The sequence below is a fragment of the Centruroides vittatus genome, unplaced genomic scaffold, assembly GCF_030686945.1.
Source record: "Centruroides vittatus isolate TY-2023 unplaced genomic scaffold, ASM3068694v2 scaffold_946, whole genome shotgun sequence".
In the NCBI taxonomy this organism is placed as follows: Eukaryota; Metazoa; Arthropoda; class Arachnida; order Scorpiones; family Buthidae; genus Centruroides; species Centruroides vittatus.
Genome location: NW_027122723.1, coordinates 82,033 through 196,983, shown reverse-complemented (window position 1 = coordinate 196,983; position 114,951 = coordinate 82,033). Strand labels below are relative to the sequence as shown.

General features: G+C 33.5%; 3 protein-coding genes across 3 annotated transcripts; 2 read left to right on the top strand and 1 right to left on the bottom strand.

Moving 5' to 3' along the window:
* Nucleotides 1-9,444: 9,444 nt before the first annotated feature.
* On the top strand, nt 9,445-62,042 carry LOC136990616 (mitochondrial carrier homolog 2-like; the record flags this gene model as incomplete). Its single annotated transcript, XM_067289011.1, has 12 exons — nt 9,445-9,687; nt 22,228-22,312; nt 27,794-27,900; nt 31,454-31,598; nt 38,364-38,415; nt 41,567-41,626; nt 54,328-54,421; nt 58,923-58,976; nt 59,047-59,114; nt 59,208-59,283; nt 61,719-61,847; nt 61,907-62,042. Coding segments are annotated over 11 exons (1,107 nt in total), but the record flags the coding sequence as incomplete, so codon positions are not given.
* Nucleotides 62,043-62,167: 125 nt separating this feature from the next.
* Nucleotides 62,168-63,935, top strand: LOC136990597 (leucine-rich repeat transmembrane protein FLRT1-like). The gene is made up of 3 exons (XM_067288987.1): nt 62,168-63,135; nt 63,203-63,351; nt 63,695-63,935. Exons 1-3 carry the CDS (start codon nt 62,480-62,482, stop codon nt 63,835-63,837), a joined length of 948 nt encoding a protein of 315 aa, XP_067145088.1. The 5' UTR covers nt 62,168-62,479; the 3' UTR covers nt 63,838-63,935.
* LOC136990596 (guanine nucleotide exchange factor for Rab-3A-like) lies at nt 63,929-107,012 on the bottom strand. The gene is made up of 10 exons (XM_067288986.1): nt 106,411-107,012; nt 106,169-106,340; nt 96,910-97,005; nt 96,756-96,833; nt 96,086-96,331; nt 85,926-86,054; nt 85,512-85,591; nt 81,085-81,184; nt 69,377-69,443; nt 63,929-64,048 (listed from the first exon to the last, which is right to left on the bottom strand). The coding sequence occupies exons 1-10, from the start codon at nt 106,737-106,739 to the stop codon at nt 63,972-63,974; spliced, it is 1,374 nt and encodes a 457-aa protein (XP_067145087.1). The 5' UTR covers nt 106,740-107,012; the 3' UTR covers nt 63,929-63,971.
* Between the last annotated feature and the right edge of the window lie 7,939 nt (nt 107,013-114,951).

Genomic DNA, 114,951 nt, shown 5'->3' with positions numbered 1-114,951 from the left:
ATCGAAACCGAAACCGAAAATATAAGATAATAAGTTTAAAAACCCCACTAGATGACGAAGGAAATTGTCCTTGAACGGAGCAGACAAACGACATTGCGAGAAGTGCGTCGGTAAAAACATCGTTTTCGTGCATTTTCCTTTCTTAATATAAAAATAATATATAGCCTATGTTTATCCGAAAGAAATAAGCTTTCCAATGGCGAAAAATTTTAAAAATCGGTTTGGTAGATTCCGAGATTACGTCTAGCAAACAAACAAACAAACAAACACTCTCGCTTTATATATTAGTACAGAAGATATAGATTATACCATGGGTCCCCAACCCTTTTGTACCTAAGAGCACATTCTAGAATACCGGCCGGACGGCGGGCACTATTTATTTTTTCAAGGTGAATTTATATTTGGACGTAGTTAATAATAGGTCTACATACACAAAATGTACAGAAAACATTTAATTCTAAAAATGTAATAAAACATACACAAGACCATTAACAATAATTTTTACAAAACAAGTAATTACTAAACAATGCATACAAAATCTACAAAGTATAAAAATTCTTTATAAAAAATATAAATCTGAAAGTAAATGTGATTTTTGGCATTGCATTTCATTGGCCATTGCTTCGTAATTAGGAGAGTATGATGATATTCCTGCTCGTAAGCAATCGTCAAGGTGTTCATCTCTAAGTCGTGATCTGTACTTTGATTTTATGATATTCAGAACGGACCGGTTTATTTCATTTCAGGTATGGGAAATTTGGTTGGTGAAGATTTGGCGGAGGGGAAAAAGAGATCGGTCGCATTTCGCTTTGTGCTTTTATCTGTGTTGGACGTCATTTCTACTTTTGAGTGGTTAATCATAAAAAACGAAAAAACTTTTACATAGCATTTTATTGAAAACTGAAATATTTTTATTTTTATCGTAGTCGCACAGCGGCGGGCACACGTAAAACGATCGGCGGGCGCTATGGTGCCCGCGGGCATAGGGTTGGGGACCCCTGGATTATACTATTATAAGTTTGTCTTTTGAGCAGGATTTATATCTTTTACTTTTCTCTTTTTTTGTCAACAAATAAACAATAAGGATAATAAGTTTGCGAATAATTATTTAATATTACGTTACACATTTCTTTACACGGCGTCCGGTTAATCTTTAGTAACGGTTCAAAACACAAAATCATTGTATTAAGTTTCGCGTTATTTAGGAGAGATTTTCATTCGAGAGACAGATTAAACATGGTTAAATGCATTAATATTTTTAAAATAAATCATTTGTAAAACGAAAACAATTGTTTTTTTCTACTTATAAAGATCATTCGTTTTACTTGTTTATTTATAGAGTCACAAGTTGCTTTGGCAGCCATTCCCATCGCACGTAAAAAATGGTAAAATTTATATTCCTTAATCTTAAAATATTGGAATACATTAACGCAATTAAATTTTCTTGAAATTTTTACATTGTAAATTCCGTCGTATTATTTAATCACCTAAAATGGCGATAAGTTAATTATCGTTACGATCAAAACGATTTTTTATTAATTAATTACGCTTTAATTCTGATATAAACCACGGTTCAGGCAAACGCGTAATATCAGATAAATTTTGACACTTGACATTCAAAAACATTATTTTTTCACGTTAGTGCGTCATATTGATTACGTAATGCCGGAAATTCAATATGATTATTACATATTTGTTTTTCCTGGACTATCTTTACTATCCCATAATAAACTAAAACAAATTTTAGAAAGAAATATTCGGTCAAAATCATGCTATTAATAAGCAAACTTTTAATCTGGAATTACGAAAAATGAAAAAAGGATAGAGTTTGGCACCGTTTCCTGCAATCCATTCTTCGCCACTTATAACTTTTTTTATTCGTTTCGGCCTCGTTTCTACGTCACTAAAATCTGGCGAAAATCTTTATTTTCGATCTTTCGAATGCTAAAACGATTTTCAGTTAAAATTTCGCAACTAAGAACGAAGCGCCTACTAAGCAGACAGGTAATTGGTAGCGGCTTGAAATTTTAAAATTTAATTTAAATATAGAATATATTTCGTATGGAAGTAGATTTTTTTTTTTTCTTTGCTTAACACTCTACTACGGTCTTTCCTTCCTGGCCCGACTTTCCGCTGGCTTGGCCCACTTGTTCCCAATATAGACTGTTCATAACAAAAATTTCAATATGTATAGGCAGGTGATCTCAAAATATTTTATAACCGGTACGCTCAGCGTGAGTTGTTATTAAAACATTTTTTTGTAAAATTGTATTGTAAACATTTATTTACTTATACGCCAAACTCCCGATTATCCGTGCATAGTCAAAATTATTAGAATTACGTAAAATGACAAAGTATCGTAAGTAATATTCGGCTTTTTGATAGAATATACGTGAAAATCACACTCGTACGCTATATACAGCAGATTTCAAAAAATATCCTACTTCAGCCCGCGCAGAGAAAGTCTGAGCTGGAAGGGTCTATGCCAGATGGAAGGAATGAAAAGAGACGTGAAAGTTAACGGGAGTGTTTCTGTTTTTTACATTTTTAAAAACGTTTTTATAGTATATTTATCGTAAATAATTTTTGTTTTACTTTTTTTTTTACAAATTTTATTACTGTGATCTATGTTTCAACTTCCACATGTCTCCTTTCACCTCTTTCATCTGACATAGATTCTACCAGTCAGGGTGGCTTGTGTCTATTTTTTCGCTGTGCGGATTATAGTCCTAGAATTAAAATACAGTAATTTCCAAAATATGGAAAAATTACACACAGAATTAAATTAAGCCTTTAACATTCGTATCGGCCGAATATCGCTTATATGTATAGCACTATCTTCATCTGTCTAATTCTGAGTGAGGATTTGTAAAGTAAACTAAATTCAGATTTGTTTCGAAGTGTAGAGTACCTCCACACTCTAATTGCAAAAAAAAAAAAAAAAAAAAAAATATTATTCAAATTACGTAAAAAGTTTCAGTTTTTCTCCATCATAATCAAAAATAGAACAATTTTCAAATTCCAGAACAAAGAGAAAAACATTCTTTTTCTTCGAATCGGTCCAACATCGCGATTGTTTTGGATGTCCTACAGAAAAATATTTCAGTTCCATAATTACATGGCTTGGTAAAATGGATAACGATAAACTTGGCGCTTGGAAGCGAAATGTAGAAAAGAATAATACGGGTAAAAATCTTGTGGGTATTGCTTCCAAGCGCCAAGCTCATCTTTACCAAACAAAAACTCCTAAGAGAAATTTTGACCGTAGTCTAAATTGTCATTGATTTTTCTGTTCGGAGATAAATTCTTTTTTGGTTAACAATTGTATTATTACGCCAACACATGAGACAATGACGTGCAATTCGGTCGGCAGCCGTTTATAACGATTTTTGTAAACGTTTAGAAAAATCGTTATAGAAAGTTTCAATTCGCATAAATTTGAGCTTTTGTTATTCCGAGTAACATTTTGAATAAAATTCATTTGTTTTGATGCAACGTTAACCTTATAAAAATAAAATTAAGCCCTAAAACTGAAATAGCTCTACGGGATATCACGTGAACTTTGACCTATCGACCCAGATGTTTGGCAGCACTCACCGATAACGAGAAAGGTTAAAGTTTAATTAAAATTTGAGCTTTTGGATCCAGTATTTTTTCTACAAGTGTTTGCATTATCGGATGAGAAAAAAAAGAAAATACAGCTTTTTTGGGGGATTTTTTTTTGGACTTTTCGATTGCTTATATTTCGGAAACCGCTTTATAGAAACTCTTGAAATTTTGCACACTACCTAAGAAAATAATTTTCTTTCGAACGAGATATTCGGAATCAGAGCCGAGCGTAGAGGTATTTTCGTCTACCAGTGGCCAAGCGGTTCCGTTCCTTGAACACTGGTTCCTTGAACTTTCTTCATGTCCGTATCGCCTGAATAAGGGCCAGTTACTCTTAAAAGACCTCCCAGAAGGCATCCCCTTAGGGAGATCGCCCAAGTGTTGCGTTGCCGTAACTAACAAATGAAATGAGGATTTCAAGGTATTCGTATTCAATGTTTACAAAATATTAAATTTTTATAAATTAAAAAGTACAACGTGGGCAAAAAGACTGTGAAAACTTTAAACATTCATAAAAAAAGTGAAGAATTATCGAAATGAAATGCTGTTTGCGTAGTAATGATTGTGGGCACGGGAGTTTTTGTTGACGGAGGAAAAATTAGTTCCATAAATCATCGGTAGGTGGCGCTGATATACAATAAGAGATGCCAACGAAAACAAAGATGACTTTAAATGTACTTATTAGACAAGTGCTCGACGTGGCCTCACCATACGGTACAACACAGTTTAGCATAGTAACAACAGTTTCACCTACAGAGTGCAGCACGTCTGGATGAATGAACGTTACCTCACGGCGAATGGCATTTTTCAATTTCTACAATATGGAAGGACCCGATCGAAACCCCTGTGAATTTAAATACCCCACGATCAGAAATCACATCGAAAGTCATTTTTATTGTCATTTGCACGTCGATACTTCTTCACAAGAGTCTAACTCTCTGGTAAACATTAGTTCTAAATAATGCCGCTGCGGCGAACAGCCCAATTGCGGCAACTGGATTTGTCAGTTTCGGATTGTAGTTACAAGCCTTATGATTTGTTTATCGTACTGTCAATGTTGTTGAACTCGTTATACGTTAAATAAAATGGAATGTAGTTCGTGTGGTTTAAAATATACCGGTGCAATACTTGCAGTTTCTATTCATAATTATAAATACTTTGTTCGAAATTATTAGTCAAAAGTGAAAATAAAATAAATTTATGAATAGACACCTTGCTTAAAAACGAATTATTCTATAAAAAATTAATAATGTAAGACTATGAGATGGAATTATGAAAAAAATAAAACATAGGGAAACTTAAAAATTTATGACCTATGACAGTTATAATATATAGAACTATTAGGTTTAACGTTCGTTTCTGAACCACTCATTATTGGCATTTCTCACCATATGCTTGCCCTCTGGTGTTTAAGAACAAAACTATTTTATCTGGGTCGTTTGAATTATTCTTGCGTATTGTCAATAGTAAAGATGAATAGCAACAGAAAAAGCAAAGCTTTTTGTTGCGCTCCAAATTGCAATTTCAAGGCCATACGGGAGCCCAATATAAGTTTTCGTCTATTTCCACATGAAAAAGAAAAAGATTAATCGGAAATCAGAATTCGGAGCTCATAAATAAAACCGACAGGAAAAGCGGATTCCACTGTTAAGAATTGGCATTAAAGTTTCCAGATTGTCCAGCTTTATATGAACAAGTTATGCTGTCAATTTTAAAAGATTTTTTCCTTAAAGTTTAAAATGCCAGTAATTTTGTGTGGGACACAGAGCCGGATTTAAGTATTTCGAGGCCCTAAGCTGAACTGTGTGAGGCCCCTTACCAACCCTTCACATTTTAGAAGTCAGTCATAAAAAGAAAATAATTCACAAAAACATATTAATACAGTAATCGAATTTTTTACAAGTGGAATGCCACTTTTCCCTAACAAAATATCGCGAAGAGAATAACAAAACACAGATTAAATAATTTACTAAAAATAAAATATTAACACTTCGTAAATCTAACATAAATAATTCTAAAGGTAATTTCAATAATAATTCATGACGACCGAAAGGTCGAGGCGGTTAAATTGCATCATCCTACTCCGGAAAACTTTGGATGAATCCGGGAGAATGAACCCAGGAATTATTTGAAGGCTCCGTGTGGGCCTGACATAGCCCCGATAAGCGTAGACAAAGACCTTTATAGTTCTCAGAGGGTGTATCGAGGTAAATAAATCTAGTAATTTGTATTTTGTAATTTCTGTAAATAACATCGAAAGGAAGAAAAGTTATATATAGTCCGAACACGAATATAAATATTGCGATTCACTAAGTAATTTAGATAAATCAAAAAATTTCCCATAAAATTTACTTAATTTATAGAATTAAAACACGCTTGAAAAATTTGTTTTTCATAATATTAAAATTATTAACATCTAAAAGTGATAAAAATTCTAAAGATTTTATGTCTGAAAATCTGTCAATATAATTACAGTATAATTAAAAGAAAATTATAATTAAATACAACTTTGCAAAGAAACGTACATAAAAATAACATTGAATACTCTTTACTTTTTAAATCGGGCGAGGGTGGCCAAATCATCTTGCAGGCAGACGGCTACCAACCCAGAATCGGTCCAGAGATAGAATCGTTGGAAGCGTTATATGTGTGTAGCTTCCACCAGCTAAACCGGGTGAGGTTGGTGCTCTGTAAAGCGCATACGCCAATGTCCTCTGGCTGCTTTACACTTTCAGTTATTCTCACCTTGGAAGCTGTCTCGTAAATGCTTCCATTCCCGCCACTAATATTCGAATATACAATAACAATCTTATCGTTTTTTTCACATGTAGTTTAGAAATTTGTAATAAGACACATAATGCAGTTATAATAAAATATCAATTTTAATTAATTCAAAGTACGTTAAAATATGAAAATTTATATTCTAGAAACTACAAGGGAAGGTTATTGGTAGGTGGAAACGGCGCTTCCACCGCTTCCAATAACGGCACGCCATTGATATAGCTATTGCCATAGCTCTAATAGCTCAAACTACCTTTTCACTTCAAAATCTGAAAAGCAGCAGTCATCGAGTGAATTCACTGTACGTACAGTACATCTTACCATACCATTAGCAACTTTGAGGCCAAAGTTTTAAACGCGAAAACGTGTATATCGCGATTGTGATGTACACGTTTTCGCGGACGTTCAGCGCCGCTTTCTGCTTTCCTGTAAGTCTAGAACAGGGCTGTCCAACTGGCGGCCCGCGAGCCGTATACGGCCCGCCAAATTATTTTTACGGCCCGCGAGTACATTTTACTATGAATAAATTTATGTTACTGAATTATTATTATTAATATTATTTTACTATGTGAAAATTACGGCCACAATGTTCTCATTAATATATTACGAATATTTTAAAGTTTTCTTTTTAGTATAAATAAAATATTTTTTTAATTAACATAAACTGACTTTTCATTTATCAACCTTCTTGGCCCCCGAAACGTTTGGTGAAGAAAATATGGCCCGCGGGCTATGATAAGTTGGACAGCGCTGGTCTAGAAGTTTGACAATGGCGTTTGGAATGTCGAGCATGATTCCACTGACTTTCCAAACACCATTGTCAAACTTCTAGGCTTAGGCCGCGACTCCACTAGCCGTAAAACAACCGTAAAACCCGTCGCCGTAAAAGCTTTTAATCACGTGACCTATTTGCGTGTGCGCTCGGATTGCGGTGGAGGTCCGGCTAGCGAAGCTTTTTACGGCGATAGTACTATTTTTTTTTTTTTTTGTAACTCTTTCCGCCCTGTGGGCACTAAGAGGGCCTCTTATAGCAAGCCCATTATGGGTTCGGCCAGGCCCACAATGCGGCGGCCGGGTGGTGAGGGACGGGGACCGACATATCCGGACGGATCACCCCCGAAAAATTCCTGGGGATTTTTCGACCCGTCCGGATTCGATCCCGGGTCCCCCAGGGCGGCAGGCTGCTAACCTTGACCGCTCGGCCATCCGGCCGCAATAGTACTATTACGGTGTATACGTGATATATCGATATAAAGACAATAATTATATTCTACGAGTTTTTTCTGTACTATAATTACAAATATAGTAAAAGTAATATCTTTACTTTCATATATTGACTTTTATTACTATATTATTAAGATAATATACAGTGCGGCCGGATGGCCGAGCGGTCGAGGCAGCAGCCTACCGCTCTGGGGGACCCGGGATCGAATCCGAACGGGTCGAATAATCCCCAGAGAATTTTTCGGGGGATGGTCCGTTCGGATATGTCGGGCCCCGTCCCTCACCACCCGGTCGCCCCATTGTGGGTCTGGCCGAACCCATAATGGGCCTACTAAAAAAAAGGCCCTCTTAGTGCCCACAGGGCGGAAAGAGTTAAAAAAAAAAAAGATAATATACAGCATTTATAAGCTTAGCTTTTTTATTATATACTCCTCTAAATTGAAGGATTTTCCTTTGGCCGTTCATATCGCGTGTTTTAGGCATCCATTATTATAATCGGGATACCTCTTGTCGTAGATACACGAATACTTTCGGATGTTTTCGATAAATCTTTCCAGATCTTCTAGAGTAGCCACGAAAGAACGTACACAAAAGCTCGTTTTCCGCCGTTTTCGCACCGTGTCACGATGACCTAGATTTCAATGACTTCTGATTGGTGGATGGTACCGGTTTACGGTCGTATTCACTTCGAAAGTTGAACACTGCTCAACTCGCTTTTACGTTGGTTTTACGACCTGCTCAGGCGTAAAATATCATGGTCACGTGATTAAAAGCTTTTACGGCGAGGGGTTTTACGGCCCTTTTACGGCTAGTGGAGTCGCGGCCTTACAGGAAAGCGGCGCTGAACGTCCGACGTACACGTTTTCGCGTTGAAAACTTCGGCCTCAATCTCGCTATTAATCCAATTAGGAATTCCAGTCCACAGGTAAACAATTCTTCATTCAAATCATCCCTCGAGAAGTAAATGCAAAGGTGAGTACCGAATGACAGCACCCTTAGAAAAAGTTACATAAAGCCATTTTATGAGAATTTCTTCGAGAAATTAAAAGAGGTGGACGGCTAGCACGAAGTGGTATTCATTTTAAATTAAACTACCAATCAGCTGCAAAGATATACATTGAATGTGCTGGTGTTTTCATTATCTCGTGAATGGGTGAAATCCATGCTTCTTAAGATGTACAAGCTCGAGAAGACAAATGTCAACGATTCGTACAGGAAGCTGTGGCCAGGAACATACAGTACAATACGAAAAAGTTGGAGAAATTGGCAATCTTATGTACAGCGATGGATATTCTATCTGTTGTTTGGCATTCTTTTCTTTTCTTTTCGATCCCGCTATAAGAACTTTCTCGTCCATAAGTGCTGCAGGGCCGTAGCCCCTCCGGTATAAAATAAATGTTACTGATTTATTATCTCCATTCTTAAATTGTTATAAATTTATCAGAAGTAAATTATAAATATATGTTAATATATAAATATGTTAGTTTTATTATTAATGTAATTTTTCGATCCATATTGGTATTTTTGTACTTTTATTGCTACAGTCCATCACTACAAAATTCTTACGAACCGCTACTGATATCGAGTAAATATCGAAACAAGAGTATCGATACCATACCCATATCAGTAATATGGCGAGGTCACCCTGGACGGCATTTTCGAATAAAATAGCGACGGAGTTAATAATAATGGCCATCTCCAAAGCTAAAAACATTTTGGGAAATTCAAACCTGGCGCTAAAGGAATGTTTACGGCCCTTCCCGTGTTTGGTCTAGGCGTGGGGTTTTGAGCCATTTGGACGAACAATTAACGTATGTTTAAGGATAATCGACATTAGTCTGCGGTTTCGGCGTGGAAAAAATTCGTCGCGGAAATTCTCCATTTTATAATATTGTTGGAGCCAGCGACCTCTGGCGGTTCGAATCCGACGAACCGGCTGTTTCGAGGGAAAAGCAAAGATGTCGGAAAAGAAGGAGGAATAATTTTCGCAAAACCGAGTTTCACGAATTGGTTGGAAGGATAACCATAACGGTGGTGGGTTATCCGTTAGAAGTGGTTAAACTACTGATACAGGTAAATGCTTTGCGCGGTCCCTTCCATGTCAAGTTTGGCATCCCGGTTACGTCGAGAGGCGTGCGCTCTAAAATAGTCGCATCGCGCGACTTTTCACTTTACAATTTATGAACCTGTGCTAAATACGAAAAACTTAGCACCAGTTTATACCAAATACGAATTTCGTAGGAATTATTGCATTGCGCAAAGTTCACAGGAGTTAGAAATGGACATCCGTTTTTGGTTTTTGTTAAATCGATGTTTTAGCCACGGATATTCTTTGCTCTCTTTATCGGAATTCGTATTTACGGCGCCGACTTCACGCTTTTTGCATTTCAGAAAATTTTTTTTTATACAAATGGAAATTTTCGGAGATAGTTGATTTCCACCTCTGATAACAATTAACCACACGAAGAATGGTTAATTGTTTCGTTTACATGCTTTATCTGTATGTGTTTAGTATGGTAGCCTTCTGTAATGTCATGCTGTTGGGAAATCAAATTTTCATGATCGTCGAAGTCTACCGGTTTGACTTTTAATGCCAATTTATGTATTTCTGATACTTCGGCTTATTTTAAGGTATGATTGTGTGGGACGGGTGTAACCTTCTTGGCTCTACCCCGATCGGTTTCTGCCTCTGGCCTCGATTGGGAGGCAGTCGACCGTCCTCGATATCCGCGTGTTTTAATTTCTTGTTAAAAGACGTCATTGGTGGTGGGGATCAAGGAACGTGAAATTGCAGTCGAAAAAAGAGGTGCCTATCGTAGCGTTGGTAGCACGGGTAGTACATCCTTGGTGGAGGTTGACTGGGACAGCTAAGATCGTTATGCCTGCCCCAAACAATCTGATCTTAAAGTACACCGAAACACTAGAAATATACAGGTATGCCTCGCCTTATGTTGGTAATTGGTTCCGGGAGAGGCGACGTAAGTCAAATTACTTGTGTAGTTACGAGGGAAACTACGGTGGAAAAACACCAATAATGAGCACTTAAAGACCGTAAAATAAGACAACAACACAGAAACACAGATGTTTTCATGTTTCATTTCTCTAGGATTTGTGATGATTATATTAACATTTACTGTAAATGTACATATTTTAATATGATTTTATGTGCTTTTAACACTTTTCTAGTGATAGTACGACTTCAATATTTGTGGTGGACGGATGTAATGGACAGAAAATGACTTAAACTTGATTTTTATTTTTCCATATACTTTTTTGACAAACGATGTATAATCGAGAACGACGTAACTCGAGGTATAACTGTATAAATTGGCATCAAAAGGCAAACTGATACACTTCAAGGATCAAGGGACTTCATCCAACATGTGGAAGCTATGGTATAAAGTCAAATGATCCAGCAGCATGCCCTCTACAATAATTATATGTTGATGACTTTAGTTTCATGAGTTCAGATTTGGTCCAATATAATATATATAAAGATGTGTGTTTGTGTTTATATATATATATACATATATATATATAAACAACTCCACTAACCCTATTAACTTAGCCTTACCCTGATAATTCAGTTGATCATCTGATTTTAATATAAAGGTGAATAAAAGAACATTTATGTAATCTATGGTCAAGAACTTTTCAAAATATTTAAGTTTAATCTGTAGTTAAAATTCTATTTCTGCTAAAGTTTGATGCATTCTAGATCTGAAGAAGACCTTTTAACAAGAATTTAAAATGTTTAAATTAATAAGTAATTTGTGCTGGAATAAAGGTTTGTGCAAGGAGTATTGATATTGTGAAACTCTAATGTTTCAAGACTATGAAGTGTTTTACTGTTTCTTATTAAGGTGGTGTTAGTGGAGTGTGTAATATTACAACTTATACAACAATACCTAATGTTATGCTAGACGAATAGCATAGCTACAGAAAACAAATGTTTTGTTTATGTGGAAATACATTAGAAATTTTAGTCAAGTCACTTAGGTAGGAATATATAAAAACATAATTTTATTAAGATGATATACATTTTTCACATAAGGTATTACAAGTCAATAACTTGGAAAATATATTTCTAATGAAAAATTGATGATGATAAAATTTTAATATTTCCGAGGGGTCTTTTTAAGGTTATAAAAATAAAGCCTTCTGGGTGGAAAAAGGCAACTTTAAAATTTTAAATAGAATCCTTCAATTTTTTTTACTTTTTGTATTCTCCATTAAAATATAAACTTTTATTGAAAATGTTTTTTCAAAAAAATGATAATTTAAAAAGTTCTGAGCATATAGTCACATGTTTTGAAAAATAATATTCTAATAAAACTTTAACATTTTTCTTATGTTCTAATTAATTTCTATTTTTGTAAAATTCTAACCATTTACACTTTCTAGTAAATGAGTTTAATGAACAAATGTACAAATGTTTTCTGTTTATAAACCTGTCTTATGTTTATAAAATAAGCCCATAGTGTCTGTAAATATAAATGAAGCAAAAATAATAAAATGAGTGTATGATGAACATTGCTTTAAGAATATTGGAAACATTAGAGATATTCAATGCCACATAGTCAAATAGTTGTATTAACCTTAAGGATTCAGAAGTCCTATCTAATACTTGGCAGTCATTCTTTGATAATCCTGCAGATTAATTGTACATGAAAAGAGGAGACATATTGGATTGTTATTGTTTAATTTATTTGTATTATTATTTTTTTTATTTTATATGCTTGCTTTTTCATTAATGTATAAAATACATTATCAAATACATCTTTCTGTAAACAAAGTTACAATATTTTAAAAGTTTTTATAAATAGCGTCATCAAATGTTTGAAACATTCCAATTTGGAATGTTATCTGTTCCAGTTATCCAATTGTTATCTGCTCCAGTTTTGATTTTGGATTTTAATTTCTATTCTTTTACATTTTCGGTAATTTACATTTTCTTATCAATTAACAAATGTTCGGATGTTCATTTTCATCTAAACATTTCGGTAATTGAGTAACAAAGTTTCACCTAACAGACTGCAACATTTCTGGTTTATTTTAACATATGCATTATTTATTCTTTGCTTCATATCTTAAATTGTGGTTAGTTGTTAAAAATCTTTATTCTTTATAAAATCCTCGTGGGAAATAACTAATTGGTGTCAGGTCCTGTGATTGAGGTGCCTATGAAATTGACCCTTCATGTCTAATCTATCATTTTTCAAATATTTGATTTGAATTCATTTCAAAAATTAATTAAAAATGAGTACTACTGTTGAACCACAGTAAGAATTGATTAAAAATTAATCATTAACAACTGAAATCTGTTTCAATTAATTAACTTACAATAATGTGCAGTTTTATTAGAATGTTATCTTTTAAAATTTATGATTGCATATGCTTATAACATTTGAAATTATCATGTTTTTGGAAAAAATGTTCTAATAATGTTCAAATAAGTTTATCATTTCTTAATGGAGAATCCAAAAATGTAAAATTATTAGGAATTCCATTTAAAGTTATCTCTTGTTACACCCAAAAGGGGGGAGATGGGCAAGGTTTTATTTTTATGGTTTTACAAAAACCATCTCAGAAATATTAAACTTTTATTCTTATCAATTATTTTTTGTGAGAAGCATAGTCTCTAAGTTTGACTTGTGACACCTTACATGAAACACACTGTATCTATGTTATGGGTAAAGCTTGTGAATTGAATAGAGCTAGGATTAATGTAAAAACAGATGGATGAGGCAAAGACCAAAATGTAAAGTTTGTCTTTATCTGGATAATGTGAAGCTTCTCTAGAATTGTTTTGATAGACTGAACATAGATGTTTTTTTTTTTTTATAGGCATTTTGATTTTTAGCCCTTATGTGAATAGTGGGAACAAGACAATTTTGCCAATTCTGGCAATTTAGCAGTAGATTTTAACAAATTTGGAGATAGTGACAATTTCTTCATTTGATGATTTTATTCATGTTTAAGATAAACTTCTTAACTCTAATAAACTTCAGGATTACATTGTAATAGTGAGGTTGAGGCCAAAGTTTTCAATGCAAAAACATGTATGTTGGACGTTCGCCGCCGCTTTCCTGTAAACCTAGAAGTTTGACAATGGCATTTGAAATGTCGAGCATGATTCCACTGACTTTCCAAACACCATTGTCAAACTTTTAGGCTTACAGGAAAGTGGCACTGAACATCCGACGTACACGTTTTCGTGTTTAAAACTTCGGCCTCAACCTTGCTATTATATTTCAATTGCTTTGATTTCAATTTTAATTAATTAATTAATTTTACTTTTAATTTCAGTTTTACTTTGGTGTAAAACCCAGAGTTTTAATTATTATTTTATTATTTTTAGTTTTAATTAACTGGCTACCTAGAATTAATAAATATTAATATTATAATATATAATATTACATAATAAATTTTGTTATTTAATTTGAGTTATGCACCTTTAAATGTGATTTTCTGAATGTCATTTATATTACATAAATGTCAATGAATGCGGTTTTAATTAATTAGTTTGATTTAAATTCAATTGCAAATTGTACTGAAAAATGGAAGTAGTATCTTACCCATGTTTTATTGAAATCTAATTTGAATAACAACATTGTTGTTGATTTGTGGTCATGATGCAAATATAATGACGCAAGGCGATCTCAGCATCGCTAACTTCTAAATTGGTAGTCCTGTCATTAATTGGTTGTGTCATCAACTTTCTTTAACACAGAAAGTACGTGAAGTCTGTATGTCTCTAATTGTGGCTGGCTATTGTAGAGTATATTGTTCGGCAACTGGGACAAGTATGGCATTCAAGATTTTGTTTGTAAACCAAATTGTTCAAAAAGTGAGGTGTTCAAAACCTGAGGTTTGACTATGTTTAATAGACAAGCATTGTCTATTAAAAATATTTAAATATTTAGTATTGTCATTCTGTCTATAATTTCCATTTTTTGAAAAAGATATGAAATCAGTTTAACTGCTTCTTACATTAAAGATACATGCTACATTTTATGTAAGAATCACTAATTTTTTATGTGCTTTCTTAAATATTTCATCATAACTATAAAATTTAACAATTTATTGCCAAGGGAATCTATGAATGAATACAGGTATCCTTTGTACAACGCTGTACTTCATAACATAGTTTTGCTCTAACACTGTTTGAAAATTGGGGATACCCCCTGTATATTAAAACTTCTGGTTTTGATCTAACATGGTTTTGGAATCCTCCATACAAAACTTCACAATTTTTAAGTGTAATCTTTGTTATTTGCTATGTTTTTTTTTTTTTTATTCAAGTAAGTATGTTGTCTCAAATTTGCCCACGGATTTTAGAATATTGAAATTTTCAAATTGTTTTGTGCTTTTTGTCAGGTTTACTTTAATGAAAATTGATAATACAAGGAAGTAAAAAAATTGCACTAACTTTCCCATCAACTCTGTGTCATTGTCATTACTTTCAAACTTTAGCCCTTAAGCCTGTTACTGTGTTTTCTTTTTTATAGATTAATATTTGTATTTAGTAAAGTTTATTTGAGTATTTTTAGGTGTTATTAAACTTTTTTTTAACTGTAGGTATTACATACCTATGAATGAAGTATTCATTCATAGAAATGATGAACAAAATACAGTTGTATCTCGGTACTGGAACAATTCAGTATTCAAACACAAATTCTGAGAAATAGTTGCTTGGTACTTGATCGAACAAACACGAGCCTCTGGAACAGTGATTCCCAAACTTTTTCAATCCACCGCCCCCTTTGTTCCATAAAGTTATATTCAATGCCCCCTAACCCATTTTCTCTTGTGTGAGAAAGGATTGGAAATATTCTTCTCACACTTTGTGCTCTTACCGTACATTGTTCTCAACATCTGGAAACCATTAAATGCAATGTTTCCTCTTACCAGTTTAACAGAGGAAAGGGAACGGCTGTCAGTGACCCCAACTTTTGCCTTTGATCACCGTTCAGTACCCTGCCTCCAGCACCCCCTAGATTTACTCACCGCCCACAAGGGGGCGTTATCGCCCACTTTGAGAAATGCTGCTCTAGAACAAATTTTCAATTAATAACGTATTTTTATTTTGTTGCCCAAAAAATTGTTTATGATAAAAATAAAATATATGAAAATGTTACCAATACTCTGATCAATATCACCAAAAAAGCTGAGATGACAACAATACTTTGTAAAAAGAAAATGCCCTGGTTTAACTAAAATTAATATTAATGCATAATACAGTATTTTTAATTGCAATTGTTAATTAATTATTGATTGGAAATAAATTATCGATTGCTTTAATCAACATATTTCTCTTAGTAATGAAAAAGAATAATATACTTTTGCTAATTTCTGGAACATAACCCAACGTCTTGCATTAGTCCTTTGTTTCGTATAACATGGATTCACATAACATGGCACTTTTTCAGAACCTAACTAACACGTTAGCCATATGAGGGATACCTGTATATGGTTTGAAAATACTGTTCAATTATTTTTCATTAAAAATTTATTTATTACTAATTTCATTATTAAGTTCTATTAAATACACTTATTTGTAGTATTATATGTATATATAATTATAAAAAGAACTGACATAAGACTTTTAAAAAATACAAAGGACGTTGCATTTAACTACTAGAAATATCCGAAAATGAGAGAGATCGTACATATTCAAGCTGGCCAATGTGGTAACCAAATCGGTGCCAAATTCTGGAAGGTGATCTCAGATGAGCACGGAATTGACCCAACAGGCACTTACCATGGCGACTCAGACTTACAACTCGAAAGAATCAACATTTTCTAGACCAGAAACCTTATTCTTTTAAAATTATATATCATTTAATCAAAATTTTCATATCTTTGAAGGAAAAAACATCAATATAATAATCATATTAAATGTAAGAATAAACTAAAATTTCTATAATGAACTTAGAAAAATTTTAAATCTTTTTTTTTTCTTTTTATTTGAAATTTTAAAATTTCTATTTATATCAGTAATGTGCTGTATGTTAAATTTTATTTTAAAAACAGCAAAGTTAATCTGAAATTCTGATTTACATGGCCAAAACTTTTTCTATTAATATGTTATTTAGGTCACAGCTGCAGGTTCATAATACAGCTGTCAGGGTCAGTTGGTTTTATCTACAGTAAAGTTTTTTTTTTTTTTTTGCAAAGTTGATAATTTTAGTTCTGCATGCAAAATTTAGTAAATAGAAATCTTACTATTAAATAAACAATGTTTTAAACGTGTAGGTGATATGTAACTATGTAAATTAGGTTATAGGTGCAAATTTTAAATTATAATTAATATATTATAAGTTAAAATGTGTCTGTCTGTATTTTTAATTAAATTTTCTGTTTTTAATTTTGTTTTCAGCAATATTATATTTATTAGGAGGAAATATTAAATAATAATTTAAATTATACACGCTGATAACTATAACTTAATGAAAATGTAAAAATTTTATTTCATTATGAGTAAATACAGAAACTATTCTAACCTCAGCACCGGGGTGAAATCTACACTATCCAGAACCTGTAACCGCTGCGTAACGCGTATATATTGTATATCGTGGTTGAACTTGGGTAGTAGAACACTATTTTTTTTTTCAAATTGCATAATGAACCATACTGTTTACGTCATGGCTTTGTATGTAATTTAAAAAATTTTTGGAATCCTTTCTTCAAAGATGATAAATCTAACGTTTGTTCTTTAATAATGCATACCTCCTCAATAATTATTATATATTGATTATATTAATAATTTAGATATTTTGAAACCATTTTTTACATCCAGTTATGAATAAACCAAATATAAGTTACTAACTGACATAATTGTTCGGTTATTAGCGTTTTATTAATAAATTAATTGATTTTTCTAATAATTAATTATAGGTAATTTTGGTTTGTAGAAAAGTGTGTCAACATTCATTAGTCATTCAAATAGAAAAAAACAGATATATTTCCAAAAAAGAGGATAGAATAACTTATTGGTCTGATTGTTTTTACTTAATACAACCTTTATCAAGGACAAAAATACAATAATAAGTTTGTCAGGAAGTTATTGATATTTTTGTCTCAGATGAAGGTTACACTTAATAGGCTAATGTTTATTTTTGTGATACTTTTGTTACTTCTATTGGCTTTAGTAATTAATAAGAAGAATGATTGATATTCAATTCACATCTATCTTTAATGTCAATAATTAAATAATTATTAATTTAATATAGTTATAAATGGCTAAAAATAAACAATTGTATGATAGATTTGAACTTGAACTACAAGAAACTGAAAGGATGAAAATGAAGTTCATCCTGCACATTAACACAGAATCAATATACACAGATTACCACAAAAATGAAAAGTTTTAATATAAAACAATTTTCACAAATTATTTTGGCTTTATTAGTTTATCTAATAAGGCAGAAGAATGTTCCAAAGAACATTGTTTAAATTTAAATTCATATTTAAATAAACATCAAGCAAATGCTTTTGGATTATTAACACGTTGACTGCCATCTACGAGATGACTCGTAGTTACCGTTTCTGCCTAGGACGCCACCTACGAGTTATATCGTAGTTTGTTTCCTTGCCATATTTGTGCAGCTACGATGTAATTCGTAGTATATCAGTGTAAATATGAATAGATAGCTTCAGGGGCAAGAACAAAAAATCAAGTTTGGCTTACATGAACAGAACATTTATTAATTAATGAACAGAAAATATAATCATAAAAAGTTTATTCAAAATCGAAAGCAAAACAATATTTTTATTGTTTGTGATAATTTATAAAACAGAAATATAAATTTAAACGAACAGAAAATATTATAAAATGTTTATTCAAAATCAAAAGCAAAACGATATTTTTATTGTTTGTGATAATTTTTAAAACAATCTTCTACGCAAAGGGCTGGCTTCTCAAGACAGATTGGACAGAAATAACGCGTTTCTCGGCGTTTTTTAGCTTTGGTACAAATTCGACATGGCTTTGTCGGATGTTGTTTTTTCTGAGTAGATGGGATACTCTGTAAATAGTGAAGCTTCTGCAATTTAATTTTTTTTGAAACTGGTTGAATCTCTTCTCCAATCAACGCTTTGACGAATGCTTCTCTAAACTTTTAGTTTAGAGAAGCATTCGTCATAATGAGAAGCATAAGTTTTATTTTAGAGAAAAAGAGAAGCATAAGTTAGCTTATAGAGAAGCATAAGTTTTATTTTAGAAGAAGTTGCTTTTTGAAAGAGTTTGTGCGCATTATGTATATATATTTCTATAATATGTAATGCAACCTTTTTGAGCCATCTAATAGTCTTTCTTAGAGCTGTGTAGTACGATAGCATTTGATCTGATCGTCAATGCCAGACGTTCCATGATTATAATCTCGAATTATATTCGGTTTCATCGAACATTTTCCATTGCGATTGAACACCTCTACCATTTCAACAACGTGCATGTTTGAAATGGTAAGGACTTCTCGTTTGTCTTTCCATTTACATACAGTAACAGGACCATTTCGCTGCCAAATAAACTCCCCCATCCTCACCAAAAATTTTGTCAGATTCTGAATCACTTAGATTAGTGTAGTAATCAAGTTGTTTTTTAGTCAGTGGTCTTTTCTTATCCATTTTGGGATATTTATAATTTGATTATAAAAATAAATAAAAAATAACACTCTCAAAAAAGACGTAAATGTGATGTGCTCGCCTCTATATCCGATTTATTACTAATGAATTTAGACGCACATCTCCGATTGGCTGTAGCGAAGTGACAGGACGAATCGTGTCTGTGCACGAATTAACTCGTAGTTTGGCTTTAGCGAAGAGCTTTCTGTTACATAAGCCAACTACGAGATAATTCGTAATACCTTTATTTTAAGAAAAACACATTTTATATGCTATTTGATTATTACTATATACTCTGATTAGAGTTTTTAATAATATAATATAATTAAATTAAGTTGGCGTTTTACAACAGAATCCTAAAAAGTCACGTGGCAGTCAACGTGTTAATAGAATTTCCACAGCAACAAATAAAATTATACATTTTCAGTCAAATCAAAGTTAATATAAAATTATGAAATTTAAGAATTACAAAAGAAAATGTAAAAACAAAACTGGAACCATTTGCAAATATCAAAAAATAATCTTTTTTTCTTTCCAGCAAAATGTTTATTAATGGAACAAAAATTTTCGGCCCGACTTGTAGACCTACTCTGGTCTACTGTCAACCCTAATATAAAACACATTATGTTCTTTATAAGAAAATAGAAGAATTTTTTTATATTAGGGTCGACTGTAGATCTTAGGTAGGTCTATATAAATCAGGCCAAAAATGTTCATTCCATTAATAAACACTTTGCTGGAAAGAGGAAAAGATTATTTTTTGATATTTAAAGAATTAATTGCAAAAAAACTAATGACTACATTAGAATAATAACTGAAAAGCTGCAAGTTCTCTTGCTTAACTTTCCTGTCACTTCAACTTAGAGGTTAAGTGGACTAGGAAGGAAGTCTGATGGTTTTCAATTATAGTAAAATATAAAATTGAAGTACAGTAATAACAAGAACTTAAGAGGAATAATACTGTTGAATTATGAGAAATTTGTCTATTTAAAAGAACATTTAATTTTTAAAAATCTGAGAGATTAGCACAAAGCTAAAATTGTATGTAGCACCATCTGTTATGAGATTTTATTTCAAAATAATTTATATATTTTTTAATTATTATAAAAAAGACTTAACCTTTCAGCAGTGGGATAGTCCGGTATGGTGCTGTCTCTTAGTAGTGGAGAATATACCTGGGAAATTTTTAAAGTATTTTTTTAATGTGATTTTTCTCATTACCATTTTGGAAAAAGATTTTGTAAACAGTTATGTCTAGTAAAGAAAAGTCTTTTTTTATTGTTACATAATTAATTTTTTATGTGAATTTTTTTTCACGGTAGTTTTTGGCTAGTATTTGGCGATATCCCCAAAAGAATTTAGCGGATATATACATTCCTCACCACTGCCACACGATCGCCCTCGACATATATATACGTCCCTCACTGCTGAGTGATGTTTAATTTTGAGAGTAGAGATGAGTTGTTGAAAAATTATAAATGCCAATAATGAGTAAAATTGACATTCAGAATTTTTTCTAAAACTCATCTCTACCTTGCAAATAATCCAGCAAAGTTTTGTAACTTTTTGTTCATCCAGTTCTGAGATATATATAATGCAAAATAAATGCCAACACAAACAAACACTACAGGTTTTTTTAAATGTGTTTTTAGGTCCTGGTGTCAAAATGTCAAGAAATGCAAAAATAAAAAAAAAATCAGGGGATCAAAATTTCATCAATCACCACACTTTTTGTATGTTGTATTCTGGAAAAGTAAAAATTATAGAAACAGGTGTATAGTTTATCTTATTGCACAAAACAAAGGTGACACAATATATAATTCATAAGTAGATTTCATTTATGGATGAAGAAAATAGTATCACTATCAATGTATTTATAGATTCAGAAGAAAAGTGCTAGGTTGGATTTTCCACACTAACTTTCACTTGTCCCATAGTACTTGGTAGTTATTATTTTGGATTAAGATAGCTAACTTTGTAGAGATTTTCTGTACCTGCATCTCATGTTTGTGTTCCTTTAATCTTGTTTTATCGTGCATTTTGTAACACCAATGTAAAGTAACCATCAAAAATTTGGAAAATTTCTGACAATTCTAAGTCTAAAGACATGGCCACACCTTGCAATTTCCCACCGCACAGGCAACTGCAACAGTTGTTCTTGTTATCTAGTAAACTCCCTTCGAAAACCGGCACGATTGCAACCGCAACTAGAAACGAAAAGTTTGTTCTACTTGTGCCGATTGCAAACGTGCATCCAATCAGCAAACGCCTTTGTGCCACATCATACAGTAGCAACATTGAAAATACTTCTTCATTATGGCAGAAAGTAAAAGGATTGATACTTTTACGGAATTGAGATTGATTGAGCTTATTCAGGCTCACGAAGATCTGTGGGATTTTAATTCTTCGTTTTGTCAAAGATTTTATCTCTTTGTGTATTCTCGCCATCTCTAACAAATCACCTTTTTTCTTTTATTCATTGGAAGAAAGGAACTGCTTGCCATTTTAATAAGAAAAGTGTTTAGCGCTAAAATTCTGTAAATACTCCAAAGTAGAATGTAAACCATCAGTAAACTCACAAAAGTAGTCAAAAAGAAGGTACTGTAATTTTATTGGTTTATTATGAGCTCACATGTTTCCGAGTTGCAACACCAGCAAACATAGTGTGACCATGAAAAGATACGTGCAACTTGTGCTTGTTGCAGTTGCAATTGCCTGTGTGACTGGAAATCGGATGGTGAGACCATGGTTTGAGGAACTTGACTAGAATGTTTCTTGATGGGTAAAGCAGATATTGCTAGTTGGACAGGCAAAAAAATCTGGTAAGATGGAGTGATTTTTTAGTTTGGATGGAATGTTGTAGATATAATTATATCTTAAATCATTCCTTCCATATATTTTAATTATTTTAACTGTAAAGGTGTAGAATATTTTTATTTTATATAGTATATAATTGAATGATTTTAAAGATTTCTTCTTTATTTACAGATTGGACATGAACCAATTCCACCAAAACCTACAAGAACATTCCTTGGCAAACCTGCCCTTGCGTTACCAGGGGCTTTACAATACAGTATGTATCTAGAATTTTATATATTACTATAACAAATACAGTTGCTATTATGAAACCAATATTAAGAAAACTGAAACATTAAAATTATTACTAATTAGAATCTTTTTTTCATTCAAATGATATTGTATACATCACTTATGTAAAGCTTAAAAATATACAATAAATCAAAGTGAAATGAAAAAGATTTTATTGTTTATTTATTATGTAGGCTCACCAATAGATTACATTACATGCAAGAAAGAAATCTTCCAGAAAAATCAACCATTCCAGAAAAATTTTTTTTACTTGATAAAATATTTTTTGGGCCATTACATCCCATTTTCAGATTAAGCAGAAACAAAAAGAAAATCATTTACAGAAGTGCTTTGAAATTTGAAATCTAACATTTAAATTAATGCTGCATTTTTTGACATAATGTGCACACAAGACATCTGGCTATATCATTGGGATTATGCATTCAGCATATCAATTAAGATAACATACATTACATTAAATTAAAATAAAATAACACAACAGAATAACATCAAGGGCACATAAATTTGTGTTCAGATTCTCATCAAAACACATACCATCAAAGATGTCATAGAAATGATCTAATCAAAACCTTTTACTAAACCAAGTATCTGAAAGTCTAAGAGAGAGTACATCTTCACACTTAAAAATATTCTCAAGGCAAACTGGATTTAATACAATTAGATGAGGTAAGACATCTTTTGATTTCCAGCAGTAGTTTTTAATAAAAATATTTTTGACCCATTCGTAGTGTGAGATCGGGGCTGTGGGACCTCGCTCACTGCTCAGGATGGATAATTATATTTTATTCTGTTTTTAAAGATCATAAGATAATTCAATTGTCTGTTCCTGACATCAGGTAGGAAGTTCAAACACACGATATAACTTGTGTTGAAATAAATAAATCCAAGTGATGGGATATTAATTCATAGGAAACAATAATGGAAATAGGTTTGATTAATTAACTATATATTTATTTATGCAAAAATAAAGAAAAGTATTACAATGGATTAATATCAAAATAACATCAGATTAGCTCAAATTTCAATAAACTGATTATAATTATATTTAATCTATCCTACTAAGAGTTTTATACATATCTGTTGACAAGAGAGTTTACAGTAATCATTATTGTTTATCTGGGAAACGTAATGTGGGAACCTTTTCTTGGAATGGGAGGACTTCTTATATCATTCTTTCCTGATGGAATCGATGCATCAAAAAAAGGCAGAAACAACAAGGAACTTATTTACTTGGCTTGTGGCATGATATTTGTGTCGAAAAGCTTGGATAAAAGTTGATTTCCACCTTTTACATCGAATCAGTGGACCAATGAGGGGTGTCCACGATTCCTGTTTCACACTTCTAAAACTTTTGTTTTAGAAAGTACTATCCTCTTTTCTTGTGAATCAGAGGAAGTTGAAGATGTTACCTATTGATAAAATTTCTTTCTTTTTCAAGTGAACAATAATTTTTGTAACAAAATCAATTTTAAAATTCTCTTTTAAATATCAAAATGTTCCCTTACTCAATTCCCAGTTCTCATGATAGGTCTTCCTCAAAAACATTTTTATGGTATTAAACTACTGCTGGAAATCAAAAGATGTGTTTCCTTATCTAATTACATCTTTACACTCCACTTACTAAGAAATTTCTAGGAAACTCCTCTTCCTTCTGAAGCTCAGATTGAAGCTGTTTAAAAGACACATCCATGGGTTTGGTAAATTGGCATATTTATCTGTTTCTTATAATTTGATGATTATGAAATTTTATTTTTTAATATAGTATCAACTCTTTTTTTCTAAGAATTTAATTTTGAAATTCTAAGAATAATCTTGTAATTTATTAATGCATTTTATATTTTATTTTCATTGTGGTTTTATCTGGTTTATAAACAACATTTATTTTAACTCTTTACAGTAATTCAAAAGTTTTTTCTAAAGAATTTTGTTGTAATAAATTATCCACATCTGTTCTATTTCATCATTTATAAATTTTGTAAGATGTCAGTTTATGATAAAAAATAATTTCTTGGTCACTTAATGAATTAAACTGTTTATTTATTGAGATATTTTATGAAATATCACTAAAGCCAACCACTGCCCTATGCCATTAGGCTACATAACAGCTATAATAATAATAATAATAAATTACCAAACAATATGACACTAGAGAGCGACGTTAGGTGCCATCTTGTATTAAAATTAATAATTATAATTTTAATTAAATAATGTAGATTGAACTGGAAGAAAAGAATCAGCTTGGAGCGAGAGTCAAACCCGCAACTGCCGCTTATCATGCAGATGCATTGCAAATTATGCTACCTGGACCTCTGATCTGATCTTGTCTTTCAGTATATATAACATTACACTATAATGATTACAAATTTCATAATCGTCAAATTATAAGAAACTGACGATGGTCATAGCATAATGTTACATATACTAGAAGACAAAATCGGACCGGAGGTCTGGGTAGAATTATTGGCAATGCATCCACATGGTAAGCAGCAGTTGTGGGTTTGAGCCCCCCTCCTGGCCGATTCTTTTCTTTCGGTTTAATCTAAATTATTTAATTAAAATTATAATCATTAAATTTAATATGACATGGCACCTAATGCCTCCCTCTAGTGTCAAATTGTTTGGTAATTTATTATTACTATAGCCGTTACATAGCCCGATGGCATATGGCAGTGAGTGGCTTTAGTAATATATTGTATTGGGTTTTCATAGTGTTGTTTGTTTATTCTATGAAATAAATATTATAGTGGTGAATAGAGAATATAGAGTATTGCATTTTCATTTAAATTGTGTTTTAAATATAAATCTACTATATTTTAAGATAAACATTTAAGAATCTCTCACAGTTTTAGGGTTTACTTCAATTATAATAATAATAATAATTAAAATATAGTACTTAAGAAATTTCAAAAAATATAATCAGATACAATGCAATGTTATAAAGTTTTGGAGAAAAGAGCTATCTTAGGAAATATTATTTTATTGTAAAACTTGTTTTTTTTTTTTGCATTAATAAAATAAAATCAAGCAAAGAGTAGTTTCAGAAGTTTCATATCAGTTTAATATCAGAAGTTAAATTGAAATTGCTCATGTTTCTTTTTCATTGTTTTTTATATATTTATGGAAAAAGTAACATATTTAATATCTTGCAACAGATTTTATTGTGGATTTTGTAAAAAATTAAATTTAAAAGAACAGTTGCAAATTTAATCATTTGAAATCAATATTGAAAGAAAAGTTCAAAGATGAATTAATAATTATTTTGGAAAATTTCAGAAAGTAGAAATAAAAAGTGACTGTTTTTTATGATGCACTTGCACATAATTGTCCCACATAATTATCTTCATATTATTGATTCAATTTTTGCATTTGATGTGTAAACTAGGTAATTTAAGGTTTACAATGAATATTTTTAATAAATTTTCAGTGGTTTTGAGCTTTAAGGAACTCTTTACAATCTGTTTTTATTGACACAAATTTTTGAGTAAAATCAGTGTCAGATACTGAATATTTTTATTCACATATCTGATTAAATATAGAAGTTTCAGAACATATTTAAAAGTGGGGTAGTTCCCACTTTTACAAGTTAATTGGTTTATAGAAGTTACTAGTAAAGCAGGAGCTCGTAAATCATGAACCAGTTTTAATTCAAATAAATTATGTTCTGCATATGAGATTTTAGATAGTAAATTGTTGAAAAACAACAACAAAAATATTTGATGACAAAAGTTTTATTATTTGATTGCTTTCTGTTCTCTTGATTGGTTGTATGTTTCTTGGAACCAAGCATAAAATTTTTATTAATATTATATTTGTATTATAATAAAAGTATAACTGTTCTGTTTTTTAACATTAATTTCTTTCTTTGCAAAGAAAAACTAAAACAAAATTACTTCTTTAAATATTTTTCATCTGAATGCTCACTCTTTTCTGTAGACTGACCCCGTTCGCACTGAACATTTCAATCTAGATTGTGACCAAGGTCGGCGACTATGCCTTGGTGCGACCTCCCTCGACTGTTTCAATCTAAACTGAAACGAGGTTCAATCGTGATTGACTCGAGAGTTCTTGTAACTAGATCCAGTCATAAGAGAGATCCCACAGTCCCACACGCGCAAGAAAATACAAGATGGTGGCAGAACTTGTGTTGGGCTATCGACAGAGAAATAAAAAAGATACTGTATTTGGAGAGATGATGACATCTGTATTATTAGATAAATGGCAAGAAAAAGTACTGTATTTATTTCTAACCAAAACTTCCATTTTGTTTCTTAGTGTTCATGACTTACCATGTAGTTACGTCAGTTTTATCATTGCGTGTAATAGCCGGGTTGTTCTCAAGTGGACTGCCTGTGCGAACAGCACGACGTTCGACTAGCGACAGTCACAATCCAGATTGTAGGCAAATCGAGATCAAAGTGAGTTGTGGATTGTGTGCAAACATAGTATTAGGTGCAGCAGTAGCACTATCGTTAAGAAAATTCTTGTAATCACACATTTTTAATTTCTTTTAAATATTTTTCTTTGTGTTAAAAAATAGTACAAATAGAAGAACTTAGAGAATGTTTGTTGCAAAGATCTTTAATGGTGCACCCAGCTTTATAACTGCTTTTATTTTTGTACTTGTTGTTATTGATTTACATTGTTCTTTGTTTTTCATATCAAACAGTATCATTTCTTTTTTAGACATGTTGAAAGAATACATGAAATACCTGAAAGCACGAATGTAATAACAACAAACTTATATACAGGCTACAAGTGAACAATAATACAGTATCTGCTCTTAACGATGACTTGTTAAGAAAACGGTCATTCAATAACTCATGCCTTTGGCAGTTTCATTAATATCATCTCCCTCCAATGTAGTAATGAGTCAGATCATGAAACTGGGAATTTATAAAGTGGGAACTACAGTAGAGCATTGATTATCTGAAACAATTCGGGACTGGGGTTGTTCAGATAAATGATTTTTTGGAAAACTGATAATTTATGAAAAAATATATTAAACACTGAACTGTACTGTATATATTTTGTATCACATGTCTTACAAATATATATTTTACATAAAGTAGTACATCAAAGTAGGCCTACAATTTACATTGGCAGGGAAGGGGAGAGTGCTGCAGCACCACAGCACTAGCGGAAATTTAGATTTGCCAACTGGAATGCTTTCAGTTAACTGATGTTTTGGTTGATCAGTATTCAGATAATTGATGCTCTACTGTACCTATATTTTTTAAAAATCCTTTTTAAATATTATTAGTATCAAACATTTTTCTAGTGTTATGTTTAATTTTCATGACAAAGTAAGGTTACACATATTGTAAATGCTTTCAAATTTTAAAGATATTAAGAAGTGTTAAAAGAATTTCTTATAATTAATGAAAAAATGTCATGAAATAAATATAGAGTATAAGCATAGCTGAAATTCATGTTTTTGTTATTTTAGTGAAGCATATAAAAAAAACAGATGGCTTTTTTGGACTCTACAGAGGCCTTTCAGCTAAATTATGTTCTAATTTCATCGCAGGAGCAGTTTATACCACTGTGATTGAGGTAACTTTAGTTCTGTTAAAAAAACTTTTTAGTTTTTGAAGCGTAGATTTTATTCAGGAACTTATTAAAATTCCTGACTATTTACTTTTTTAAAACCTTTATTAGCTACATAATTCATAATTTTTATTATATATTTTGATAAATATTGATAATTACATAACATTTTCACTTTAGTCCCATTTTAGAAGATTTAATTTTTAAAATAAATATTTCAATATACATTTTAAATTTATTTTTTAAACATATTTTAACATTGTTTTTATGATCATGATAAGTGTTCAGAAAATGAATAGTTCCAGCAAATGTTAAAGTAAAAACCAACAGTTTTTGACTATATTTATCAATTATCTGCAACTCCAAATACAAAATAAAAAGACAAAACGAACTGTTACATGGTAGAATGTCATTATGTAGATTCAATTTAGGACATGTTAACATTTAACATTAAATAACTACTAGAATTAATTGATAAATTAGCAAATCTTTACACTATTAAAAGTCTGCATGTGTTTTGGTTGATTTGCTGTAATTAAACACAAAAAATGGTATAAAATACTGCCAAATTTTTAACACTCAGGTTTTATCTTTTAGGTGTCATGATTCTGCGGACTGATCTTTTTTGACGTTTTTTTAAATTCTTGCATATTTGAAAACGAATAATTTTACAGTTTTTATGACTAGTTTATATTAAAGATTGTTTTTCCCTGTTTAATTTGATATATAATAAATATTTGTTGATATACATGTGATTGTTTATAATATAAATATAATGTATACAAATGCAAAAACCAACTTTTTTAGCCCTTATTTATAAATGCGTCATTTGAAAAATGCGCACTCAAATCTGATTAAGTAATTGTTTATTTTCATTCTATTTATAGTTTTCTGGCCTTTGACAAAGATATATGACTATATGTGCAACAAAATTTTAGATTTTGTTTCATTTATATGCCATTTCAGAAAATATGCGAATTTGCATATTATAAAAAAGTGCATTAATGTACAATAATTTGATGTTTACACTTATTACTTATTTGTATTTACATTTTAAAAGAACAAAACATTAAATTATTTAATAATAATGGCATTAACTACAATAAAAAAAAAAGGTGGAAAAAACCTTTTGTTGTGGAAAAAAAAAATGATAGTTGCAAAATTGCAATATTGATTTCAAATTTTGATCTTAAAATTTTGTCAATAGATAGAAAACTAGAAGTATACTATTTATAAAAGAATGATCACTGTAGGAAATACAAGTATACACATTTAGATCAAAGGTTACGAGAAATTACTGGTATATTTCTGGGTCAAAGGTATCTTAATCCTTATCTTAACTAAAAAATGTTAAGATTCCTATATTCTAAATGAGAGTGGAAACAAAATAAGTTTCATTAAAATTGGGTGATGGTTTACTGAGTTATCATTATTTTTTTTTGCCAATAATGTTATTCTGTATGATGCCCCTTTTTAAAGTTGCAGATTACATTATTTTTAAATTTATGTCTCTGCTGATGGAATGTACATGTAGAATGTGTTCTAATTTCATTTTTGAAAACTTGTGGGAATATTCATTTTAAATTATCATTACTTTGCTAATAGAGCATTCTTGTAGATCATATTTTAATTTCATGTTTGAAAATCTGTATGGAAATGTTTAATTTAAATATTTACATCCACTAATGGAACAAACATGTAGAACACTTTTTATTTTAATTTATTCTGTATGTTGGGTTTGAAGAATGACAGTACTACTTGACAAAGGCACCTAAATAGAGTCAAAAATATTTATGTGAATAGTAAATTGAGTGCTAGAGTAGGTACTGAGGTTTATGTGTGAGTTATAAATAGATAATGCGAATTCTAGTTATTTTAAATTTATTATATATATACAAATGCTATTTTTTAAATAAAATCCGTTTTTTAATAAGAAGAAAAATACTGTAAATATCATTAAAATATATTTTTTTCCCATATTCTACATACTTTTATCTACTTTTCTACATAATTTCCATTTTTGTTTAAACATTTGCCATACTGCTCAACAATTTTTTGAATTTCGACTTCAAAGAAATCTGCCGCCTGTGAAGAAGCCCAATCCATGACTGCCATTTTCACTTCTTCATTGTTGTTGAACCGTTGACCACAAAGGAACTTCTTTAAGTATCGAAACAAGTGAAAATCACTGGGTGCAAGGTCTGGACTGTGTGGATGATCGTATCAAGTCAAAAACGATAAAGCACTGTCCAATCTTTTTGTTTTGTGATCATCTGAAAGCAATCTTGGAACTCACGGAGAACACAATTTTCAATAATTCAGTTTCTCTGAAACAGTGGTATACAAAACTGATCTTGAAATCTGTGGAAATTGAATTGATAACGTTGAAATCGTGAATTGCCGGTCCTCTCGAATTTTGTTATCCACATCACGAACCAAATCTTCAGAAATCAGAGGTCTGCCAGGGCATGGTTCATCATGCACATTAACTCGCCTATCTTTGAATATTCTTACCCATTTTCGAACTTTACTGTCACTCATAGCATTATCACCGTAAACTTCACAAATCTGACGATGAATTTCCACTGCTGCCAAGTTTCTTGCACTCAAGAATCGAATAACAGATCATATCTCACAGTCGGCGGGAGACTCAATTTTCTTAAACATTTTATATAGCTCAGCATACAGACAAACGATATGGCTACAAATGGAGTCAAAACATGCCCAAGCTTGCTCGGAGCAGAAGTGCATGCGTACTGGTGTGATTGCACATTATTCTCACTCTCATTCACAGACGGACCTTATTTAAAAAATAGCCCTTGTATAAATGGCCATCTGTGAAGTTTTCATACATTTCTAAACCCAGACCCTTTGACCAATATGCACCCATATTTTACTGACCTTACTTTGGAAAAAATCCAAATCAAATAAACCAAACAATCTCCATAATTAATTGGGCTAATTAAGTGCTATTATTAATGATTAATTACTAAATAATTTGGTACTAGAAGTAAGCATTAGGTGCCATCTCTTATTAAATTTAACAATTATAATATTTACTAATTAATTTAAATGGTACCTAATGCTGTCCTCCAGTACCAAATTGCTTAGTAGTTAATCATTAATAATAGCACTTAATTAGCCCGATTAATTATGGTGATTATTTGGTTTATTATTATTAATACATAAGTTTGGTGATGTTTACAAATGAATGTTGGTTGTATTCAAATAGAACAAAGATTTTTGAAACGTTCTAGAATAAATATTTTGTATGTCAATGGCCAGACTTTTGAGGTTACGAATAAATGAAAATATAAAGGTACATGTATAAAACGTATATAATATTAAAAATATAAGAACAAATAATAATAATAACTTATGGAATTTTGCAAAATACAAAAATATTTGTTAATTTGACATTTTCGATAATTTAATATCACTCTGGTCTCATAGGTGCTGGACTAACAAACTCTATGTATATATATATTAGATATGATTTAATATAAATGTTATAAATATTTGTTTATTACATGTATAATTAGTTAATAATTTTTTTCAGCAATTACCAGTAACTAGACAAGATAGGCATTCAAATAGTTCTGAGAATGATAATAATGAACAAAATGTTTCTGCATTCTTATTAGAGACAGCTGAAGACACTGTTGCACGATGCGTCTCAATTATTGCAAGTCATCCTTTCCATGGTATGTAGAATTTTAGTTTGATTGCAAGAAAGTAACATCTTTTAGTTTTGTGTTACTTGTACTGTGGTCCATGGACCAGGGCTGGTCTATGTACAGTTTATTACTAAGTCACAATGAAATTTCACTTAAAATTTAATAAATTAATATATGTTAATAAAACTATTTTTAAAAAAGTCTTTAAAAGAATTTTAAAAACATATTATTTTATAACTTGTTTTATTTTATTAGTTAAATACATAGTGCTGAAAATCAAAATTGACCTGAAGAATTACTTAAAAATGGTCCAAAAACTCATTTTTTTTCAGAATGATTATAACTAAATTTTATTCTGAGTTCCCTCACTGGAAAATGTCAGATAGTTTTGTAATGGCCAGGGAAAATCAAGGAAACTTAATTTGGTATAAAGTGAGGGAATTTGTTTATTTTTCTGGAAATTTACTAATACTAGATTTATAGTTTGGGACAAAAAATTTTTTTAAAGCTAAAAATGTTTTAAATCATTTTGTTATGTGTGTGTGTGTGTGTGTGCATAATATATAGCCTTAGCAAATCAGAGCTGCCGGAGAGACTAACCAAAAAGTCACTAAAACTTGGTGCTGAAGTAGTCCAAAGTTGTCCAATTACAAATGCACATAGAATTTTTAATTTGTAGACAGTAAACAAAATATTACAAAAATTGGTTGTAATAGAATGCAATAGTGCACAATTTTACATCAACATCAGTTTTACATTGAAAAATTCTAAATAGAAATGTCAAATTTGCTTAAGAATGGGCATTGTCATCAAAACCAATTGAACAGTTAATATTTTCTGTAAAATTTTTTACTATAAATTACAAAAAAAGAATTAAAAGAAAACAATAAAATCAACTAATGTTTAAAATATGCTTTTGTTTTCTTAGCATATTTTATTTCATTACATTTATTTTTTCATTTTCATGTAAAGCATTGATGTTAAAAAGGAGAACAGACTTGTTGTATGTTGCTGTATATGTATTACAGATACAGCATATTCAGTATATATGTTATGGACAAAGTGATTAATATGGGCATTATGAATAATGACCAACAAAATTGGGCGTTGTAATAAATTTCAAAAATTTATCAAATTGACTGGTCTTTATGAATACTGCTATCACCTAGTCAGGCAAAGTGATAATAATAAGTTGAGGAACAATCATCCGACATACGCTAGCCAATTGGCACTCAGTTGCGCGTGCGTATTGCATTTAGTACCGAATTTGGCGGCAGTTGCAACTGTTTGTGTTCTCGACAGATTCCTCCCAGAGGGGAGCCGCCGGCCGCCCACCGATTGTTTAACGTCACTAGTTATTTATTCACGGTAGTTCTTGAACACACGTATCAATAACTAGTATGTATCAATATCTAGTAACGTTAAACAATCGGTGGCCTGCTGGCAGCTCCCCTTTGGGAGAAATCCGTCAAGAGCACAAACAGTTGCGACCACCGCCAAGATGGTGCACATAGGTAAAATTTTGCCATTTAATTAATATAGTTAATAGTACTTAGTTTTAAAAGATTACATGTTCTTTTTAAAATACTTTGAAATAATTCACAAAGAATAAGTATTTCTAAATGAAATAAGTGGAGGTTTTTTTAATCAAATTTTAAATTCAGTACTAAACATGTTAATCACTTTGTCCATAACATATATACAGCATTCTTATACTCCTGGAAAGTCAGAGATTTTCATTAGTGTTCAGAAAAAGTCACGGAAAGTCAGAGAATTTGCCTCCTTGGCTGCCTTGTTGATTTTTTTTTCTCACAATAAAGTAGACCAAGTGTAGCTGTCCGCAGGCAGCAAGAAGTTATGTGGTACAATGCAACTTACAAAAAAGGGTCCTGAAAGTATCCGGACACCTTTTTCCCAAAAAATTATTGCACACAAAATAAAACTGTAATTTATGAACCAATTAATAATTATTATTACATAGTTTGGAAAATTGAAATTAAATCATACATATAATTAAATAAAGCCTACCATACAATTTGCATACAACACTAATTGTATAAGTTAACATAAATATTTTAGATTCAAAGAATGCTTTAATTTAAGCACATGTTTTCATCATCGTAGGACAGCATATACAATTATAAACTTGATGCAATATGTTGATTAATAGAAATAAAATTGAATTCAGTTCCATAAATGATTATTTTTAACACAGACAGTAATTAATGGACTTTGACATTCAAAAATGCAAAATTTATAACGATGACTTCAGAATGAATTTTTATAAGGCTCAAAAATTTCATTTAAGGATGAACTTCAAGTAATGAGCACCAAAAAATATTGTAAAAAGGAAAATTTTCATATTGAAATTATTTTCCCACTTTGGTCATTTTGTCTAACTTCTAAAACACTCCTTTACATTATTTAAGTTAAATTATTTTAACTAAAGTTAACAGGAAAAATTACATACGTTTACAATTTAAATAATTTCATTAAAATAATATATTTTTTTGAAATTATTTAAAATTTTAAAATAACACAAGTTGGGTCTGGGCCGTGATAATTAATACTGGCTTCCTTATGTGCTTAGCCCATCAATAGCCGAGTGGATAAAACACTGGTAATTGGTCACGTGTTTGCATCTCACCAATGGGCTGGTCACAAGGAGTTTTTTGGGTTTTCTTCACAAACCTAACACCTGAATAGAGTCAGTTTCCAGTAGAAAGTCTTCCTGGAAAGCATTCCACCTTGCCAGATTTCCAGGTGTTGCATTTCCTTCTCCCATAAATCTGACCATTCTGAGATACTTAACTGCCTTTCTTATTTGACATCATTGAAAGCATTGTCCGAAAACACTGAAAATTTTTGCACAGTGTGTAGTGCCGAATAGTAGAAATTTTCATGTCCAGGTGGTTGAGATAATTCAGATAGCAGATTCCTCAACAATATATGATCCACACATCCCTTTGGGTCTAGGCAAATATATTGACAGCAAACTATGCAGATTAGGTAAATGGCACATTAAAATTTATTAAACAGGTCTACCAGAAGGTGAAGTTTCAGAAACACTAGGTTAATGCATGTCATTGAGGTATTTTGTACTGTACTTTTAAAGACATGTAATTCTTCCAGTTTTTTCAAAATTTGTATGAAGTTTTTTCAATTTAAATAAAGATGTACTGTTGATAATAAGATTATTAAAACTGTTACAGTGAAATGTTGACTTAATATGTGGGCTGTGTATAATTGAAATGTAAAGAATGCACAAGTGCTATTTATCAATTTTTATTTTTTATTTTCTGATTCTATACCTAAAGACCAAGTTTGTAAGCAGTTCTTTAAATTTCTTTAAATAAGTGCCACTTCATTGTGCCAGTATACCACATATCAAATAAGTTAATTTTAATTTTTACATCAAAATATAAATAAATAAAATATATCGAAGCTACCAAAATTGTCTTCATGTTTAGTCATTAAACAGAGACAATTTTGTGGCTTCGATATATTTTATTTATTTATATTTTGATGTAAATACAGTCAGCCAAAATTTAATTTTAATTTTTACATTTTTTTTACAATTTCAGATTTAATAAGTAAGTCTTATTACACACAAGTCTTACTCTTCTATTGCATTGTAAGATTGTATTTTAAAATCACTCAAAATCAGACTTTATAAATTGTAATCACTTTCTTTACTTTTTATATTTTCTTTAATTTATACAGTTATTACAGACATTTACTTCTTTTACTGATAGTGCAGATTAATTTTAAAAACTAATATTGATTGTTTATGTGAAGAGTTATAAAATGCAACTGGGAGGAGAGCATTGCAAAATACCATGGGATCAAACTAAGTCCCAAATATAACATGGCAATATCAATTGTCATTTGTAAACTTTAAAACAGCTGTATTAATAATTTAGTATTACGAATTTGAGAGAAAAATCTGTAATAAACTTAATAATCTAACATTGATTAAAATTTTTTGAAATATTTTAACTGTTTCTGAATCCCTCACATATACAGTTTACATTCTCAATTTGAGGACAGATGTTAATGATCTGATAAAAAAAATGATAACAAAGTGCAAGAAATGATAAATAATTTTAATTTAAATGGTGGTATTTTTTATTTTAATAATTTTGATTGTGTAACAAAATAATTTCTGATCTTTTTCCAGGTTAATATTTTATAAAGTTTAGAAAATTTATTAAGAGATAAATTTAATAAACATGTGCATGGATTTGTTAATGGATAAATAATGTCACTTTATTTTTTTCAAAGCCACACAGAGTTGTGGTTGTGGATTAATAATAGGATAAACTGCTTTAATTTAATAAAACATTTTATTTTTAAATTTAATTATTTAGCGAGTATAAAAATTATGTAATTGTTAATTAGAAAAAATAACTAACAAAAAAGTGAAAGAAGCAATAACATATTTATGTAGTAAGTCATATGCTGTTTTATTTCATCAATTTGTTTAACTGTAAGGGATGTGAGGGTCAGGGTATTTGTACAGAGTTGATCAGGGAGACATGAAATTTAAAACAAAAATTTGAATAGTAATCCTCTATATACAATATACCAGAATTTGTATAATGGGTCACTCTGCAAAATTTAAAAATTCACCAGATTTGAATTTTTTTCGCCACTTCAAATTATTTATCGCCACCAGTTTTACTAACTAATTAATGCAGGTGCTGGTAGCCCTATCAGTTTGGCATCTGAAAAGCAAGAGTAACTTCTTAAACTGTAACTTGCAACGAGAGGACCAGACATTCAGGTCTCCGATTCGAACGGATCTTTGGTGAGCACGTAGCCTTAAACCAGTGGTTCCCAACCGGTGTTCCGTAAGCACCTCCCAAGTGTTTCGCAGATTTAGTCACAAATCGTATTCGAGCCGCCGAATATCAAAAAATTAAAATCATAAAATTTTCATAAACTTAAATATATATACTGTACGACTCGTACTTATGGAGTGTACTACTGTTTCGAATAAGATAAAGGCAATGATAAAAACTGAATGAAATATGTAAAAAACATCAGGTACAAGTTTCCCATTAAAGTTATTTAGGTATATTTTTTCCTGTCTTAGAATTAGCATTAATAATATGAGTAGAGATTTTGAATTATAACTGCTCAATTCTAATAAAATAACTGATGACAAGCTTATGTATTTCATATTAACTTAAGTAAGTGTTCCGCTAAAGAAAATTGCTCACAAAAGTGTTCTGTATCCTAGAAAAGGTTGGGAACCACTGCCTTAAACACAAGCAACTCCTTGTCCAAATAATAGGACCTGCTTGAGAAGCGGGTCCTATTATTTGGTTGATGAACTGTTTGTGTTTGGGGCTATGTGCTCACCAAGTTTTGTTTGAATCAGAGTCCCGAATAGCCTTCCCCTTGCTAGCAATAGGAACCATTTCTGAATAATTTTTTAATGAATAATTCCAAACAACACATTTGATTACAATGTTTAAACAGTATTTTGCAGGTTCTGTCATGTCAAAATTTTTGTTTTAGTATACTGAAAAAAGATCAAAGTGAAAAAAGTCATTCCAAAAAATTCTCCAAAATTTCTGTCAGTTGATAAAAAATCCCCACTCTGGAAACACCGAAGAGTGCAAACTGCCTTCGGTTCTCAGGCTAATATCACATAAGCACGAAAATTCATGGACAGAAAGGCAGTGATCAGACAAGTGCTATTTTTCATAGAGCACATTAGTAATCAATTTCACTTCACATGTGTGTATGTGTCAATGTGGATTTCATAGATTGCAATGTGCTGATTTTTTTTACTTACAGAAATATTTAAAACCAAAAAAAAAAAAAACTGATGTAGCCAGTATTGGATATGTCCTTTTGATCATAACCATGGACGAGAAATCATACTCATCTGACATTAACCTGAATGTCACTTCTTACTTTTCTGCCAGAACTTGCCACATGATGTCACGAAATTGCTAGGTGTATGATGCAAGGGACTCCTATTTTGCACGGGGCTCAACATTTTGCTGTTTTTCCCGACGTTTGATTTGTGATTCAATTTCATGCTGAATGTCGAAACAAGCAGACTAGGGTTTTTATTGCCACTTGCAATCGCCAGTATTATATTTTTATTGCCACTTTAATAAAAATATCACCAAGTTCCGATTTTGGCGACCCCTACATATTATATTAATATAATTCATCTACAAGTAATATCATTTGCAACATTAGTGTGTAATAGAAATAAGAAATGCCAGCTGTTTAAAATACTATATTGGGAGCAAATAATAATTAAATAATTAGTATTTAACATTTAAAACACTAGTTAACACTGATGATAATAGCATTTTATCAACTGTATATTGAAGTTGTTGTTATGAAAAGTGTGTGTGTAAAAATGCCCATTTGCTTTATAATGATGGTAAGTGAATTCTAACTACAATAAAGTTTCATAAGTACTTAAACTTGTGTTTTGGGATCTGCTCATTTTGATAACATTAAATAACTAATAACACTATCCCTGATTATAATGAGTGAAGTCTACTGTATTTGAATTATTTCTTTAATACTATATTTTTAGAATTTTTAATTACATTGATGAACCGATTAAAATAGGAATGAAAAATATTGTATTAAAAAGTATTAGTAGTTGTGATAAAATAAGAAAAAAGTCTAATACTAAAATATTTATTATTTCTTCTAAAGATTTTTATTATTTTTTAATAAATTTTTCAATTTTTACTGAATAATTTAAATATGTTTTGTCTTATTAAAATCTTACTTTTATTTATTTTTTTACAGTTATAACAATCAGAAAAGTTGCACAGTTTGTAGGAAGAGAAGAAAAATATGTGTATGTTACTTCTGTACATATCTATATTTATACTTATTAAGATAAATATTATTATTAAAAATAAATTATTTAAATTACTCTATATATACGTGGTACGATCCAAAAGTTCAGGGAATGCAGTAATCTATGACAACAAAAGCATGTATTTGAAGTTACAGCGTATGAAATGGATTCTACCAAACCACCTCTACGTGTTCAGGTTAATTTCACCCATGTCATGTGATTAAACCGCGAGCGCTGCTGTTTTTTTCTGGAGATAGTTACCTTTGTTCTGCGACGTAATCAAAGTGGAGTTTCAAGAACAACCTCTAACATTTTGACTTCACTGTGACCTTTCACCGTAGAATCACCGTGCACCTTTCTTAGCAATTTTAAAATCTCCGTAGGTGTTTTACCTAAATGCTGACAAAATTTAATGTTGGAGGTTGTTCTTGAAACTCCACTTTGATTACGTCGCAGAACAAAGGTAACTATCTCCAGAAAAAAAACAGCAGCGCTCGCGGTTTAATCACATGACATGGGTGAAATTAACCTGAACACGTAGAGGTGGTTTGGTAGAATCCATTTCATACGCTGTAACTTCAAATACATGCTTTTGTTGTCATAGATTACTGCATTCCCCGTACTTTTGGATCATACCACATATATAATAAACATTAAATACTCAGTTTAAAACTGTCATGACAGTTTTTTCCATAACAAAAATACAAAAATAACATAGAAATGGCAGTGCAAAGTATTGGTAAATTATCATAAAATTTTTGTGTTGAATAGTCTGTATTGGGAACAAAATCCTTGGGACAATTGAGCCAAAGCAATCAAGACCTGAGGATATGTGAAATGTGGGAGAATAGGTCGTCCCCTAAGGGGGTTGAGCAAGGCGAGTAGGGTTTGGGTGAATTGTTTGCCCCATGGAATGTACTGAAACAAATATGTGGCTGCACTGCTTATCTACATATTCTATTATTATTTACAATTCCACTGATTTATTAATAATAAATCTAAAAATTTTTTTCAAAAAATTTTTGATTGTGACTGCACTTATAAACATTTGAATAAAATATTCAAAAATGAATGGGTACAACTGGTAAATATAGGAAGAAGTTGGCAAAGCCTATGGGGTGAGCATGCAGGAGGGAGGCAAAGCTCCCTAGTTTTGTAATAAAAATTCAAAGCTAACCTTAGAATAACAGATAAAACTGTTCTTATGTGTTTATCTCGAATTCAAAATATACATTTCCTACTTTTACTATTGATCAAGTGCCCATTAAATATGGGCACTTGATCAATAGTAAAAATAGGAAATGCAACTCTGAACAATGTAGGTGTTGACAACAAACTTTCTTTGGCATCTTATAATATTTTTGTAGGACAATCTCTTCTAAAACTGTCCTATGTTCTCTCTTTTTTTTTCAGTTTGTCATTGACTGTTGTCTCTCAGTATGAACTACAGCTTCTCCATTTCAACTAGAAAAAGTATTAAAGGAACTTGATAAATTATATCTTATTAATAATTTCTATATAATAATAATAATAATAATAATAATTAATTTTTATAACTGTGCCACCTCCAGAGGGATATTTTAAACTTTTTATATTTGGAGGCATTTATTCTGAAGAGGAACTATTAAACAGGTTGAAAATGTTTAATTAAATACTTATGTATACAATTGACTGATAAATATTATTAATCAAATGATTTGCTGGGTTCACATTGTCCTACAATAAGGCTAATTAATAATATCTTTTTAATTAATTAACCTTATTGTAAACTAATATAAATCTGACACATCATTTCTTCAGTAATTAAATAGTCAAGCCCAATTAATACAAAATTGAAGGGACTTCAAAATTGGCATTTTGTATTATCAAGGTTTGTATTAAGCAAACTTTACAAAAAAAATCAGTAATCCTACTATCAAATGGCAAAGGGTAAGTTTTATCCCAGTTTTTTCACTCTTATTTGGATATGTTTAAAAAAGTTAAGTACAATAAATTTGTGTGTTGCTCCAAAATGCACATTATTGAGATACATAGATTTAAAGATAGAATTACTGGTTCTTTCCAGCATTGGTTTGAGTTGGTAGAATGACAAAGCTACATTTTTTTTACTTTTTCACCTGTGAGCACTAAGAGCCTTTTTTTCAATTCCATTGTGTGTTCTGTCAGCCTCACACTGAGAATGGCTGGGTGGTGTGGAACAGGGAAACTGACATTTCTGGGGAAGACCCTATGTGAAATATTCCTGAGGTTTATAACCTACCTGTGTTTGTTCCTTGGTATCTGAGAGTGGTAGGCTGATATATAAACCACCTTGTTCATTTGGCTGGCTGATTAAAGCTACCAGATATAACATGCTGATTTAGCACCCAAATTGAATTCAGCATCTGGAATTGCATAAAATTTTACTGATTTAAAAATAACTTACTGATGTTGTATTGACAATAGTGTTGGTGTGTAAGTATTGTGGCCAATGTTAAAGTAAAAAAACTTTCTCTTGTCGTGATGTGACTTTTGCATTACTACTTTGGCCTCTGTGGCTTCAAGGAAGTCAGAAGCAGTGTGTTTTATATTAAAAGACATATTATAATTGTTATTGAATTCATGTGACCACAACATGCTTCATATTACATATTAACTGAACTCATTAATATCAAAATGCCTATCCTTGTCCATGGAACTGCAAGTCCACTTCATGTTAATGTGGACTTTACAAACTGATAGCATAATATTGGGGTTTGGCTGTACTTTTCATTGGATAAAGACACTGAGTTTTTTCAGATTGCTATTTTACAAGTATATTTCAAATTCAAAACAAATAATTAGAAAATTCAATAGAGTCTCTCTGTATTGAATTTTCAAAATTATTTAAATTTAAAATAATTTTTAATTGTTAATAATTTTACAGAATGACAATACCACTGCCTACATTTAAACAAATTTTGATAGTAATCAATTAATATTACCATAATATAGCCTTTTTATCAAATGTAAGCTTAAATCATTGGACAGTCTGGTAATTTAAGTGTATGTTAAAAAAAAATTAATTTGTTTATGGGTTGTGAATATCATTTATTATTTTCTAATGAAGGCTGTTTTATTTTAATTTTACATTATTTATTTTATTAATAAACATGAATTTACATTTCAGAACTATTCATGGATCTTTCATTGAAATATATAAAGAAGAAGGAATAAAGGGATTTTTTGTGTAAGTGCAAAATTCTTTTGCTAAATTTTTTATGTAAACAAAAAATAAATTGTTTTAAGTTGTATCTAATCTATGTTATAAAGAAACTCAAAAGGGTTAAATTAGTCAGGATATGTATTTGAATTAAGTGCTTTTTGGGGTTTTCATTTTTATCTTTGGATCCACAACATTTGATATTCTGACAGTTCAAACAGAATAACTGTTTGTACATAACTTTTTGAATCTAATTGACCAACATTGAAAATTTAAACATTTCTTTAACAAATGAACAGATATTATAAAATTAATTAACATTATTTGTGGTATATACAAATATTATAACAAACATGGAAATAGTGACTATAAGACAACCAGCAATATGACATGATTAAAATGAGAAAGAATTGATACCAAAGGAGGGACAAAGTGGCATTAATTTCTTCCCAATTCCCAACAAAATGGATGACAGAATGGACTACATAGACAGCATATAGTGCACACTAGGGTGTCTGAGCATAAAGACAATCTCAAACGAGGGAAATTCTCCACAGAACTTCATGAAAAAGAAATCAACTCTTCAGTGAAAGGATACCAAGATTCTAATAAAAAATACAAGTTACAGTAGAGTCTTTGTTAACTGGAATTCAAGTAACTAGCAAAAAAACTCAAAGAAATAATACTTCAAATAAAAATGAAAATAAAATCAATTTCCTGCAAAAATATAAGTTTAAATTTGGAATGTTGTGCCATATGTAAGCCCACACAAACACTACATGTTTGATTCCCACGCCAACAGATTCACTGTGTGTAAGCATATCTGTTGGTTGGAATCTATTGTTGTTCAGATTTTTTTCTCATTCAACCTGTTTGTATTTATTTGTCTCAATTTGCTTTTAATTACTGTATTTCAATGTTAATATCAAGTCAATACAGAGTTTTTGGTATGGTGCAGTTTGGGTATAGTATTAGTTAAGCATATTTTTAAAAATAACTCTCAAGCAGCCAAAAACTATTTATCTGGCATCTACCGATTCCAATGGATGACAGTTAATTTAGAGTCTACTGTGTTTGCCACTTGGAACAGCTGAAGAGTCTACCATCATTACTACCAAACTTCCAATTCTGAAGGAAAGAAGAGAAGAAAAGAAGCTAGATTTTTGGGTATAACTTATTTCTTTGCTATGGTTACAATCCTGCCCACAAAAACTCCAGATAAAGCTTCTTTCCATTTATATTGTAGAAACTTCACAGATAGATATTTGTGAAAGTCTATTTGTATATCTGTCATAAAATAATATCTGTGCATACTATTTAATTATCTACTACTCTTCCACTACTACTAATCTATTATTGAATTATTTTATTTACTGTTATTTTATTATTATTTTTAGGTTTTTTATCATTTATTATGATTTCTTATTTGCTTTTTATTTTTGTTTCTTAGTTTATGCACAGATATTATTTTATGTTTATTATAATTTTGTATACACTTCAACTATTGTTAATGTTTTAAAGAAATGTTTGAATTTGTAATATTGATTGGTTAGATTCAAAAAGTTATGTATGAATTGTCAGAACATCCAATGGTGATCTGAATATGGGATTAAAAATCATGAAAAGCATTTAATCTGAACAAATATCCTGACTCCTTTAATTTTTTCAAGTTTTTTTTCTAATATTTATATCCATGGAGCTGTCTTCCAGTTTTGAGTTTTGACTTCTACAGTGAATTCATGAAACAACTCTACAAAAACCTGATACATTATATTACTACAGTCAACCATTGAGTGCCTTATATGGGAGTTTACAGGACAAGGGTGCTTGGTGCATCCCCAGCTGGCATTGTAGTAACTGACGATGGTTATAGCATAATGTTATATATACTGGAAGACGAGATTGGGCCGGAGGTCCGGGTAGAATAATTGGCAATGTATCTGCGTGGCAAGTGGGAGTTGTGGGTTTGAGTCTTACTCGGGGCCGATTCTTTTCTTCCAGTTTAATCTAAATTATTTAATTAAAATTAAAATTATTAAATTTATTACGAGATGGTACCTAATGCCTCCCTCTAGTGTCAAATTGTTTGGTAATTTATTTTTATTATTATTATAGCTGTTATATAGCCCAATGACAGGCATTTCAAGAGTTGGTTTTAGTAATATAGTGAATTCTTCTTTAATTATATATATAAAAAAAATAATTAGACAGGCATTGCAATTTCTTCTGAAAAATTTAATCCATTCTGTTCACATGAATGTAATTAAATCTCACAAAAATAAATTTAAGTGATACATTTATTTATGATGGCTTTTTGTCCGTTGTCTTATTTTGTATGTTTTATGCTAGCACACTTTTCCCAAAGATGGACTTATCACACTGGATTAAACATGGAATGTGACCTTGAGGCATGCAATTTTCTTCTATATTTATTTTTTGATATGTATTTCGGACATAACAGGTCCCTCTTCAGTCCTAATACATAGATCCTTGTTTTAGAAGTTTTAGGCATATGCATATGCATACACATCATTAATTTTATAATGAAAACTTCTCAACATAGATACATATATACGACAAAAGTCCACCAAATGAGTACATTTTAACCAGGACCCACAAACTTGAAAAGGAAAATTTGTACTATTCAATACAACCTCCAGAGAATTGATGAAACCATATTGCAGTATAATTATACTCTAATAGAATTTACTAACAACATTCCTCTTACACATCTGTATTGTTTTTATCTTTGGGTATGTTTACTTTTGGCTCACATATGTGTTTATTTTTTCTCCCCCTACTTGTTAGGAAGCTCAAGATTTATGCATTTGTGAACCTGTATTTTTATTTATTCTTTTATTATTTACTTTTATAATTTCTAAATGTTCAAATAATTTTCTTTTTAAACATATTTTCTTTGCTTTTTTTTTGAACTTTAGTATTTTCTTTTATCACCTTGCATCCATTTTAGTTACAGTGTTCATCATCTAAATATGTAGGGAAAGTATGATTGGCTGCACTCAGTGGTATAGCCAATGACGGATATGGTATAGCCAATGACGGAGTGATATATGATCACTCTGTCAGTATAGAGATATTTTTTTTTGTACGGTGACCTTATGTACTGACACGTGCCTGTGCTCACTTCTTTGTTACAGTTTAGTATAGTGCTACATAGTTTTTCTCTCTGGATATAATTTTTGTAGTTAATAAACAACAGGAACATGTGTGTCAGCCTTCCAGTATTTCTGGAATCCCACTCTGCCTGCTGTCTTGATTAATTCTTTCCTCAGCTAGTTGTTGATCTAAGAGGATGGTATGGCTGTGTTAGCATAGTTTTCAGTTCTATTGGGTGATTTCTTTGTTAAGAAGTCCACTCTGTCATTCTAGATATTGTTGGAACATCCTTTTACCCAGAAGAAATGAATACTGAGGAGGTCCTGAATTTGTAGTATTATTTTGACAGTCATTGATAATAGGGAGCTTTAGGTTCATTTTCCTCAATTGATGGAGTGTGACCTGACAATCCAAAATTATATTTATTATATCCTGCCCATTAGGGCCTTACAGTGGGAGTGAACAAATTCCAGGGCCTTCAAGATAGCTAGTGGCTTGGCATGCTTGATGATGCAGTGGCCATGGAGTTTGTAAGTGCTTTGATTAAATATTATATTCCTATCATTTGTTACCACAAAGGTGCATCTCACTCCATTATTAGACTTAGATCAGTCTATATGTATATGTGTGTGTATATATATGTATCTATGTCTGCATATTGAAGCCTTTGAATTCATTGTTGGACTCCATGTGGAATTTGGAGCAGATGTAGATGGCTGGGTGAGTGCCTTGGGGATTCAAATTACAATCTAAACCAACTCCATCTTCTCGACCATCTTAGTGACATGGGCAGGGAGTGTGTTAGTTGAGAGTAGATTCTTAATAATGGTTGCTATTTCTGGCTTGTCTTTAGTTAAGATGTAATGTCTTTTCTTTAATGAAGATATCAATTGGAATTAGCTTGGTAATTGTGAACAGGTTGTTTGATGATGATGTCCTATAACTTTCGGCAGTGACTATCTCTGCCAGACACTGTATGGGCCGTAGTTTCCTTTTAATATGTAGTTTTTTTTTTACTGCATATCCCCAGATCTCACAGCTGTATGTGATGTCTTGAGCAATAGCATCCAGTGTAGAAAATTTTACTAGCCCTTGTTTTGTATTCAGTCCACATTTGTTTTTGGATATGGGCTTGAGAGTGTGACAAGATTTAATGGTCTTATCATAAATGTGTTGGATATGCTTGGTTCATGTCAGCTTTTGGTCCAGAATAAGGCCCAGGTACTTGATTGTGTTATGAATTTGAACTTTGGTATCTTTAATCCGTATAGATGGCTTCTTGGCCAATGGATTGGCTCTGGGAAAAAAATCCTTTGCATTTGTTGAGGTTAATGATAAGCTTGTTGTCTGATCAGTTAGATAGATTGTCTAACAGCTGGTTTATGTACTGTACTTTTGGAGTATTTCCTGATTACTGTGAGATAATAGCAATAAGGTGACATCTGCATATCTTTGTATGATGAGTTTTAAGTCCTTTGGCATCATTTCAGTAATCTTGAAACTCCATATATGGTTCCAGAGATATGGATCAGCTTTTGATCTCTGTGGGCACTCTGTGGTAATTGGTTGCTCGTGAAAAGTCTTGCTATTGTGGGAGATCCTGTCTCTCCTCCCTGACAGATAGCTCTTTAGGAAGTAAAAGATGCTCTTCAGGCAATTAGATTTTAAGATTTTAGCTTGAATGGCCAGCATCAGGCATGGTCAAATGCACCTTCAAAATCTATTGAGACCAACAGGGTGTGTGCTGGTCATTCCTTTTTGCTCTTTTAATGTATCCTGTAATATTGGCGAGTGTGTCCATTGTACTTTTCCTTTTTTGGAACCCATATTGATACGCATTGAATATGCAGTTTTTCTGGAAATGGTGGATTATCCTGTTGATGACCAGAGCATCCAGCACTTTTTCAATGATGGGCAGGAGGGAGATGGGTTTTCAGCCATCAGTAGTCTAAGTCAACTTTTCCAGATATTTATTAAGGAGCTTAATGGAGGCAGTTTTCCACATGTTGGGGAAATATCCCCATCTCAAAGCATTTGTAAATTGTGTAAAAGGTACACTGCTGGCCAAAAGTTTTTAGAATGTATATTTCAATAACAAGTTATTTTATAAAGTTGATTTTTTTGGGTTTTGAGTTAATTTATTATTATAAGTAAGTCATCAGAATTTCAAAGTGAAATGTGTTGAATTTAATAATCCAGTTTTTAAAAAAAATCAAATGGACAAAAGGTTTTAGAACAGTTTTACTTCCCTAAAGATACAGAAAATTATGCATACTAAATTAACAATTAATAACTTGTTGCACTGCTTTTTTTCTCTACAACATTTAACAATCTAGAAGGAATTGATTTATACATATAAACAATAATATTTGCAAACAACATACAGTGTGCTCAGCAGAAAATAATACGAAAAACAAAACAAGCACCTGATCATTCGCTGAGAGATATTTATTCTTAACAGAAACGTTTTCAATCCAATCAATGGATCATCATCAGGCGAAATTCGAACATTACAAAAATAGAACAACAAGTTCAAAATACAAAAATATATAACGGCTAACCAAAACGTAACTAACAGCACAATATCATTTCTAAATATCAACAAATTAATAAAAATGCTGCTAAAATTAAAAATAAAATATTAATATATAACAAACAAAAAGTGTATACAAAATATTAATACCTCTGCCTTAAAAAACAGATAAATAACACTAAATAATACCACTGCTTAATAAGCTGTACAGAGTTTTTCATTAAACTGTACATATTAATAAAGCTACTGCTCTTATTAGAAGTTTATAACTGCATACTTCCATGCGGAAGGAAGCCCCTCGGCATCTCTTGCGTTGATGCAATTCCCTTTAAGCTTGCTTTTATAGATTTCTAATTTCTCGGCCGTTCTTGCCAAGGTCGGGGAGTGGATTTGTTTCAGTATATCTGCTTCATTCCATCTTACTACTGAGCCTTCCGCTTGTGCCATTTGTGACAATACTGTGGCATTAGAACCTTTTCTAACATCATATCTGTGCTCTTTTATCCTAACTCCTAGATTTCTGGTGGTAACCCCGACATAATCTTTACTTATTCCTAACACCTGATTCTCGTATGGAATTCTATAAACGCCGGACCTATCCTCTTTCTTAATTAACCCTTTATCATTTCTAAGAATACTGTACAGATTCGGAGCGCTTTTTAAGATAATCTTTGTATCCTTATGATATCGCACACATAAAGGATACAAAGATTATCTTAAAAAGAGCTCCGAATCTGTACAGTATTCTTAGAAATGATAAAGGGTTAATTAAGAAAGAGGATAGGTCCGGCGTTTATAGAATTCCATACGAGAATCAGGTGTTAGGAATAAGTAAAGATTATGTCGGGGTTACCACCAGAAATCTAGGAGTTAGGATAAAAGAGCACAGATATGATGTTAGAAAAGGTTCTAATGCCACAGTATTGTCACAAATGGCACAAGCGGAAGGCTCAGTAGTAAGATGGAATGAAGCAGATATACTGAAACAAATCCACTCCCCGACCTTGGCAAGAACGGCCGAGAAATTAGAAATCTATAAAAGCAAGCTTAAAGGGAATTGCATCAACGCAAGAGATGCCGAGGGGCTTCCTTCCGCATGGAAGTATGCAGTTATAAACTTCTAATAAGAGCAGTAGCTTTATTAATATGTACAGTTTAATGAAAAACTCTGTACAGCTTATTAAGCAGTGGTATTATTTAGTGTTATTTATCTGTTTTTTAAGGCAGAGGTATTAATATTTTGTATACACTTTTTGTTTGTTATATATTAATATTTTATTTTTAATTTTAGCAGCATTTTTATTAATTTGTTGATATTTAGAAATGATATTGTGCTGTTAGTTACGTTTTGGTTAGCCGTTATATATTTTTGTATTTTGAACTTGTTGTTCTATTTTTGTAATGTTCGAATTTCGCCTGATGATGATCCATTGATTGGATTGAAAACGTTTCTGTTAAGAATAAATATCTCTCAGCGAATGATCAGGTGCTTGTTTTGTTTTTCGTAATAATATTTGCATCAAAATATACTGGGCAGGGTTCCAAGTGGCCCAATGTACTGGTGCCCTTGCAATTGTGTATTACATTGCTATAGTTTGGGACTCTATTGGCCCTTCAAATTCGATTAATTTTTCTTTTTTTATTCCTAAACTTAATACATATTATGTCTAATAACGCATTAGCACAGTTGAGATTTTGTAAACACGTTTTGTGCTTTACATATACTTCAGTGTGTGCATCATTTACAGATTTCCTTTGAGATAATGATTTTATCATGCAATTTATCGTTGCGATTTTATTTAATATTGGAAGTAAAAGTAAATTTTGTTGTTTAACTTCACATGAATAAGAGAAACTGCAACATACAGATGTTTCCATTTTATATGGAAACTACTGTTTAAACACTTTACATTTCTCAATAGTTAGGCTGCCCGGCGAAGTGCTTTAAATAGCCGTTATTTTTATATAACAGATATTTAATTTTTATATTATTTAGTTTTTACACTGTAGTGCATTGGTTTCTGTGCTTTATACTACAATGACATCGTAAAAGCAATGCGGTGACGAAATGATGACGTTATCTATGTTAAGTTTATGTTTACGTCACGACCATAAAGGCGTCATTTATGTTTATGAATGAATATAATTCATATTGTGTTATTACATCAAGATCGAAGTTCGTTTCCTATTCGAAATTGCATCAAGTTTGTTTATAAGCATGAAATTAAACCATAACACTGAAATATCTCTATGGGGCAACTCCGTGAACTTTAACCTATCGACCCGGAAGTTTTCCGAGCACCTCACTGCTAACGAGAAAAGCTTAATTTTAAAATATGAGCTTTCTAGATCCGGTAGTTTTTATTTTTCCGGCTCTGTTATATAATAAAACATAAAAAGATTTTTAATTAATAAAATATTGTAACAGCAGTGTCACATTCGCAGTTTTAAACGTTGCCTAGAAATTTAAGAAACTCGTTGTTAGATTTTTTCTTTATGAGCGTCTGGAATGCCAGAAGAAGGGAAAAAAAGAAAGAAAATACAGCCTTTTTGGCGAGTCCTACATATTTCGGTTGCTTATATTTCGGCAATCTATTTACAAAAAATTATAATATAAAAATATAGCACGCTATCTAAAATAACAATTATCTTTAGAACGAGGTATTCGAAATTACTTTAGGTCTTTGGGGGTGGAGAAATCGATCTCCGAAAAACGGAAAATCTGATCTATAGTCACCGACCGAATATATATTTAGTAGCATATAACTTATATAGTCGGTTGGTAACTTTCTACTAGGCGCGGAGTCACTGTCGTTGACTCTCGATATATATTAACTTAAATACTCGTATATATAATTTCACTAATCTAAACTTATCCAAATAACCCCACACAATAATTAGTAATAATAACCCTGTTTTCAGTTTAATATTTATATATCATTCGACGAAGGATGACTTTCCTTATACGTAAAGACCTGATTGATTATAATGATCAGTTAATCCAATAAGATGTCAAAATTCTGTTTTGTCCATTTACGTGTTGGGTAGAAAATATTGTTTGGGCGGTTTATTACGTTACTGTCTTTTAATTTGAAGTGAACGTTTAAAAATGAACAAATAAATAAATTCGTCGTCTTTAGTTACGATGTTGTTAGCAAAAAAGTGGAAAGTAACGATGTTTTGTGCAAACCTGACTAAAGATTGTATCACGTATCAAGCAGTCATCTTATGCGTGTTTATATTCGCTGTCAGAATTCATTTTGTAGTGTTATAATTAACGTGACAATTGACTGGTGTCGTGTTTTCGCCTGTTTTACTGGAAAGAAATGACCTTGAAAATCTCATCTTCCATTGGACAGTATAGTTTGGATTAGCGAGAGCACTCTATACATTAGAAATAAATACTTGTAGATAACGTTTCCACTGATACAGCAGAAAATTTTATGCCATTTGATTGTTATTGTTTGAGATAAATGGATCTCTAAGTAGCATTTTATTTCATTTTATAGCCTATCAATTATTTACATTAATTATAAATTCAATCTACTTGTTGTTTTTAAAAAAGTAATACTAGGTGTATTAATTTTGTATATTTATATTAAATAAATACTGTATTACATTAATTAAAACAAGCGGGAATTTGTAATTAGTGTTTTTGGGGTAATCTTAATGACGTACTTATTTTATTTTTCTTATGCAGCTTTTAGGCAATGGATTTGTCTTCTGATTTAGAAACTAATCTTATTTTGAGAGTATATAATTTTAATATCAAAAATAACTTAATTAAAAGAAAATAAAATTATCTTACGTTATATTTAATACTTTAGCTTGTACTATTACAAAATTATTGAGAACCATGTGCTTTTGTATAAGTATCAAATATCCACGAATAATCTAGCTTATAGCGGAAGATCACCATATCAACAAAAACTTTGGTTTATTGAATGGGATTTGTTTGAATCACCGTGTTATTTTTATAGAATTGTCAGGTACAGTACATTTGAAATGTTTATTGGAATATATTCAAAATTCTAAGTATACAAAAACATTTTTAATATCATAAAATTCTACGGACTGTAAAAAACGTTACTATATTTACTTAAAGTTTAATGATGATGATATCATTCTCAATTAAAATTATCCAGAATTATTGCAGTTTAAAAATAAGATAATATACAAGGCGTAATAAAAGTCCGTACCAATATTTTAGGAATAAATTCTCGGGTCAAAAGTAAGCTTAAAATTCCTTACAAACATTTCTGAAACTTACTTTGTTTTCGAGATGTGGTCTGCAAAAGGTCGTTATTGATATCGGAAACTAATTTTAAACTTCTCACCAACAGGACACTACCGTTTTCTTTCCACTTTTGCGTTACCAACACTTAGAAACTGAAGCTTTATTTTAAATGATGGTTTTTTAATACATGAAAATCGAACTTGTTTTAGTATAAGTATTGAGCTTCAGTTCTTCTTATAAGAAGTAAACGTCCCTGTCCTTAGAAGGCATTTATGGCAGTTCTTGTAGATTATTCTGTTACCATTAATTTTGTAATAAAAGGAAAATTTATTCAAAGTGAATTTAATCAGAAAACTTGATTTCTGTGAAATCATCTCGATTAACACACGTGGGAAGATGCGCCACTGTCGAGACAGCATTTATCCCTTTTGGTGGATCCTGATTGGTTTTGTGAGCTAATTTTCACATTTTTTGCTTGAGGGGCAAATTTGTTTGTGTTTTCAACTTGAAAGCTTGAATCAGTTGTCTCGCCATGAAAGCATTCTTCAACGGCTTTACCGGCACGCTCACTACTTTTGGGTTTGTAGCGGCAGTCAGAAGACTTGTGATTTCGACGACCGCGATATTCGCATTTCGATCCACTTGGATTCGTTTTCTCGAATTTGAATGGAGTTTTTCGTTTTGGATTCCTACGACCATCTTTGTTTTTGAATTTTTTTTTTCTTTTCGGCATACATGGCATTGGGTACTGCGTTGGTCTTTTTGCCTTTTCGTGATTCGTATTCTTCGAGGATCTTTATCTTATGGGCATCTGGATTTGGCAGATTGTCGCGTGATTCAATTGCACAAAGTGTTCATAGGATGGCGGAAGGCTATATAATAACATTATGGCGAGAAGGTCGTCGTTGATATTAACATTTAGATCTTGAAGCTTATCGACAGCATCAAAGAATTTGTTGAGGTGGTCTCTGGCGTCATCGGATTCATCCATCTTATGCAGTATGAGCTGTCTGAGGAGTGTGGCTTTGCGCGCAGGACCTTTAGATTAGTAAATGGATTCCAATTTGTTCCAAATTTCCAAAGCAATCTTACATCCCTTGACTTGTTTTAGTTCACTAGAACTGATTGTGAGAATTAAGTCAGCTTGGGTCCACGTCTTCGTCCCATGTGGCTGCTTTTTCATCATCGTCGATGGGTCGTGGGTAGGTCCCATTCATATATTTCCATGTTCCATTTTTAACTAAGATAGCTTTTGCTTGGATTTTCCACGTGTCATAGTTATCCTTCTTTAAAGGTTCGATTTTGATCATGATCGTCATTATTAAATATTATTGTTAGTGACCGGATGATAAGAACCACAACTATTATAATCAGAAAATCGTCGTATCGTTTCAAATTCAGTATCGGGTTACAGTATCTGTGTACTAATAATTTCACACTAAAAATGAGTTCCATTTAAATCCGTTGCCGCGATTTTGTTCGATAGCTTGACCGGAAGTTGACTTCTCGACTATTAAAAAAAGGATTCATACCTTTGCTCTCTGTCGGTTTTCTAAGTTTTGTAGCAATTGGATTTGTGGAGCGTGAGAAATAGCCCCCCCAAAAAAATTCGTGTTGCAGTTTTGTTGATCACACTTCTTCCTTGGGAATTTTCTCTTAATCCTCTTCAGAAGGCTCCTCCTGGGTCCATAACCTGTTGTAATAAATGCAGGGTGTGGCAGCGAGTAAAGTAAAAAGGAAACTGCTTAGTTAGAACAGAGAGTTTAATCTACGCTGTATAGAGTACATATACCAAAAAACGAAAGGAGATAAGGTACAAAGTACAAGAATCTTATATAAACAAAAGTCTAGACGTCACCTGGAATCTAGGAGAGAGTGACGATACTCTCACCAACACTGTATTGTACTGTACGTTACGTAAAAAACAATTCCTTCTTAATTCTTAATACAATATTTTTATCTATTTTTATCTATTTTATCTATATTTTTATCTATTAATATTTCAATCATTGAAATTTCGGCTTGCCTGCTCCTTTGAAATCTGTTCCTGCTCAGAGTTTACCTTTAATTTATTTAAAACACGATTTACTGTTTAAAGAACCCCTAATGATTTTTATGCAAATGTTTTTATATAAACATTTGTAAATATTCTATGTGAATTTTACACAAATATTAATTGAACTATTATACAAACTGCGACATTGAAGAATTTAAACGGCACGAACGGTAGAAAAATATACTGAAAATAACTCTCTACGGTAATTTATTTATATGCCGAAAATTTTCCTTTGTACTAGTTTGTAAAATCATTAGGGGGACCTCGCCTACCGCGGCTCACTACTCCGCTAGCTTGGCACACTTTGTTCCTAACATAGACTATTCGTATGAAAAGTTTCGTGGCGATTCATCTTTTCTCGGCGCCGCGGTTTCTATGTTTTTACTTTTTATTTTTATTTTCGTGAGCATTTCATTATTTTTATTTTTATGCAGAGCGCAGTTTAAGAAAGAATACGAAGAGCTTCTTATGACATATACGTCATTATATTTTAATACGATACAGAAAACATTACAAAACGAAGAACACTAAACAAATCAAAAATAGACACGGAAATCTTTATTTAAACCCTTTTTCGGCGCAGTTTTAGTTTTCTACCCCGCGGAGTCGGGTTTCGTTTTCTTAGAAAATACCTAGTATCAAATACTACCTTATATTGTATCCCATAATATTGATACTTAGTATATATTCTATGTATAAAATGTCACGATAATGATTTTCTTATTTGTTTAAAAATATTTATTTATGTATGGTGAGATTGTTTTTAAGAAATTGTTTATTTGTAGTGGTCTAATTCCAAGAATAATAGGTGAAATATTTACTATTTGGATAGCGCACACGGTTTCGTTTATTTTAAGTTCGTACATTACAGAAAGCAAGGTAACTATCTTCATATTTTACTTAAAAGTTGTAAGAAATAAATTTTAACTACTAATTTCTTTTCCTAATATTAAAATTTATCTTTATATTAAAGAATTATTGATGATTAATGATTAAATATTCAATAATAATCAGCAATTAATAAATTTTGATAATTACATCATCAATAATGCGTTAATATAAAGATGATAGGCAATTATTTATAATGAAAACTAAACAATTTTTAACTTATGTTAGAATTATAGTTTTATGAAATCAGTATTACTGGACAAAATAATGATACAAACTTATAAAATGTAATAACATTATTTAAACATAAAATAGAAATCTTATTTGTATTTTTTCTGTGGACGGATGATCTGGAAAAGACTTGTGTCGCCATTGTCTGTAGTGTTTCCTAGTAATTTATTTGGGTCGATTAATAATAAATTGTTCATTTTGTCGGTGCTTAAACGAGTCAATCATTTGCTCGATGATGCGTAGCCAGAGGTTGCAATCAGTCTTAACCTAATTACGGAAGAAAAACTCTGCAAAAGAAAACTCCTTGTTCTATTCTCCGTCATCACCACTCTTATCTTTGTACGGTCCGTCACAAAACGATAGCTCACTTGATTTTTTTAAAGTTCTTATTTTATAATTATTCGGGGGTGACGCTACACAGCGCCAAAATCGCCATTTGGCGACATTTTCCCGATATTTTTATTAAGTGGCGATAAAAACTGTTGTCCGCTTGTTTCGACATTCGGCGTGAAATCGAATCACAAATCGGGCTTCAGGTGAAACAGCAAAATGTCGAGCTTCCGTACAATGGAAGTCCCGTGCACCAAACGCCTAGCGATTTCATGACGTCACCAGGCAGGTTCGAACAGAAAAGAAGGGAGTGACGTTGAGAACCCAAGGCAGTTTTGTGCGATTCCCCCCCCTGCGTTTCTAGAGTAGGGATTTTTTTTAATCGATTAGCAGAAATTTTGAGGGATTTTTTGGGGTGATTTTTTTCACTTTGAACTTTTTTCAATAGACTAAAACAAAAATTTTGACATGACACAACCTGTGAAATACTGCTTGAACATTACGATCAAACGTATTATTCGGAAATATTTATAAAAACATTATTTAAAAAAAATGATTCCTATTGCCAAGAAGGAGAGTGCCTGACGTTCGAGTCTTCGATTCGAACGAAACTTACAAGTTAGTGAGCACGTAGCCTTAAATAAAAGTTTCGTTCGAATCGGAGACTCGAACGTCAGGCACTCTCCTTGTAAGTGACAGCTTAACGTGTTACTTTTGCTTTCCAGACGCCAAACTGATAAGACTACTGGCACCTACATTAATTAGTAAGTAATACTGGTGGCGAAAAAATTAAAAATAGTTGGCGATATTTTCGAATTTTCCAGAGCGCCCCTTGTAGTTGTCACATTCCTGTCACCTTTCTTGTGGATAGGTTTGAGAATTGTTCTCTGCCATTCCTTTGGCATTTCACATCTTTCCTCCAGATCAACTTACAGATTGTGTGAATCTCCTCTAGTAGTGGTTCTCTTTCATATTCCAGCATTTCACTTGTGATATCATCGCCTGGACCCATTTTTGAGTCTAGTGATGGCCGATGCTGTTACTGATTTGACAATCATAACCTTCTTTTGACGTAGGTGGTACAATTATCTCAAGTTCTTTCTTGAGTTTTTCTGTTGTGGTTGGATCAGAATTATCTTCATATAATTTCGAGCAATAGTCAGTCCGTTTTTTCATGATTTCATCATTGTCTAACAGAACAGTCCTATTTGTGTCTTTGATGGATCGCACTCTTGTCTGCCATTTCCGGTTTGTATTTTTGATCAGTTTGTAAGCTATCCTGGTCTTGGATTCCCCATAATGTTTCTCAATGTTCTTACATTGCTCTTGGAGCCATTTCTCTATCAGATCTAACTGCAACCTTGACCGCGTTGCATCTTTGCCCATATTTTTGAAGCAATTCATCCGAATATCTCTCCTTCATTTTAATGCCAAGAAATAGCCTGAAAAATGAACAGGAATATTTTCTTGTGGGGAAACATTGGTACGTGTTAACCCCCCGGAACCAATTCACTCCCTTTGTTCTACTTCCTGCGTGTGTGCGAACCAATCTTCGCAAACCAGCTCGCTTCGCCCCCCCGAAAACCTCTTCGGTTCGCTCAAACTCCCTCGTTTTCCTCACTTATTCAAAAACTTCGCGATGATTTATCGATTCTCGGTACTGCCGTTTCTATATGGTTTATTCGTGACGAAAAAATGTCGTGGCGATTTTAGCTGTATTGTATATATTTAGACTAGGTATAAGTGTCACATGTTTATACAGTATAAGCATATATATATACTCATACTAGGGTTTCTCATTTCCCGGTCTTTTGCTTGTCCCGGGATTCCGGGATAAAAGTGAACTGGATCCCGGGATAGAATTGATTATTTTTAAGATATACAAATTATCATGAAATCAAATGATATGATTATTTTTCATTTTTTAAAATTAATTTAATACGTTTCGTAATCTCCAAAATCATATTAATAATGCTGTGTAAGATATATATTAAAAATTACCTTTGAATTACGTAGAAATTTTCACAAATAGAAAACATTTATTAAAATTTGCTGGAAACTGCGTACAACAACAAAAATGCCTTTGAATTGAGTTGAAAATTTAAAGAATAAAATGAACTTAGATCAAACTTCTAAGTTAGAAGGCAATTTTCAATATTTAAATAAAACATATAAAAATTTACAATAATATTTTGTATTAAGATTTTGAAAAGCAAAGATGGTCAATACCCCGATCACTCAATCTGGTGATTATTTTAGTAATGAAAAGTCCCGCTACTGAAAATGCCCTTTCCAAACCAATGGATGCAGGTGGAATCGTCTTTAATGCATTTAAGAGAAGACGGATGTTACGTGCTTTTTCACCCGTAGCCTGGAAGATTTCTATTTCGTTTTCGAGGTGCGTTGCAGTACTACTATTACTGTCAAGTATTCTTGATATATCTACCCCGGCTGCTTTAATAGTGGCATCCAGCTTATAGCCCGATAATTTGGCTTTGTTTGGCTTTAATAATCGGGTTTATAAAGAAAAACTTCATACTTGCAGACTTCGTACTCGTTTCTATCCTGACCCAATTTGCACGATCTGGCATAATGCAGTTATTGAAGCTACATGATTAAAAATTACGAAAGCATCGGCGCAATTATTCAAGATATTAGGGTAGATGTACAAGTTTTGGCCAGTGTACCAGTTCTGGCAGAAAACAAATCTAACTTAAAAATATAATCGCCACATATTCAAATCTGTCCAATGAAACAAACTTTTATTAACTGTGTGAACAGTTAACAATAAAAGTTTGTTTCATTTGTGATTATATTTTTAAGTTAAATTTGTTTTCTGGCCAAAACTGGCACATCTACCCTACAGGTTCTGATAAGTAAAGAATTTTCAGAGTCGTGTCACAAATAGGCTACGTATTGTTTATTGACAAACTGTGACGTGACGTGCCATAACGAGCAAAACTTTAAAAAACTAATACGCGGGCTTTAATTAATAAATACAAATGTATTCTGGCGGTATATGAGTTAATTATACTTTCTATTTGCAAAATTTCCACAACCTTAACATAAAATAAGAAAAAAGTGAACTTTTAAGAAATTTGCGGGATTTCCCGGGTTAAAAAACAGCCGTGATTACCGGAATCCCGTTAGAGAAACCTTAGTGTAAATGAGATATTTGAAGATTTCGATATATTTAGTGTTTTTAATGTTCTTATAGAATAAACAATAATTTATGTCGTATTTTTAAAAATAAAAACTAGACACTTTATCAATACAGTAGCCCCTCATTATATCGCGCTTGTCGGGAGACAGACAAAAAGCGCGATATAACAGAGTACTAAAAATTCTCGGCTTTCACTAAACAGATTATACACGCTGTGGAATCTCTATCCTTTATTCTTTCACCAGGAAGTGTTTCTGATATAAAATAAGCCTAGTTTTTCAATGCCGAATTTTATTCGTATTAAATAATGTTGACGTAAACAACGATACCACCAACGTCCATTTAGCATTATTGTTTCCTTAACAGTCACATTTAAAGACAAATACCGTCGATATAAAAACAAAATATCAGTTGCGATTTTATTATACAGTACTATATTTCGTAATAAATCGCTTATTAAAAATTGGTGTAATTTATATTTTTCAATAGAAATTATAAATGGTGACGAATGATGAATTATTTGTTTCACCCGCAGTGGTAGTTCACGGGACAATGGTAGGAATAAAACACCGTATTTCGTTGCAAAAAGAAATTCAACGGCAATCGGTAATTTAAAATTTATTGACTCGAATGCTTATAAAATTTGGGAGACCAAATAAAAGCGCGATATAACGAGGATCTACTGTGTTTTAATTTTGACACACATTAAATACAATATATTATTTATAAGACTTACTGTACTATTATAATTAATTAAAAGAATTTTAGTTTTCTGAACTTTTTCAGCAAAGCATAAACAGTTACATAAAAGCTTCTGTTTCGGTAAGTTTCATATTAAAATTTGTATTTTAAAAATAATATTATGTTTTAATTCCAAAATATTTTCTTTTAGTTCATCGCGAGTTCTTTGATGTATCCATTTAATGTCGTTGGTAACGTTTTAGCCGTTAATAATTGCGGGTAAGTTTATTTTCGTGTTTCTCGGTGTCCGAATATCTGAATCGAATACTCCACGCAAGTACAAATATTCCTTTTTTTTTTGTGCATTAATAGATTAGCTGCCGGAATACCTCCCAACATGCCTATATATGCAAATTGGACCGACTGCTGGTCTCATCTCAGCGCAATTGTAAGTTATTTTCCGTTATAGTATTAATTATGTCATTAATTACGATGACAAGGGAGGATTTCTCGTGTAAATGTCAAATTTTAATAAAGCATCATCGGATAGAGGAAAAACAAAAGAAAATATGGGTGGTCTTATCCGTCGGGTCTCGTTATCGAGAAATAGTATCGTAAAATGTTTCAAAAATTCACACAGATATATGTTGTTAAATGGATTAAAAAATCCAGCTACGAGTTGCGTAGCTTTCCCGGATTTTATTTAAAAATAACTTTTATATTATTATTATTATTATTATTATTATTAATAAATAAAGTTCTGTGTAGAGAGGAAAGTTTAAACTTTATGCTAACGAACTGGTTACGCGGCCGATGAGGCGACGGTCGAATGTTTGTAATTTACACTGGCCGGAAACGCTTTAGCGTTACTTTCCACCGGCTTTTTTCTTGGTTATCGTTACGCTTTTCCCTTTTCGGATAAATGCGAAAACGTGGAGGACCGGGTAAACGGGACCGCAGTGGGCTTTCCATGCCAACTTTAACGGTTAACGAATTCTTCCGTAAATACGCACCTAGCGTCAAAACTGTTGGTTGGCTCATCTTTATCCAAATAATTTCCGCCACCAAAAATTTGGAGTTTCGCTATAAAATCCGTTAAGTCTAGAGATGCACGAATGTTCCGATGCAGATTTAGCAGGCGAGGGGTCGGATCGAGTCCTCGGGCGGACGATACGAGAATTCGATCCGATACTATACGCGTGCTAAAGTTATTTATAGCTTTATAAACAACGGGGACCGATTTATCGGTAACGGAACGAACCGAAATCACGATATAATGTTTGACAGGGCAAAGGAAACCATAAAACATAAACCGAAGCTATAAAGTGATTGAAAACAACATAACCTTAAAGAGGATCCGACGTATAAATAAAAACACAGTCGTTAAATCTGTACGTGTGTTAAAAGCAAAACGTTTTGCCACCACCGCGCACAAATAACGTAAATTTCACAATAAATTGGATTTACAATTTGAAAATTTTAAAACAGCTTTTAAACGGTTTTTAATTTCAATTCTAATTAAATAATTTCGATTATATTTTAATTGTAGTTTTACTTTGGGTTTGGATTTTGGTGGAAAGTGGCTGCCCGGTATCGATACCCGCAGGGTTCTAACATTTTTTATTAAGGCGAAAAGGGTTCCCCGATAAAAATAAGTCGGGGACTTGTGGTTTAAAGTAATTACGTTTTGTAAATAGACTGAATAAGAAACGGCGAAATTTATTCAACGTAATTAAATTTGCATTACTGTCGGGTTACGACTTCACGATTTTCTCGCTACAATTTATTAGGAAAGATCTTAAGATAGATAAGAGATAAACGAAATGCCGGCGGACCCGAAGGTTTTCATCGGAATTTCTTTAGTGTAGAGAGGGAGGACCTTCCGGTTAATTGGACCGCGTTTAGGAGGAGGTGGGAAAGACAAAAAGAACCGAAGATAACTATAAATGTTTACTCGTTATCTCCAGGAATTTTTACTACCGGAAGGGATTGGGTTTAGTTTCCTTACCTAATCCGCATTTTATTTCTCTTCCGTTTCCGTCCCACCTTTCGGGTTTTCGCTCGGTCTTTTCGTAAAATCCGCCCTGGTGTGCTTCGTTCCGGGTCTTTTGCTGGTCGCCACCTTTGGGAAAATTAGCCATTTTCCTTTTTCCTTCGTTCCGGTAGTTTACAAATTACTTCGTCTCTGCTGCCGACCGGCCCCTCCGTTTATCATCCGAAATCCATTAACTACGCAGCCGAAAAGTAATAAAATCCGTCAGTGGTTTCGGCCCGGAGTCTTACCAACGCGGCGCGTGGGTCACTTAATTGTTAGGCAGAGGAGGGCCGAAGTAAGGGACGTCTTTTCTTCTTTCCGAGTTTTCTATCCAACTCCCAACGCTTCCGTTCCCGTCTTTCTGGCCCGAGAGAGGCAGTTCTTATTGGCGGAGCCGTCGGACGCGAGAGCGAAAATATTTACCCCTTTCCCGTTTAACCTGCGAAAAGACGAATTCCCACCGAGTTACGTCTTTTACAATAAACGGTCGGCGTCCGTCTGTCTCACATCTACTTTTGCGGCTGCCGCGGCAATTCCCATCTTCGGTCCGAAACTACCTCCGCAAAGCGCGTGACTCCCGGCACGTTTCCGGACTAGGCCAAAGCCAGTTACGAAAGGAACCGTCGACCTCCGAGTATCGAATGACCCTCCGAGGTCATCCGTTACGTCGGCTTGGCTTCTTTTCCCCTCGGTCGTGCGTTGTTTGTCGACAGTCGCGTTTGTAAACAGACGATTCTCCTTACGCCTCGAGGTCGTCGGTCGTAAACACTTTCCGGTGCGATCGTCCTTACTCGGAAGGTCGACGCCGGACAAATTCTCTCCCAAAGGATGACTTCGGTGTTTTTCAGGGCCAGCTGAAGAGGGGCTCCAGCATTTTGTGGAGATACTACCAGGGACCCTACATGCTGGATCGAAACGGAAACCCGGCCTTCCTCCGGAGCGCCGGTCCTCTCCGTCCGGCCGCCGACTGAAAAAAGGTAAGATTCTCTCTCTGCGCCGCTTCTGCCCGCCTCTGACTCCGCTCCTCTTTTTTCAGGAACCGCGGCCGTCCCACCGCCGCTGGAAGTCGCCGTAGCTAGGGGCGGTCGCCCCGGTAAAATTCCTCTAGTGTGTACGTAGGTCGAGGACCGTGTAACGTTTCTTTGACGAAACAATAAACGATCAGATGCCGACCCCGAAACGCTGACTCTCCCGCCCGCGCGCCGGGGGCTCCCGATCCGCCACCCCGACGCCCGCCGCGCGCCGCGCGCCGCCGTCCACCTCGCGCCTCCCTCTCCGCCGCGGCTCTTCTCCACCGTCCGGACCCGGGCCGGGAGCGTGGGAACAACGCGCCGCCTTCGCGCTGTTTACTCTTGGTTTCGACGACCCGCGACCTCCGTCGACGTCATCGGAGGTCGAGTCGCGACCTCGTCGTCTATTTACTCTCTAGGTCCCACCGCCTGTCCTCCCGCCGTCGGACGCGCCGAATCCCGGCCGGTGGCGCCACGGGCGCGATCTCCGCTATCTCCGGCGTCGGGGGCGCCCCGGTCGCGCACGTCACCCGCCGCCGCCTTTTATAAGAGACGAGCGGAGGAGGCGGCGGCATACGCGCGACGCTTTTCTCTCCGACATGTCGATTCGCTGGACGCTGGCGCTTTTCTTGGTCGGCGGGGCGCTGGCCGACTGCCCCAACTCCGAATTCATTCAGCCTTCTTGCTCGTGTAAAACCCTCTTCGTTGGGACGCACGTGGTCTGCTCCAACGTCAACTCCACCGACACCCTGCGAGACGTCTTCAACATTCTGGTCAACTACCGGGTAGCCACTTTGCTCTTCAGGGGCCTGAGGACGGCCGACCCCCTCCCCTCCGACGTCTTTCGCGGGATGAACGTCAACAACCTGCATCTGGTGGACTCGGTCTTCTCTTTCCGAGACCGGGACCTGCCTTTCTCCGGCCTGGAGGCCTCTCTGACTCAGCTGGACCTGATGAACTGCAACGTGGGGGGCGAGGGGTTGGCCCGCACCAACCTGACCCACCTGCTGCACCTGTCCGAGTTCAACGTCCAGTTCGTCCACTTAGATACCGTCTCTGGCGATTGGTTCGGTCGAGGTCCCGACAAGATCAAGAACCTGCGGCTGGACCACGACGAGATCACCTCGGTGGAAGAGGGGGCCTTCCGGGGCCTGACCCAACTGCAGAAATTGTCCCTGGCCGACAACCGCCTGCAGGACGTGGACAGGGGCATCCTGCCCCGACCGGCTTCCAAGCTGAAGTGGCTGGACCTCAGGTGAGATGCCTCCGGCTTTTGGCGCGCGGATCCGAACTCCCCCGCTGACGTTTGTTTCCTTCCCCAGCTACAATCGACTGAATTCCCTGCCGCAAGACTTCTTCTCCGACATGCCCCGGCTAAAGAGAGTGGTGCTGTCAGGAAACCGGTTCGAGTCCCTGCCCCAGAACACGTGGCAAGTGGTGTGGAATAGACTAGAACACCTGCTGCTGAAAGGTGAGGCTTTGCAAATCGGGATAAGAGGGACGATAGCGCCGTCGACCGGGAGGCCCGAACCTCTCGGGCGCTGGATCGCGGTAAAGTGGAGGCGATTTTCGGCATTCGGCTTCCGTATAAAACGAAACTTGGGTATTCGGCGTTAGTTTCGTTTACCGGTCCGACGAGCGGAAACGTTTCCTCTTCCGCTAAGAGGAAGTTTCGGAAATTCGGTGCCGCCGGGACGGAGGCGGTTTCGTAGTCTCGATTCTGGGGGGCCGATCCCGGCGCGTGAAAACGCAGTTTCGCGTGGACTCGAGCCGCGTTTTGAGACGGACTGACCGAGTGTTTTCTTTACGGACAGACAATCCGGTGGTGTGCGACGGAAACATCAAGTGGCTGTACGAAAGACAGACGCCGGATCGCCTGGAAGGCACCTGCAATTCGCCCGAGGAACTGCAAGGAACGGAACTGGCCGGTCTGACCGCGGACCAGCTGCAGCAGTGAAGACCAGGTCCTTGCCTCCCTATTTATTAACTTCCGTCCCTTTATTTATGAGGTCGTCCCCTGTAAATATCGCGTCAATAAAACTCTCCAGTCTCGTATCAACGGCCTCTTTATTCTCTACACTCGACGGCTCTTCAGGCGGCGCGCAGTCCCAGTTTGGCCACGGCCATGTCTCTGCGTCTCCTGGTCACCTCCCAATACACCTCGTGAACTGAAAGGGAAAAAACAAACCATCAGCCTTCGGCGGAATCCCACCACGCGTTTTAATACCCGAAATCCGGTAAAGGGAATGAATGGCTAAAACAAAACATTTCGGAAGAGAGAGGAGGAAGACGCGTTTTAAATTCACGTCTTGGCTACGGTAAACCGATTTTCGGAGGGAGTGGCGCCACGGCCAAACGGGCGACGGTTTCGTCACGTATAATCGAATGCGGCGTCGATAAGGGCCGTAGTTACGGCGCTATTGTTTTCTTTTTATCGCCGTCGTTGGGGCGATAAGCCTCCGTTATCGTTCGGATAAAGCGTCGATAGCGGTGGGTGCTAGAAGTTCAGGGTCGACCTTTCCTTACATTACCGTCCCCACCGAAATATGGGACGTCCCCGCGTTACAGGTGCGGCTACCGTACACGACTTATCGCCGCGCAATTCGGTGCACTTTTAATACGAAATCCAAGTGTCTGTCGTTTAGTTTTTTAAAACTAATCGTTAGAGTAGAAACTTATGAGTTTGCCGGCAGTGGAAAAACACCATTACGGTCTGTTACCAAATACCTGCCGACTGCTGTTCGCTTGGCAGGTAATAGGGATTTTAATAACGATAACCACCTCCGCAGTTTCTCTCGCCTAAGAAAATTTCCCACTGAAGATTGAAGAAAAGAAATATCCCGTAGTTATTTTGTTTAGTTAAGCTTTCATTTTGTCCGAATTCCGGTTATCGTACAATGAACCACCCATCCGCTTCGTCTACAAACACAATATACTACGCGGTTACGTTTATTTTTACGGTATAGTCACTTTTAAATTCATTTCGGATAACCGTCGTTACCTGCGGTTGACTCCGCCAATATCCTCGTGAAAGTAAACGAATTCGATCGTTAAGAAATCGTGCGAAATCATAATTTTCACATTTATATAAAAATTAAAACATTAAAGGCCAATCGATCTCTACGGTAATTTGAGTGAACTTTGACCGGCACCTGGCCGATAATCAGAAAGGCTTAAGTTTAAAATTTGAGTTTTCTAGGCCCGGTAGTTTTTACCTACGAATGAAGAAGAAAATAGCTTTTTCGGCGATTTTTGCACTTTTAATTGCTTATATTTCGGCCACCCCTTTATAGAAAATCTCGAAATTTTGCACGCTACCTAAGAAACCAATTTTCTTTCGAACGAGATATTCGGAATTACTTCGGGTGTTTGGAGGCGGAGAAATCCACCCCCAAAAATCGGTAACTCCGATTCCCCTATGTGTTGTCGGTCGGTGACGTTTTTACTTGGCGGGGAGTGACGGCTGTGATTCCGATTCAACAAATACAGTAATTGACATCAATGAAAAAAATTTGTTAGATTTCTTTTGTACGTATTATACTAGGGGATTTGTTCCTAATATAGACTATTTGTAATAGAATTCGACCCAGACAAGGGTCAACTCCGCTGGCTTCAAAAATTTCGTGACGATTTTAAGACAGATATTTTATACAGAGTAGATACGTACAGAGATTACTTATGCAATATCAGTTCGATTATTTGAAAGTGATAAAACGAAAAAATTCGACATAGTTGTGAGACGACGAGATCGTCACTTGCAGTTTGTCGTCGATCCGACGTCACTCGAGAAATGAAAAGACCGAAAATGGAAAAAAGTTAAGAAAAAGTTTCGACTGTTTTCGAGTGACATTGCGTCTAACTGAAAGCGATAAAGTCGGAACTTGCGTTACTTTCAGTTAATGCGGAGTCCGGGAAAAAAATGCCGGACTGCAATTTTTAATTATATTCTCCGTCTCAAATTTGTAGTGTCTTGCCCCTGTACGTCATAATTTTCCCGGTAAAAACAGAGTCGTGCCGATCATCCGTGTAACTCTATTCGGAGAAATTTTTGAATTGAGTTCACGTAACTTCCGGTCTAAACCGAAGTTCTATAGTTATTCGGGGCTTCCTGTCCCGAAGCTTTCCATATTTGGTCTCGAGATGAAGGACAGACTGGGACTGTAGAGCTATAAATTCCCACTTTTTTCAAATTGCAGCCCGATTAAATTATCCGAATAAGAGCACCGAATGAGGAAACTGATTCATTTTTTCATGCTAACGGTGAGCTGGAGTGGGGAAGAAAAGGTTGGGCGTTTTCGGCAACCATGACCCTTCCTCGAGAGAGACTCGCATTAACCGAACCCTGGAGGATTACCTGTATTACCAAGGTGAGCGACTCCCGTCTTTAGTTGGGATCAAACACTAGAATTGAGATCTATTTCATTCTAAAACGTCGTCGTTCCCGAGAACGTGTGGTTTTCGAACATTTCTCAAGCTATGTGACCATCCGAGAACGACAGTAATTCTCGAGAGAGCTCCACTACAATTGTTTTATTCTACTGTTCAGCGCGAAATTCCGACATTAACTCGAGTTGTCCACTTGTTGGGTGAGTACCTGTTGACTCGGCCCATGATAAAGCGGACTAACGTAATGCGTGGCTTTGGTTACGTAGTTTTGAAACGTAAAACTGCCCTCACCAGAGAAAGTTGTGTTGAGGTAGTGCATAGAAAATCGTAATAAATCTGTAGCTTCGCCAATAATCGACGAATTGCGTATAGATGACCCCAACAATTTAGAAAATTTTCAGAATGTTATCCAAGCGAGTTCAATTCTCGATACATTTAACTGGTCCTATTTAAGGAAAAAACATTAAATTTTGAGATAATCCGATGCCGCCACAGTGACAAATACATTAAGTGTTTTCGAACACATATTTTACGAATCTCCCGTGAAACGTCATATTTAAGAAAGTCTTCAGTACACATTTCGCATAGCCCCACCAGTGACCGATTGGATAAAACCACTAAACACTGCGCATTCGCACCTAATCAATGGGCCGCATCGCGAAGTTTTCCAGGTTTTCTTCGCGTGCCTAACACCAAAATAAAACCAGTTTCACACCGAGTGTTCCAGGTCTCTTGGTAGATCACCCGTTGGCTTATTCCATCAATCCAATTTAAATTTTTTGTAGGAGTGTCCCGCCTAAATCAGGCCGAGCGCCCTGATTTATGCGGGACACTCCTACATTTGAGCGTCGTGCCCCGTCGTCCCCCAAATGCTTGGCGAGACGCACGAAAGCGCCGCTGTAGGAAGTGACGTAACGCATATATCTCGTGACGGTAGCAACTTTTGACGTCCTCGATTCACCGATTGGATGATGATTGTATATTGTGAAGGGTGCATCGATATCCGATTAAGCAGTTTCAACAATGGAATTGCGCGCACGTATATATTATAAGTCAACCAACCGTCCAGTACAATATCCCAATACAGCTCGAGTGATACCTCTGAAGCTCCTAGCTGGCGGCTTTCTCTGTCTCTCTGGAACTAACTAACTCGCACGAGAGATCCTTCAGTGGGTATTATGTGGATAAGCGAGAAATGCAACTTATTGTTGCAACGTTGTTGACGATACTTCTGGTACTGGAAACTCGTGCGAGAAAATGTTCTGTACGAAACTCATACTGCACTCAGACCTTATGCGAAAAATTCACTTATTGGTGAAACACTTTGCAGCAAATGTGTCCCAGCAGAAAACTCAGAACCTAGCCCATCACACGTTACACTTCAGTTGGATTTGAGTGAGTCCACTCGAGTCTGCTACTCTCCAAGCAGTGAAACTGCAGCTATTACTCGGAACCTCGTCGACTTTTCATTTCACTCTCGAGTCTTTTTCGGAGGAACACAAGGCTATGTGAGATCACACGACAGCAAACGAGCCAATTTGATAAGAACTAGCATCTGGTTCGGCCACGGATATTCTAATCGCATTGCACTAATAGACTAGGTTCTATGATCTAACTTCTCGAGGAATTTTTATATTCAAATTACCAGCAACGTTAGGTAATCAACTTGTACTCGAATACTCGATAGTTGCTAACTATTCCGTACGAGACAAATTGGCAGCACTGTGTTGCCACCTTATTACATTCGTTGTTTATTCCCGTAAACTGATTCGAATCTTGAAGGTACTCAATTCTTAATTACAGTATTGAAAATATTCGATTCAATTCTTGATCGATTCCAACGAAGATTAATATTAACAATGAGAGTTGACACGAATTTGGTCGTGTGAATTCCGTTTTTCTGGAAAGCTTGGAAATGTTCTGTTTGCCACGCTGTGCGATTATGTTTATACTTGTAGGTGAGACTACAACTATAAACTTTTCCAAATAAAACTGCTACATAATGATAACATAATTCCTTAATTCCCGAGGGGAAATGTAAAAATACGTGCAACTTATAGTTCTGTACTTGTGTCGTCTTCAAAACAAGTATTTGGTCAAATGTGCAGAGCCTCGTTCAATAACGCAAATTTTTGGTAAATCTAGAATTGTTCGTAATCAATTTCCAACTTTGCCCACTTCTGGGTTTCTTAGAAGTTCCGGTCAGTATGTTTTGTGCGCTGACTTTTCCAGCTGCCGGTAACACGGTTTTTATCTACTGCGTCATTATTCATTTGAAACACAGCCATACGTATTGCTATAAATATACAGAGTGTAGCGGATTCAACATCTGGCTGACAGTTCGGTAGGTCTCACGGAGAGAAATAGTTTTTGACAAGCGATCCTGTGGTCGGCAACTAGGCAATTCGTCGCACAGAGCGAGTGTCGAGATACTATAATAAAAAACACGTATAATTTAAATGGAAGCCATTTCGACCTCCAACGAATACAATTGGAGTCACGTCGTTATTGGACGGGATCCGTCGCCGCAGCCAGCGCAGTGCGAACCGTCGAAAATATCCAGAGATGGGCTCGATTTCCGGAATAAAAACGACGGGAAACGTGGGAAAATATGCTCCTGTTTGGTCACTAGGACGAAATTCTCCTGTTTAATATATGACTATATTTTATATCTCTTTAAAATATCTGTTCGACATTTCCGGAGTCGGAGAACACCTGGAATTAAAGAAGAGACATCTTGTTTTGTTAATCCAATTCGAGGCGTTTCCCAGTAATGTTCTACAAAACGCTGTCACATTTTGAAAAGTTTCGACACCGGAAGTATTCACATATTGAATATAAGACCTAAATTAAAACTCGATGTTAATTTCTTCTTAATAATACGATTTAAAAACGTCGGAGAGGTGAAAGCGCGTGGTTGGGACACATTTTACTTTCTGAACACAAGATATAAAGAACTTAACAGAATAAACGGATACTTAATTACCAGAATAGCCAACAAACGTAAGGTTAAAGAACTGTTCTTAAACTAACTACTGTACTTGGGTTATATATACGAAATATTTGGGTTACGTATACGTAATTCGAAAGCTTAAAAATTGCATACTCACTTCCATTTTTTACTAGACCTTGCTGAATGTATCGAAGATAACAAAAGAAGTCACAAACTGCCGCTATCTGCAAAGAATTAAAGATCGATATAATTTTCAAAATCCGTAATATCTACATAATTATATTCGCGAAATTTTTGCAATAATTGGACGTGTGACAAAACGGTTGGCATCTTACTGCGCTTCACAAATAAATATGTTTTTACAAATGACCTTAGTTCCACAAAATGGCTTCCGGCAATATTTACGGTAAATATTTACATCGTCGGTGAGAGTTTCGGATTATTTTCGAAAGAAGATTGTATACAATGCATATAAGATTATTTACACGCATTATATATTACATACAATGTATTAGATAGTGTTTTAGCATGTGTGCGACCGGAAAAATAAAGTACCGGTAGCCAGCAAATCGGCAGAATCTAAATTTTATCGTACAATGTTATCAAAATGTAGAAAAGTTATACGTCTAGTTACTATCGAATGGTCTTATATCACCTGTAAACCTACAATTTTTTACATAACGAAAAGAGTGGTAAATGCTAATATATTTTGTAAATATACTACCCGATTATATAAATCTGTTTATTATTCAATAACGAGTAATAAACAGCTATTATAGACAGACATATTTCGTTTCGTATAATAATACAGTCATATTAATTTCTAAAAACAAATTATTACTACCACCACGAAACTATCCTTTAATTCAACCTTTGATACACCCATCGGATAGATTCGAAGTAAATTTCATAATCGACATCATCAATTTAATTTAATTTTACAGCTTAGAAAACACTAATGAATGTCCGACTCCAAATTTTAATTATTGACGACTTATCTTTAAAATTTCTTCTACATTCCATATGGAATATAGAATTATGCTTCTTTATCACCAATGTTATTACACTGATTTATCACTTATCGGATTTATCATCAGAAATATACTTTGTATTAATCATAGGAAACATATCAATAATATATATATTATTATTAGTTAAACATTTGGATTTGTTTCCTGCATTTCGTAATATTTACATACTCCAGGAATATAACAGAATTACATTAGGCCTTTGCTGCCGGTCCTCACTTAAAGTCGTTGACGGGTTCTTAGAAACTGCGACTTTAAACGAAACCGAACCGATTTTGCCATAAGCTAAATAATAAAAACAAAGTATAATTCCATGGTGTTTGCAACCTCCGGCGTTTAATTCCCACCTCGTACAACCAGTTTTATGGTTTATAAAGAAAATTCGTGAACGATTACAAATGTATTCGTACTGTACCCCTCCTGGACGACGTTAAGTGAGAACTTTTATATTATGTTTTCACAAGAAGACTTCATTTTTATCATTCGTATTATTTCTTGGATGTTTACTAGCCTTGTCAAATTACCAGGTTACAAATGAGTAATTTTGATTATTACATTAACTAACCCAATCACGTATTAAAAATTATTTACTACCGAAAGCGAGATGTTATTTACAAATGCCAAAACAAAAATGGGAGCGAAAGAGGACGAATCTAACAGCTAACCTCGCTCCTTAATGTTAATAGTCAAATTTAATGAGGGTATCTCGTACGATACAAAAGAATTTGTCATCCACATTTTTTCCTAATTAACACTTCTGTTTGGATTATTTATATATTTAATAAAGTTTTTTCTAAGCTTTACTTGTTATTAACTCAAGATTTATAAACTAAAAAATTTATTACAATAATATTTATCTCGGAATATTTTTATTATAATAATAAATTTATCTTAACCTTTTATTCAAAAGTTATCTAATCATAAACTAGCAATTCAAAAAATGTATTTTGTGTATTTATCGGATAGATTATCTGCTAAATACATAAAAAAAAACATAATGCACTTTTCATCGGAATCTAATATTTTGACAATATTGTTAAAATAAATAAATGATATCATGTATATGTAGCGGTCAAAGCTCGGAAGAAAAAAGTCACGAGTACATTTTGTTGGGTGTGTAAAATTTCATACTATAAATTGATTATTAATTATAAATTATCAATCTATCATCACTTGTTACAACATGATGAACTTTTACGACATTTTGAATTACACAACAGTTTGTTATTTCTACATTTACAGCGATTTGTTGCGCACTTAGTCGTGCAGTTGCATCCAGTGTAGCCTTGGCCGCCTGTCGGTGATTCGGTTCGTGGGCATAGAAGACGGTTCTTTTCAATGCCCACGGATTCCAGTTTCAGCATAGAAGACGGTTCTTCTATGCCCACGGATTCCAGTTTCAGCAGTTTCTGGTGCTGGATGGAAACCTTTCACTTCCGGAATAGTTGTTTTAGAACGCTTCTTGGATCACCGTGACCTGTCAACAACTGGTATACGGATGGGTACATTATCTCCAACTTTCGCCGGTGGGAATTTTGTATCTGAATTCTTAAGCATCTTCGCACCTTGAGCTTACAAACTAACATGAACTGCTGACCTCTTCTTCTTGATTTCTTGTTTATTATCCCTCCGTATCCTTCTTCTGCTTCATTACTTATTTCTCAAATTGCATAGATATCTTTGCCACAGGATCCACAAGAATAGGCTGAACTACACTTTTTTAAACACACTACACAGAAATCTTGTTGTTTTTTTTACTCTTTTCGCTCTGCGGGTACTAAAAGGGTCTCTTTTAGCAAGCCCATTACGAGTTCGCCCAGGCCCACAATGCGGCGGCCAGATGGGGCTGACATCTGGTCAGACCACCCTGCCGAAAAATTCCTGGGGATTTTTCGACCCGAGATTCGATCCCGGGCCCCCAAAGCAGTACGCTGCCACTTTGACCGCTCGGCCATCCGGCCTTTCGCATTGTTATTGTCAGGTAATCAATCTGGACTTCCCGATGGTTCCACCACTACGGCAGCAGCTTCATTTCCGGAGGCAGTTCCTGCATTTATAGCATCCTCCCATCTTTTGTTCGACGTTCTCAAGGTCTTCGTCTGTAACTAAGTCATCGACAACCTCTGCCCAGAGTTGTCGATGGTACTCGGCCCCACTTTTACTTTGCAGCCAAACATGGCCTCATATGGCGACTGCTGAATGCCTTGGTGAAAAGAACGATTTTTCATGACTTGAATAAATCGGAGACCCTCAGCCCAATGTGTTAATCCATTTGTCTGCATCCATGTCGTCGTCATATTCTGAACTTCCTGGTCGACACGTTGAACGGAACCTTGGTTTCCCGTGTACAAGTTTATTCAGATCACGTGTTCTTTAGTTCATTTATAGCTTGGCTCGCAAATTTTCTCCCATTATCTGATTGATGCATACTTGGACACCTGTAGTGGTGGAGATATAAAGTAGCTGGTATGCAATTTGTGCTATTTTGCTTTTCAGAGGTCGCGATAATATAAACTTGGTTAAATGATCCTGATAATCGAGCATAAACTCGTACTTGTCGTCAGGTTTTCTTTGCATTCTAAGATCTACCTGGCATCTTGAATTCAATTCTTTAAATATCAAAACTTTAGAAATTAGACCTTTCCTAAGATTTGACAATTTGGTCTGACATGGCTTGCATAAACGGAGATACAATGTAATGACTTCTTTCGTGATATTTTTGTACTCGGTTTATAGCTCCTCTACCTCCCGTGTGCGACCTCCATGTCTAATTTTCAAGTGGGTATCGTGCAGTATGCGAATAATTCTTGTCTTCACATAGTACAAAATACCGCTATTGTCTCCTGTTACTGGCACAACAAGTTTTTCTTTGCCGTCAACTTCAATAACGTCATATTCTCTTAGTCAACGATAGTCAACACTTTCTTTTTTGTGCTTTGCTTTAGCTTGTTTAACGTTCTCTATAAAAGCGCAGTATTTGTGTCTGGTGAGGATCCTGCTATTGCTTTTTCTTGCAGCAATATACTCAAAGTATCTGAGAACCTAATTTTCATATCAAATGTTGGTTCCGCATTTACGTGTACTCCAACTTTACCAGCATATTCGTCCCGTCAGAATTAGCCATGGGACAGCCTGTGGAATAACAATTATGAATACTTAAAATCGAAATACCGTTACATGGCATACAGCCCCAGTAAACTGTTCCGTTGCTAATTTACGATATGTTCATCATACGTACCCAATGACTTAATGCTTGAACAGGAAGCATTCGTATATAATACTTTAGAAATGCGAGGAATACCAGTACTTACAATGAAACCTCTATGTCAGAGTAATAAGAACAAGTCATGGAGGCAGAACCTTCTGGGAAAAGTAGCAGACATATGGATTATTATCGTCACAGTGAGGCATCTTCCTTGCTAGCACGTGCACGCCACCATCACACCTGAAGCAAAGATGTGTACAGTCTTGTATCAGGATATCGAATTTTGACCAGGAATTTCCCGCCACTTCGCGAACTGGCCGAACTTCCGGATTTGGCCATAACATATACACACAGGAAAATGTTAAAATAGAAATGTGTGAAAAACAGAAACCAAAAGAATTTTCTGGAATATCGACTTTAGTATATCAAAACTTGAATTTTTATTTTCCACATTAAAAACTCCAGCAACCAGTTGCTTAACTTTCTCGGCAACATTTAAAACAAGATCTATAAACATAAGGTCAGGATACCAATGATCCCTATGGAGCCGCCACTTTGGATCCTTAGTTCAAAGGTCACAGTATAGATTTTATGCCAAGCAGGTGCAGTAAACTGCACGTAGCTTCGAGTTTGAGTCACAGAATTCCTTTTATAATTTCAAATAGAGTATTTTTTCATTTAGGAGTTACACTGACACATAATTAAAGGCTTTAACAAAGTAGGTTTCAAAATAAAAAGCTATGTCAAATGGTTCATAAAGTACCAAGATAAATTTATTTAGTTTTGAAATGCAAAATTACAAAAGAAATTTGGAGATACTTGTTAAAATAAGATTATATTTAGTTTTCTATATTCACATGCACTTTTGCATTACCCAAACTGCCAACAGGAGCTCAGATTAAACATTTTTATAAATTAAGATAAAAGAAAACCATTCTCACAAACTTTACATATTATGTAAAGTAAACCTTCAAAAGTGTTTGCAAGAGAATAATTTCCTTTATTTAGGAACTTTCTTGTCCATATAAACTAAATTTATTTATTTTTATAGAGAATTAAATAAATATATTTATAAAAATTTATTAAACAGTAGACAAAAAATAGAAATATCCACTTCAATTTTATTTATTCTGTTATTTTATAATAAAATGATTATTAAGCAACAATTATTCATTAGAATATTCAAATTGTACTGTTACTTTTCTCTCAATTACTACGAAATATTAATTTAAATGGCTGAAAGTTTGATTTCAATTACTATATTTAATTTTAAATTTTAAAGTGTGTTTTTAGTTCACAAACAACATATAACAACATTTAATCTGTTTAATAAGTTACATAATGTTGTTATACAACCTGTCAGAAAACTAAAACTTTACCACAAATGTCTGTAGACTAGTATTGATCCGAGAACCATGTTTTAATGTAATTTAAACAGAGTTAATTAAAACCATTTTAATGATGCATACTTCAAACATTTTATAATAAGTGTTAAATATTAAAGCAGTTTATATAATGGATTTTTGACTCCATTTAACAACGAAATATTTAAAAGAAATCTCTATTAGTAACCCAATACTGTATTTTCCAATTTCACTAAAACTGTTACTTCAGAAAATGCAATACGTTCACACTAAATGACAGTACATGCAGCAAATAGCTATTGTCTTCTGTTACTGGCACAACAAGTTTTTATTGTGCCAGTAACAGGAGACAATATATTTGTATCAAAGTATGAATTTATAAAAGCAATAATAATTATAAAATATGCACTAAATTTCAGTTGAATTTTTCTTATTGAATATATTCGAGCAATCTTGTATGGCTGTTGTTCCTGCTAAAGGAAAACATTGACTAGAAGAGGAAAATAATTTTCTGTAGTTATTATTTGTTAAAGCATTTATTACAGTAGAGCGTCGATAAGTGGAACCAATTGGGGACTGGGGTCCTTCCAGTTAATGATTTGTTCCAGTTTCCGACTTTGTACGAAAAAATACATTAACCTGTCCGATGTTCAAATTTTTCTCCGTTGCGTATCGCTTCCTGTTGAATTTTTCTCCGTTGCGTGTCGCTTCCTGTTGAATTTTTCTCCGTTGCGTGTCGCTTCCTGTTGAATTTTTCTCCGTTGCGTGTCGCTTCGTGTTGAATTTTCGTCGATTTTAAGCCTAACGAAAATTTTTATAATAATCATCGGGGCTATCGTATCGTTAAAAATTATTTCTTCATTTTGTACAAACAAAATAAATATATTAAAGAATATAAAAAACATGAAAATTATACTTTAGAAGTAAATTTAGTATCAAAAACATTCGATTCAGCACGACACAGTCCGACTGAAAATCGTTCCACTTTCCGGCCATTCCACTTACCGACGTTCCACTTATCGACGCTCTACTGTATTATATTAGAAGACTCACACAGCAGAAATCTTCACAATAATAATTAAATTATTATTATTATTTATTAAATATAAATAAGATGTAATTGAATAATAATTAATTAGTGAATATTTCTTATGATATTAATATGTGGTTCCTGTGATAAATATTTTTTTAAATCTGAAAAAATAATGTTTAATGTCCTAAAAACATTTGTTAAAAAAAAGCTTCTTAAATGTAAGCAGAACATGTTTTTTTCTTAATGTACTCGTATGGGATAAGAAAGTTGAATACATTATCAAACAATAAAATATCACTTTGAGACAAAATATCTTTAAGGCAGCATTTCTTCAATTATTCACCATGAAAATTTATTACTATTCAATTTGAAGAAATCTGGTTCCTCTGTATATAATCATTAATAAACCATTACTTATATTAACTCTTAAATCATCACTCTCCTGGATCTATCAGATGGAAAACGAAACAATCTTATACCTTTTGCTATCAAATTTTTAAAATTCGGTTCTGAATACCAAACCATTAAAATATATATATATATATATATATATATATATATATATATATTTTAATGGTTTATATATATATATATATAATATAAACCATTATATTATATATATATATATATATAACAAGGAAATCCAACTAATTGAGATCGAAAGAAACAACCAGCTTCTCTCTAGAAACAGTTGTAGACATAACCTCAGAAGGATCCAAAATGGTGACTACCCTGATGCATCACAGTATCGTGTCTAGACCTTATGTTTATAGACCTTGATTTAAAATTGCATGTGTTGCGCCATCTGTTACAATTAAGAAACATTTTTATATTTTTCGTATAAAATGGCAAAAAGCTTAATTTTGAAGGCAGAGATGGGTTTTATAGAAAATTGTAAATGCTAATAATGAATAAAATCATCATTAAGTCTGACCCCTACGCGAGATAGGACTCATGCCCCTTTATCTCCCACCCATTCAACCTGTAATAAACCACAAAAATTGAATAGCATCAATCCCTCTAAAACAGAAACCTCCCTGTAAAACTTCAGAAATTTTCAAAAAGCATGGCAGGGCCGGATTTACATAAGGGCATTTGGGGCCTGTGCCCAGGGCCCCCACAAAACTAAAAAAAATTGTGTTTAATGGAAAATTTCGGGAAAAAATTTCACATAGGTATTTTTCAGTTAAATTAAAATAATTAGTTTTACACAATAAAATATATGTATGTTTACAATAACCTTATTTTTAAATGAAATTTACAACTTCCTAGTTCAAATCTAATTGAAAGTACAGTATTTTGTAAATTTTCTAAATTATCAAATTTGCCTACTCTTAAAGGGGGGACCCCCACCGAATTTGTGCCCAGGGCCCCTGATTGGTAAATCCGGCCCTGAAGCATGGGCATTATTAGCATCAATGAGGATGAACAAAATCTTGCCCCACTTACACACAAACATCCGTACATACAAACCTCCCATTTTTTTCATCTCTCAATGTTTTGAGGTTGCCAAGTCCAAAAATGTAACATTCTGAGAGTCCTTTTTTACCAATCATCATACTTTCCCTCTATATGTATAATAGAACTGGAAAAGTAAAAATTATGATACTAAGCTAAATAAAAATCACTAAAATTTCAGTTAGTAATGGAAACAGATATTGAAGAAATACACAATTCTAGGGCTAGATTCATCAATGTATCATTGTATTCGCAAAGCATTGTTAACTCATTCAAATGTTAATTTGCATCATTATAAAACATTTTTACATGCAATATATAAAAACCTGTAAGTTCAACTGATGTAAATGTAGTATTGTTTGTATTGCTGCACTATAATAATTAAACTTGAGGCAATCGGATGGCCAAGCTGGTTAAGGTATCAGCCTACCACTACGGGAGGCCTGGAATTGAATCTGGGACAAGAAACCAGAAACTTTTCAGGTCCTACATATTTCGGGCCCTGTCGCTCACCATCCAAACCCATGATTTAAAAAGTTGTCTTAGTGCCAACAACAAAGTAAAATATTATAATACACACACACACACACATATATATATAATGTTTCTTATCAAAAATACTATTAACATAGTCATGTTATTGTTTTATTCCAAAATACACATTGATAGATTCAGAAACCTTCAGCAGAATTGAAAAATTGTGCCAACCAAAAAAAAAAAAAAACAATAAAACAGAAATAAAGCAGAAAAATACAGTCATAAATTGTTACTATTACAAATGTGTTTAAAAAATAACTAAATTATCCAAAAAGACATTTCAAAATATCCAAATCCAATCTATTCCAGATAATCCAAAAAATTCTTCAACATATTTTCAAGTAAAGAAATGAATGATGAACATGGACCATTTTGTATAATTTGTTGGGAAACATTAGCAAACTACAGCTTCAAACAAATCATCCAATGTAAGTAAATAAACCTATTACATTTTTGCAAGAAAAAAGAAAAAGAAAACCTGGCCAACTATTTCAAAATTGAACCTTAGTCTGTGATAAAATGCAAGAACACTCAAAATGATCAAATTAAGTATTTTTAAGTTAAAAATAATAAAAGACCAAATTAAATTATGTTAATTACTTTTTTGAAGGAAAAGGTTAAAAATAAAATGTTAAATAAAAATATATTTTATGAAATAAATTCTTTTGCATATACTTAAAGGTTAGGGAAGTGAAAATTTATTAATTTTCAAATCGGATCCTGGGGATAAGTCTGGAAGGTGTTGACTTATTTTATATTATTTCTGATTTCTATATCGTATAGTAACCTAACACTGTAATGGAAATGTCATATTTGATAGAAGTTTGCTATGACTACAGTAGATAATGTCATTACTTGTCATTACCTAGACATAATGTTCCACCTCTTTAGACCAAATTTGGATATTTATTTAAATATAGTCTAAAAAGTGATTTGGTAATTTGGGCTTAAGTTTAGTTCCAGAAAATAAACAGTAAAATTACTGGAATAGAGAAAGAATTAAAAGATGAGATGGATCCACGATTTACTTTTGGCACATCTAAAAATATTGTTTTCTTTATTTATCTTTTGTTTAATTTTTGTAAGAATTTATTGACTTAGATCAAGGAATAAGATTTTGTTTTTATTTGAGAAAAATAAAATAAAATTTGTATGTGGAATCTGAATCCATACTCTTTGCATTACACATAAAGATTCAATGAACTTAATCATCCAGTAACTAAGTAAATGAGTCAAAATATTTATCATGTGTACTTAATTCACTAATTAATTAATTTACACTGCACAAAAAATATCTTCAATTTAAAAAATGACTAAGTTTGGTAAGTTCATCATTCACAAAGCAGATCTGTCTGATGAGCAGCAGCAGAATTTGACCACACTTTTTGATGCAATAAGGAAAATATTGTTTGTCTTAGTTCTGCATAATTTTTATAAAAATAATGAACTTATTGATGATTTTTCTCAAATTGAGCAGATGAATGATAACCAATAAGAATCACTCTTTCTTATTGTTACAGATGTAAATGTTATTACTTTGTTTCTATGAAGGCCACCTCTGAAAGTTTCCAGATATGCAAAATCCACTGAATGCAAAAAAAACTGTCTGTAATACTTTACTGCCAAACATTTTCTGAGAATAAGTTCAACAGTATGGAAAGTACCCAATTCCCAAGCGTGGAAAGTACCAAGCTGGATGTTGAAAATAGAACTGATGCAGGAACATTTCTGAGAAATGATGTTGTGTGACTCTAAATCTGGTTTGTCAGAGTCTTGGTGCTTCCACCATTTGCAATCAGCATTTCCCCTCCATCAAGAATGCAAGTATTCTGGTGGTTCAAAGAATTTAGATATGGCAGAAACAGCCTTCTGAAGGAGAAGTGGTCGACCAGCAACTGGAGTAAGTCTGGAAAATGTGGTTTGTGTCGAGAAACTGCTTAGAGAAGATCCCCCATAAAGCCCATAAGGATATCGAACACCCCTTCAGTATCAGATCGGTGGTAGTGAATGGTATCTTGCACAATCATCTTCACGTCGGACAAGAAGATAGTGCCTCGATGGCTGCCTCATTTTTTGACTGTATAGCAAAAAGAAACTTGTGTGGAATGGTACCACTATATGTTGGAAAAATTTAAACAGGGAAGCTTAAAACTCATATGGAACATTGTCACTGGTGACCAGACTGCATCTACGCGGTATGACCTTGAAAGCAAGAGACAGACCAACAATTTGGGTCTTCTCCAACAAAGCACCACCTGTCAAAGTCCAAGAAGCGTTGGTCAGAAAATGGTAGCGACATTCTTTGGAAGACAGGGTCGTATTGCCACCATAGCCCTTGAGAACAGGAAGACAGTTAATGCTGAGTCGTATATCACCATTTGTCTTCCTCAAGTCTTTCAAGAAATCTGCAAACAGCACCCTATAACAGGCCTTTGTGGACTCTCATTGCACCATGACAAAGATACAGTACATACAGCAATGAGAACAGTGGACTACTTGAGCAACTCTGGAGTGCAGTTGGTCACCCATTTACCTTATAGTCCAAATTTAGAACCCTGTGACTTTTTTGTTTCCCAAAGCCAAAGGAGTCCTCAAGGGATGTCATTTTGGGAGTCCAGAAAAGGTAGTTGCTGTGTACAGAGACATCTTGGCAGACATCTCAGAAGATTGGTGTCAGTGCTTCTAGAGTTGGTTCTCCCACATGCAACAGTGCATCAAGGATCAGGGGAGTACTTTAAAACAATATGAGGGCAGACAGTAAGTGATGATAAACAGGGTCGTCATATCTAGAAACTTTTAGAATGGCCCTCATAGTGTCAGGATTGCAAAGCGACCCTGCATACTTTTGTTCCACTTGTACAGTGTGGACTGTGTGTATTTTTGTTTTTGTTTTTTTTTGTCCCATGGTCCAGTGTAAGATTTTCTTTGTCATAAATATAGTTAGTTACACTCTAGATACCATGAATGAGTACAACTGTTCACCTTCCATTGCATACATATGTAAAAAGGGGATTTTTTTCTCAACACTTATTCCTTCAGCAATCCAAGCAGGATATGAGAAATAATTTTGTTTATGACAGCCATCTCACAGACCCACGTAGAAATGCAATTAATAAATACATATATATATATGATTTTAAATCTTTATTCTTAAATTTTTAGAAAATCAATAATATAGTAAAGATTATTATAGAGAATATTAAAATTTGATAAGAAATTTTATCAAAATAATAGACTTACCCTATTTCTACATAACTGTGAGATATAGTGCCATTCAGAGCCATCTCCAAGTTTCATTCTATATTTACATAAACGAGGAGCATCCAACAGAGAGCATTTTCTGAAAATATTTAATTATAATTCTTAGTGAAAGACATTATTAAAGTCAAATTAAAATGTTGATGTTTTTAAACAGTTAAAGAAACTAATTATTACGATATAATAATATAAAATATTAAGTTTTGTATAGGATAACTTGTAACCCATGGCAACTTTCAAATAAGATCCAAAGAATAGCATATCATACAATAAAAATAATGATATAATGTTAGAGATAAAATATGTATTTATTCTGCAAATGTTTCACAAGGATTTGTAAATAAAAGTAAACTTCTAGATTCCCTATTAATCAATCTTATTTTCCACTACAAATATATCAAAAAATCAAGTAACAATTATTGAGCATTTTTTATGATTTTTGCTATAATTCCTGAAAAACTAAATTGACAGGAAAGCATCAATTATATAATTAGTTCTGAAGTGTCAGTTATAATATTTTATTACATGCAAATAGATTATTACAATATATTTTATTAAAAGGCATTTATTAAATATTTTATTAAACATTGTATAAGCTTATCAGTGGACAATTTTATATTCCAACTCCATATGACACGTTAATTCCTCAAAATCATATAAAAAATTGCATTTATTTGATAGCAAATGGAGAGAGAAACTTCTGGAAAAGAAACCCCCTGCTCACTAAAGATTAGCAAGTCAAACTTATATGAAATTAAAAAATTCATACAGTTATGGGGAACATAAATAAAACAAATAAAGGTATACAAGATTCAATCTAAAATAATAAGAGTACGACTTAAATGAACTTAACAGTCATTTTAACTGGTTTGTTATTTATTTATTGTCTTATTACAGATTTCAAAATAAATTATATAATTAATTTATTCAAGTCTGTAATGGTAACATTTTTGTTAACTTTTAATGCAATTTCTCTCTGTCTGAAGTGTTTTGGTAACTTTCTAATTTTTTTCGTTGTCTTTGCAGCCAATGACTTTTACAGTTTTGACTCACTGCCTTGAGGGTGCTGAGAGTGACTTTTGCCATGTCCATAGTGAATTTTGCTGAGCCCACAATGATGGCAATTGAGCAACAAAGGACGGAGTCCAAAAATATCCAGGACTAATCACCCATGAAAAATTCCCAGAGTTGCTCACTCTTCTTTGATCTTGAGGTCCCAGAGTGGTAAGTCAATGCATCAACTGTCTCTGTCACATGCAGACGATGATTTGAAAAATGACAACACAAAGAATGGGAAGATTGCTTTGGTATGAATAACTAAATAATACACTCATACAACATACAGATAGTAAATGAAGTGTATACAGAAAACTAGAAACAATAAAGAAATGACACCAAAATAGAGTAACTAAAAGCATTAAATGGGAGGTGGCTTGATGGAGTGTAGTAGCAATGGCTAATCATTGTTCAATCTCTTATGTTATCTGTAATTTTAAAATTTTGGAAAATGACTTATTCTCTGTAGTGTTTAAAAAATGTTCATTTTTATTGTTTTGGTTTCGGATGTACAAATTTTCATAAATTTAGTAAATCTTATAAAATTAGCTGGAAATATGGATCTTGTAAACCAATGAAGATGACTAAGGAAAAAATAAATCTAACCTTAGAACTAGTGGAAGGACAAGAAGATGTGATTTAGGTGAGTCTATTCATTTTAAACTACCAAACTGTGTAAAATCCATTGATTGTAACAACATGCAGAAAAACCCCCTGCTCACTCTAATGATACCAAAGATTAGCAAGTCAAACCAGTTCGATAAACTCTTATATGAAATTAAAAAATTTATACAGTTATGGGAAACATAAATAAAACAAACAAAGGTATACAAGATTTAATCTAATTTTTATCAGATAAATTTGACAAAATAAATGATCAAATTAACTCTCGAGAGAAAAGCCAAAATTAACTCTCTAATGAAAGTATTGAATTAAAACAAAAATATTCCACCATAAAAGCTGAATTAAACTCAACACAAGAAAAATTAAGATTTATAGAGCAAAGTGTCAATAATTCAAGATTAAAAATTGTTGAATTGCCTACATTATTAAATGAAAATTTACTAGATATAACTTTTAAAATGATGACATTTGTGGATAGTACATTCAACAAATCTATTATAAATGTTTATTGACTTAAATTGTCTTCAAGTGATATCAATCCCATGATAAACAAATCTAAGCCAATTATTGTAAAATTTTTCAATTCTACTTTGAAGCAAAAAATTATTAATAAGATTAAAACAAATAAACTTAAAATTACTACCAATGCATGTGATATTATTAATGAAGAATATAGAATTTATATAAACGATCACCTTACACCATATTTTAGAAATCTTTTCTATAAAATTAGAGTTTTAAAGAAATGGGAAGATCTTAAGTACTTTGACCAACAACAATATAATTTACATTAGGAAAAATGCAACCTCTACAGTATCATGAGTGTCTGTGCTAGAATTTGTTGAAAACATATTTGATGGAAGATCTATTAAAACATAGTAAGATAAGAGACTTTGCTAAGAATGGAGTATATTTATTCTACAGTAATGTAAGAGGCTTAAATAATAAATATTTAAAAATTAATATTATTATCTCTAGCTATGAATGTAACTTAGGCATATTAGCCTTCAGTGAAACATGAACTAATGTAACCAATCCTCTGTTTAAAATAAAAAACTTTTGTATGGAAAAATTGAAAGACAACCCAACCAACATGCAGGAATCGTTTTGTATACAACCAAATAATTAACTAATGAAGTTATACCTGACTTAACATTTACTAAGGAATATATAGATATGATAGCAATAACTGTTAACAAATTTCTGGTTGTTATAATTTATAGATCTCCAGCCTCAAATCGTAGTTTATTATTCAATGCACTTAACTTTGTAGTTCATTTCCATATTACTAAACTTAGAAATTATAAATTACTAGTAATTGGCAATTTTAATATAGACTTACTTAAAAATTTGTCTATTCATAGTTGTGAATTGCTAAATTTCTGTTTTTCTGAAAATTTCTCTCTTCTGACATATCTAGCATATAAAGTTACCAACCAGGTTCATTAAATATACTCACTCCTTGATTGATCTAGGGTTAACCAATGTTAGTCAGTTGAAATTCTTAATTTATCAAGATTTATTGTTGAAATATATATCTATGGTTATATTTCTCCCATGGAAATATACTTAAATAGGTAGTTAATCAACTAAAATGTGCATAAAAATAAATAATACTTTAATACAATTACTATGTAATATAAAGAGAAATTTAAAAAACAATAGAATCAAAACTTTCCAAATCTTGCGTATTGTACTTTAAAAAAGTGCACGAAAATTTTGAGAATTTTCTTCCTTTTCTGACTTTTAAGAGGACTAAAAATTAAAACAACTCTAAAACATTTATTAAAAAAATGAAGTAGAATTCTCTCAAAAATGTCAAAAAACCAAACAAGTACATAGAGAGAAAATGCTTTTTTAATTACTCAATGTTTCCCTAAATGCATTTCACCTTTTCATCGGCCTCATCAGTAGGGCTTTTTTAAGTACAAAACCACACAAAGGATGCACAATCATCAAGTTCAGTTTCCATCTCCTACTGGTTGTTTACAGTCTTTGTACCACACAAGATTTACCCAGCATTCCGCTGGCAACACACCATTATTCAAATTGACAGTATTATTTTGTGTGACGATTGTAAAATGTTCTTTAAATTTTCTTTTTATACAATTTTTTTCTTTATATACTATTTTTACATTATTAGTATCAATATTACAATTATTAGCGTTACAATGTAGCGTTTCTCTCTATGTACTTGTTTGGTTTTCTTACCTTTTTGACAGAATTCTACTTCATTTTTTTATAAATGTTTTAGAGTTGTTTTAATTTTTAGTCCTCTTAAAAGTCAGAAAAGGAAGAAAATTCTCGAAATTTTCATGCACTTTTTTAAGCACAATAGTAGATTATAAAGTATTACATAGTACAAGATACTATGTAATACTTTATAATCTTGCTTTGCTAGTTAGTTTGCTATGTTAGTTTTGTATGTAATGTTTTGTATGTTTATTATGATTTATTTGGATTTGACTCTGAACACTTGAAAAAGGCTATGCCACAGTTGAATAAATTAAATTAAATTAAATTAAAACAAAAAACAGGATGTGAGAAAGTCTAAAAATCACATTACAGCTTTTAATTAAATTTTAATTGAGTTATTCATTACACAAATTATCAAATAAATAAATCTTAAATTATAATAAAAATAATTGTAATTGCTTTTCAGTTAAAAAGACGAATAAACATTTAAATTATAAAAATCGACATTAAGATTTATATCAAATAATAATTACTTTGGAAATGGACTTTTACAGGTAACGGATTCAACCGTAATCATATTATCTTCAATTGCCTTTAAAACTTTTTCACTAAGCTGAAAATAATTAATAGATATTTAATTAATTATAGATAATTATAGTCCAAAAATCTAGCATTTAGATATTTAGTTATTAATCAAATTTTAGATTAATAATGCAGGTTAAAAATATTCTTTTGCTCTTAAAAGTTCAGTTTAAATAGTTAATAAAATTTATTTTTAGGCAAATTTTAATTACATACACTATAAAAAAAAAAATACAAATTAAGAGTTACTATTCTTTACAATATTTTTTAATGGAAACAAAGAATTGAAAATGTTTTTGTAAAAATACCATTTAAGATATGTGTTTTAATAATGAAAAGTAACTTATGAGTAAATTGATATTTACCTGTGTATTAGCAAAATGTAAACAGGGAAGAATATCTTCTTGATAAATACGAGCTAGAAATGGATGGCTTTTATCCAATAATGGATTTTGTCGCCAAGATACAAACTCTTGATGAAAAAATGGATCCACCTACAAAAATATAGTATTATTTAAATTGCAATTAGTATTATTACTATTATTATTATAAATCTGTTTCTCACAGTCTGACCAGTAATTTTGGCAAGTTAAGGTTAATGTTGTTAACTCCTCATGCAAGAGTATAGAAATAGGTGGTTTTCAAATTAAAATACTTGCTTATTGTAATTTTATCTGATTCTGTGGTAGGACTTCAAAGATTGATCAGTATGTTGACTACTTATTTAAATGAAAATGTTTTGTAATTGAATTTGAATAAATCTAAAAAGAGGTAAAAATTCAAAAGCAGATAAATGGTGGTTTAAAGGATTCTCAATTCATGTCACGTAGAATTACAAATATTTAGGCATCACTTTTTCGATTAATGGTTCATTTCAGATAAATTACTCTAATAAGACAATTCATACTAGATTATTAATGAATAAAATTGTTCAATTAGGGAAATCTGCTAGATTGTGAAACTCGAATGATTACTTATGCTTATTAAAAACTGTGGTTTTGCCCTCTTTGTTATATACTACAGAAATCTGTGGTTTTCATTTAATAAATGATAATAGAATACAGATTGAGTTTATTAAAAACATATTTTGTTTACCTCATTGTACACCAGACTACCTAATTATGTTGAAATGCTCTTTGACTCTTATTAAACTTTTAATTTTTAGAAGATTAGGGAATTGGCTTGTTAGGACTTCTAACTTTAATGACTCTCAATTAAGTAAGATAAGTTTGAAATTTTTACTTTAGGATTGTATAGACTGGACTCATTCTTTCATTGGTACTTGTAAAGAACATGGTATTAATTTTATAAGTGGAAATGTAGAGCAGAGAGACTCTCTCTCTCTCCTCTTTACTAACATTTTTGATAACTTTTTATGTGATATTAATAGAAAAATAAGTAAAAGTATGTATAATAGTTGATATAAAGAACTGGAATGTTACTTTTTTAATAATTTATTATATAATCAGGATGTTTCAGTCAGGAGATGTTTTATCTTTTTTTTTTTTTTTACAGGCAAGGAGTAATTCATTGTATTTCAGAAAATACAATGAATTACTCCTTGCTTGTATTAATTATTCCTGAATATTTACCTGAATATATTTAATTATTGTCTGAATAATTATTCCAGAGAAGAGAGTAATTTTTGTGTGGAAGAAGAGATTTTGGATGCTTAGCATATTTTGGCTAATTGCGAGCGTTTTAAATTGCTACGAGAAAAATTTCTGGTTGAACTGTTCTCTCCAGGTTTATTTTCTTAAAGTTCTTTCTGATTCTCTTTTCAATTTAAGCTATTTTGTTTTTTAAAAGTGTATTTTAATCTTTTGTCTTAAGGGGTGTGATTCCTCTGCTTTACATTCAATTCAACTGCTGATGAAGTTTGGGAGCATCTGTCAATTGGTGGCTTTGTTACTAATATTTTCTCTCTTATAGGTAAGAAATATTGTTGTTTTTATTTGTACTGAAAGATGCTTCATAATTTAATTTAATGTTATTTTATTCTGTTATTTTGTTCTAATTTTGTAATTTTGTGTTGATTGTAGTTAATACCAAAAGTTTTGTATGTATGAGAGTTTTTCTCTCTTTGCATCATGGAGTGTATCAAGTATGCTTAAATAAATAAAAAGTATTATCTTATCTCAATATAATAGTTCTTAAAATTTTTTAAACTTTTTTTAATGTTTTAATAACATGGATGACAAATTAACTAAATATTTTTAATCTAAAATATTTTTTAAGGACTTCAAACCAATCAGTCTGTTGCCAGTAATTAAAAAAAAAGCTCTATTTTTGCTCCTGCATCTTCCTTTCTTTCTTTTTTTCAATCTTCCTCTTTGATATCCATTTTTCTAAGAACCTTAGAAAAAAACAGCTCAGCAGGGAGAGGAAAATCAAAAAGAAGAAAGAAAGGAAGAGGCAGGAGCAAAAGTAGAGCTATATTGAGAAGAAAAGAATATGTGGTCAACCTAAGTCAAAAATAGGAAAATTCTGGACAATCTCACAATTAAAAGTACTCAAATATTTAAATGAAAACAACTACATTTATGACAATTAAAATAAATAAACACAATCTTCAAACCTGTTACTGGTGTGTTCTCCCACGACAACAAAAAACGAAAGAATACTTTGATACTAACATTTTCGAACCTAACAGGTTCTTTCTCAGGTAACATCGAATTCCTGAAAGAATGCAGATCGAATAACACAATTTAAAACTCAAACACGTGCATCTTGATAACATCATCTTGGGCATGTGCATGTTCTCCAGTGATTGACATTATTTATAGACTTTTGTCCATAAGCACCTGCCACGCTACTGATAGAGTTATCTCTTCCTTGTGATTGCTGCAATTATTATTATCTCTGAGGCTAGCAATGAAGATGCATATGGCTTCTAACCACCTGAGGTGGTGTGTGTGTTGTGTTGTGTGGATAACTCTCGCCTAATTAAAATCCGGCTCTATGTCTGGATCGGAGGTGTAAATGGCCAGAGCAGTGGTCGTCCTCTCATTCTGTATATCAGCTGAGTGTTCTTTCAATCTAACTCCCAAGAAGTGCTTTGTAGAGCCTATGCAGACTAGGTTTCTGTTGCATCTATGATCCTTTATCAGGATGCTGTATACACCGGGGAGTCTTTCTTGGTCAGGATGGTCCTTTCTGTTACAGAAGATGGACACACATCTTCTGTAAGCGAATGTGGCTTTTTTCAGCTATCTTGGTATACAGTGATTTGAGATATGGGTTGTATGTGTCCAAAATTATTTTATCATTCTCGGGTCAGCCTTTGCCCTGGTAATGGACTTGGGCAGGATTTTGGTATCGGTGAAATTTGTCGATCAACCTGCATGCGAGTTTGTGGTATCTATGATCCCCGGCGATGCGTCATGTATGCCTTAGCTCAGCCTGGAGAGCTTGTAGTAAGATGAGTGTGTGCGCGCTCTCTTAATTAAGGCATTAAATCTGCGACTTTATACTGCAGTGAGTCACACGAGCCCACAGGTATGTACATGTACTTCAATCCGGGTTTACGGTACACCTCTGTATGGATTGCTGTCCCCTCAATCTTGATGCTAATATCAAGGAAATGGACCTCTGTGGGGTGCATTTGATCTATTTCAAGGGTCAAGCCATACAAGTTGTCATTAATGGATTCGACAAAGATGTCTGGAATTTCCCTCCATAAGATGATAATGTCATCGATGTATCTTCTACACAAAATGATGTTGAAAAGGTGGTGCGGGAGGATTCCTTGGATTCCAGTTGCCTAATCATCATCTCACATTAGTCCCGAGATGGGGCTTCTCATTGGGACTCCTCTTCATTGCGTGTATACTGTACCATTAAATTGGAAAAAATGAATTATAACATAAAAGATGCGCGATCTCTAGGACTTGCTGGTTTAAGCTGTTATCATTTAGGATGTTGAATAGTAGATCTCTGATGGTGCAAAATGCAGGCAGGAGTTGAATCGATGGGAATAGGGACTTAAAATCCAATACCATAAGAAATTGAGGAGGGTTAAGAGGTTCACAGGGTTGCTCAGAGCATAAGGATAGCCCTCTAAGTGGGGAAAGAGTAGCTTGTGTGTGAGCTTCTCCAGTTTGTGTGTCGGTACTTTGGCCTTATCGACAACTATGCGAAGTTGTTGTCCTGGTTTGTGGATTTTAGCAAATGCAAGCAGCTTTGGTGTATTGAGTGAATGAACGAGGATATTACCCATCTCCAGGCGTTTAACTAGTTTGGTATTAGCCTCAGTGACTCCCCACTGTATACAGCATCCCAATTAAGGATCATAGATGCGACAGAAACCTAATCTGCATAAGCTCTACAAAGCACTCCTTGGGAGTTAGATTGAAAGAACACTCAGCAGATATACAGAATGAGAGGATGACCACTGCTCTGGCCATTTACATTTCCAATCCAGACATAGAGCCGGATTTTAATCAGGCAAGAGTTATCTACATTGCTAGCCTCAGTGATAATAATACAGTAGAGAGTCGTAAATCCAAATCAATTGGGGACTAGGGTTGTTCGGATAACCGATTATGGACGAAAAAATATATTAACCTGTCTGATGTTCAAATTTTTCTCCATTGCGTGTCGCTTCATGTTGAATTTTTCTCCGTTGCGTGTTGCTTCGTGTTGAATTTTCGTCGATTTTAAGCCTAACGAAAATTTTTATAATAATAATCAAGGCTATCGTATCGTTAAAAATTATTTCTGCATTTTGTACAAACAAAATAAATATATTGAAAAATATAAAAACATGAAAATTATACTTTAGAAGTAAATCTAGTATCCAAAACGTTCGATTCAGCATGACACAGTCCGACTGAAAATCGTTCGGATAACCGGGGTTCGGATTAACGACTCTCTACTGTAATTGCAGGAATCACAAGGAAGAGATAACTCTATCAGTAGCGTGGCAGGTGCTTATGGACAAAAGTCTATAAATAACGTCAATCACTAGAGAGCATGTGCATGCCCAAGATGATGTTATCAAGAGGCACGTGTTTGAGTCTTAAATTGTGTTATTCGATCTGCATTCTTTCAGGAATTCGATGTTACCTGAGGAAGAACCTGTCGAAAACATTAGTAACGAACTATTTTTTCATTTTTTGTTGTTGTGGGAGAACACACCGGTAACAGGTTTGAAGATTGTGTTTATTTACTGTAATACAGTGTTGAGTTAGTGATGTTTTGACAATTAAAATGGTTTTGTTGAAGGGAAACCCAAAATAATAATGATCAATATAATAGTAAAATATGTTACAAAAGCAACAAGATAGCAAAATTATAAGCTTCTTATCTCTTTGGACTTTAATGGATCTTCAATGGTCTTTAGTGGCCTAATTTACTAATAAAACTAAAAGTTTACAAATGCCCCAGAAACCTTTTCTTACTGATGAGTAGATTCTTAATGAAACCAAACAATTACTACATTTAAATTTGGCTACTTTATCACTACTATTGATAATTAAATACCAAGTAATCTTGAACTAGAGATAGGCATTAGATGCCATCTCTTATTAAATTTAATAATTATAAGTAAATTAATATTTATGAAAAAAATATGACTGAGCTGCTTGCATCTACCCTGCTATTAAACATTTTTGACACCTACTGCCTGCTGAAAGGGAGGCAATTTGCTATCCACAGAGATCACAAGCCCTTCACCTATGCCTTCCTTCAAGCACCTACTCGACAACTTTGACAGTTCAACTGTCAAAGTTGTCGAGAAGATGCTTCACCCAAACTGAAATAAGACATATATCCGGTAGTGACAACATCATAGCAGACTCCTTATCAAGCATTGACACCATCAGCACACCATCCATCAACTATGATGCCATTGCTGATGCTCAACAGAATGATGAGTTGTCACAACTTAAATAGATCCCAAATTGCAAGATGGTAATGCTGCATCTTTCAAATTCTTCAAAACCTTGGTTACAATATCTTCTAACCTGAATACTGGTGTTATGAACACTCTCATACACACTTGTTGAACCTTTATCTCTGGTACTACTTAAATTTTGAAAATTATTTTCTGAAATTTAAGCAGTACCAGAGATAAAGGTTCAACGATTGTGTACGAAAACCTTGGTTGTGTGACATATCCACAGACTACATTCAGCCTTATATTCCTACATCTTTTCAACAGGAAGTACTTTCAGCTATTCATAATCTGTCACATCCAGCTGCCTGTGCAATCACTAAATTGATTATGCAGAGATTCTTATGGCCAAGCATTAAAAAAATTGCCAGACATGGTCACACATGTGTATAGTCTGTCAAAAGTCTACTGTCACACATGCTCACTGCTAGCAAAGTTCCTAGTTCCCAACCCACAATTCAAACACATCAACATCAACATAGTTGGATCATTGCCTCACTCGGAAGGATCCAGGTATCTTCTCACTGCAATCAACTGCTTCTCAAGATGGATGGAAGCAACTGTTACCAGATCAAATGGCCAATACAGTCACGAAAGCACTGATCTCCATTTGGTTTGCCCATTTTGCAATCCCTACAAAGATCACAACTGATCAGAGCAGACAATTTGAAAGCCAGCTGAACCATCACTGAGCAGTTATTTACGTTTCCAAATCAGCTATATCACTGCCTACTACCTTTAAGTCAGTGGTCTAATCAAGAGACAACATTGCACTCTGAAAGCAGCTTTAACCTCACACCTGCTGCAGTCAACCACATGGACTACAGCCTTATCGCTTGTCTCTCTAGGCTTGCACTCAGCCATCAAAGTGGATATTGGATCACCTCCAGCAGAACTCCTGTAAGGCACACCATTACATTACTACCTAGCAAACTTTAACAAGTTACAACAATTCCTTCATATTCTAAGACCATCACAACAACTCAGCATGGAAATTAAACAACTTTTGTCTCCAAGCAACTGAAAAGTTGTTCATACCTCTTTGTGCTCAATCTGGCAGCACACACCCTACACTTTGTCCAGCATATCTTGGCCCATTTTGTATACTCCATAGTTTCAACATAGTTTGACATCAATATTGTGGGTTCCACTAAGAAAATATCAATAAATATATTGAAACCAGCATTTCTTCTAAATGACGATATTGCCTCAGAAAAAAGCATCCTACAAGTACAGTACATCAACACCACTAGACTGTCACCATTCAGCACCGCCATTTTCCAAACCTAACCAAATAGCTGAGTCTGCTATCATCAACCCTCTAAGATGACTTAGAGGGTTGATGATAGCAGAGAGACTCAGAGAGCATCGGAATGCATCATTTGTCTACCTGTATGTTTTCTAGAAACTGTTCACTCTCAAAAAATATATAGGTCAGTGCGATCTCTGACCTATATATTTTTTTGACAGAGACAAGGAGTACACACAGCAAATCAAATGTCTATATCGACATTAGTCTATATGCCCAGCAAACTTGCCAGTTCATTTGCCTTTCTTGTAGATATCAAGTAATTGGTTAAAAGAAAAAAGTCAAGGTTATTATTTGGGCTGTCATCTTACTCCAGCCTTACTGTCAGGACAAAGCCACACAGACACATGGTCAGGGTCAATGTCAAGAATCTGACAAGGTAGGACAAATATCCATTACTCCATTTCACATTGACACATATGTTGTTACAGACACCTTAACCCTTTCAAGTTTGTTTCTAATGTTGGTTTAAATTAAATTTGTCACATAAAATTTTTAACAACTCATTTGGTATAACAAAATTAAACATTTTTGGGTTAATGTTACCTTAGGTATCGAGATGGCGGCACTTCCGGTAATCTCGTCTCAGGTTACCGATTGGCAATTGTGGTAGAGGGTGCGATTTAGTACGAAGCCGTGCGATATGCAAATTAATGCGACTGATTTGACGAGGGGTGTGTTAAAGGTGTATGATTGTTTGATCTGAAGGTGATAGATAATTATCGTTTTTGAGAAAAATTTAAGTTTGGATATTTCCGTTTGTTTTGATAATTATTTTTGAAATGAGTAATTTCTACAATGTTAACTTTGAAGATTTTTGGGTTGGATGTACCACCCACCATTTTTTCCGTCTTCTCGAATGTGACTATTCCAAATTGGGCTTGGATCCCAGAATCGATAAAAGGGTTCAAATTTGCGGTCAAACTAGGATTACAACATGTCGTCGATGTATGCTTGAAATGTTCAAGCCCTTGCAAATTAGCTTATCGTATGGATAGAAATTCCTGTTCAATGAGATGTCGAAACTGCTGGAACTACCTAAAGAACAAAAGAAACCTACCAAAACATTATGCACAAGACTTGTCGAATTCGTACATGTACTCGTTTATGTATAAAAAATACCACAGATGGCCCTCGAAAAAACCTGGAGAACGTTTTTTTATTTTCGTGCAACATTTAAGTAAAATCTTTCCCAGATCTGGAAAAAAACCATTACGGGAAGAACCCAAGACTGTGCCCACCACTCCTGGAAAAAAAAAAACCAAAAGAAAAGCACCGGAACAAAAAGCAAGAAAAAGAAAGAAATCCGAGGAGAAAACCGACAAGAATACGAATAAAAAGAGGAGGGGGAAAGGAACCGAGACGAATGTTAATGCAGAGTCATCTACTTCAGAAACAACCAGACGTCAGAAAAAGGGAAAAATTCGAAATGAATGTAAGTACAGTTTTTATTTATTTTTTTCTGCTTAATGTGACCCTAGGTGTCGACACGGCGGCTCATCTCCGATCCCAGCAATCAGAGGAAAGAAAAAGAGCGGGGACACACGTTCTAATCTAACCTAACCTATTTTAAAAAATTACCCCTATTCTAATAAATCGATCAGCAATAATTGTGGTAATTTATTAGAATAGGTTAGGTTAGGTTAGTACGTGTGTCCCCACTGTTTCAGAGATGAGCCGCCACATTCACTGCCTTTGGTAACATTAATCGGCGCGTGGGCATCATCTACCGCATACAGTCGCCATCTTGTTTGCACACGTGCATGGGCACAAACAAGATGGCAACCAGAAGCGCCGCCATCTCGATACCTAGGGTAACATTAACCCATTTTTGATATATCTAAGTATATAATGAAGATAAGAGGTATTTTGAAAGTTGTTTATTATTTCATATTTGGTAAACAGAAAGTTGATGACAGTAGAACAATGAGGAATGCCACAGTGTTGGTTAAAGGCTTATTTTTTAATTTCAGAAAAATATATGCAATTGTAAATACAATTTCAAACATTTTCAACTTGGTGTTCATTTGATTTGTTCATCACTTGATTTGTTTTTTGTCCACCATGGAAAAAAAGCAAATCAAGAGATAGATATTATGGTCCTTTTTTGGGATTGGCCACAGCTCAGAGCAGCACTGCTGGCAGGGAACAAATTTGTTAGTTACAATCAAGGGAAAGTTATTTAAAAAGCTAGGAGTAATAGATCCAATTTTCTTGTGAACATGGAATATGTTATCAGGGCTGTAAGTTTGGAAAGAGATTTTTACTTATGGATGCCTGAATTTCGTGAAAGATTGGTTGGTTGGTTAGCTAGTATTTAAAGGTACAAGAGCCATGCAGCTTGGGCTATAGCCCAAGCTGCAAATTTCATGAAAGAAAAATGAGAAAGTATTGCTGGCAATATAGGCTAGAAGAGTTGTGCATTAGTATAGAATATATGCATAAATCTATGTTTTAAGTCATTTTATATACAGTATTTCTATATTGTTGTATAAATCCGATTATCACTTATGTTTTATTTATTTGTTTGAGTTTTTTATTAGAAAATGTTGGAGTGAACTGCCTAAAGGTCCTAGGATCATGAGCATATTCCTGAATGATCATCTAGGAAAAACTGTTATACTGCAGTTTGCAATTAATGTAATATTGTTGTTGGATTGTTTTATATATGTATAAAACATTCTTGAAAGGATACTTGATAGTTCTCAATTCTGTCTCTGGTTAATTCAACAAAGACTAATATTAACAAAGGTTTGATTTTATGGGATAAAGCGGAGGAACACGCGAGCAATCTATCAAAGGGGTGATGCTTTTTGATATGATTTTACTATGAGAAACTACTCCTTATTAAAGCATTAGACAGGTGAATAAAATGTGGAAAAGTCCAAATGGTCAGCCCATTAGTCAGGTGCAAATCCCCAACTACCAATGTTTAGTGACTTTATCCACTAACCCAGTAGTGGCCTTAACAAAAGACCTTGTGTCTTTTGTTTTAATCAAGTGACTTTTGTTTCTCTCACAAGGTTCAAAATCATTCTTGGAATACAGTTTTCCATACTCTGCAGCAAATGTTATAGCTGGTAGTAATTTTACTTATTTGTCTGTAGGTGAATTCTTACTTTTCCACTTTATCCATACTGTTACATTCTTTGTATGCAAACACCTGTTGTTTCTGCATTAGACAGGTTTCCAGCTCAGAGTGAAATTTAACATAAAAAGAATTTGTTCTATTCAAAAGAATTTTTTCTTTTTTGGCAAGTTTCTGTTTTAGACAGATTTTACTGTATTACTATTCAGAACTTTAAAAAATATACCTTTACCTCATTATTTTCACATTCTATATCCGAAGAGGCAAATTCTTTTATAGGTGAATCTGGAGGTGTATCTTTAGTAGCCGACTCCAATTCGTAATTGCTTGGATATCTTTTGTGACCTTTTTGAAACAAGCATCGAACTCCATTTCCTTTTTTTTCTATCTGAGGATGGAGATGTCTGTTAGGCATACTTGGAGTAGAAGTAATAACAAGTGTCTTTAATGCTTGAACTTCTGCTTGAAGAACTTCTATCTATAACACAGGAATAAAATACAGCATTAAAAAAATTTAGTGAGAAAGTTCATTTAATATTTCATTTAATTTCTTAGAAAAAATTACATTGTAAGCATTCTGTTAACATAACAATTTATACTATATTAATAGAAAAAAATCTATTGCTATATTTCTTAGATATTGCAATAAAAACAGTTTATTAATAGTACATGCTAACTATACCATAATTTAGTTTTGAAGAATAAACCAGTATCTTATTCCAGCACAAATGGATAGCAAAGAGAGTGTACATTGGAAACACAAACAGAAATTTAAGTTTTTTAAATCTGTTACTAGGTTTGTCAAAAAATTATACTTTAGATGATCTTATTGATATATTTGTAAAAGAGATTCATTTTAAAATTAGATTACAACTATAATATGTAAATTCTATAATAAATACCTTTAAATTTGCTTCTTTTAGTAATTTTTCTGCATTGGCTTGTTTTATATTAGCTTCTCTAACCATGGTGTGAGCTTCCTAAATTAAATAAATTTTATTCTCATTATATAATAAACTAGTTTCTCTGATCAAGTGTAAAATGTCTATACATTACTTCAAAAAGACTAGCCGTTAATTCTTCTAACTCGGCACCGACTTCATCTCTTATCTGACTCAAACGAGCAACTTCTTCATCTTTTAGTTTTAATTCCTGCATATAATTTAAACAAATGTTTTTATTAAACAATTTTTTAAATTCATTAAGCTATTAATAAATAAAAATTATATATTTTTACAATAAAGATAACTTCATTCAATAGCAATTTTCTCATCTACTACGTACTGTACATGTTATAAAAAAATAATGAAAAAGCAAATATGATTTCTCATTTCATGTTTCAAGAATGTGAACTCTTCATTAATATAAAAAGTAAATTATAGTAGTACATTAACATATTTTTTCCTATTTATAATATTAAAAATTTTAAATGAATAACTTTTCATAGTCACTCCAAAACATCAAATTGCCATAGTTTCCTGTCTACAATCTGCACATGCAATTTTCATTGAGAAAAAGTATCATCAAATAATTTTTAAGTTCACATCCTCATTTACTTGCTTTCTTGACCCATCAGCAATGAAATTTATATGGAAATTTAATAATTAAAAAATATATTTTTTCAAATCTAAGAAAGAAATTAATCAATTCATTTTAAAGTGGTACAACTTTATAGTAGTATAGAAAACCTTTATTTTCTAAATCTTCATTATAAATTAAACATTTCAACTATAAAAATAATGCCATATAATATTGTTTTCTACAGTATGAATTACGATTCCTTGTTTGCAATGAAATAGTATGAAAAGAATGTCTGATCTTTTGACTGTTGTAATTTCCTGCAAATAACTCACAGGTTATTTGTATTGAAAGTCAATTTAAGAACAAATGCAGATTACACAGCAATGTGAGCTATCACTGAATTTTAAATTGCAATCACAAATACATCCAACAGTTTTTCCTTTATATAGTCTTTAAAACCATGAAAACTTCACACTAACCATACCCATCTGCCAATCACAATATTTCCAGAAACCATCAAAAAACACATACAGTAGACCCCCCTATAACACGGTAGATACATTCCGTGTTGTACAAGTCACTTAAATACATGAGCCAATCACAATTGGCCTGGCATGTGTGCAATTAGGGGCTATGGCTGTTTGAAAAGTTTTCTTCCATAAAATTAACCAATTTTAGACTAATTTGACTCAACATTTCCAAATCACGTATAATTTTTTGGGATGAATCCATATAAACTATGCTATAAACAAAAAATTGTAGGATTACTTACCGAGTGTGCACTGTTCGAAGACACCATTGCTTAAGCTTGTTTTTGTCGTGGAGTGGCTCATTAAACGGCGGGCGCATGTTTCCTGATCAGCGAATTTTTCGCAGAAAAATAACTTAACTTTGGAGACATCATTAACAAAAATGTAATTTTTATGGCCGTTAAATAATAAATGTCTTTAGGTAGGTCCAGTGCTCATTTAAACTCAACGGTTTGCACAATATCTGCTATTGGTCCAGATTTGACCAATCCTGTCGCGACATGAGTCAGCGATGATGTTTTACCGTGTTACACGTCTCTTTTAGCATGTTATATGAACACAATCACAATTTTTTCGCTGTGTTATACGAATTCGTGTTATAGGTCTACTGTATATATATATATCACCTTTAGTCCACTCATAATTCCTATATATATATGTTATGGACAAAGTGATTAATCAGGCATTATTCATAATGACCAAAAAGGGCAGGCAGTGTAATAAATATTGATTAATTTATCAAATTGACCGGTCATTATGAATACTGCTATCACCTAGTCAAGCAGTGATAATAATAAGTTGAGAAATGATCATCTGACATACGCTAGCTAATCGGTACTCAGTTGCATGTGCATATCATGTTTAGTACTGAATTTAAAATTTGATTAAAAAAAACCTCCACTTATTTCATTTAGAAATATTTATTTTTTGTGAATTATTTCAAAGTATTTTAAAAAGAACATGTAATCTTTTAAAACTAAGTACTATTAACTATATTAATTAAATGGCAAATTTTTACCTATGTGCACCATCTTGGCGGTGGCGGTGGCAACTGTTTGTGCTCTCGACGGATTTCTCCCGAAGGGGAGCTGCTGGCAGGCCGCCGATTGTTTAACGTTACTAGATATTGATACATACTAGTTATTGATACATGTGTTCAAGAACTACCATGAATAAATAACTAGTGACGTTAAACAATCGGCAAATGCCGCCAAATTTGGTACTAAACGTAATACGCATGCGCAACTGAGTGCCCATTGACTAGCGTATGTCGTATGATCACTCCTCAACTTATTATCATCATTTTGCCCGGCTAGGTTATAGCAGTATTCATAACGACCAGTCAATTTGATAAATTATTGAAATTTATTACAATGCCCAATTTTGTTGGTCATTATTCATAATGCCCGTATTAATCACTTTGTCCATAACATATATATGTAGGAATTATGAGTGGACTAAAGGTGATATATATATATGTGTATGTGTTTTTTGATGGTTTCCGGAAATATTGTGATTGGCAGATGGGTGTATATATATATACATATATACAGGTACTCCTCACTTTACGACCTATCTGCTTAATGACCACTTGCACTTACGACCAATCGAGTTTCCACCTGAAATTCAGGGAATCCCCTTTCTCAGCTTGAGTGTTGGTCAGTGGCGAATGGTGACATGTGCACTAAGCGTACTATAATAGGCTTGCGCATACTATAATAGTCTTTTTATGAATAAATTTGAAGTTTGTTGCATAATTTGTATAATTTTACAATGATCCTATATTCCCAGAGCAAGCTCCTTGCTTATCGACCAATTCGCTTAATGACATAGTCGTCGAAACAGAACTCGATCGTAAAGTGAGGAGTACCTGTATATCAATTCAAGCTTTTGAGAGACTTGCACATTCCTACTAAACTTTTATTTTGAAAGCTGATAAATTTTCAGTAATTTCCTCTTCTCTATGTAATAACTCTCGTGACCATGTTCACCAACAGTCTCAGAACAAGATTCATATGATCTGATGTTCAACCAATCTAAAATGTGTCATGTACTTTCATATTCATGTTTATTTGATGCAAACTGAACATCTCAAGTTAAAGAATTTTGTTAGAATTGACTCAACTGTTCAAAATAGATCACGAGGTTTTGTCATGTATGTGATGAGTGCAAAGGAATGAGTGCATGCTTTGTTTAGTAACCATAACAACTATTCAAGCATAATGATTTCAGAAACTTTAGTATGAAAAATGAAAAAAATTATTACTTATTACAACAAATTATTATTAGAACTGATTCAAAAGTACAACAACAACACAGAAAACAAAAAGCCTGAATGCTGTAACCAATAATTCATCAGAACAATTCATAATTTTGTATCACCAAGGGAGTGAAGTTATTTTTGCTACTTTCACAGGAAAGTTTAGGCACAGTTTTTCACATAAACAAACCAAATCTGTCTTCAATCCAGGGGTCCCTAAAGTGGTTGATATCGTCTCCAGGGATCAATAAGTCATTTTTGGGAGTCAAAAATTAGTAAAGTCAGATGAATTGAAAAAAGTTCATTAAAATTATTATTAGTGCAATGGGTTATGCATGTGACAGATCTGGATGTAGTAAATTTGCACACTGCAAGTAATCTTTTCTACATAAACAATGTGTAGATTCATTCATACAGCTCAATTAATATATTATTATTACTATTATTACTAAAGTTGGGAACCCGTGGTTTAATTGATAGTTTATTCAAATTTCATCATTAATCCTAAATAGAATATATTTTTAGAGGTTGTTGCTGTTGTCCTTAGAGAGGTTGTGGCTGACAGTGGTGTAGCGAACATAACTGGTGCCCAGAGCACGACACTTTATCGGTACTGCCCTCCTCCAGAAACACATATAGTTTGTCTTGGGGACCATTTGGGCGCCCCTCTGCAAGTGGTGCCCTATGCATGATAGACCCCCTTGCCACTGGCCACTGGTGGCCAACGTTTTCAACAAGAAAACATGTATGTTGGACATTCAGTGCCACCTTCCTGTAAGTTTGACAATGGCATTTGGAACATCAATGGACTCATGCTTGATGTTCTGAACGCCATTGTCAAACTTCTAGGCTTACAGGAAGGCAACGCAGAACGTCCGATGTACACATTTACATGTTGAAAATGTTGGCCGCAACATCTCTATTATCACATGTACAGATTATTATTATTGCTTAATTCATGTAACATTAAAAATTCATTGCAAAAACCCATGTCCTCCCCTGTTTATCCCATTAGATTTCATCTACATGTGCATTAAGTAAAAAGCTGAAAGGTTTAAGTCACTATTATCAGTGACTTAAACCTCAGCTCACTGTCAGTGACTTGAATCTGGAACTATGTTATAGAGAATACAAAAAAATGACCTTAAACTATGTTTTGAATTTGAAGCGATCATGGTGAATACAGAGTCAAAGAACTATATATAGCAGACATGGACAAATGCAAGGGCAAATGCAGCTCTTGCTGAAAGTGTTAATTTCTGCTCTTTATTATTATTATTTTTACAATTTTATTTCCACAATTTTGTGAAAATATGTAATTATATATATGTAATATTTAGTAATTTATTTCCAAGTTGGTGCAATAAATTAAATTGACATTTCAAACCTATTTTTCTCTAAAACATGTTAATGACCCAGATGGGGACACCCTATCCTTCCCTGCCTTACCATACTATCTGCCATGACAGTACACAACTGCAGCTCCCATGCATTTTGCAAAACCTACATTTCGGCTCCCACTGAACTCTTGCTTGCCCACCTCTGATATATAGTAAAAGCGGACTGTCAATTTTGTTAAATGTTAGTTATTTACAGCAAATAAGAGCTAAGCAATTGATTCTCAAACAAGAGTATTGGATATTATTGATATTAAAAGTTTTTATATTTATTTTTTTTGTGATAATAATAATAATAGTAATAATAGCTAATATAATGTTGGTGGATTGTGTCTTACTTGATTGATATTCTAATGCCTATGCTATATTGAACACAGTTCAAAACAGAAGCACAAAAAAAAATAAATATAAGGTGTATTAGATTTCATCATCATCATCATCATCATCCATCGACAATCCACTGCTGGATGAAGATTTCTTCTAATCTTTTCCATTTTTTCCTGTCCAATGCTTTAGTTTCCCAATTTATGCCAACTTCTTTCCTAAATTTGTCACTCCAGTGTGGGGTCTTCATCTTGGCCATTTGCTACCTTGTGGGTACCAGTTTAGGATATTTATAGTCCATCTGTTGTCTTGTCTTCTAGCAATGTGTCCGGTCCATTGGCCTTTTTGAACATTTGATCCTCTCAATGATATCATAAACCTTTGATTTCTTATCCAGGTGATTCACTTTCTGTTTCTTCTCGTAATGCCCACCTTGCATCTTTCCATACTTCTCTGTAAAACCTATCTGTAACGTATAGTATATTGAAAATAGTGGTTTCCTACGCTTTGATGTCATTGTACTCTTCATCCGGCTCTTTTATTGGAATCATTTTTACAATATTATCATAAAGTGATTTGCCAAATTTTGCCCTTCCACTCCACACTTGTGACAGCCAAAATGCCAGTGAACAATATGGCTGATTAGAGCTAGAATGCAGTCTAAAAAGAGAGCAATGTTCCAATCAATGTATTGTTTCCAGTTAGAAGCAGCTTTCTTAACAGTCCTTTGGACTATAAGAGGAACAAGATGCCAATTACTGGTCAGGCCATCTCCTATGGCCCTGACTTACATTATTTAATCCTATTTTGCAAATTTTCTCTGGAACTAATCTTTACTTTTCATATCTTTTCTAAATGCTCAACTCTGCTAGATGTAGAGTATCAAGATACAACTTGAATATTTATTATCAATTAAACCTGAAAGCTGAAAATAACTGCTATGTATTGTTAAAATATTGTTAATAATATCTCTAAATCTGTATTATATAAATTGTTAAACTATTTTTCAATGTATGCTGAGTGAATAAGTAATGTTTAATTATTATTTTTCATTTTCTTTACTATAATATTATTTAAGTTTTGTAGTGTACTGTAAAGTAATTTTCATTTTACATAATTTTATTTATGATTGTCACATTTCAATAAAACACTCCTGTAATAAGATTTAAATCTTTAGTACAGCGATTCTCAACCTTCTTAGCTCTGCAACCCCCCCAAATAGTAAATATAAATAAAATTAATATTTTGCAATCCACCACCCAAAAGAATAATAACAGTAAGCCTTACTATCACTAATTGAATTTTGACTGTAATTATAAATGTAAATTTTTTAAAATATTATATAATCACATTGCACTAATTTTATACATTAAGAAAATACCGACAGTATAAAAAATGTAATACAACTATTCCTGTTATTTTATGTCGCTGCATTTATAGGGACGCGTATGAACATATGAACATGCATGTATGACATGTACATACACAAGCAAGTTATAAGTTCCAACTTGATGTGTACGTGCTCTTTGTAATTTGATCTACTTCTATAATACTCGCTGTGAGAGCATGTTTGAACATGCATATGGATGCGTTTGAACAAGTCGTGCTGTCACTAGCATAAAAGAGGTGCTGGCAATTGCACCACTTCAATTAAGTTTATTCGAATGCGAAGTGTGCATCTGGTGCTTTTATTTTGGTGTGCAGTCAACCGTAAAACTGAATTGTTTTTTTTTAATTTCTAATGCGAAATGGATAAATTTGTGAAAAAACAAAGTGAGCCATCTACATCCAGTGAATTGGAAATGATTTCATTATTGTTTCACGATCCCTCTTTAATATCACTGTGACCCCCTTGGGGGTCAAACAACCCCCAGGTTGAGAAATGCTGCTTTAGTATATCAAGGTAATGAAATAAATATAACTATAACATATTAAATTTGTAAAGATTAACTTCTTTGGATGTTTTTGAATCTTTGGACTGGTTGTAGTCATGCAATTATTCCAAGTGCTTCTCTTACTGGCTACCCTCCTATTAAATACAAAAGTTGCAATGTTGATATCTTAGTGGATTTATATAAGCAGCAAATTTATTAGTCTACACCTGGGGTGATTCCCTGTGCTATAACCCTCTGCTGTGTCTCATTTCATTTTGTGTGACTCTACTAAGACAGTAAGCATCTACAAAAAGATAAGAACTTTCTTCACTAACTAATCTCTTAACACTAAAACAAGTTTTTAAGTAGTCCAACAGATTGGTTTTCGTTTCAGAACTAAATATTTTTCAGGATACTAATAGGAATGGGACAATTTTGGTAAACCAATCACATTCAACAGAGAAAGAATAAAAAGATATACACTTTTACAAAGATATTAATTTTAATTGTAGTACAATAGTAAAACAAAGTTAAGGCAAAACAATTTTTTTGGTTATTTTTTTATCATACCAATGATAAAAAAATAACCAAAATAATTGCATAATTTAGTAAGCGCTAGTCTTTCATTGTAATCTACAACATACTGACAAAACTTTGAATTCAAAGTAAAAATGTAGAAAGTAAAATTAATATTAAATAAAATACAGTACTTACATAAAAATTATTTATTACTGTTCTGTAAAGAACAGTAATAAATAAAGAAATCACTTATTTTGTTTTGTTTACATAGTTTTCCTTTTTAACTCTGACAAATCTCTGACTTTGCTCAATCATTATGAGAGTTGAAAAATCCTCATTGGGTTACATTTCTAACTATGTCAATGCTGCTTTTTTATGTATCAAAAGCTTCAAATACATTTGATACATTAAAAGCCTGTGATTATTAATCATGCTTATCTTGATAGGCTTTCATGATTGCTTTTCTATTTCTAATTAATAAAAAAATCCAAACACTAGTGTCAATAAGTCAGCTAGACAGCAGGCTTAATAGATAGGGGCCGATACAAGGGTGGGACAGGTGGGCGGCTGCCCAGGGAGATAGATTGCTAGGGGCAGCAAAATTGGCCGAAGAAAATAAAAATAATAAAACATTCTTAATTTCAGATAATTATTTTCAAAAAGTAAAATAATCAATTAAGCAATTAAATATGTGAGGTCTGAGCCCTCAGATTTTTCAATTAAAATTACACTATGTGTATATTTAAAAGGGGTGACAAATAACTATCTTGCCCTCGGTGGCATAATTGCTAGGTTGGCTCCTTCATCCTAAAGACAATCACCGACAATCCTTATTATGTAAAAACTTCATAATTTCTAGAATTAATGTCCACTAAAATCAATTGAAATTGACTTCAGTGAATACTAATTCCAGACTGATTCTTTTGAATGATCGACGTTCAACCATACTCTACTTTTGTTTGTATTCCTTATGGTTAATTAGACATTAAAAGAGGTGCAGATTTTTTTAGGTTGCTTTGGACAGACCTTATAATTTATCCATTTAAATTCATATATTTAGACTAAAAAGAACATATATATAATATTTTTATATAATATATGCATGCTTGGTCAATCTTGTAATTTAAATATTTAAAGATATAGCCATACTGAAGCATCAAAATCATCTAAAATGCTTAAAACATTAGGTTGATGAAAGTTTCTGGAATTTTCTAGACCTCTTTAGAATATTCAAAATTGTTCTCTGAGAGATGGCACCTAGAAATTTATCGTGGGAGTATGTAATTGAAGAGTGTCGAGGAGTACAATCCTAAGTGAAAAGATAGTGTGTGGCAATATCAACATTTTAAATATGTCAAGTTTGCCAACACTTTTTTTGTGACCAAATTCCATGCCTAGGCAATACGTTTTGCATCAAATAAGCATTTCGTCATCACTCATGACGAATAAAACACCAGATTTCAAACACCATTTTCGGAAACCACACATTTATTTTGCAAAGTTTCACGAGAGTTTCGAAACAGCAGGCAACAAGTTTAAGGGACTGCATCTCGCACGAGTCTGCCAGGAAAGTAACATGGCTTCCGGTCTCTTTTTGCACCACAGGAATCGTGACTTCAGAGGATGTCGAAAGCCTCCGGTAGAAACAAGGTCCAACTAAAAGTTCTGGCCCTAAAAAGCGAGTTTACTCATTTTAAGAGAACATCTCGATCAAATCGGTCGTTTCCATTTCTTACACCACAGGTGATAGGTACAGAGAATATCACACCGCTTTTAAAAACGAGACGTCCCACTGTACCCGAAGATCCGAAACAAGGCCCCACCAAGGCTTCCCTTAGCCTCCACCAGGAAACCGACCCCAAAACAAAGCCTAGAAGCAATGGAACGTACCTGCTGGGCCTTGCACAGCTCCTCCCGGAGTCGTCCGTAGGCCAACTCTTTCACCTCAGCCACCGAGACAGTCCGGGCCCGCCTGGGATCCACGGCGTCCACCTTCAGCTCGCAGGACATCATGGCGGGACTCCCACTGGTCAGAACGCAGGTGTTTTCGGCAGTGAGATTACTAAACAAAACGGAAAAGTTGGGTTTCGATTCGACGACCTTCACAAATATATTTAGCGACACCAACTTACCTCTGGTCCGGAGAGAGCGGCGTGACGCAATTATTCAAGTCGAGAACGGCGTCTCCCGATCTTTCCGCCACGCAGGAAACATCGTCGGTTCTTTCCAAATCGAGCTTCATCTCGCCTCGGTCCTTTTCTTCTTCCCAAGTCCGTTCCGAGTTTTCAGAAACTTCTCGGGATGCGGAGACGTCGGAAGGTGGGTCCTCCGCATCGTCAGTGGGCTCGGAAGACGGACCGTCGAGCGAACGGCTTGTTTTGTCCATAGTGGACCGAGAAAGGTCCCGATCTAGCTGCGCCTCGGGACGAGAAGAGAGAGAAGAGGAGGATTCCTTATCCATGGGTACTTGCGGACGGGAAGCGATCCGATCATCTGACTGCCAAGGTCGAATTTGACATTTGATCGTTCGATCGACTGGCCAAGTAAACAGGCGTCCGAAGTGGCCAAATGGCCGACGGTCGCTTCCGAGTGTCAAGTAAGACGACGAAGACGAAAGTTGCCCGACACTTAAGCTAAACAAATTACGAAACGCAACCGACGAAACGACACACTCCCACTTCGGCTTCTCGACGCCATGTTATCGGTACCGATACGCCCTCTGCCGACGTCCTCCGTTCGATTTGTTTGTGTTTGCCGAGACGGGTCGAAACTTCAAACTCGAATAGCAATTAGACTTCGGGAAATTCTTCGTTTTCGGAAATTTTTGAAACGTAATCTATATCTACATTTCGAATAAAATCGGTTTCGCAACTACAAAAAATCACGTGTCGTCCCTTCGGAACCGGAAACGTTCGATTACCTCGAGCTTTGAAAGTCCTTTAATTAATGTCAATTGAGTAAAAGAATTAAAAATTGCCTATTAAAGTCGTCCGTCCGACGGAAGGCTTTAAAAATGCCTTCGTATTTAGACAAATAATAAAACTTATTACGGATTGCCGGCCAATAATTTTAGGCGTAAATACAATAACGAGTATTTACGTAAACATTTCTTATAATCGCTTCCAAAAATATCAACAAGTTTATCCAAGTAAATACAAACGTTATTTCGTCTCGAATTGGATCTTGCACCGGAAATTGTAACCAGTGTTACCGGTAATACCGGTTACAATTTCCAAACGCGCCCCAAGTCTTAGAGACCGAACATCTAAGACGGAGGTACCCAATTTGGCTCGCTTGTGGACTCGTTTACAAAATGAGATTTAATTCACCTATCCTTTTCTACCGATAAAAATAAAAGTACATTAAAAAACGGATGAAATAAAGAACCGAATAAAAATTCATAATATATATATATATATTGAATATCAACTAAAATTCAAAACATAATATTTACTTTACTAAAATTTAAATATTTGTCATTTATTGTTATGTGATTTTTATTGTATTTTACATATAATAAAAGAAAGTTTGTTCGCCGATCACCAAACGATACCTAGTAATTTATCGATCTCTAGAAAAATCGATTGACCCTCGGGTCCCTAGTGACCAGAGATTCCCAATTTCTGGTCTACGAGATGAAACGGAAGAGCCAAAAACTTGTCATTTGGCGCTTTCTATACGGCGGTTACTTTCGTGCATTATTGTTGCACTTGTTGCACTGAAATAGTTTCTCGTCACATTATTAATAAGAATGGAAAAACCTCTCTTTCCGTATTTATGTTTAAAAAGTGTCGGAAAAATTTTCAAATCCTCAAGAAAGCCACCAGTAACGTTAAACTAGAATTTTTAATAAAATTTTCGGTTGTTTAACACTACCGGTGACTTCGGGCCCCATCCCTCACCGCCCCATTGTGGGCCTGGCCAACCCATAATGGGCTTGCTAGAAAAAGATCTTCTTAGTGCTCACAGGGCGGAAAGGGTTGAAAAAATAAACACAGGAAAAGTGTGATTTTGCTAAGTCAGAAACCGCTTCGATTAAGCCGAAGACTATATAGAAAAGCTTCAATAGTGTCGTAAAACTTTGTCGTTGTGTAATTTGAGTTATTTAATGCTTCTGGAACTAGAATAAATATCATTTAATTTTGTAAATATTCATGAGACTCGAGTAGTAAGTTGGTTGGATGATTCACATTTTAACCTGCCCATGCACTTTCGGGCAAACCTCGCTTGGTTAGGTTTAACAGAGTACAGTAGAGCGTCGAAAAGTGGAACCAATTGAGGACTGGGGTCCTTCCAGTTAATGATTTGTTCCAGTTTCCGACTTTGTACGAAAAAATACATTAACCTGTCCGATGTTCAAATTTTTCTCCGTTGCGTGTCGCTTCCTGTTGAATTTTTCTCCGTTGCGTGTCGCTTCGTGTTGAATTTTCGTCGATTTTAAGCCTAACGAAAATTTTTATAATAATCATCGAGGCTATCGTATCGTTAAAAATTATTTCTTTATTTTCGTAAAACAAAACGACATATTTATGTACAAACAAAATAAATATATTAAAGAATATAGAAAACATGAAAATTATACTTTAGAAGTAAATTTATTATCAAAAACATTCGATTCAGCACGACACAGTCCGACTGAAAATCGTTCCACTTTCCGGCCATTCCACTTACCGACGTTCCACTTATCGATGCTCTACTGTATATGGAAACGTGAAAGCTGCGCCGAAAAGACAGGCATATTTCAAGAAAATTTCGTGTCTAGGACCGTCTGTAATAATCTTAAAAAATCAAAACCTTACATCACAAGTCAGTCCGCCATTTCATTGTAACTTACCAATTTGTTTTTGTTCGAAAGAAGAGATTGTTATAATAGTTAACCCAGGATATTAGTCCTAATGCTCATATGCCACCAATTCATTCTTTCAGATTAAATGCAAGTTACTTTGGACAAAGAATGATCTTGTTTTGTAGAAGATAAAATAATCTTAAGTGATTAGAAATTGTTCTAATTTCTACCTGGTTCAATTCTTTGCAGCGACGGATCAAATAGGTGCGAGGCCCGATTGAATTTGTTTTTTTTTTTTGTTTTTTTTACGGGGGCCCCTCAAACTTTAAATAACAAAATTAATTGACAGTTAGTTTACATATTGAAATATAGATTTTAAATATTTATTTAAAACAAAATCCAAAATCCAATTATAAAAATCAAGTCACGTCAGGTAGACAAATTTCTACATTAAAAAATTTGTACCAAATATAAAAACAACTACATTTTATTGAATATAAACATACATAGATATGTTTTAGTATTTCTACATTTTTAAATGAATATAACTACATAAATTTTTCCCATGTAAAATCTTCTAATACGTTGGTGAATGAATATAACTGAATTTTATTGAATATAAACCTATAAAGAGATGTTTTATGTTCCGAAGTTTTTGTTCTGTAAAATCTTCTAAAATAGTATCAAAATCCAAACTGGCTTGCATCTTGACTCTCAATCGACGTGATCGTTAAACTGTTTAATGTATTCTGAGCCATTGTCGATCTTAGATAGTTTTTTTTTTTTAAATAAGTTTTAACCTATAAAATGACCTCTTAAAAATTTCTTGCTCACTGGAATTGTTAAATATATTCTAAGGGCAATAAATAGGTTTGGAAATGCCGTAGCTCTGTCATTTTCAGATAAAAATTGAAACATTTTAAATGGATTTTGGAAATATTTTGACGAAAGAACAGATCTTAGAGCTTCCATTTCTTCGACTAACATATTACCGTCTAAGTCTGCTTCCTTCACAATATCAATAGATGTATCATTTTCTTTAATCTTAGAATCTGCCAAAGCAATTTCTAAATCTGCTGCATGTTTTTTTAGTTCTTCCTTTTTCATATTTTGAAAAATTCCCAAAAACCCAAATAAATCATTATGATTTTTTAATTGTTCAAAACGATCTTCTAAAGATACTTTAGCTTTATCTAAAGCTAAATCGAAAAAAAGATATCTTGAATGCTTTTAAAGGATCTGTAATAGGTTCGTCATCGCCTTCGCCTTCATAATCTAAATGTTTCTTTCTTTTCCGGATCCTTTTATTTTGAAATTCCGGAGATATTTCTAAGTCTTCTGCGAGTGTTTTTGCCTGAACTAAACTTTGTTCAAATCCAGTGTTTCTGTATTTGGTCAACCAACTTAAAAGTTTTTCAAATGAAGAAAGTGCTGTTGATATGTCTACTGAGTTACTTTGAAGTTCAATGCTTACAAAATTTACTTACATAAGTAAATCATACCAAAATACCAAAGACACTAAAAATTTATAATCCTCCATTAAGTTTCCAAGTGATTCTGCTTCACTTTTGATTTGTGGATCTTTGGAGATTTCTGAGATTTCGAAAAGTGCACCGTAAAATTCATCTATTTGGTATCTTACGGCCTTAACGCTTTGAATCCGACATTTCCACCTGGTATCGCAAAGTGGCTTCACAGTAAGTTCTTTCACATATTTGAGAAGCACTAACCATCTATTTGGAGATGCCGAAAACAAAACATACAGGCGTTGAAGAATACCAAAATAGGTTAAAGCTTCTGGGCAAATTTTGGCTATATTTCCCAATACGAAATTGTAATTATGACAAACGCAAGTTGTAAAAAACGCTCTTGAATTTTTCTTTAGGAGTCTAGCCTGAACTCCCGAAACTTTTTCCTTTGTGTTAGAACCATTGTCATTAATGTTCGGTCCCAAAGATTTAATTTCTTGCTTCAACACAGAAAATAGATTTTCACCTGTACTACTCTCTACATGTATAAATTTAATAAACTGTTCGTATACACTGATACTTGAACCTGTAATGTACCATTTGAAACATATCTGAGGCTAAGAGACAGTTGTTCTTGATGACTGATATCTGGAGTACAGTCAAGAATTACAACAAAATTTTCCGTATTTTATTCGCTCTATAATTTTGTTTCAAATTTTACTGCTTGTCAAATTTATAATCTCATTTTGGATTGTTTTACTTAAATAATGTTCATGAATTTGTTTACTGGCGATTCGTTGGAGATGGTTCTGCATTATTGAATCAAATTTTCCAAGTAATTCAATAATACCTAGAAAATTTCCATTTCGTGCATCACCTAGGTTTTCAATGGATCCTCGAAACGCTATATTGCGTTGAGCTAAAAACTGAACCGCAGAAAATAATCTTTCAAATATTTTATATAAACGAATTTTTTCTTGGTTGAACAACTTCTGTTGCACTTTATCGATTGTTCGTTCAGCAGAAAGTCTTTTTTGAAGATATGTACATTTTAACGTAACTACCAAATGACCTTTCGATTTTTCTTGTGTGTATATTTAGCCAGTTATTAAATCCTGAAGAAGTTAATGCAATTGGGACAACCACACTGAATAGACGACAATAGAAACAAAATATTCTGTCCTTTGACTCAGAGTATATTATCCAAGGACGGACTATTATTTCACCATTTGAAAGCTTTCCTTTCAGATACATTTTTGAAAAATGTGTTCCTTCGTCTTGGCGCGGAAAATCATCTAAGAGAACTTTTGGTGGTCTTTTTTTAACTAAATAATCTCTTATTTGTTGAGTAATTATCTCGGGCCAAGTAGCAGGATCGTGTTATATTCAGTTCTTCATTATAATAATTTTTTTACTCTCAGTCATATTGTATTGAATTATTTCCATTCTAATGTTAAGTTCTTCCGGTCTCTGCAATTGTGTTTCCTGTTTATAGTGCACTTCTTCATCTTTGTCATTATTTTCTTCCGGTTCTTTGTCATCATTACCTATTTTTAAAAATTTATTCAAAGCGCCTTTCAGTTTTCCACTTTCGGCTTTTCTTTTCGCACTTAATTTTTTTTTTACTGCCACTTTCACATTTTCTTCCTACATCTCTCGTTTTGTTGGTTTCGACATCTAATGAAAAAATAAAATATATTTTTAATTATAAAATACACTTTTTAAAATATATATATATATATATAATTTCTCGTTAATAAACACTATGTTTATAAATAACAGAAAGAAAATCAAAACATGTAACACAATTGGTACTTACATTTTTAACAATTGTTAATCACGACACTAATGAATAAGATAGAGAACAGCAAAAGTTGACGCTTGACAGTAACTATACCTACTAACTAAAATGTCATATAAATGGAAGTGCGAAAGTGACTCTAATCCCTCACCATGCTATTGTTTTTAATAGGTACTTGGATGCGTTCGTTTATTGCAAACAACAACGCCCCCTGCTAAAGCAGTCTCAAACTTTTTAAGAAAAATTATTACATTAAAAAATTGCCGGGACGATTTCATATTTAGAAAAGAAAAATATATTTCTTACTAGACTATACAATACATGAGTCCATTTCTATCGGTCCCTTCACACGCTTTCTTACAGGCGTGAAGAGACCGATAGAAATGGACTCATGTATTGTATAGTCTAGTAAGAAATATATTTTTCTTTTCTAAATTTTTAAGAAAAAATTTGTTGTTATATTTTTAATAATAATATATCTATGTATTTATTTTTGCAACATGTACCATTTTTAAATATATAAATTTTGATGTGCTGCGGGCCTCGATTGGCGCATATCGCTCCAATCACCTCAAATACGGCTCTGATTCTTTGTACTGGCTGAGGTGGCCAGCTTTATCGCATACTTGGTCGAAATGTTTTCACATTTCCTATGTGCTGGGAATCCGTTCTTGGCCAAATTTCTGATTCAGAAGTAAAGTGAAAGTGTTATACTACTGAAATATGCCCACAGAATACGTGGATCGTTTTGATATTGATCGTCAAACACTTAGGTGATCAAGTTTTACCTCAGTCACCTTATAATATCAGCATTATAAAGAAAATACATATCTTGTTGCATTATTACTTAATTTATTTCTGTCTTTATGTGTATCGATAGCTACAATAAAAGAACACGTTTTAATAAAGTCATCCGATTTATTACATAGTTTCTGAAAAGAATTACGCGTATTCTATGTGTTCACTAATCCGTTGAACTCCCACCAACCACACGTTTCGCTATCGCGTTGTTATTGATAGCTTAACGTATCATCGCTTGTCAATGTTGCTAAATCGGCAGACAAGCAAACATGGGGTAGAGCGGGCGCAATACTCAACGCTGCATTTTTTTCTAAATTCCTAACCTTTATAACAAGAATTTGTGTCACATTTTATAAGAAGATTTCATTTTTACCTTTATTTATCTGAAGAAAAAAGAATCCCATTAATATTATTATCTTTTTATTGTAATCTTCGTGTCTTGCTCTCCACTGTTTATGTTGTAAGAATGGAAATTCGAAAGAATAAATTAAACCCTGTTCGTTCGAACATTACTAACTCTCACAAAACTGCATCCTGAGATTTCGTGATATTGAGAGTTGGTAATGTTGATGGTAGTTAGTGGCGGATTTTCCTTTAGGGAGTTAGAATCATTCGGCGCTATTAGTTTGGATGGGCCCGCATATTGTGGGCTCAGAAACGCAGGGCAGGTTTTACCATTATGCGAACCTAGGCAACATTAAAACCGTGTATGGCGCCATCTGCTACGATATTTTATTATTAAAAATTTTCTATAGTTTAAATTATTATAAAGTGGCAAAAATCTTAAGTTTGGGAGTAGAAACGTGTGTTATAGAACTGTAAATGCTAATAACGAGTAAAATCGTCATTAAGTCCGATCGTGCTGGAGATATGACACACGACCCCCCTTTATCTCTCCATTCCGTCTATCTTTAACCATCCAAATTTAATATCATCAATCCCCGTAATAAACAAACCACCCTGCAAAATTTCAGAAAATTTCAACAAAAAGCACAGGACTTATTAAGCTTCAAAGAGGGTAAACAAAATCATGCCTCCAAGCATGCGGACCCAAACAAACAGAACAATCCATACAGAAAAAAAACCCGAATTTTTTACATTTAGCGACGTTTTAAGGTCCCTTGAATCCAAAAAGGTAAAGTTATTTGGGGGTGTTATTTTTCGTAAAGTTATGATCAACGCAACACCTGTGTGATGTCTTTTTAAGAATAACTGGTCCTTATTCAGGGGTTTCAGAGGTAGAGATAACTCGGTAAACTCCACCTATCTAACCCATCCTGGCCAGGCGCGAACCCACAACCGAATTCCCAGTGTCAGGGAACGGAACCGCTTGGACATTGATGGGCCGTTCTTTTTTTGACTGGTTGACATTCAGGAAAATTAACAAAAAAAAAAAAAAAAAAACTGAACAAAATGACTCGTCATACTTGTAAATGAGGAATGTGTGTCAAAACGGAATATGATCTCCTCTTACACTAATGAGTGATTATTTATGAAACTATCAGATGATGAATGAAGTAGGCAACTATCAGAAGGCAGAAATCCACACTATTGTATGAGAATACGTTGGAGCTATTGAAAACTGTTTGCAGGAGTTTGTCGAAAAGCTGCAGCTCTCCCGAGACCATCCCATACATGCTCTTTAAGATTCAGATCTGGTGAATACTCTGGCCACTGCATTTGTTGGATTCTCTCTAACATTAGGAAATCGCATTCTGTTCGAGCTGTATGTAGCCGAACGTCGTCGTCCATATGAACAAATTCAGAAATTCGATACATCCACATAAGGTCAAACATATGAATCAAAGATTTCATC

What these genes read in the sequence shown, in the direction of transcription:
- LOC136990596 (XM_067288986.1), bottom strand. Translation starts at nt 106,739, where the DNA reads ATGGATAAGGAATCCTCCTCTTCTCTCTCTTCTCGTCCCGAGGCGCAG. An exon ending in AGCTGTGCAAGGCCCAGCAG is followed by an intron (nt 97,006 to 106,168) that starts GTACGTTCCATT and finishes AATTATATGCAG; the next exon opens with GAATTAAAACTAAAAGATGA. An exon ending in TAGAATGTGAAAATAATGAG is followed by an intron (nt 86,055 to 96,085) that starts GTAAAGGTATAT and finishes ATATTTTTGTAG; the next exon opens with GTGGATCCATTTTTTCATCA.
- LOC136990597 (XM_067288987.1), top strand. Translation starts at nt 62,480, where the DNA reads ATGTCGATTCGCTGGACGCTGGCGCTTTTCTTGGTCGGCGGGGCGCTG. An exon ending in CTGAAGTGGCTGGACCTCAG is followed by an intron (nt 63,136 to 63,202) that starts GTGAGATGCCTC and finishes TTCCTTCCCCAG; the next exon opens with CTACAATCGACTGAATTCCC. An exon ending in AGAACACCTGCTGCTGAAAG is followed by an intron (nt 63,352 to 63,694) that starts GTGAGGCTTTGC and finishes CTTTACGGACAG; the next exon opens with ACAATCCGGTGGTGTGCGAC.